The following is a 144179-nucleotide window of genomic DNA, read 5'->3' as shown; positions in this document are numbered from 1 at the left end:
GCAATGCAGGCGAAAGAATGATGAAATAAAAGAAAGGCACAAAAACAGAGAATAAGTTTTGAACTTAATGGAATACACAGAAATTGATGAACTTTGATATAAACACTAACATAGCCAATAAGAATAGGGAGGAGCCGTGCAAAATATTTCCCAATCAAATCTTTTTGGTAATATTGATATTATTATTACTGGAAAAAATTAGTGTTGCCAGATATATGTTATGTACTAAAAAAATTCATTATTACTTTTATCAAACTTTATGCTTCTCTGCAATCGGCGTCGATATAGGCCATATTATTCTGAGTCCTCTGCCCAAAATGAATACAATACTTGACCTGTGAAAATTGCCCTGCGCATGTAGTTAAACAGTTGCCGCCCTATCCTTCTCCTCACTTGTTGCCTATTTCACTCTTTTCTCGCGCTCTCATATACTTCCTTATTTACGAGTTCTTACTTTCCATTCCGAAGATAATAGCAAAAAATTACCAAGAAGGCGGTAAAGCGGCTATATCTCTCTATACCTACTTATCCAAGATTGTGATATACATAGATGCAAAAGTCTATGTAGTCTCGGGGACTCAGTTTTGCTCTGTTTCTGCGGTTGGAAAAGGATGATATAGTCAACTACCCAGCGGAAGTTCAAGGGTTTTTTTTTAATTCTGTTTAATCTTTGTGAATACGATGCGGTGCAAAAATAAAGCAAAAATATATTCTGACTTCCTGCCAATAGCATCTCCGGTTACCAAATCGAACCTGTAGTTCGTTTCTGTAACTCTTCTCTACCGATTATTTCTCTACTGGTAGAGAATATACGTCATTCTCTACTACTCACCACCACAGAGCTTTTCAGAATTTTTTTCATGTGCTGATGCAATCTGCCTTGGGGTTAGCGGCAGTATGCAACACTGGGCTTGCGTTAGTATGGAACTCGCTCTTCTTTATTTATGTTCCAATTACAATACATGGCAACCCTACAATTTACGAATGGTTATCAACAGCAAATGCAAAAAAAAACACAATTTAAAATATTTATTACTTTTTTTACCAACAACAAAAATATGCAAATTCTGCCAAGCAAAATGTGCCAATAAACGCAAAGGAATATGGAATATCCGATATATTGGTGAATTTACAACAAGAACGAAAACGCACGAACGCAAACATAAAGCAAAGCGAAAAAAAAACACTGAGAGTATCAAGGTCACTGCATTTGTAATTAAAGTTTACCAAAAATGTACGAGAAAAGCTGGAATAAAAATGCGCTAAAAAGAAACCACAAAAAGTAGCAACGCTAAACTACAAAATTATTTAACTTACGAAGCCAACAAACAACTATGTAAAACGGCACATAAAATATGTATGTATGCGAGTACATATGTATACACACACATGTGTTGCAGGAAGTGTTGCCCTAATGTAGTAGTGCAGAAAAAAAAACAACGCAAAAAGTTGGAAAAAGTCAGAAATGCGAACAGCAGTGGAAAGTGGCTAGCGTGAAAAACAAAAAGGAACAATAAAAGCAATGAGTTGTTGTTGGCAACTGCTGTATGCATGTGTATAAATATGTATGTGCATATCAAATGTTGTTGCAAAAAAAAAAAAACAAAAGAACTACCAAAATATTTTCACACCGTGCTCATTTGTGTTGATTTTATTTCTCTTTTTTTTTAGTTGTTTGTTATTGTTATAAATGAACCCTTCACTCAAAGCAAATTTCAATCATCTTCATTTATTCACGCTTCCCACAAAAGTTTTACTTGCGCTCTATTTTGTTTCAATTTCAGTTAAAAATTTGTTATGCGGTTTGCTGTGTTTGTTTGTTGGTTTTTACTTCATTTGCTCTAAGTTTGTTTTTGCCGTTTTTTCGTGCATATATTTGCACTGTGTACCTACTACATTTTTTGGCATTTTAACACTTTTTTCTTTCCAACATTTATCCACATTTTAATTACTTCACCTTTTTCACATTTTTTTTCTATTAGATAAACTTTCTGATTTATTTTCTAGGGCATTTCACCCCCCATAACAAATTTTGGTCTTCCTTAAATCAGCGCCTCTCAAACTGTCCATCAAAATTAGGGGAATTGCACTAATTGCTGCAGATTTTGTGTTGTTTTTTTTTTTTTTTACCTGCAATTTGCTCCTAACTAAAAACTTTTTAATACCTTTTTGTTGGGGTGTGAATTGATTCCCGAAAAGTTAAAGTTGCAACGAAACAAAAAAAAATCAAGCCACGCATGTTTGGATTTTCAAAATAAAACGGCCACTAATTGCTCTCATCAGGCTTTATAAACTTTCAAAAATAGTTTAAAATTGTACGAGTATTGAATTCCAATAAGAGGATGGGTTAGAAGTAATCTAAAAGTACTAAATGCGTGTTAAGTGTTTAAAAAAAAAAAACTGCTATTTTTCAATGTGGAAGAAACCCATTTACGTAGCTAGCAGCCTTTTGACCAGTTTTTGGATATGAAATGATTTTTTGGAGAATTTCTCGGTGGTGTTTTTAAAATTCCTATTCTTATTTATTCGAGTCCAAATGTTTTAAAATCGGCTAGGTGAGACAGTGGCAGAGATAGTGTTCAATGCTCTCCATCTCTTCCTCGTTTCTGCAGTTGCGACAAAAATCGTTTTTTGGGTATCCCAACCTCTTTCCAGACAGAATATATAATGAGGAGCCGTTCTAGAGGGACGAAAATAATAAGCCGCCGAGTGGCACCATTATGGCGTTTAACCGGTAAGCGTAAACTGAGGGTCGATGCGAGTTCACCAGAGTTAATCGCCACCGACCGTAGGTTCAGTGCTATGGAGGATTTATTGTATAAACAGAGTAGAGTATTGACATGACATGAGGCCCATCTATCCGAGAGTGTATCACAAGCGATCAATGGCACCCTCAGCTGCTCTTTATCCGGTGATAACGTTTCACAAGCACCTTCCCTGGCCAGTTCGTCAGCCACGCAGTTCCCCTCAATGTTGCTCTGACCCGGAACCCAAATAAGCCTACAGAAGTATTCCCACACGACCGAAAGAGAGATCAGGCATTCCTTAACCAAGTTAGAGCGCACCTCCAACGAAGTCAAGGCCCTGATAGCCGCTTTGCTATCAGAATATACGCTTACTTCCCTGACTAGGTCTGATGGTAAGCTCTCGACAGAAGACCCCACCACCAACCCTGCCGTCTAGTTTCGATCCATCCGCAAAGAAGTTCACCGTACCCCTCCTCCAGAAGTCCCGCCTAGCCCACTCCTCCCTTAAGGGAAAGTGGACAGAGAAGAAGCTCCTAGGAGCCATATCGGTTGCGCGGTAATGCGTACGATCAGGCATCCTAGAACTCAAGAGCGTGCAGGCTCTAAGTTGATCAACCAGTCGGTTTCTCTGAGTCTAATAGCCGTTCGAACCGTATTAAGTTCAGTGCTAATGTAGGGGCGGTCCGCAGTGCCCCAGTAATACCAATTAATGCAGTTCGTTGTACGCGCTTCAGCTGCCTAGCTAGTGTAGCCTTTCCAGTGAGCTCCACCAGATTAGGGCACAATAAAACATAATTGGCTTGACTACGGTCTCGTTGAGCTAATAGATAACTTTAGGCGAGATACCCCATCTCTCCCCTGCTGCAATATAAGGCCACTGATGTCTTTCTTGCCCTTTCCTCGATGTTTGGCCGCCACAACAACTACCTGTCTAGAATCAAGCCCAAGTACTTGACCCTGACAGACAGCTGCAAACGCAGACCTCCAACTGAGGGAAGAATTTTTTATTTGCTCGTGAAGGGTATCATCTTGGTCTTGGTAGGATTGGCGTTGAGTACACATTTCACTGATATTTGCTTTGATTGCTTTATTATCAGTGTCCTTCATGTTTGCAAGAAGGGTGGTAACGGTTAGATTTAGGGAGAGAACAGCCCCCTTATATTTAATTGACTCTTAATAACTCATAGTTTTACCAACTGAGCTCCTGGCGCAGCGCAAATGCTACGCTTAACCAAATTTGCTCAATTGTAGCTCCAAAGTAAATAAAAAAAAAAATATAAACCAAGTTATAAATAAAATAGTGAAACAAAAATTAAAAAATATAGCGGTTAAAATTGTATAGAAAAAAAAATAAAAATTATTTAATAATAATATTTAGCGTAAGGAAAACTACTAGACTGCACCGAAAAATTAAATAAATAACTAAAAATTAAAAAAAAAAAAATATTTAAAAATACTTAAAGTAAAGCCGACTACGTTAAGCAAATTAGCTGTTAAGCCACTTTTAAATGTAGTAAAAAATAAATAAACAAAAAATAACTTACAACAGCCAGACTAGAATTTCTAAGTGAACGTGACTAGTTTAGGGTTTAAGATTGTAAATATCCGTCATCCAATACATAAATATGTGTATGTATATGTACATAATATTATAGTAAATGGGAAAAGCCTAAACTGTACATATGCAAGTGGCTTTGAATGTTTGGCGACAATGTGAATGACTGAACGTTTGAATTTTCTTGTTAAAATGGGAAAATTTATGCAATAAGCAAAATTAATTAATGTAATATTAAAATAAAGGCGGTTTTCCAATATCGAAATACAATAAATAAAGTGTATAATATTTAGGCTAAGTATTAGTGCATTTACTAAATTACATACATACAAAGCATTAAGTAAGAAACGTAGCTCAATTCAATACAAATTTGAAAACAAAAAAATGTGGTTAGTATTTAAAAGAAATGATATAACGAGAAAAACGAAAACACTCTTAAACTATAAAATAAGCTTGAAAATAGAAAAATATTTGATATTCTTAAATTTTTCAATGCAATCTTTTCAATGTCTACGCTCCAAAAAAAATAGCAGAGCAGTTAAAACATTATTTTTATTTTCTAACATTTTTTTTATTGTGTATTTCTTACTGTGCAAAAAGTCTGGAAATCATATTTTAATTAGAACTTCTGCAACAAATACACATTTATATGTAAATGTAAAGCAGCATTTATTTTACTACTTTTTTTTTAAATGTTTCGCTTTAACAATTTTCATATATTTATGTAATAATACAACATATACAAATTTGAATTCCAACTGAGAAGAGTTGTGTGCAAAAAATTTAAAAAATAAAAACAATAAACTTCTATAAATCTATAAATGCGACATTCAAACGAAAATGTGGTAAAACTTTCTGAAAGTAAAAAAAATAAAACGCTTGTTTATACATATGTACATAGAAAAAATGTAACCAAACTAACTAAAAATGTAACTTTAACAAATATATCACAACAACAAAAAAAATCATAACCTAATTGTATAAAATTTCGTTTAAAAATACGAAAAGTACGAACGCGAAAAACTCAGACAAGTAAAAGTAGTTAAATATTAAAAAAAAAATATATATATATAAAATAAAACATAACTTTTCAAAAAATATGATTGTAATGAAATTAAGTTAGCATCTAATGTAAACAAAAATAAATAAAATAATATTAGACGTAATTTTTAAGCAGTGAGCGCAAAACTTAGATCAATATAAATATGTATTTAATAATGTGTAACTTAGTAAATATGTTAGCTAATTATTGTTAAAATTAACAAAACAAAAAATTAAATTAAATTAATTTTTAGATGTAAGTTTTTAAATATGTAAATGTATTTAAAATGAAAATGAAAAGGAGAATAAAAGTCATAACATGATCAAGGCAATGAATGACTTGTGTGAGACGTTCAATAATTTTGGTTTCTATAAATCTTATAAAATTAAGAAACATTTGCCACATTTTGAAAAAAAAAAAAGTTGAGATTTCGTTTAAAAATTTTCGTTGCTAACTACTTGAAATGCGGTCTAACCATAAAAGCTTTTTTGTTTTTTTTTTTTGATGAAAAAATTTTAAAATTTCAAACTTTGACAGGGGAAAAATAAAAAATGCGACGAAAAAAAACGACTATTTTTTTTTTGATTTTTTTCTTAATTAATACGTGATTAAGTGAAACCACTCTTTTGTTAAGCTGAATAACGGTAAACTGCAGATACCTCGAAAACGTATGCATAGAAAAAAATTAACTCGATTTTCGGAATCAGCGAGCAATTCTACATTGGAATTGGATAGTGGCATCCATAGAATATTTTTTTGCTGTAAACCAGTGTAATTTTCTGGGCGCCAAAAATCGAAATTGTTTGCAGCAAAGAATTTAAATTATTTAAAGTTTTGCATATTTTCTATATAATTTGTATGCGCAACCAAATTCAAATCAACAAACAATTTGTGTGCATATTTTCTTTTAAATATTCACAAATCAAATGAAAAAAAAAAGTTGTCAAGTTGTACTCGCATGGATTCTTTTCATTTGTAGCTTGGTTTTTTATTTCATATATATTGTTTTACTCATTTCAATATCTTTTTTTTTTTTTGAGAAACCATAAAATTATAAAACACAAATTAACTTTTTTAGCGCATAAATGAACGTAACAATTGAATATAACCGCATAAGTGAATATTAGTAAAAAAAAAAAATAATAATAAAGGCAAGTACTATTTAATGAAATAATAAATAAATATGTAAAAGAAAAAGTAACTGACAAAAAAGATCAGCAAATGATAACAAAAAATTATACAGAATAAACGAAACTTGAAAATATTAAACCAAATTTGTTTTATTCTACTCTTTGACGAGGTAAGGTGGTGCAGCGCTAAGCTAATAAATATGCACAGCTGCTTAACTCCTCATTACTTTAGGCTTTTTATTTATCACCAAACTTTAAGACGCGAAGAGGAGGAAGAATATTATTCTATATTAAGGTCAGAGCTGTGATAAATCGCTTTGGTTGAAATGGTTGAACGCCATATGGAGTTTCCGAACCCGTTTGACATTTACAATGCTCTCTGCGATACAAAGAGGCTTCGTTGACGCAGTGTATTTTTCCAAAAATTGTTTTTCCACCTGCGATATTTCTTCAGAGCTCCGAAAGATTAATTTGCCAAAAGTTCATAACCTTCTTCTATTTTAAGCCGGACAATGGTATACAAATTGTGGTAGATTTTCTCTAACTTCTCAATCTCAGACCAATGGTTCATTAGCCAGCTTGACAGTGACTTGTAAGAGACCTTGTTATTAAGGTTGTTTTGTTTCTCTTTAAACTTAACAGCAACGATGTGTGCTTCCTTTCATAGGAGTACCAGGAACACCTGTGGGTTTCACAGGACTAAAAGTTATTTCAGAGCCCTTTGGTGTGTGTTCTGTAACGAAATATTTACCCTACAAGACATTGCTGAGCACTTTAGGCAAAAATTCTCACACATTTACACTTTTGTTTTTGTAGTACGGCATAAATGAGTAGTTTGACTATTAGTACTGAGGACTTTCTGATGACAACATTGAGGGGAAAGTACTCAATTTTTTCCCATGGCCTGAACGAAAATGAGGACTTTGATAAGCACTTTTGTGATTAGGGATAATGATAATATGAGTACTCATATGATACTCAGCTGTCTTGTAGGGTACAGATGGCCAGTGGTTTATCTGCCATGTTCTTTCCCGCAATTTATCAGCTTTGCAATTACCCTCACTATTCCGGTGTCCAGGCATCCCTAAAAATTTAGTTATACAAGGCTCGGCTATTTTGTTCGAAAATCTGCGGTTTTCAGGCACTACTTAAAACTTTCAGGACTGATTAACTATCAGATAAGTTGCAGACTTGAGTGTAGCCTCAGTCGAAGTAAAGAAACTACTTCCCCAATTCTGTCTTCAAGATTGAAAATATCTATATAAACGCGTATGGTAAGCATATAGTAAAATTTACTGTACCAAACCTATCGTTTATATCGAAAATAAGTTAATGAGGGTCTACAATAGTCGGTACTTATGGGCCCGAGATTATCGCCGACGTTCCTAAGATAACAAATTTCCTAAAGTTTCTTCTTTAAGTCTTAGGCTTACATACATGCAAATATATTTGAGTAAGCGGAACTTTATTTTTATCTATTTTAGTTTAGTTTAATAAAAGAGACTGATGCTTTAGCTTGATGCATTTGTGAACACGCCCCATGCTTTCTCTTACTTTTATGAAACTTCTTTAATTGCAATTTTATGCAACTTTTTTAATTGCATTAATTTTTTTAATACTTTGGATTTTTATTTATTTTACGATGAAATCAATAATTCAATTGAAATCCATCGATTTCTCAACAGTTTCAGTTTCTAATAAAATACATGACTTAATCACTACCATTCGATCACTACCATTTCGATTATTTTAAACATTACCATTACCATAACTAATTCCATTACACTTACCAAAACCATTTGCCTAGTCATTACTATTACAATTACCATTATCATTACATTTTACATTACCATTAGAAATTACCACAATAGAAATTATCAAATAACACTGTAATTATCATTACCAGTACCATTACTATTGGTATTATCAATGCCATGTTAATTACTATTACCAATTACCATACGATTACCGCCTCTGCTATTGCCTTACAATTACCAATAACATAACCATTACCATAACAAATTACCATTACCACAACCATTGCCAATTATTATTACAATTACCATTACGATAACCCTTGTCATTGCAATTACAATTGATAGGTATTTGAATTCATTTTTTTTGGCTTATCAAATACATTTAATCGAGATGATTACATATATAAGTAAAATTCATTGCAGTACCCTCAGCTATGTCTCCTTTTATCGTTCGGAGGCGGCATAAAACTGTAAGCCCCCCTCCCACAACGAACACCTCAAAAAGAAGAGTGGCTCAAAGTATAAATGACACAAAACAATTTGTTTGTTTTTTTTATCATTTAACAATCATAGCCTCTTCAGCGCGTTTTTACTAAAAAATAAATAAATATGCACCAAATAGGCCAGTAAATAATCATTCAGAAATATTTTTTCCTTCTCACCAATTTTAACTTTAAAATTCAGTAATTTTCCATTACGTATTCCATTCACTTCGAATAGAGATATCACGTGGAAAATTATTCAATTTATTAAAAATCCAGCAAAAAGCAAATGTGCAATATTCGCACAAACCAGCAAAAGCTCGCAGAAAAAAAAACGCTGCACTTGCGAGGCCATAAATTTTTATTATAACAAATACAAATGCAATTAGTTGCATGAACAAATCAAATATAATTTTATATCCAAAAACGAAATAACCGCAAGCATGGCCTTAACACCACCTTCTATAGAAAAAAAAAACACTAAACTCTGAAAAACGTTAGCTATAATAGCAGCTCGTTAAAAACTTCAACTTTCGCACATTTTTGTTCTGCTGTTTTTGTTAATTTTATTACTTTAAAAATTTCGCATGCCATTGTCTGCTGTAAAAAGTTGGCTCGTTTAATTTGCATGCATTTGCACAAACATTCATCAAACAGCCCATAAAAAAATTCAAACAAAAAATACAAACTTTAAAGCGACACATTAAAAGAAGTCTTCACACAGACTAAAAGATAAAAATAATGAAATTAGTAAAAAACTAAAACTTCGCTTTGAGATGAATCATTAGAAAGTTTGTGGTCCACAAAATTTGGTATAAAACCTTTAAAAGGTGGCAGCAAAAAAAAAACAAAGTCATGCATTTGCAATTCATTCAAATTACAGCCATAAAAAGTATTTAAACAAACATTGCTTGCAGCCGTGGCAACTGCCATTAACCTGTAAAAGTAAAAGCGACCACAACACCATACAACAACACCAACAACAGCAGCGTGTGCCTGTAATCGGGTACATAAGTGGCAAGTGGCAAGTGGCAAGCGGTCGACCGCACACGTTCTGCGGTCGCCACGCCTCTTTTGTACCGCTTACATTACCAACACCACCTTGACTCAGCCAGTTAAACCACAAAGAGACGTGCGACCGCACGCAGTGATTGACACAACGATCGGCCAGCTAACAGCTAAGCAAGCGTCCAAGCCGAATAGCCAGCCAACCTCCTAGCCAACACCCACTTGAGTCATTAGAAACTATATTTAAAAGGCTACAACAATAATATACATTTGCGTACAACAACTTAAACAAAGGCAACTAAATTGCGGGAATAATAAAAATCAAACAAAAATTTTGCCAATGAAACTTAGCTGTAACTGACAACTAACTGGTTTTAATAACGCCAGTAACTGTGCATTGTGCTCGCCATTGTCTTTATGTAGTTACATACATAAGTGCTGTAGGGTTACATTGAGTTGTTAGGTGGTCACCCGGGCGTATACGCAACACCAGACAGAAATCCATAGCCGATAGCACGTTGGTCACATTACAAAATCGAGCGAAATTCGACACAATGCATGTGAAATTAAAATGCACGTCATCAGAAGTTGGTAATAGAACAGCAGTGCGCTACTTGCTGTTTACATACGCTCTTACAATTGTATGTGTGTGTGTATGTTACCCAAAAAGGGTAGCACCAGTAAGCTTTTTATTATAAAAATTATAATATAATGGATACAATTTTGGGAACCTTTTTGGCTTTAGACTTTTACGAAAATTACTGAAGTTTTCTAAAAAAAATCCGAAAGCTTACCCTCGAAAAATCCATAAAAGTCCTGACAATGCCGATGAGTTCCTAAAACTCCTCGAGGAAACCGAATGTCTAGAAAAAATCACATTGCCTTAAACAATGAAAAAATTAAAAAATCGAAATTTTATAAATTTAAAAGTAAAATGTCTAGCAAAGTGACTAAAAAACGTAATTGTTTTCTTTTTTGATCAAAAACTATTTGTTTTTTTTTTTTTTTAATTTTATGTCTTTCTTTGTAAATATGTAAAAGCATTATTTTTTTTTTTTTGGAAAATAATACCAAATAACAGTAAAGAACTAATACTAAGATCAAGACTAAACATAAGACAAATCCGAAGTTAAAGCTGAACACGAATGCATACGAAAGCGATCGCGAATGTGAAGACGAATAAGAAGACGGCAGCGAAAACGAAGACGCAGACGAAAACTAATATGAGCACGAAGACGGAGACGAGTACGAAGACCAAGACCAAAAAGAAAACCGCGCCAGTGTCAGAGCACCAGGTTGGGAGTAAATGCAAATATCATTGTAACGAAAAAGCGACATGGACGTTGGACTCTAATTTCAAACTTCAGTGAAAGGAAAAAGCAATAGATAAAGAGAGAGGATGGTTGAACAAATTAAAACTAAGATTAAGAACTAGATTAAGATTAAGATTAAGGTTAAGATTATTATTAGGGTTATGATTAAGAATAGGGTTAAGAATAGGATTAAGCTTAAAATTATCATTAAAGTTAGGATTAAGATTTAAATTTAAATTAAATTTTTTTTTTTTAATTTTTAAATTTAGAATAAGATTATGATTAAGATTAAGAGTAAGGTTGTGATTAAGATTAAAATTTAGATTTCGAGTTAGATTAAGATTAAAATTGAGTTTAATATTAGGGTTAAGATTAAAATTAAGACTAAGATTATGATCAGGATTAAGATTAAGATTAAAATTTAGATTTAGATTAATATTAAATTTAAGGTTAAGGTTAATATTATTATTAAGGATAGGATTAATATTAAGGTTAAGTTTATTCTTAAGATTAGGGTTAAAATTAAGATTAAGATCAGGATTAAAATTAAGATTAGAATTTACATTAATATTTAGATTAAGATTAAGGTTAAGATTATTATTAGGGTTATGATTAAGAATAGGATTAAGCTTAAAATTAACATTAAAGTTAGGATTAAGATTTAAATTTAGAATAAGATTATGATTAAGATTAAGAGTAAGGTTATGATTAAGATTAAAATTTATATTTCGATTTAGATTAAGATTAAATTTGAGGTTAAGGTTAAGATTATTATTAAGGTTAAGATTAAGATTAAATTAAGATTTAGATTTAGATTAAGATTAACTTTAAGGTTAAGGTTAATATTATTATTAAGGTTAGGATTAAGATTGTAATCTTATTAGCTATACGGGGATCCACACACAACTTTTTCTTATTAACACTGTAGCCTTCAAAAAGTTTGCTGGATGTTCTCAACTTGTCACTCTCCTACCTCATAAGCGTATGTAGTATGTAAATATGTACATAGAGAGATATGCATGTACATTAGTGAGGTCCAATTTTTGTATGGGGGAAAAAATGTCATCCTTGAAAACGGGGCACCCCTTTAGTTTTTTCCTTTTGATATATGTAATATCTATACCAACTTTCAATTTTCTACTGCAACCAATACAGGGTGCTCAATGACCTTGAAATGCGCTGTAAAACTGGCAAAAATATTGGTGAAACATTCTTAGATTGCTTAACAAATTGTCTAATTAATATTAGTACACAATACTTCTAGAGTAAAATATGAGCATCACGATCACCCTCTAAGTTTAATACATAGAATCGTAAAGTTTGGTATCAGCATTTCTTTCGGCAAGAGGAAAAATTTTGGAAGGTGCCCCAAACACTAACTCGAAAAAAGATGTATTGGAATTTTAATGCTCTCTGCCCTAGGATTGTTCTATATCGAAAAAAATTATACGCCCGTTTTTTTTTTTTTTTTTGTTGAAATCAAAAAATATTTAGAGCTCGCTCAAAGTTTATGCATTTTAAATGGGGCAAAAAACTTTTCGTAGAAGCGGTGTAAGATTCTTGAAAATCCATATTTTTCGATCGTTATTCTGGTTCTCTTCAGAAGACTTCCAATATTTTGAATTCCAAAAATGCCAAAAAAATACCCATAAATAATCGTTAGTGTTAAAATATGGTAAAACAAATAAGAGAAGAAGTTTTTTGCGATTGAAAAATACTCATTTTCAAGAAATCTATGTAATTTGCAAGTGTTTTTGCTCATATAAGCTCTTTGAGCCACCTCTAAATATTTTTTAATTTGAATATAAAAAACAGTGGTATATTTTGTCGGTATAGAATCATTGTAGGGGCTGAGTGCATAAAAATTAGGACTTGGGTTTTCACATGCATTTTTGGACCACTATAATGTACATACATACATATTAGAGTCCAGCGCAATTGTATTTGCCGCATTTCATTCAATAAGTACTCCTTGCATTGTACTCTACTCCCAACACATTGTTACTTTTTTTCCGCATACATACACTACTTGGCGTTGAGAGAGTAAATACTTGACGTACTTGCTATTACTCCACCAAAGTACGTACTCTACTTTCCCTCATCGCGTACGAGAGATATTTGCTGCTGCCAAAAGGGAGTAGCAAATCTACTCTCTGTATACTTGTAGTACGGTAAGTACTTGCGTATTAAATTTCAATTCTGGTTGTTAGCCTACTAGTTGATATCGTTTGCAGCGCTGGTCAGTGAAATTAAAAGAGTAAAAATAGAATATGGAAATCGACGATGTAAGGAAATGCTTACGGCCTTATTTATAAAAAATAGCGTAGATTTAGACAGTTGTTTATTGTGATATTTTCATAAAACTTTTGTATTCAAGCAGCTTTTTAAATCTATGTATGTACTTAAATTTTTATGAAAGTATTATTTCTCGTCTCTAATTTTCTATAAAACTATTTGCAGTCATTAACCAACAAATAAGTTGTCAAAAACAATAACTTAAGCAATGCTGCTATACGAAATAAAATTATTAGTGGCAAATCAAAATTTTGAAAAGTGCCGATTTTCACATTTGATAGTTGGACATGGTAGCGACGAGATGTACCAGCATTTTTTTCTTAAGAGCTGCATACTGATTTAAGAAATTTTTTATAGAAGAAAATTTATTTTCCATTTATTGTGCGTAATTTTATATGAATTTTTAGTTTTTCTTGAGAGCTTTTACAAATAAAAAAAACTTCGGAATATGTACATACATATGTACATACATACGCAGCCATATAACTTGATTTCAAGAGAAACGAATTTTCATTTGGCACGTTCAGAAGGCGAAACAGCTCAGTAACTGGTGCGATTGCACCTTCTGAACGCGTTGTTGCGTACTTCTGATCAACTGAATAGTTGCGTGTTAGATGATCGTAATATTTTTCTGATCATTTGAGACAACATGTTGGTGTGTACCTTTGAGAGTTGAATTTGACAGCTAATGTATGAAGTCGTTCAAAAGACGCATAACGATCACTGATTTTTGTTTAGCAACGGTTGCGCTCAACTGCTGCGCCTTCTGAACCTACCTATTGATAACTTTTTTTTTTTGATAACACTGCGACAGCTCAAATTGGTATTGAGTAAACCCAAATGCAAGATAGTTTTTGAATTTCATTGAGTTTTTTTTAATAAATACTAAAATTAGAGGTGTATACATGGCGAAAGAAAAACTTTATCCGATTTTTTTAAATCGAAACTACATTTTTACATATGTACATATGTACATGCATACATAAATATATTTAATATGAACCCATGGTTTCAATTCTACGTGAAGCGACAGAACAAGTGACGAGAAAAAATATATGCGGACACTTACATATAACTATATGTATCTATGCACATACGTATCTATGCACATACGTATCTATGCACATACGTATCTATGCACATACGTATCTATGCACATATGTATGTATGTATCTATGCACATACATACATATGTACTTAGGTATGTATATCAGCATTTTAGTTGAAAGTACGTTTTGCTCGTCGCTCTCTTCATCGCTCCACTACATTCCTGTCCTTAGTTTTTTTCAGATACCACAAATGCGCGATCCAGAAAATTCTTCTATCATTCTTGCCACAAATGTATGTTTTCTTCGAAAATACTCAAGTACTACCAGTAGAGTACTCTACTGTCAAATACCTTTTACTCGCAGTAGTTGCGGAAGGCAAAGTAAATACTCTACGCGTGTTGCTATTGATCGGTAGTTTACGTACGCTTGCTGAAACTGGTTTATGCTTACTCATACTTGACCCGAACGATGAAAGTAGGGGATGGAAAGTATTTGCGCGGCGATCGGATGTCTTGTTGGGCCGTTTAAATGGAATTGCGCTGGAGTCTAATACATATGTAAGTATGTATGTACATCTTTTTTGCTCTACCTGTCGGTATGTAAGTTATGCGGTTTTACAATAGTTTTAGTAGTTACTTTTGCCCATATAACATTTCACAAATGGTAAGCAATAATTAATGATGCAAAAAATGCAAACTAAGCAAAATACACGAAGTTGAGTAAAATGAAAAAGAAAAACAACACACAAAAAAAAAATAGAAAAGAAAATGCAACCGACTACTAATGAATACGCAAAACATGTACACACGTAACAACAATAAAAGTGTTGTATAGGGGGAGGTTGTGGGGGGAAGGCTGGCTACAACAACAGTTGAAAAAGTAAGTAAAACAAAAAGCACAAACAGCCAGCAGGCAACGACATGCGACGCTCTAAAGAATGTGAGCACTAACACATACATATCTAAGTACATATACAAAGGCATAGCCGCACAGAAATATGGGGAAAGGAGAAGGGCGGTAAATTGAAAATAACTACTACTGTAAGTGTGGCGCTAAAGTATGTGGGAGTGTTCGTCTGAGTATGTGCGTGTGAGTGTGTATGTGTGTATGTGTGGCATGTATTTATTGTTGGGAATGGCATAGTGCTTATTACCGTTTTGGTTGTTTGGTTGCAGCGCTCATATACATACATACTGCATATCGTCGTTTAAGGCACAAAACCGCGTATCGGCGTTCTGTAAAAGCTCGTAACTGACATTTGTGCCAAAAAGGATATTTGCTCACCGGAAGCTCTTGGCATCAAGCCCTTGTCCATTTATACTTAAATATCAATGCTTAGATGTAAGAAGAAGAGTTAATTAGGGATAAAAGAAAGAACCGGACTAGCTTTACTCGCTCCTACAAAAGCTTGCCAACCTCATATACGAGCTTTTGCATTTTCTTGATACGCGGTTTTGTACTTTAAACGACGATATGTATGTAAAATTAGTTTATTTAGTTTTTTTCCTCGCGTCTGTGCGTTAAATAGTTGTTATTGTTAATTGTTGTTGTTGCTATGTTTGCTTGTTTGTTGCAACCATTATGCGAAATTTACAACTATGAATGTCTGCAGATGTAGTGGCAAGTTTGCTTGAGCATTTTGTATGTATGTATGTATGTTTGTATGTACATATAAATGGTCTTATAAGTACTAAAAGTGAATGTTACCAGGTGCAACTGATTGCTCGCCGTGCGTTGACGTGCGGATGTTAGGCATAGTTGATGACACAGTACGATAAAAGGCCGAAAGAGCGATGGGGAAGGAAGGAAATGAGCCAGGAATGAGCCGCCACAGGCATGCATCCAATGGCATTGTGTGTGCGTGTGAATAGTTTTCAAATGAGCGTTGCGAGGAAGGAAGGAAGTTTTAATTGCAAGCGCAACGTAAAACAAATGGGCGTAGCAGCAACAAGCAGGCTTGCAGGCAACAGCGCAACAAAAACATCAAGGACAGACAACAACGACACAGAGCATACAACAACAAGACATAACAACACTAGCGAGGCATTACAAATGTAATGGGCGGAAAAAAGGCAACAGCAGAAACAACACCAACAACATTAGCAACGATATAGACATTAGCTGAGTGCTTAATTGAGACGCAGATACCTACATACATATGTACATACATGCATAGTTAGTTCGAGTGGCTGTTTGAAAGAGAGCAAAGAGGGGAAAGAGGGGAAAGAGAGCAAATTAAGTCTGCTGGGATAAATAAGCGCAGTCAGCTATGATTATGAAAGTTGAGTAGACCATGCAGACGCCAGAGCTGACATGTTGTATAATGTGCATTTAATAAAAATAATGGCTGAAACGTGTTTTACAAAATTCGCGCCGTTAGTGTTGCCACTAACTTAACTACCAACAACAATAGAAACAAAATCAAACGCTAAAACATGAAAATAAAGCTGAAACCACAGCATTTTAAGTAGCGCTGATAGAAAAAACTAACATAATTAGTAAATCAAAAGCAAGTAGTTGTAGTTACTGCCGGAAAATTTAGATATGTATACGTAGTTCAGGAAAACCAAGTCAAAGTCATGCCAAGGGCAAGAGAATTATGAAGAGTTTCGATTGCATATTTATACATGCGTATGTATGTATATTAGGGTGTCCGCTACATCCCAAGCGGGTTGTTTTTATGAAAAAAAAATATGAAGCGAACAAGGGTACGGCGAAACCCATGTACCCTTATACCCAAAAAAAGGTTTTAAAAGATTTTTTGATAAACCCATCCCTCCGAAAGTTATTCAGGATCAAATTTTACATGGTACAGCATACATTGGTCGATAGACGGCCGTGGCATGTGGCGAAATGTAAAGTGGGGCATTTGGAAGTTTTGGGATTTTTTTTTTTAAGTGCTAAGTTTCTAAATATATGTGCAACACATTACTCATTCAAGGAAACTACCTAGCATTGTGACATTTTCATTCGCACAACATACAGACATACTAGGAGTTCCATTATTTCCCATTTTGGAACGGTAGGATAAATTTTCAAAACTATAAGCGACCTTCTTGTAGAGCACTCAATTCTCCACACTATTAAAATGTGAAATGTAACATGATCTCGAGATGGTTTAATTTAAAAATTTAGAGCTTTTTGGTTTGGAAACTTTTTAGAGCAAAAACTGAAAATTCATGGGGCGAAAGCAAAAAAAAAGACCAACTTGGGGAAAAACGGGCACCCTAGTGCAATGCGTATAAATATGTTTATTTACATAGTACATTTTGCACACGTTTTTCAAAAGTGTATTGTCTCCGCAGTCTACATATATGTATATGCTATAAAACCATATAGACCAAAATTTCGAAAAATTGCCAGAAATTTTGTTGCTACTCAAAAAATGCCTTTTTTAGCGTTAACGAGAACCAAAACTATCGTTATGAAACTTATAGAAATCTTAAGAAAATCTGCTCGTGCGTTGGGGACGTAAGCTATAAGTTCGCTGCGGGTAAGCCTAACCTATACGAAAGGCTCTTCATCTTCACTAATGAAACGTGGGAGCTTGCAGATAGCGATCGTATTGCCTAAGCCCTTCCAGGACTGCTAATGTGAAAGGGATGTGCCCTCTCTTGCAAGTTTGTCTGCCTCCTCGTTGCCTGCTTTGCCCCGGCAGCCATTCCAAATGCAGACTAGACTGCTAAGACATCTCGTTTAGAAATCTGCGGCAGATCGCGACGGTTTCGAAATTACATGTGACCGAGTCAAGCGCTTTGAGTGCCACCTTGCTGACTGAGTTCGCTTTAGACTAGCAACCTACCAAGTTGAAATAATCCGGCTAACATTAGTAGGAAATGCCTTTGAAAGACAATATGGTATGCCTATTTTTATTCGTTCTCCAATGTGTATCAGTCTGCGATTCATGATTCAGGAATTTGTCCACCACCAGTCAGGTAGCCTGTAAGAGTTCTAAGACCCTCCCGGCTAAATACAAGGAGCCTTTCTCTTTGGTTATCTGATTCGCTTTATCTACTACTAGTCGGCAGCAATCTGTGATTCCAGCTTTTTTAGATGTACCGCAGAAAGGCTCGAGACCACATTTTGCGAGACAGTCGGCCCTTTCGTTGGTAACATTACTGTTTCGTGGGCTCCTAGGTGGTGCAAAAGGGTTTTACAACTCTACACAAGCCTTGATGATATTTCAAATGAGTCTTAGGCCTTTCTGACTATCGGACATAATATTTATTCAAACCCAATTTTTCCTTCTACGTATACAGTTCCTTTCAAGAGCTCTGTCCCTTTAGAGATTTTCAAAGGAAAATAAGGTGACATTTACATTTGATAACATTTTGAGTAGTAGGAGTAGTACATATGTAGCAAAATACTAACGAAAAGCTAACCTTGTTTATTCCTGATTTTCAATTTAATTAGCTCTTCGATTCAATTGCAAATGCAATATCATTTTCAAATTGTTTCCTATTTCTTCTTACAACTCTTCTTCACATGCACTTACTTGATTTTGGCCGCTAAAATATGATTACAAGAAACAAAAATTTAATTAAGCAGCTCGAAGAAATTGCAATCAATTTAACCATTACCAAATTACCACAGCACTCAGCTGTGCTATTCGCTGAATTGTAATTACTTTATTCCCTTTTCAATTTTTACTGCCTTAATAGTCGCTCAATGCATTTACTTACCAGCATATATATGTACATACATACATATGTACTTACATGATGACTAATTGTAAGCTTAAGTCAATATGCAAAAGAAAAATGGCAAAATTGGCAATAAATTTATGACAGCAATTATTTGTTTTTTTTTTTTTACTCACATTCGTTATGCGAGTGATGATGGAGATGCGATATTTGGATTGGAACAGCCTTTTATGATGTGTAAGTGGAAGGCTGATTAATCAAATTATTGATCGCGGTTTATGCCATTACATATGTATGTATGTACATGCGTAAAAGCGTTTAAAATTATATAAACTTCGTTACAAAAGTTTAATGCCATACTCAAAGACTTTAGGCAATATTTTCCCACGAATATGAACTGCATTTTTTTTCTTACAAAAAATGTGCGTATTTTATTGAAAAACTCCAAATAATTTCCTTCGTCAGTCCCCTGTTGCCCTGTCAGTAAATGCTATTACGCGCACGCAGTAAGGCCGCCCTCTTGATGCGGCCGTAGCGCCTGCTGCATTCGCATGCCTTCATTCCTTACATTTGCACACACACACACACACTCACAAACATAAACAAAAGCACGCATGCATGTGTGACTGCATATGCAGCAACACATGACCGCAATGTTGCGACTAAATGCCATTTCAAGAGACAAAAACGTGCGTTTAGTTTTCAACTCGCCTATGCTTCGCAACAAGACTACGGCAAGCTAATTCTCTGCAAACACAACTCATGGAAATTCTTGCTTGCTAGCAATGCAATTAGAAGGCCGTAAGGAATTACTCGAGTAGTACGCACATGAATACAAACATGGGCACACTGGCATACAGTGGCACACCTGGCGACTTATTATGGGCAGCATTCGTTCGGAGATGGGTGGCATAAATATGTACATAGCTGCAAGCAAGCCACATGGAAATTCTTCAAAGCCCTGAAGCTGTGAATTTTTGAGCCCAAGAGCAGCTTAACAGCACAAATAAACATGCAACAATGAATATGAGGGGCCAAAGTCGAGTGCTGGTCGGCTGAGCACGTTCAAGGTGGCAAATTTGTAAGTATGCTGAGCTTTTCGGACGTTCAAGAGCGCGCCTACCGTTGTCGTCTGTTCATTGACACTGACCACCTGATTGTGTGTGTGTGTGTGTACTGTAAATGGATTTTGAGAAGAATGCAACTAAAATAGTTTTTAATTGAGTCATAGGCTAGGTTGAGTTGAAGAAGAGTAAATTAATAAGTGGAATATGAGAAAGAAAGAAAGAAAGGAGCAAACGGACTTGTACCTGTTAAGGCATTGCAACAGGTAGTTGAATGATCTGTATGTTTGTACAGGCAATTGCAGCAGCGTTAGGCTATTTATGTGTATATATATAACCAACAATTTAACTAAAATAATTTCATTATAGAAGCTTGAAAAGCGCAACCACTTTGGACTACGATTTGATGAAATTTTCCTGGAATGTCGGCACTCTTAGGGTATGTTCACACAGAAAGCGGGGCCGAGCCGAACGAAGGCGTTCCGAGCTGGGTGAAGATTTGGAATTCGCTATAGCTATATAAAAGTTTTCATACAGCAAGCCTTTTCAGAAGCGTTTAGGAGCTGAAAGCCAACCAGTTTTTGATATTGCCGTTTGTTCTGAGATGAAAAAAAAAAACGAGAAATTCGAGTGATATTTTTGTGATAGACGAAAGTCACTCTAACAGAACATATCTTAGGCCCCCACCCACTCCGTTTTGTTTTTAAGGTGCCATGAGCATTCGTTGTACTACTACCTAGGTACTATCTAGCTTCACCTCACTTTTGAGAGATTAAAATGATCATGGAGAATACTGTGTAATGTACCAACGTATAGGTTGGAGGTCTCTTCTAATAATTTAACTTTTAATCGGGCATCCTCCAGTACAAGTTTCTCAACTTTTTTCGTATATGCTATGTAGCGGCACTAGCGGGGCCGTCGGAACGAGATTCATCTTCAATACTCTCCGGGAAAGATTTATGGTTCGGGTGTTTAGGCAACTGCGAATACCGGAGATAATGGAGCGATAAGGTTTATTTAAAGTATAAAAGTTGGTACATGTAGCAAAAACGAGATAAGCCTCATCTGCGATGGAAGGACTGCTCCGATTTTTGCTAAACGCCTTGAACTTATCACATAAATGTAGGAACCTACAGTTTTACCCCACCTCCGAACGGCAAATGATTTTAGGTAGCAACACACTCGGAGGTTTACAATTGACTGCAAAAGGACGGGCGCTGTTGGACAAAACTTTTTCTAACCATGGATCAAACCTTGGCGCGGGCCTGGCACGATAGCGAAACGACAGGCATTTTTGTACTCCACCAAAATTACCTAGGCGATTATAGAAGAAGAAAAAGAAAAACGCAAAGAAGCTGCATAATATTTTCCGCTCCAATTTCTAGCTAATTTGAGTGCATTGAAATCCAATTGGATGCAACTACGTACATACTTTGTTTTCTACTAAGCTTAGGGAGTTTATCCACCCCCTAATTATAATAACAGCTCGCCGTTGGCGACAGTTGGCAAAGTAATACTGAGTTCTAATGAAATACTTACTTTGGAGCTTCCCAGCATGCTCAGAAGGCAGAGCAGTGTTCTTAAATTAACTTACATTTCACTTAATTGTAATTGTTGAGGAAAATTACGAGCGCTGTAATGAAAACCACCAATCCCTTCCATCCGAGAGCAACACAAATACTCGCTACGAAATTATGTCAAATCAGTGAATGCATTAAAATCCAGCAGCAGCCGCCAGCAAAAACTCTTAACAACCACTCCGACTTACCTTCTCACTCTCCTGCCTTTTCCAAAGCATTTACGCAGCCATAAACTTTGTTCAAGGCCGCCGGCTGTACGAAATTTACGATCGTAAAAGGATTGGTCCAAACCCGCACTAAACATTAACGAGCAAAAGCACTCTTTATGGCAGTTGGTTCTACGAAAAAAACAAAAAAACTTTGTGACCAGCAGGCATGGACGAAAAACAATTTTCTTTCAAAAAAAAATTAAATGTAAAGTATCACCGTAATCAAAGAGCAACCCTACATAACTTAACCTCGCAAGCCAGTCTCCAGTTCGTTTTGAAACTTTAAGGAGCACCATTAGGTGAACACTGGGAAATGAACACTTGCAGCAAAAGTACCGCTATTTTGTTGCTAAACTTCAAGTAGCACCCATGAATTGGAGTTGATTTTTTGTGAGAAATTAATGGCGGTGGAACTTGTTTGTCACATAAAATGTCACTTAAGCGATAAATGAAGAACATTTTTTTTTTTTTTGTTGAAAGTGTACGAAAGCTTACTTTTTGGTGTTTTGTGGCAGTAAGCATGAGGTGAATTATTTAGCCCAGAAATCATGTATTAGTGTGTGCACGCACCATTAATGGCAAGTGACATGCTACTTTTCAATTCACACGCGCACATTAGGGATGTTCCTATTAGTTAGCGAGGATTATGCCGAATTTGCTTCTAAAGTTGTTAAGGTAGAAATGCGCACCGACTTCAGTTTCAGTTCATAGGAATTACATAAGCCTCGGCTGAAATGTGCAGAGTCAGCAATTCTCTTAGATCTAAGTCACCAAAGCTCCTCTATAAGACCAAGTACATTCAGTCGACGTGAATAGGTTTAGAATAAATATGCATAGAACCAGTTTTGAAATATACAAAAGTAGGATTTGAACTGCAAACAACAATTCCTGGAGCGAATTCCCGGTACCTTAGAGACCACAAATGAGGCGTTAAGACTTCAGATTTCTTGAAATTCTGGTGAAATCCCATTTGGTAGTTATGACCCTAGTATAAGGCCTATGGAAAATTCTCCACCTTCTTTCAAGCGGAGGTCTACACCGTCAATCGGTGTGCATTAAGAGCCTCATTGGACTTCTGCAACCGGAAAAATCTGCTCCTCTATTCCTTTGCTGAATACAATAATATCCAGCTACTATGGGCACCAGGTCACAGGCGAATGAGGTAGCGGACGGCTTAGCTAAGATAGCGACAGCCGCGGCTTCAGTATGCCCTAAACCATTCCTTGAAATAGGTTGAAAAATGATTAGGAACAACACTGGCATAGTGCAACAGGACTTCGACAAACCAAAATCCTTTTGGGGGCACTATCTAAAAAGACAAACAAACTTCTAATTAGCCTTCCTAAAGAGAAATTTTAAATTCGAAAAATAAGGACACATTCATATATACATACCTATACACATATGTACATAACTGCCTATCGTTATTTTGTTCTCCATATCTTCTTGCACCCGGCCCGCTTTACATCCATTTCTTCGTCGTCATTCGACGGTCGCACTAAAAGCAAAGTTTATCGTGGACTGTCACCCAAAATAAATACGTAAACAAAATATTAGGACACCGATTGGCATGAAACTATAAACAACAACAACAACAACAATACAAGCGAAAGAACCGTTGTATGCCGATAGTGACCACTATGAATAGCGGCATATTTTTTTATAACTTCCGGTTACGAACAAAAGTCAAATCCCAGCAGCCACCATAGCAGCAAATGATGCATGAACCCTCAGTGAAAAGCAATGAAAAGAAAAAACATAAGCGAAAATCAAAAGATAGGGCGGATAAAGAAAGGGTGGAGAGGGCAGAGCGTTCCCCGTTTTTTTTTTTTTGTAATTCCCAGTGATACATTTTTATTTTTGTTTATACACAAATATTTATCATTTTCCCAGGGAAATAGTGCCATTAGTTAGAATGAATGACCTGACCGAGGGCATAAAAGCATAACAGACAGGTGAAAAGAATGAGCGCTAAAATTCACCGATATGCCTGCCTGGCGAATAGAAAAGCAACTTACTAAGTACATACCTACATACATATGTACACACTTGCATATGTACATATATAGTTACAAAGAAATAAATTAAGATTGTCGGCCGAGCCGGCCTGGTTCGGTAAAGTTTTTGTGTGAAGTAGTAAACTGAAAGAATTTTCCAACTCACATAGGAGCTGTCAATCGAAAAGTGTGAGGGGGGAGGGGGGGGCCGGGCCGCAAAAGTGTGCGGGAAGGTATCATAAATATATTCGGCGATGAATAAATGTGCCCACTATCGGGTGTAAGTACGTATGTATGTATACCTGTCAGCGGCGGCGCTGGCCAACCATACACCTGTTCCTTGAGTAATGCGCACAACCTTCTGTTGTTGCTGTTGTTATAGCTGTTGCCATTGCGGCTTAGATTTATGACCAGGAAGACTTTGTGCTTTCATTTAAGTTTGTAGCACGAACGGTCGGCCAATCGACCGTGTAGGACAGGTACGATATGCTTATTGGAGTGCTATTAGTTGTTGTTTATGTTTATTTATTTTTTTTTTTTGTTATGGATAATACTAAGCTATGTACTCGTATTTCATAAGTTTTAGTTTGAAATCTGTGCTGCCAATATCTTCCAGCGCATTGTTGCTTATGAAAGCGGGCCGCACGAAGCGATGGAAGAGCGAGCAGCTTATTCCTTGGTAAACTTCAATTATATTTATGTACATTATTTGATGTAGAATTGTTTTTATTTATGCATCTTTCTTCACCACCTCTACATCCTCCGATTACTCCAAGTGAACTACACAGTATCTCTGCTGCAGATTCGCCATTAGAGACTCTCGCTCTGCAGAATTCTCAACAGTTATCTCACAAGTACTTTGCTCTTTAGAGGAGCATATGTCTTCTTCTTCTCATTTGGCACTACAACCATTTGTCGGTCTGGGCTGAGACCAAAAAGCTTCTCCAGTTTCCTTTCGCCTGTGCGAATATGCACCAGTTGCTCATCCCGAGTGCAGACAGGTCCTTCTGCACTTGGTCCATTGGTGCCCCGACTCGAAGGATCTTTTTACTGGAGCGTCGTCATCCATGAGTACAACATGGCCAAGCCAGCGCAATCCATGTCTTTAAAATAAATCCTAAAGCTCATGATTCCCCGCAATGCCTTTTCATCTTGTTTGTCATCGTCCATGTTTCTGCGCCATATAAAGGGACAGGCACAATGAAATACTTGTAGAGCATCGGCGGATTGAAAAAATTGCTCGCTTGGTCTCAAACGGCGCGGAGAGGTCCTTCCCAATTCGAACGGAGCTCAAGGTTGTGCTCATAGTCACTCCACATAGGCCGAATTAGTTTTGCGGGGATCTCTATTCGTGCTTTCAAAAGCGACTTTAAAATCAATAAAAACATCATGTGTGTCGATTTGCATATCTAATATCTTTTCCTGGATTTGACGTGCTATGAAAACCTGGTCAATGGTGGATTTACCAGGTCTGAAACCACACTGATAAGGTCCAAACAGTTCGTTCGTAAAGGGCTTCAGTCTGTCACACAGTTTCGTCGACAGGACCTTGTATGCAATATAAAGAAGTCTGTTTTCGCGATAATTGGCGCAAATGGCGAAATTCTGCTTAATGGCTGGTACATGCGCCCGAGCAGCTCCGGTAATTCCTTGATCTTCAGGACGATCGTCACATGGTCTGGGCGATAAATTCGCTCAAACCCTTCAAGTCGCCAGGGACCGATGGCATCATACCTCTCTGTAGAGGTAAACTTCTTAATGAACGGATCAAAACTTGATGAAGGTTACTTCTGTCGGCAACTCTCCGCGAAACCTATATTCGGGCTTCCGGACTTGTACAGTGTCTTTCAGGTGGAAATAGCTGCCATCAAGGAAGCGGTAGACTCACTGCTAAAGGGTGTGATGGTGCACACGAAATCGGTAAAGGAATGTCTGAATGTCTCTCTATCAATCGCATCGTAGTACTTGAAATTGTATATTCTGTTAAATACGTAATAAACTGGATGAAAGAAAGCGGTGCTCCTTTTATGACATAAAAAAGGTAAGGAAGGCGTTTCTCTGCTGCAGCAAATGTTTTTATAGGACCAAGTTAGTCCCTGGCGTGGGGCAACCACTTTGACCTAATCTATACTTTGAGCTATGAAATAGTTGGTCACATTAGTCATACCACCTATTTTTGCGAGAATAATAATAACCAACAACTTCTTCCCCAGCGGTATGAAGTGATGGAGAGATGGAATCCCACTGCTCATTTATGTCCAGGCGATGAGGAGTTGCTTTTGTAAGCTGGATTGAGAGTGAATTGCAAAATTTCTCGGCTGTACGTTGCGTCCGCCAAGAACGCTCGAAGCGGATCTTCCGTCCACCCCAACATGATCAACTTGGTTTCCGACACCAAATTAGTACGCATTCTCATGGCCACTGTAGTGTATTTTGATTTGACTTAATTAATTATTTGCATTGCTTTTTTTTTGCATTGGTAAAAAATACAGGTAAAATTTTAGTTATTTTAGCGCATATCAGTGAGGGCGACACCTTTTTTTATTTTTAGGAAATTGAGCGTAACTCACTGCGGCATCTGCCGATAAAAAGCATAAAAGCGTATGAGTGTAGAGAACATTGATACTATGGAAAAAGCGCTATCTACTCGTCAGGCCAAGGAACTCAAATACATTGTGCGCCACCTACCGGTGCGAAGCAAAAAATTTGGTACTTGTTCGAACCGGTTTGGCACCAAATTGTCACGAATGGGTTGGCAACTTTTTATTTTCTCATTCCCAAGTCAAATGCTACAGGGTTGCCGTTTTCGGCTTTCCCTACCAAAATTGGTAGCTTTTTTACACGTAGATTTCTTGCTCATAAAGCAGAAAACATCTCTAATAGTTTCAACAATGACAAGGATTTTAAAATATTTTAAACGGCACTAAAAGAACGACTCAAAAGCAAACCACTTAATAAATATACAAATTAACAGAAAATTTAATTTTTATCATACACAAAAATTAAAAAGAAAACAGTCATAATACATGTCTATATATATGTATATAACAAAATGACATTTTTTTACCTATCAAACGCCATTTTCTTAATTAAAAGAAATGGTAGGATAGAAGCCATTTTGGTAGGATTTTGAACCAGTTCTTGGTAGAAAAGAAAGTTGCAGTGGTAACCCTGAAATGCTACCCTGCGGCACGGTTGCCACTTTGGTACAATTGTACCAAATATGGGCCTTTTTCTCGGTTTGGGCCTTTGGGCCTTTTTTGTTTGTTTTGGACCTTTTTGAAGTTTCAAAATTTATGAACATTCGAAAAATTTTCAGCAAAGTTTCAACTTTTTGATAATAAAGTGCAAGTTTCATCCAACTAAAAAATCGTGTTGATTTCTTTTTGAATTTTTGATTGGATGCTGCTTTTGGGGGTGTTTCTTTTTATATAAAAAGTGCAATTTGCATTTTATTTGATAAGAAATTCATTCTTGTATTGAGAAAAGTACAAAAATCCGGTACCAATTTATTAAACTAAAATTGTATGGGCTATAAAACTGCATACCCAAAAATGTTCTAAAGATTCAGATTAAAAATTGAAATTTTGATAGAAATTTGTCTTATTTTCCTAAATTTTGTTTTAAACTGTTAATATCGTTTCGGTGAAAGCATGATCGGTATCTTTATAGAAAAATAATAAGAAAAATTTGTTCGAAAAACATTACGAATATTGAAAAAAAAAATCAACACGTGGTTACTTGTTTGAGTCACTGTATATATTTTTGTTGGACAGCAAAAAATGGTACATTTTATCTTATTTTAGGCCTTTTTACTTGCATATTGTGGTACACAAAATTTTCATGAAGTGGCAACCACACCAACCAAAACGAAAGATTTACAGACGGTCGTAAACAAAAAACATTTTTGTTTATGTGCACCATGAAGGGGCAAGAAATTAAGAAATAGAGAAACCGAATACTGTACACTCGTGATTGAAAAGTTTCATGTATTTATTATTATAAAATAAAAAAAAGGGAAATTAATGAGTGCGACCGACAAAAGGCAAATGGACGATTCTAATTGGACTGCAAGTGTAAGCACAGTTGCCACGCTCGAAAAATTTAAACCTGGAAATACCCAAATTTTTTTCATCTCTTTTATTTAACAACTTTGTAGTTTCATATAAAGAGGTTTTTAATTAAAACACAGATTTTTGACAGTTGCTCATTTTTAAAGATTTGCTGCAACGTGCATCGGTGTCCAATGCTAGTGATTATGCAATTATATTGTTATAATTAAGCAGTGTTTGCATTATTCAACTTTGCGTTCAACAATTGCGTTCAACTCAACGCAGGGTTGCACGAAAAAAAAGTTGAATGGCTAAATGTTGGCTGGCGACCAACTTTGTTGAAAGCGATTAGTTGAAAGGCCATTCAACCAAAAGTTGAATGCAAAGTTGAACAATGCAAACACCTTTTTATGGCGAATATTTTGATTTTTTTTTCATATTTTGATATTTTTTGCCATTCAACTTTTTTTTCGTGCAACCCTGCGCTGAGTTGAACACAAAGTTGAACAATGCAAACACACTTTTACTTTCCAAACAGAACCAACATTGCAAAAGCTACCAAATTTTAAAAAATACAATAAAATAAAATTAACTGGCAACAGTGGCGAACATTTGACAGCAAAATGTCTTGTCGGCCAGAGTGAATTTGCTTTTGAGTGTTGAGTTCACTCCGCGTTGAGCACGGCTGAGGAACGGACGTTTTTAAATGAAGGCTGTCGCGTTCATCGACTTGGTGATAAAATTTGTGAAAAAACTTGTCTACTTTTATCTTACAATACTTTTAAAAACCTGTGCGGTGCGAAATAGCACATCAAAATTACTTTTTAAATGTGCAAAAGTGTAGAAACGTTAAATATTTAGTGCTGGACGGTGAGGAATTGCGAAGAAATCCATCCAGAAATAACTCTGAGGAAAAAAAAGTAATGGAAAAAATTTTTGGTTATATTTTTTTCTGCTGGCAGCAAAAAGAGTGAAAAGAAAATGGCGCAAAAGCAAATAGGAAAAAGACCGAATGAATGAGTGAGTGAGCGAGTGAACGTGCGAACGCCAATGAGTGGAAAAGGAAAAAACCAAAATAAAATAGAGAAAAAATCGAATTCCTTTATAGGTGTGTGTTTTGACAACCAAAAGAAAAAGAAATAGAAAAGGGGGCAAGAAAACAACAATGAATGAAAGAAAATTTTTAAATACGCTGAAGGAATAGTTCAATTGCGGCCCAGCGACTAAAAATTTTCCTTATACATACAAACATATGTGCACCAACAAATCATAAGGAGGTTGAATTGGAAATGTGCGCAGGTAGGCGAAGCAAATTGGCGACGAACATTTTCTGCATGCGAGGGACATAGATGGAAAAGTTTTTGCTGGGAGATTGAAGGCAAAGAAGGTACGTGTGTTGACACATGTGACCACGCAAATGGCTGTTGTTGGCGGCGTACGAGGCGACTTGTGCGCAGTGGCCACGGTCACAGAGGCACATAAAATGGTCCTCGTCCTGGTCAAGGAAAGGAAAACCTCTGCTTTTCGGAAAAATATGTACTTAGGCTGTAAAAAGTATGCGTATTTTTTTAAATTGGAAAAATTTCAATAGTGGTACTACCACGCCCCCTACACGTTACTGCCATAGGTGTGTGACCAACCTGATTCAAGTGTGTGTGGTATTGCTATTCGTTCTAAGCCTACTCACCAGCGCGTCGGGTCGGGTCCAACTTACAAACATACATATGTATATCTGGTAGGTATGTATGTTTTGTTATTTTGCAGACCGGGCCAACAACAAACCGCCTACCACATACCCAGCCGTCAGTCCGTCCGCTCACCAAATTTCTAGTTTTAGTCGCAAGCCCAATTGCTTCTTTGTTCGCTCGCCTGCTCACTCGCTTAGTTGGGGATATTTTACTGCCACAACCGCCTATACACAGCTGAATCGCGTACGGTTATGTATATGTGCATATATATTTGGTATTTTCCTCAATGAATGAAACATTTTCCACGGCAAGGTGAAAACCGTTCGCGGACCAGAGCGGCACTGCCCGACCCAGCCCGGTCTGCTGCCGACGAGATATGTAGCATGTGTAGGCGTTATAGGTGTGTGGGTTATAATGGAGTGAGCTGCAGCCAAACATTCGTTTGCTTCGAGAGCTTATTGGACGTCTGGCTTGGCCGAATAGTGCGTTGTTTCGTTATATCGCTCAGATTACTATTGCAGTGAATCACAAAAATAAATATACATACATTAATTCAGAGGGTCAGATGGATATTTGCTAAAATATATACATATACTTGCGCCAGCATTATGCATATGTGTGTATGTAACCGATTTTCAGCTAAAATGTTGTAAATTTCAGTATAAATTTGGTGCGAAACTATGAAAATTGTGAATAAGCAGTAACAAAAATAAACAAAGTACGTACCTACTATAATTTTATAATTGAGGAAATAATGGATCTGTGTAAATTGAGAAATCATTAAAATAATGTGCGATAAAAATGTATAAACTAAGGAAATAAATACAATATTAGTGGATAAGGTTTAACAATTTAATGAGTTCATAACAATGTACACAGAAAGTGACGCAAAAAATTGTAAATAGTATTCAACGTACATACATACACACATATAATAGGAGAAAATCGTGACATTATAAGTTAGTGATTAATACAGTGACAAAATTAAAAAACTTTTTTTGCTCCATCCAAGTTGACTAACGATGCTTCAGTAAAACTGTGTTGGTCCTCGTAAAGGATAAATTTTGCTGCTACTTCATTGACGTAAGTTTAAAAATTTTTTTACTGCAAAAAATTTCTTACCACACCATCTTAATACACAGGGATTGTCTGCTTACACGCGCCATGGTAACTTTTAGCGTGTATTTGCGGTTAAAGGTACCGTAGCGCGTGTGTGTACACACTGCCTAATACATAATACCGACAGCAGAATTTGCTATAAATATTTGAATTATTGTTACATTATACATAGGTAATACATTTGTTTTATGTGTGAATGGGTGAGCTCTTTTAGAAACAGTAAGAGAACCATATTTACATACATATATTGACGATTTTATTTGGGAAACCGTAATTTGCCCTACCCTTTACATACTATATGTATACTATTGGCCAAAACTAAAACACCCCCTTAGTACGTTTTTTGCTATTGTTGTTTTTATCAAAACAATGAAAACAGAAATCAAAATTTTTTGCATGTTAGTTTTGCTTATTTATTCACATTTAATAAAACAACATACCTGTAATAAATTTTTTTTTTTATTTTTCAAAAGTTTAACATAAAATCGTTCACAGTAGTTAAAATTTCAAAGGACAAAACTAAATCAACCCCTATATTGGTGTTAACAAACATGTTTCCAGCAAATATTTTGTAAAAAATCCGTTATTTTTGATTACTGCAGCGCATCTTTTAGGCATTGAAGATATTAAGTTATCGATAACATCTTGCAATATGCCCTCCCATGCTATTTTTAAAGCTTTAAAAACATCGTCCTTGGTCCTACAGTTTTCCCTGTTTATTTTCGTATTAACGATCTCCCATAAGTTCTCAATGGAATTGAGATCAGGGGATACCTATACAGTGGCGTTCAAATTAAGATCATCAAAATTGAAAACTTTATAGGTGCAGAACTTGGAAAAAATTAAAAAAATTTCATTAAAATCTGATTTTTTAGAATTTTTTTGCGTATGCAGTGTTACAATTTTACAACTTTTGTTTAATAAAGTGCAAGTAAAATGTAATTTATAAAAACGGGCGTTAATTTTTGTAAATTTCCTTTGTTGTTGTTGTTGTAGCGGCACTACTAAGCCCCGCTTTTTTCGGGTCTACGTTCAATCATTTTCGTCAAGCTCAACTAACGGGAGGCCCAGGAAACGAGCTGTTTCAATGGGTTCTCTTGTGCATTTTCTTAAATAAGAAATTTATGCTTGTATACAAAAAAGTGCAAAAAGCCGTCACCAAAAAAGAAAAAAAAAATTCTCAAAAGTCAACGCGATTTTGCACTCTAAAAAATCTTATTAAAAAGCTCAAAATTTTTATGAAAATTTGTTAATAGTTTCATTTATATGGTTTAGGTTAAAGCATGAACTACATTTTTATAAAAAAAAAAATTTTACTTTAAAAACCTTGCAAATATTTAACAAAAATCACCATGTACTCACAACTGCTCCTCATTGTGTATGAAAAATTTATAAAACTACATTTATTTTGTTCTAAAATATTCAAAACAATTTACTGTAATTACAGGAAATTATTGTAGACTCTTTAAAAATATTTTCCCAAAAAAGCTTTCTTAAACCACTTTATTTAAAAATGCATATTGCGAACATTTCATTTGCCTCATGAGTTTTTAAAACTGGTTGCAAGCCTTTTCAAAAATATTTTCCAAATCCAAATTTCTTAAGCCTCATTAACTTGATACCCAAAGGGTTATATTTCGAATTTTCAAAGAGCAGGGAACTTTATATTTTTTATGTTCTAAACCATCCGGAGTTTATAGCGAATAAAACAAAAAGGCATTATTCAATTCGGCCAAGTCGTTTTCGAGATTCAGCCACGTACTCCAAACAACTTAACATTTTTATTAACAGAAGGACTACATATGTAGATATTCCCTGCAAACCAAAGTTCCGGAAATCTTAACGAAATTTTAAAGAAACTCGGAAATGTGTTTCGAATTCTGTAATGATTTCTTTACGAATTTTCAAAGAAAATCGTATGAAGGGGTTGACACGAACTCGTAAAGAAATATCTGTAGGATTTTTTAACTAAAATTCTAAAAGATTTCTATAGGAATATTTTGTTAAATTTCTGAATGAAAATCCGAAAGGATTTCTTTAAATATATATTGTTCAATTTCTAAAGGAAAATTCTAAAAAATCTCTCTAAGAATATTTTTTCAGCATTCTGAAGAAAAGTTAGAATAGATTTCTTAAAGAACATTTTGCCAACCTTCTGAAAGAAATTAAACACGGAAATTTTTGGAAATTAATCGCTAAAGTTTATTCGGTTTATATACTATATGAAATGTATGAGAGGGGGATTTCAATTACTATCCGGCTGTTTGCGAGGGTAGCGACCAAATAATTACAAAATGCTCGTTTGCCTATGAGGCAGCTTAATGTTAGCTACAAAAGAATTCACAATAGTTTTCAAGGTTTAAGGTAAGTAGATGTACAATAACGTGATAAATATAAATTTTAAGCGTTCAAAAGGTAAGTATTCAAAATATTAGTAAAAGCTAACTATTTCATGGTATAAAGAAGGTAAATACAACATGTTTAAGGTTGATATTTGATTTGAATGTAAAAATTAGAAAAAAGTTAAATTTAATAAATTTATAATACTACTAAGTTTGGACTCATGTCCTCGACAATTGCGTGAAACGTTTAGGTCTGCGGGTTAACTGCATGCTGTCGCTTCTTAACGCAGTCCTTTGCAGAGTTGAAAAATCTTTTAATGATAGCTTCAGCGTTGTCCAGTTTAGCATTCCCAACTGCAGACACACAGGAATCTGTGAACAAAGTAATCTTATTAAGCTACATACATATTACGCTGTAGGGACGCTAAAATTACGCAAAAACAGGCCGAGACACGTAAACTTAATTTTTAACCGACTTCAAAAAAAAATTTAACTTACCTTTTTGGCTTATTCTTATTTTTTTTTTTTTAATTTCGGTTCTTATAAATAAACGCGTTTATAGCACAAAATCACAAAAAGATATATATTTTATTTTTTTGGTGCGTCAGAATTTTTTTATATTTTCAATGTCGATTGTGACATTATTATAATTACATTATTGATTTTCTTTCGAAATTTCCTAAAAGAATCGAAGTGTGCGCAGTACATTTCATCTTAGAAAATTCGGCAAAAAATCGGAGGAGATCTTTACGAATTCTTTAAAATTTCTCTACAATTCAGAATACTCTGAAAAAATGGTTTGCAGGGTTGTTATTGTTCCGATATCTTCTGTACATATGTATTTGTTTTTGATCATTTTGATATGTGCTTATTTAAATTGTTAAATGATATCCCTCGAATACAATTTGAAAATGCCAATGTGTCTTTCAATTTACATATATCGAATNTCTCTTGCACAGGCATTATTTCAAACTAATTTTTAAGTGCATGTAGGACAAATGCTTCAATATTTAAAAAAAAAAAATAACGCTGCCGCATTTTCAATTTACGGAAAAAATTCATAAAGGTATAAATTCGCCAAACAAAATGTTTGCTGGTTCGCCATTAATGTATTGTGCCGCAAAACAAAAGCAACAATCCATTCGTTTGGCAATCATTTGCAATGTTCGTGCATTGTTGGGGTTGGGGCATTCGCTCGTTTGTTCTTTGATTCGTCGGCTCGTTTATTTCATTCATTTCAATGCTCCACCACTTTGCTTTTTTATTTTAACACGCCAATTGCCTGGTTAACAGGCAAGATTATAATATATATTATAATGTAAGTATGTATATGTATGTAAGCAAATATGGAGTCTTGACTGAAGTTTTGTTATTAGTTTTATTTCTCATTTTTATTTCGTTCTTTGCTGACATGCTACCCACCAGTGTTGCCGTTGTGCGACTAAAGGGACGGTACCCTTTTTAGGCGCCAATATCCTTTGACCCGACTTCTTTTTAATTTTAATTTTTTAACCCTTTTCTAAAGTTATGTGACTTTTGCCCCTTTTCATAGATTTTGTTATGGGAAATGTTAACAGTACGATGCTATTAAAAAATATTTCCTCCTGTAAGTACGAAAAAATGAACCGCTTAAACATTTTAAGGAAAATGCAACTCTTCTCGCAGAAACTCGTTTTCTATGTTTTGTTTAAAGCTTTTCCGCTATTTTTTTGCATAAATTTATCAGCGGAACGTTCTAGCAGACTTTATAAGACATGCGAATTTGATTTTGACTTGGGATCTCAAATTTATTTTTTTACTACTTAGTAAAGAAAAGCAAAAATAAATGGTGACCCTTTTTTCGTCAATTGCCCCCGTATTGCGATTTTCTGAAAATACTCAACGGCAACACTGCTCCCCAGCGGAACAATCACACACACTCGTATTCACTTTTATACTTAATCGGCTTCATATCGTGCAGTGCTTCTTCTCCTTGTTTCACTACTTGTTACTGTTGGTTAGTTTGCTGCTCCCCAACCCAGCGATTGCACACATATTCCATATATTTTCATGATCAGAAACACATCTGAGCGAGCATCCCTTCAGGAAATGCGAGCATTTTGCCATGCATGACGAAAACGTTCTGCAGAACGAAGTAAAAATTCCTCTTTGTTGGACAATCCATTTCATTTTAACAAACCATGCAATGGGAGGAAGCTAGTCACACAATGAATGGGTAATCCTTTCTTAATCCTATTTTTGAAATGAATATCGAACATTTAAGATTTGTTTGGTGAACAGTGAATTTTTATTATTTCTTTCGGAGTCTCCATGAGGAGCGATAAGGAATGCTTCGATTTTATTTCCAAACTGCAGGATATTTCGAAAAGGCTGTCAGATTGAGAAATTTCAGATAACAGTTGCAGGAGCAGTCATGAGAGAATTGCGGATTGCTAATGCAGCACGAGCAAGTTGAAATATATTTGCGGAATCGATTTACGCTCTCTCAATTGCAGCCACATCTTGCCATGGGCGTAGCCAGGTAGGGACAGGAGGTGCTCGAACTTGCAAGTTTTACCTATGTATATATATATATAAAAATAGTACGCTGAAATGCTAGCTTAATACTGTCGAGCCCAGTTTCTATTTAAATATCCTTATACAAATTTTACTTTGAATATACTTTTTTCTGCAGTCCACAAATCCTTTTTGAATTCAGGACAAATAAAATGATAATATTATTAACTATTTATGTCTGACGGAACTCGAATGTGGGACCACATACTGCGGAATATGTAATGTTACATAGTAAAGTAAAGAAATAAACAAGCAAAAATATATTGTTTTTCTTTTTGATATTTTCAGATCTATTCTGTGCCCGTAGCAAAAATTTTTTAACCGGTAAATAAAGTTCCTACTAATTTTAAAACCCTTTTCGCATTCTGTGCACTTTTGTAAATTTTGTTACTATCTCATAAGCTGGTAATACGGATTTACCACGGCACCCCAATAACCTAGTTCGCTCTCTCATTCGTAATTCGCACTCCAATCACCCTTGGAATTACGTAATTCGCCATACAAAATTTTGAGAGCGAAATACCTCATTTGTTGGTAATTCATATCCAATTACCGAGCGAATCACGAACAAATCGGTGCCGTCTTTAATTTTTATCAGAAATTTATCGAAACTAGCTCAAAAATCTAAACTTGCATTTTTTTTTAGAACGAAAAGTAAACATTATAAGTGTGTATATCCCTAATTTAATACGGAAACTTATAATTTTTTAGGAAGAACCTACATTTTACATCAATTTTGCAGTGTAGAAAACAAAAACAAAACACAGATACAGAGAACTGTCAAATTGAATTAAGAATGTGCCCGTGGGAATGGGATAATTCGCTATCGTAATTGGGGGAGCGAACAAAGTTATTCAGGATGTCGTGGGAAAATGGTATAACAAAATATAGCCCCGTGAAATATGCAATGCCAGAGTTTACACAAATCTTCATAGCTGCATTGCTGAATATCTGAACTATATTACCCACATACCTAGAATTGCGGTAACACAATGTTCCGGTTACAAGACCATCGGTATAGTGCAGAATAGACGTGTTATGTATAAAAGTAATTAGCTATAGGTTATTTGAGTTATAATGCAGAGATAATAACCCTTGACGCGGTCGTCGCCGTAGAAGCTTTCCTCAAAGAAAATGTACATATAAAGCTTAGTATCCAGCTTAAGAAAAGCAAAAACTCCATATAAAATGACGTACAAGAAATGGCTAAGAAATTTTCTTGAGTCAAATTTCCTTAAGGCAGTACGCAGTTCTTCAGAAATTTACTACGCTTTCTACTACGGTTTTCTAAAGTTTTTTGTGAAAAAAGAGCACAAGGCAACCCAGGCTTGCAACAGAAATATATGCCCGTTCCATTATTTCTTGAGGAAAGAGCGAGGCAACAGGCTGTGAGGTATCAAAAATGTCAAAATTCCTTGGACACACACGCGAAATAATGGCAATTTTTTCTTAACCGTTTTCTCGAGAGCTGCATACAGGGCTTTAATATTTTTGTTGCAGCGGCTTACTTAGCCCTGACTAGATTGGCTTGTCCATCAAACGTTGTTGTTGTTGTAATACCGGCCGCTACAACAACATCAAACGTTGTCGCCAGGCTCAGCTGACTGGACAACATATACAGATAATAGTGACCTTTAGTACTGCCCTAATCAACTTCAAGTTAACTTATAGTTAGACGCATTTCCTGCAGCGCATGTAGTACATACATACATACGTAAGTACATATAGTACGTATACAAACGTATGTATGTATATAGTTATTCTGCCCAACTTGTTCATGTTCCAACTGGGCACTTACTATTCATCTCCAACACAATCCAAATCAGCAGCAGACATCATCACAGCCATAGCTCCCATATATACATATGTATGTATGTAGTATGTAGCAATGGTCATTGAAAACGAGTACCAGTATGCAAGCATTCGAGTTATCGCTGCCGTTGTCTGCTGCCGATAGGGCAGCTTTGTTCTTTGTTTTTGCTGGGGTGTGCTCTCCAAATTCGTATGTGTGTTCGCGCATTTGAGTTTATATGTATGAATGCATGTTGCTTGTACTATTTGATGTTGTTTTATACATACATACGTTCGCTAATGTTTTTGTTTATTCTTGCATTTTGTTGTTTTTCCCCTCTTTTATTACATATGTGCATACATATGTATGTATTTATGTGCCTCTTTTATTTTGTATTTTTCTTTTGATGTTTGCTCGTTGATGGCAGACAGAATTGGTTCGACAGGTAGGGAGGGACAAAGCGTTACTAGTAAATACAAGACCATACTCTATACTTTTCGTCCGATACTAAATACTTAATTTTGGTATCGATACTTTCGAACCGAGTACTGAGTAGGTTATCGGAAGAAAGTAGGTACTTGTATCGAAACTCGATTCCAGTGCCAGTTTTTTCCCCGAACTTTTATTTTCTAATCTAATTATTATTGTGAATATCTAAAAATGTTTAACAGTTTAGTTGCCAATGAAAAGAAAGTCCTACAAAGAAAGACCTCTATTATCAACTCATTAATTAAAAACGCAACGCCTCCAAAAGGATTAACTAACGTAATTGTTTTATTTCTTCCCGTTTACATATATTCAATTAAAGGCAAATTTACCAGGTCAAAAAGAGGCACAGAAAATCGATAAGCTCACAAAAAATTCTAAATCTTTTAATTTGCAATGGAACCTTCTGCAAAATTCTTGAAGCAAATGTTTTGGAAAGTTTTTCCCCCCCCTGTAAATTTTCTACAAATGGACTTAGAAACTTTTCACCCTAACTATTATCAACATGATTACTTTTTTTCAGTAATATACCATTGTTTCTCTGCAAATCTGCTGTTGAACGGTGTTATAATACAGCTAGATGACTTTTATTAATTAATTAATTTGTATGAAATAAATTATAAAATAATTATTTTTGATCTCAATCGCTTTCTCTTTGTACAAAAGAAATATTAAATATTATAAAATACGTACATAAGAAAGAAGGAAATTCTGTTGGCAAGATTCTGGGGACTTTATAAAAAACAACTTATTGGACTTTGCACTTTTTTCTCAAGTATTCAAGATTAAGTACAATTCGTCTAAAACCAAAAATGTTAAGTTATTTTGAAAACAATTCATAGATATGTGTTAGCGTTTTTTTTTATATTTACAAACAATTCTTATACATATATGTAGGTACAAATATCGATATAAGTAGGTATCGATACTTTTAGCCCGATACTAACAAGATATCGAAACTTGCTTTCGATGCTACTTCCAAGTACAGGTATCGATACTTCCATGGTATCGTTTTATCCCTATAGACAAGGAGTTGCTCTGCTACAGCCAACCCTCTGCCTGCGTGCCGCTGCTCCAGCCGGCTAAGTTGTTTTAACTTTTTTCCAGCTCGTTTTTATGTAGCGTACAATGTCTGGACACGGCCTAAATGTACTACCATTTTTGATAAATTTTTTTCAGTTTGGTACTAGGGTACATAACTTTCAAAATTGGTACATTTTTTGAATCTGGTAAAGTAAGATATATATTACTTACATCACATACCAATCAAAGGTCAAGCATTTGTGTGAAGGTCAACGTACATACATATCAATCAGGGAAATCTGATATTACATAAGCACATTTTTCAACTCAGGTAAGTAATTACTGAAAGGGCATCGCTGTATAAGCATATAGCCCTTTACGGATTCTTTGACATTCAAGCAAAATCCAAAACCATAACAAGAAGATATTCCTAATGTAGGCGAAGTATTCAGGGGTTTAGTGAAAGTCACACCTCATAGCTGTTAACAGCTAGACTGTCAGTGGCTTCATGGTAAAACATGGGGAATATCTCCCGAACTGACGTTTTGGCCATACAGTGACAAAAATGATTATTACGTATTAAGCCCAGTCTTGGAGGCCAAAAGTCAAGCACCGATTTGTCTGTGTAGTCATTATAGGAGCCAAGCGCAGCTGCCCAACGAAAGCACTGGAACCATCGCATACTATACTAATTAACAATGAGGCTTCCTCGAACGCTCTTTGTGTCTCAGCAACTTAGTGTGCATAGGAAGTCGGGAGCTTCAAGGGCTCATGATGGTTTCAAAACCGATCTGTGAGGATCCCGTCATCAAACTCACAGACAAAATTCCACAAAAATTATACTTCCAGAAGCCCTATACTCTACTCAACTAGTAGAGAGAATTTAACTCAATAAAGGTATGTTCGTTGTTGGTGTTTCCAACTTGGTTGGAGTAAGACAACCGATTTGGCTCCAAACGAAATTTGACAAGGGATGACGGAAGATCGTTCCACACTATACATATGTATGCTCCCGCATTATAAAAAAGTTCACAAAACGCTCGGAAAATTCTTTTAATAACTATATGAGCAATGTGTATTTATAAAATATTTGAATAATTAAATCTATAGCTTAAACCTACATATTTTGGTACATTTTTGGCATTTTGGTATCTATACGTTTTGGTACACAAAAAAAATGGAGTAAGTTGCAACCGTGTGTTTGGGGGAATTTAGTGTTCTTGTTGCTTTATACTCGTTCCCCTTTGTTGGCCATTCGTCGGTTCTTTGATATGTATATGTATTTGTTTTCTACTCACTACTTTGAGTGCGCAAGCACTTTTTTGTTATGTATTGGTAATCTTTATGTGGCGTTTCTTTGCAGCGAGCTCCATCCTTGTTGCCCGAACAACTAACTAAGCGATTTCAGCTTTATTTCATTCCTTCATTTGTTAAACAAAGCGAGCAAATAAAATTTGTACATAAGTAATAAAATACTGTGCTAATGACTATGGCATTAGAGTTTTAGTAAGCCGGCATAAAGGGATTTCTCATTCCATGGGATTCTGAGTAAAGGAGAATAATAAGAAAGTGGTAAAAAAAAAAATTTCAAGTTAATGTGTCAGGTTTACTAAGAACTGGTTTAGAAACTCGTAAAGTTTTCTGTCGGTTCTACGTAACCGGAGCGACCCAGATGTACAGTCATGTGAAAATTAATACGGACACAACATCGGCTATCTTTCCGTTGTTTAAATCTTAAAATTCCAAATTTCAAACTTTGTAGAAATATTACAAATTCTAGCTTAAGAAATTACAAGTTTTATGTACCTAAGAGTTCGCGTTGATTTTTGATAATTTTTTGCGGATAGTGTTATTATTTTCTTCCATACAAAAAAATTGTCGAGCCTGCTTTCTATGGAAGAAAATGTGAATTCTTAACCCCTTGAAACTTTCTAGAATTAAATCGCCTAAAAACTACATACCTAGAATTTGTCAGAAAATTTTATAAAAAATTTTGTTGGTGTAAAATTTGTTGAATTTTTCTAATTTTTCCAGTTTGAAATTTGGACTTATAAGGCTTTTGTTAGATAATAAGCTGCTTTTTAATAAAAATAAATAAAGATTAAACAAACAAAAAATAATAACCAAAACTAGTCAAAAACTGTCATGTCCCTATTAATTTTCACATGACTATTTATTTGACATTACAACAAAAGCAACAACCATTTGGACGGAGGAGATTCAGCTACACTTAGAAATACGGGCGATGCAATTCCGACCGAAAATGTCCCGAAATTTTTAGAGGTTACCCTTGACAGATCCAAGTACAGAACCGCAGAATAGTTCTTAGTTAGGCGAATACAAACGTCACCTTGAGCAAGTAGTTGCTGTCCGAATGCTACCGTAGCAGAGTGGTACAAAACTGGAATGTGCTCTTTAAAATAGTCCAGAGCCTTCAATTTTCAACCTATTTGATAATTTTATTTTTTTTTTAATTAAAGCTAATAAAATTCGCAAGTGCCATGTTGAGCCGGAATTTGGAGTTTTTATTTGTTTATATAAAAAAATTTGTGAAATATGGTACATACAAAACACATACAAATATATGTAATTTGTAAACTTTGTGTTGTTGCATATACATGTTGTGAAAAATTATCTGTGCCAATACTTGTTGCCGTGAGTGTATGCACTCCTTCGAGCGAAACAATGGCAACGAGTTATAGATCGGCTGTACTAAGGTTTAAGACTTTAAAACTTTCCAATTTTCAGATATAATTTCATACAAATTTTAAATTTAGCCACACAAAATGTATGGCTAAATATATTTTTTATCCAGTGCAGCAATAAAATCACATACGTACCCTGCAGAAAATCTGACTACCTCAGAGCAAGCGTAGAGAACTAGGACCTCTTGCCGACAGTACTAGTTCTACCTCAATTAAATTCGAAAACTCACAACTGCCTCCACCGCGATTTGAACTTGCGACCAACGATGCTTGAGTCGGAGGTCTTCTCGCTGAGCTACTTTCCTATTGTACGAGTAGTGATCATTTGCATACTTACACCGCAAGTTTCAACTGTCCCGTTCTGCATACTTTTGCACTAGTTCAGAGATAGTTCTGATATAACTATGTAGCTCGGAACTAGCGCTTTGTGAGACTGTCTTCAAATTTTACTGCAGGGTACGTACATACATATGTATGTATGTATATTAGACTGCATCACCAAAAAAATTGCTGTTTTTCCGCCGGGACTACAAAATTTATTATATTTTAAGACTTTCACCAAATTATTTCGGAAAAAATAAAAGCGTTGTAATATTAAGATTTCAGCGAGCTGGACCGATTTGAAAATACCTCCAAAAATGGAGTTTTTTTATGAATAAAAATAGTTTCTTAAAGAACTTTTTGAAAAAAGCCCCCTCAGATGACAAAACAGATTAGGCTTAAAAAATCTGCATGAAAATATTTAAAAATCTTTTCAACGGAATCGTAATAATGAGATTTTTGATGCTGTTATTTTTTTTACTTTTTTCAAAGATTGATTTACGAAAAACTTAAGTAACTGGGCCAAAACTATTCTGATTTAGACTAATGGGATCTCGGTAGAAAGGTATTTTCCCACTATTTTTATTTATGTGAAAAAAAGTCATTCTTGTCCCATTTTTTTTCATACCAACACATCTTAATTCAACTTTGAATGATGTTCGTTCATCCTACCTTTCTCCTTCATCCATTGAATGAGCTTACAAGCAAAGAAATAAAAAGGGTGCAAAAATAACGATTCCGTTAAAAAATTTTTTTTTAATATTTTTATGTAAATTTTTAAAGCTTAAACCGTTTTGTCATTTGAGAGTATTTTTTTTCTAAAACATCTTTAAGAAACTATTTTTATTCATAAAAAAAACCCCATTTTTTGCAGGTATTTTCAAATCGGTCCAACTCGCTTAAATCGTAATATTTTTTCGAAATATTTTGGTGGACGTCTTAAAATATAATAGATTTTATAATTCCAATGGAAAATTGTACCGATTTTTTTTTTTTTTTTGAATGGGGAGTGATGCAGTCTAATGTATATGTATGATAAACCCATCGTTGGGCGGAATGGCCAGCATAACCATTACTTTAAAGCGGAAACTTCCATAATTAAGTTTATAATACATAGCGAACTTAAATGCAATGCGAAGTGAGAATAAGAACAAATGACAAAATACCATAAAATTAATAAAATAAATACAAAAAAAAAAAATTAAAAAAGGCAATAATATCTAACAGACTGCGCGGACATGGCCATTAATCTAAGTCAATTGAAGCCAATCTGAGTGTGGCGACATGAGCGCTTTTTATGGTTGGTGCTGGTTAATGTTGTTGTTGTTGCTCTTTCTATTGTTGCGGTTGCATATTTATGGGGACTAATGACAAATAGACAGGCAGACGGACAGACGGACAAGCCAGCTAGCGACCGAATGTCCAACTTTGGATGGAAATTAATTAAATGCATTTGATATCTGCTATGGACGCTGGCGTATGTACATATGTATTTTTTGTACATATATATTATTACATTACACGGGTATAGAATTAATTTATTTGCCCATGTGAACGGCGGTGTGTGCGTGGGTCATTTGAACAAAGAAATCCACAGCCGTGACGTTTTAGTAATTTAGTTTTTACTCATATTTAATTTTTTATTTTTTTTTTTAAATTCTAATTTTGTATTAAACTATCAACAAACGTACTTACAAATTTACAATAAAATAATACTACAAAAGCTGTCATTACTTCTACTACAACAACAACAACAGCAACAACCATAACAATCATAATACATAGACATTTTCAGCGTAGGAGTCAAAGAAGTAAGGCCAGGCGCGGCCAGCTAGTCATTGTCTACAATTTCGCAGTTCGAGCATTACAACTTAAGGTGAAATTAGTCTAGAACGCAGAACTTATACTTAAACGCTGTCTGTGTACGCAGAATTTCGGTCGATTACTGGAGCCTTACTACAGTGTTGCCACTCATTAATGTCTTTTCATAAACTTACCTTTTCAACTACAATTTTTCGTGCTATAATAGACGCTAGCTAAATATAAACTACTTATTTTTCAACAAAGACAAACCGATGGTAAATTTCAAATATTTTAAAAGTATTTTAAATAGGAACTTATAATTTTTTTATACCATCTGCAAAACTGACTAAGTGGCAACCATCTATAAAAGGAAGAAATCAGCCGACACGGAAAAATGTAAATTCCGCAGATTTCTGCGCTACGGGCTACAACTACAGAAAAGTTCAGCGGGGTGTTGAGTTTTCATTTACATGGCGCTTTGGTAAGACAGATCGTGTCAGCTGACTCGGATTTACGTACCGATAGGTTTACGTTCTTAACTAATTTCACCTTTACGCCTGGTATGGCATGGCATGGCATGGCAGGGTGTGGTGTGGTGTGGTGAGATGCGGAGAGGGAGCAGGTGAGCAATGATTGTCGCTATATCGACTGCAGCTCTGTGCTGTAGCTGCTTGTGATTGGCACCGTTGCCGTTGTGACACTGGGGAGATGGCGCAGGCGGTTGGCTGTAGGTTTTAACGCAGAGCCAGTGATGATTTAGGCAAGCGTCGCTGTGGAGGTGTTAGTGGCGGCGGCAGCGCACAGTGAAAACTAACTGACTAAGAATTACGAAAAAAATAGTGCGTGAAGTTAGTGCCTCTCCGAATGCCTTGTGGCAAAGAGAAGTAAGAGTGGAACCGCGAAAGTAACAAATCCCGAAATGTTCCAAAACAAAAAAAAAAAATTCTTTGAGAAATCCGGAAAATATTCTGCGAAGAAACCAAAAAATCGGAAATCAATTAATTTATATATTCAAAAAAGTAGAAGTGACAACCAAAATTTAGCTCTCTTTGTAGCTATAATAATATTAAAAAAAAAAAAACATAAAAAATTCAAATAAAAAATATGCTTCAATGCGATTTGAAATACATATTTTGTTCTATGTTTGACATTTTAGTCGAAGTCCAAATGAGAGAACTGTCAAAATCACTGCTACCTTGTTGAATGTTCCTTTGAATCATCTACTACGACATATTTTATAATATTCCTTTTATTTAAAGCCCTTATTTTTTGATCAAAAACTAATTTAACATCGATGAAGATTTATCAAAAAAAAACTAAAAATTACAATTGAACATCATAAAAGTTGTCAAATTAAAAAAAGCAAATAAGTGTATTTTATACTGGTAAAAAATCAAATACATAACCAAGATTTTTTAACAAACAAAATATTTTACGATTTATCAAAACTTGCACACTGTACTGCGAAATTGACCATCAAATGGGTACTACGTAAACTGGTTTATATTGCATTCATACATATGATTGTATGTATGTAAATAAGAGTGTACATAACTATGTATGTGCGCGCCACGAATCGGCGTCAAATATTTATATGTATAAGTATATGAGCAGAATAATTAATAAAGTTGTATGAATAAAATTCTAAAAGCAATAACAGCAAAAGTGTAATATAATAAATATATTTCAAATGCATGTACATACATACATACAGTGAGTGTCAGTCAAAATGGTAAAGTAGTTTTTTTTCCATATTTTGAAAATATTTTCTATTATTTAAATTTTAATAATTTATATTAAAAATATAGTTAAATTTTTAGTGCAATAAGGTGTAAGTTAGAAGCCGTAACAAAGTACCGTTCGTTTTTGGAAATTTTGTACAAAATCTATTTTTATATGGAAGAAAATACGCAACACCCTCCACAAAAAAAAAAAAATCTCAAAAATCGACGGTATTTTGACTTTAAACTTGCACTTTATTTTACTAAAATTGAATCAGCTATAAAACTGCATACCAAAAAAATTTAAATATATCTGTATAAAAAGTGAAATTTTGATGAAAATTTGAAGATTTTTTTAATTGTAAGGTACAAGGTTAGAGAGTTTTATGGATCTTGTTGTGGTATGAACTATATTTTTAATCAAAATTAATCAAATTTACAAAAAACGAAATGCATTTTTTTTTTTCAAAATATGGAAAAAATTTACTGTATCCCTTAAAAAATAAAATGAACGATTTTTTCAGTCTCACCCCCTCAATCGGTAATATCACGGTCACAGATATCGCATATAAATTTTTGTCCCGATTGGAGTCGGTAAGGGCCACAGAGAGCAATTTGAGTCGGTTAAGACGTGTCGCACAGTGGTCAAATTTCCGATTACCCTAAAAAGACGTCTTAACCGACTCCAATCGGGACCAAAATATATATGTAATATACTCCACTTCAGCAGTATCGATTTTGGGTATTAAATGAACAAAGATATTTTTAATTTTTTGAGTCCCCATAGGTATCTGGCCCGTGACCCCTTTGCGACAGGCCTTAACCGACTCCAATCGGGACCAAAATTTACATGCGGATATCTGTGACCGTGGTATTACCGATTGAGGGGCGGAGACTGAAAAAAAAATCGTTCATTTAATTTTTTCAGAACCATCCTAATGTTAATGTAAAAAAAAAATCAACAACACTTGCTGCTGTTACTTGAGAAATACGAGAAGCACTTTACACCAGCAACAACAATATGCGGCAACGATAACAATGAATTGACACCGAAAGGCAGCAGTGGCGGCGATACTCAGAAAACAACAATGAGTAAAAATTACAATTTAATAGCAACAAAAAAGCAATGGTAGCAACAGCAGAGGCAGCAGTAACAGCGGGCACTATCAGCAGCGCCGCGTACGATAATCGTAGTAATCAGAAAAAGGAAATGCAACAAATTAGCATGCAAAAAAGGCAAGGCGTAGCTCCGCGAAGAGCAACAACCACAACAAACACAACGCATACAAAATGAATGTATGTACATAGGTAGTTGATATGACAATAGTAATAACAATAGTAAAAAACGTGTATAAAATTTTTAGAAGCCTTCAAATGGAACGTAAACGCCAAGCGAAGCGATTGTTTGCATGTTAATTTACAACAATAGCAAAAAAAACGACAGCGGATAAAAAATACCTACATACATAGTATTGTATGTAGTAAGGAACAAAGATTCCCAAATAAAAGCGTGCATATGAGCGCTTTACTATATACATAACAATAGAAGCAACAATAAAAATAAAAACCAAATAAAAAAATTATAAATAAAAAACTTATTAAACATTTACCTAAGTGTGTGGAAAAAGGCAAAACATGATTAGCATTAGTAAAAAATGCAACGCTGCGTGGGCCGCCTGTTCCACCACTGACATCCATTGCGTGGGGGCACAGCTACACAGACAGTGTTGCAATTGGCGATCTCTAACTAAAAATACAAAAAAAAATACATTTTTCAATATTTATTAAAGCAAATAGTAAACTCGCATGGCTACCCGATTTAGTGTTGCGAAACGTGATGTGTAACTAAAACCGGTGGGAAATAAAATGTCATTGTTGTTTAATTTCTAGACTATAACTCATTAAATAAATAAATAAATGCATAGCGCGCTGCAGCTAAGCATTTGCTATTGTTGCATCTCTGTATGACATTAACAAAAACAAAAAAAAACAGCACTCGTTTCACTTCACTTGGATGCGTCTCATAGATAGCTGCGTAGGCGTAGTAGCAACAAGCGCCACCAAAAACGAGCACACAACGACTCGACAATCACAAAGAACCAGCCAGCCGATAATAAGTTTATGAAAGCGCATTGGAAAAAATGTTTTGCATTTCTTATTTAGTAACAACAACAAAGCTGCGGACGCACACCTTAAAAAGTGCATTGCCCAGTACTGTGCTGTGCTGCCTACAAGAGCACGAACTCAAACCAAAGAAACCGCTTAAATCCGCCTACGTGGTGTCAGCAACTAACTCTTAACTAGTTCACACTGACTACATACATATATGGTATGTCAAGCCCATCGGTTGTTTTCACTCATGTCACTTTAACCACAATAGATAACGGTATTGGCCCGTCAAGTGGCAGAGGTGGTGCGACAAAAGAGTAGGGAGTAGTTATGCCACACACTTTTAAAAAACTCTAACATAAATAACTATTTATTTTATTACTCGTATCGAAGAAGTTTTGGCAAACGTGTATTCTGAACGAAGTAAGTATGGAGTAAACGTCAGCGGTTAACGGGATGCACATTTAGTCTAATGGATGGTCTGCACTGTTACATGAGAATTATGGCGCCCTCAACACTTCTCGGAAGACCTTGTCTAGCCCTAAAATACTTACCCCACGTCCCCATTTTCTACCACATGTATCTTAATATCTGTCAAATTTCTGTTTTAACTTTGTCCCGTTTTCTCTTGTGGGCTACTTGCTGTCTTAACATATCACTTTCAGTAATGGCATCAAGCCAATCAGATCGATCTGTAGCCAATGTAGATGGCGCGGTAAAATGAAACCCGAGTTGTCAAACTACGAAATGACAGCTGATGTTAAGACAGCGATGGTAAGAAATTCGGCAAGACAGATTTAGTTTAACAGTGGATATTTGCGGTCTCCACCTGACATTTCTGTCTTAACACAGCTTCTTTAAGATAATCTGTAGAAGGTGGAGACGCGGGGTTATCAATCCCAAAAGTACGCTGAAATTTCTGTCGCCGTATCGATGTAACGACGCACAGTGTGGACATTGAACTTATTTCGTGATAAAATCTAATATCTCGAGAACGAGAAGAGCTAACGAAATAATTTTGACAGCATTGTAAAGCGCTGTAGCTGTAATTTTGATGGATTTATTCAATTTACTTTCTTTGTGGACCTGGATCGAAAATCTTTTTCCTGTATTCTCTATCATAAGAGCTTTAAAATGTTAAATTTATTTCGGTGTCTGTTTTCTTTCTCGAGAGATTGGATTTTGTCACAAAAAATTTTCAATTTCAACACTGTGCGACCGGAGTCGTCTGAGTTAAGGAATTATGAGACTGCAATGGCTTCGCGACTAGCCTTTTTGGTATTTAAAAAGAATTGATCACCATGCCAAACATTTGTCAGATTACCAATTTTCGACTCTAATTTGACTGTTTCTTGGTTTATTTCGTTTTCATTTTATATTTTTTCATGTGTTCACGCAACAACAAAATTAGCCAATCATGCTATTTATACTATCTATGCACCTTGCTAGACTGTATGCACCGGTTCGTGAATACCCCTATTATTTCTACATACATACATACTACATAGGTATGTAGTGTTTGTAAACGGATATCCAAATGTATACATATGTACATACATAAATTATAGTGTGTATGTATATGTAATATTTTAAAATTCAGCGCTCTAGCTTTTTATCACTTTGACAAATCTGCATAAACAAATAATTATTTATGTGCATACATATGCAAATTCAAGGAGTTATCTTTAATTTCAATCAAGAACTGTGCGAGTAAAATAAAATGGTCAGAGAAGAAAAAAATATATGCAATTTTCTTGTTTTGTGTCTTAATCTTCAAAATGTTCGAATAGAAGTCAAAAATAAATATTTCTATTAACATGAGCTGGCAAACTATTTCTACGAGTAGGTATTAGATAAGATTTGCATATGTATGTATGTGTATAAATATGAAAATTAGACCATACCACCTTAAAAGCAAACAAAAGAGTTTACCGTAGACCCCTGAGCGTAAAGTATTTTTTTAAGGTAATTTTCGAAAAAAAAATCGTATGGCCGAACCTAGCGAAACGTTGGGCATTAAGTGAAGATAATAAAACCTCATAAGTCTAAGTCTTTGTACAAAAGTTGGGAAAATTCGATACCGATTCATCAAAATTTCAATATTTTTAATCAGATTTTTTTTTTTAATTTTAGTATGCAATTACTTTTGATAATTTTTTTGCTATCACTGTAACACATTTTTTCCTATTTTAAAAATACTTTTATTCAAAAAGAGATTTGAAATTTCATTTTATAACAAAATAATAAACATTAGATAAACAAAAGAAAGAGGATATTTTCTTGTCCGAAATATTTTGACGGAAGTTTTAAAATATAATAAATATTGTAATTCCAGTGGAAAACAGCAACTTTTTTTGGTGATACACCCTAATGTCAGTGGCGGATTTGAATATTTGTCANGGAAAAAATTGAGTTGACCCTTTTTCGAACAAAATTTAGTATGTAGTGCTAACTTGACACCATGCACCATTGACGGCAGAATTGAGATATTGAAAATGTTACAACGGCATTAATTGTGGCTTTTTTGTTTGTAAATTTGTTGTGGAAAGAAAAAATTTGTAGCTTTCGTATTTTAAGAAAAAATGGTATGTAGTGCTAACTTGACACCATACCTACGGTGACCATAAATATGGATTCAAAATGAAGGACGATTTTTCAAAAAATATGCCTACATATATTTACGTAGTATAAAAATACCGAAAGAGTTTTTATGATTCTAAATTCTTAATACATTTCAAACTTTAAAAATGAATCACGTTTTCTTCATCGATATTAATCTTTTTTTGCATGAATATTTATAAAATAATAGTAAAACATATTATAATTACAATACATAATTTACACGAAAAGTTAAAATCTTTAAAAGGTTATTTTATAGGCAAATTTTAAGTCGTTCAAAACGAAAACAATACCTTTTTTTTGTTTTTTGGTACTTTTCGCAGTTATTTGTCAAAAATCGACGTCATGAATCGACGTATACGACGAGTTACAAAGTGCCCTTTACAAAAATATATCGTCGTTTAAGTAAAACGCGATCAACAAAATGCAAAACCGCGTATCAGCAAAATGCAAAACCACGTATGTGAAGTTGTAGAAATTATTTTCTAGAGCGTAAAACACTCATATTTCAAAATGGTTCTTTTTTTATAAAGCGATCGCATTTCTGGCTAGTAAATATATTTCAGAAAGAATGGATAAGGATTGAGCCAAGAGCTTGCGTGAACAAATCCAATTTTTGGCAGCCAATGTCAGTTACGCGGTTTTGCAGAATGACGATGTGCGGTTTTGTAATTTAAACGGCGATATAATTTGTACAGATTGCGCTCCATAGCATCTACATTTCTAATCAAATTTTCATTATCCTTGGCTCAAAATTTACTGTAGTGATATACATATCTTCTTTATCGAATTTTGAAAATAATGAAAAAAATAATCAAATGAAACTGCGTATTTGATTGAAAAGTCGACACAAGTTATATATTTTGGTAAGAAGCACTTCAATACCCTACGAGCTGAAAGTCGCTTACGTTGGTTGGGAGATTTTTTCATGAGATATTGAAGAAAAGCTACGAAAAGTACCAAAAACACTTTTTTGAAAAAATTCATCCATTGTCCGATAATTTTAAAATAACGAATAAAATGCGGGACAAATGCAGGCCACTCGGAAAGAATCAGTACATTTTCAGGTTTTTCAGGTTTGAAAAGCTACGCAGGACCGACCTTCGAAAAACAGTACGGTCCTGCAAAATACAGAACGGATGGTCACCGTAACCATACACCTAGTCGATAGAATTGAGATATCGAGAAGGTTACTACGTAGCGCTTGAAATGATATTTAATAAAGGTAGGAAATAATAGATTTCGATGGGTATAAATTGTTTTATTTATTTATATAATTACATAAATTAAAAGACTTATCTCAATTCCATCGACAATGGAAGTTAGCGCTACACACCATTTTCTCTTAAACCACGAAAGCTACAAATTTTTTCTTTCCACAACAAAAAAGCTACAATTAATGCCGTTATAACATTTTCAATATCTCAATTCTATCGACTAGGTGTATGGTGTCAAGTTAGCACTACATACTAAATTTTGTTCGAAAAAGGGTCAACTCAATTTTTTCCAGAAAAACGAAAGCTACAAATTTTTTCTTTCCACAACAAATTTACAACAAAAACACTACAATTAATGCCGTAGTTAACTTTTCCAATTTCGAAAAGTGTAGTGCTAACTTGACACACGTAGTTTTGGAACTATTAGCAGTAAACTTTAATATTAAATTTTATGTTATTTACCATACTCTTATTACAATTTAAGATGAAAAAGTGGCATTTGCCTTGAGTAAAGGTTTTCAGCATTTAAAGAAAGTCATCATCAACAAAGTTTTTTCACCTGATAAGTTATAAACTCAAAAATACTAAATTAGTATTTTTAAATATTATCATTTGAATAATATCCAAAATACTAGTTTAGCCTTGAAGAAGACCATTTCATTTCCCAAATCTTCCACTCGGTAGTAGTAGTTGCTCAAAATGGTCGATTTTTAACGCAATTCTTCGTTGCTCAAATTTTTTTGATGTCAGTGTTATGCAAGTAATGACGATTGCTATGTATGTATAATAAAAACCTAACATTGTTGTCCTATATGTCTTAAAATGTACAAACACAAATTATACTTTCATTGCAGCTAACTTGAAAAAAAAATAATAATTTTTTTCAACTCAAATTTTGCCGCCCCTAAATTTTGCCGCCCTAGGCACCTGCCCATGTTGCCTTTACGGTAAATCCGCCACTGCCTAATGTATATACATAAATAAATATGTATATGTATGTATGTAGGGTCTGTATGGATATTTATCTAAATTAGTATGGTACTATTATCTTTAAATAATCCACACTGAGCGTCGCTCATCATTTTGACAGCAGTCCTATTATCATTTCCATTTATTAAAAATATTATCACTTAGTGGCACATTTGACGATTTTATAATTTATTTTAATTGCTTGTGAATCTGCTGACTACTACTGGCTATGATTTGAGCTGCTGATATGTGGCTGATTCAATCTGAATTTCAATGTCGTTTGTTAATTTTCTAGGTTTTGTTCTGATTGCTTTTATTTAATTTTTATATTTTTTATTTATTGTTTAGTTAAATTTATACATTTACACACATATGTATTACATAGTTTAAAGCCTTTTGTCCGAAATAGTTTTTTGTTCTTTTAAAAACTAAGAAGTTTAGCACGTAATTAAATCAATGTGAATATTGGGTTTTATTTCATGCAAGAAAAAAATATGCAAAGCAGATTTAAGTCCGGTCTGGCAACAACGGATCGGTTCAACTATTCTAGTCACTCCAGAGTCCATTTGGTTTTATGTTCTTTTCCAAACGTTTTGTGGAATTTCGCAAGCTGTATTCGCTTTTCTTTCCCACTCCTTTCATTTTTTGTTCTTTACGATTTCTTTCAATAAGCCAAGCTTGCAATCAATTCAAATACTCGCTGCTGCTTTCAGCAAAATCCAATTGACCATCGTACCCAATTCCAGTCATTTCACATAATACAACCTCACCTCGCATATCTCCTCGCTCCAACATGTAGAAAACACGCCAGCGTCTTTGCTGATCTGCTCCAATCCAGTTGCATGTTGTTCACTTAAACTTTGTCATTCAATTTCACGGGTATCTGCAATCTATGTTATTCACTCATTTTATCTACGTACATACATATGTATGTACATATGTAGATAGATTAGGGGTGTGAAAAAAGTAAAGTTGGAATTTTTATACCGAACATTTTGAAATCAAAAAATATTTACAGGTCGCTCAAAGCGCTCAAAGTTTTCCATGTATTTTATAAGGGGAAAAACAACTTCTCGTAGAAATGGCTTAGAACTCTGTTTCCCTTTAGGAGACCTACAATAAGTCCCCTTTCAGACACGTCAAGCCTTGAAAGCAATTTTTATTCTCTTTTGTGTTTTCTCTTTGCTTCCACACGCATCAATTTTTATTGAATTCCACTACTTGGTTCTTTAAACGGGAAGCAACGAAAAGATCAAAAGAGAACAAGAAAACTTGAAACGAATTGACGGTACGGAGGTATCTGTACTCTTCCCCTCTCTTCCCACCTCCTTCACCAACGAACGAGCAGACTTGAAAGCAAGACTTGACGTGTCTGAAAGGGGACTAATAATGCCCAATTGTTTATTTAACAATTTTTTCACAGTAACTATATTTTATAGGTGCTTAGGCGCGTCTGCTAACACCAGGCACCTAAATACATGCTATGTACTGCTGCATGTGCAAAAATTTCCTTTATGCAATTTATGAAATTTTTGCACATGCACTTCTCAACTGTCATGTAATTGAACTTTCTTAAGTTTTTATTAGATGGCACTTCAAAGTATGCTCGGCCTAGTCTGATGCATCCTCCGGACACTGCTTCCGGAGTCTTCTGCGGACTCTGCATGGCTTACAACCGTGCGGAGGTGGTAATAGTTGATTACCATTGGCCACAGTGCCTACCCACTACTTTTTGGTCCAATAAATATTTTTTTATATACATACTTGTAAACATACTGGTCTCCCCTCTCACTGAGTTATTCAACAGGGCCGTCAAAAACCCCAAAAATCCGCATAAAATGCGAGTGGAAAGCTTTGAACGCTTTGAGCGACCTCTAAGGATTTTGGCGATGAGGGCATTAAAATTCTCACTTAACTTATTTTGCACCACCTTAATGTTGTACATACATACATATTACTCGCATTTTGCATTCGCTTCTTCTTATTTCCTCCAGCTGCTTGCATTTCTTTGCGTTCTAACGAATTTCGAATTATGTATTTACTTTGCGTAAGAATTTTGCATATGCTAAGCATATTTCTGCAATGCGAAACAAAATTTATTCTATTGAAAAATAAAGCATTCAATGGAGTTATCTGCAATCTTTCCTTTTATTGGTTTATGTAAAAATTTTTTTCAATTCAAGCGATGTGCAGTGTATTTGCGCATAAAGCATTGGGTTGGGAAAAACAAAAAAAAACCGTGCAATAACTTTGATTTCCATTAATAAATATCTTCAGAATCTCATCAAAGTGTTGCTGGTTATTTTTTCTCCATTTCAATATACCATACCTTTTGGCTAAGTTTTTCGAGTATTTCGTAGCTTTTTCGTTATCGAAAACTACTTTTTCCTTTCTTTTAATTAATCCAAATTTTTTTCATATTAATTGTCACTAAGCAAAGCTAGTAATTTCATTAATCTCGCCTTTGACGAAGTTGAATTTTTTCCTGCAGTTGATTCACTCTTTCATGGCTTTCATTGTGGTTTTATGATAACAAATACAACCGCCTGGAAAGTGAAAAAAAGATAAAATTGGAATTTCCGATTACATATATACATAAAATTTGTGGAATTTAAGATACGTCATTGCTTACATACAAACGTAAAAATTACAAAGAAAATTTTAAATAAATAGCAGGGCGCTGTGTCACCCGGAGTAATGTTCCAGGTTGAAAATATCAGCGTTTTTCGAGAATCGAATCGTATCGAAAATTTCATGTCATTGCCTGAAAGTTCGACTCGACTGGTGTATTAAAACGGAAAAACTTGGCAGCACTGCATAGTTTTCGACTATTTTCGTCGTTTGCTTATTTCAGCACGACAGTAGACAATTCCAATGTTGTCGAGTCGTATAATTTAGCCTAATATACAATTTACGCAATGAAGCCGTATATTTCAAATACTTTTTATTTGGGTTGAAACTAGTTCCCGTTGCTTTTTTAATTGTCTCTTGTGTGATAATTACCAAGGAAATTTTCTAATTATTTTTTAATTGCATAAGTTCGAGATCTTCGATTAACTTCGAGCCAAAACTTATGCGCAGAATTCGGAAAACTCTTGTTTGTACTAATTTGTATTTGCGCAAATATTTGTGTGGTGTATCTTGGGTATTAGGTATCTCTCAGCACAATTTAGGGAAACGAATTTGCATCATTGACGTACATAACTAAACCCTTTTCTCTTTTTTCTCTCTCCAAAATTTATATACGTATGTATGGACTATCGTAAGAATTAGAAAGCGCTGACTGCATCGACCGAACAGGTCATAAAAAGTCTTTTCTTACTTTTTGATTGCTATTTTTTTGCACTCATTTGTTTAATGAACAATTTTTTTCAGCCAACCCACTCGTGAAATATTTCCTAAGGCGTTAAATTGCATCAAAATAGATTTCATCGATTAAATAGATGGGTGCAGGTCGAGCCTTAAATTGATCTTCTACTATATTTTACAATAAAAAAGTGGCAACTCTGTAAAACCGGTCCGAAAAATGTCTGCAGTGTACGGTGAGAAAGCTGTGAGTGAACGGTCGTTTCCAGTTGTGGTTTACTCTATTCCGCTCCTGAAATTTTTATGTCAAAATTGCACATCGCTCTGGTCGGCCAGCCACTGGAAGAGTCCTGCGAGCAGTCAGGAGATAACGGAGGCACTAAACATCAACCACATTACAGCTGCGAGTTATGTAAAAAGAACAAGCTACTCAAAGGATTTAGATTTTTGGCTGCCTCATGAATTAACGCAAAGAAATGCAACCATTTTTGAAGCGAATCATTACGGGTGGTAAAAAATGGATTGAATATTTATAAGAATACCCAACGCAATCGATCATGGTTAAAGAGCGATGACAATCCACCAAACGACTTCAAAGCCTACATTGACGACGATCAAGGTTATGTCCGAGTGCTTGGTGTCCATTATGAACTGCTACAACGTGGTGAAATTAAGAAAAAGCGACCAGAATTGACCAACAGAAAAGGTGTTTTGTTCCTTCAAGACAATATGTATCCTTGATGACTCCGAACAGATTTACGAAACTTGGTTGAAAAGACGCGTGTCCAAGTTTTTCGCCAATAATCCCCCGAAGTTATACACCGATGGAATTTACTTGATTGAAATTAATTTTCAATAAAGAATTTTTTTTTTCAAAAATGTATCCAAAACCCGCGATTGATCGAAAGGGTCACAACTCAAAATTTTCCAAAACTGAGTTTTTTGCATAAATTAATTCAGAGTACACATCTCTAACTACTGCAAAAATTTCGTTCACATAACTATCTTCTTTAACTGGAAAAATACAGTTATGTCTATTTTTATGTCAAGTGTGTTGCTTTTGCACGACTAAAGAGAATTATTTTTAGTTGCGTTAATGTGCTCAAGAACAGCTGATTACTTTTATTACACATAAAGAGTTTTATTTTGAGTTCTGCCTCTATAACTGTAAAAAGTGATAAATTTCGTGGTATATTATTTTGCATTGTGCCTCTTTAGTTGTGAAAAGTGAGTTCAATTAACAGTATTATTTATTTATGTGCCTTCTTTGATTAAATAATCGTGAGCGTCGTAAGTTTTATAATTTTTTTTTATTTTAAAGTAGAAAAAAGAATTAAATGTTAATGATATTGGTATTAGTCTTTTGTTTGTTTACTTATTTTGCATGCCTTTTGTAAAATCTTAAATAATTTGCAATAAAAAATTTAATTTTTAGTTGTGACCCCTTTGATGAAAATGTCTTGCCCAAACCTTGAACATTACTCAAGCACAATGGAAACTGATTGTAGTGTGCCTTGTTACAATGATGATAGTAGTAGGAAAGGCTATCGCTTCCACAAATAAAGCAAAAGGACATAAAGGAACTGGTGGATAAAAATCATATTCCAAAAAACTTTTATGAGTCATATTACAAATATTTATTTATTACATAGTTTCAATGGCATTTAAAAACGTAAACTTTTGAAGATTTTCTTTTTTAATATAGTGAACTATTTTGATTTCTACTTTGTGCTACTTTGATACATATGTGTTAATGAAATGAATAAAGCTTTATTTCAAAATAGAAATATTTAAATAAAAACATACATTTCATCACTCCTGTGAATTTTCTTATTATTCTTATTTTTCTATTCAGTCGGCGGTTAGGAAACTTATAAAATTAAAACATTTTATCAGTTAAAAAGGCACAACTTAAGATAATATCACTAGTTAATCGAAAAAATTTCAGTTAAAGAGTCATAAATCAAAATTTTGTTTTATTTTCGCAAACATAATATAAAATTGCAAAAAATATAGCAGAACCTTCTTCAATGTTGTATATTTTCATGATGGAACAATATTTTCTTTAAATATTACAATAATTTTTACATAAAACGTTTTTCGTCTCTCCTGAAAATCTTAGTATTTTGAGTTGTGACCCTTTTGTATTTAGGGTGCGATATGTGTGCATTGAATTGGATCGGCAAACGAAGAGATCAGTATGAAAACTGGAAATCAAATGAAATGAAAAAGAAGAAGAAATTACACAAGAAATCACTAGATACACCAAAAAATCAAACAACGCTTATTATCCTACGGTTGTAGCAACAACAACAACAACAACAGACAAAACATCAGTTGTAGTAACAACGGTAGCAACATCAACAAACGTGTGATAAGCAAAGAATACTCATATGCGTGGTTTGTAGTAAAACTAAAACAAAAAAAAAAAACAAAAACAAAGCAAAAGCAAGCGCGTAAGAAAACCGGTTCACGATTGACTCCAAACACGAAGCAAACCGGTATGTTCATTAAAAAAAATATAGTCACTGAGCTTTTGTGCTAGTATGAGTTTAATTATTTTGATTCAACTCTGCTCGTAACACTGGTTGGCTGTCCTTCCCTGGCATCAATTTTGTTTGATGGTTTTTATTTGCGGTTCGAGACTGCCAACGTCTGCTGTGGTATCTGCAGGCACTCACTACTAGCCAAGCTATCATCGTATTTTTTGAGGTACAAACGCCTAAAGCTAATGTGGAAGCGAAAATGAAAAAAGAGGTATTCAATGTTCACAAATAAGCTAACGAAAAAATTAATAGAACTGTAGTCGAAACGAAGGTGAAGAAATATACATACATACATATGTATACCAATCATTTATAAAGAGGCAGCGCTTCAAAACAAATAAAATATATGAAACTCAGTGATTCAAGAAACTCGTTACGAAGTGACTGCTGCCGCCGCCGGCCCACTCAATTGCGCTGGGCAGGCGGCTAAAGCCTCCACAGCACAGTGGGTACAGCTGTCGTTGATCGTGCCGAGATGGTGCACAAAAGTTGTTGTGGCAGTCGTCGTCTGTGTGTGTGAAGTAGCTGGCTGGTTGACTGGCTGGCACGTTTTAAAATGATACAACACGAGGCACAGTGGTGCAGCTCCATATATTTTTTAGAAAAAAATTCGAAGGATTTGGCGCAGGGCTTCAATTTCCGAGAAGAAACATTTATGGATATAAATCATGAAAAGAGTGAAAAATTTAAATACAAATCTGACCTTAAAAATACCATATATAGCGCACCAATGAATATATGTATTACTCTGAATTTTTTTTCCGTAAGTTTGCAATAATATTATAAATGAACACCCATTGGGCGCGATTGGCTCATTTGAACTCATACTTCCCATACAAACTTGACCCCTCAACAACGCTTTGAAGGTGCCATAAATACCGTTTTTTTTTAAGGCGCAAATATGCGCAATTTTTTTCTTCACGAATTTAAAGAAAAAATTCCGGTTGTACATTTTTCTATAGCTAGACGATGGAGGAATACCGAGGGAACAAAGTTTCTGTTCATTATAAAGTATCATTTTTATTTGTTTATGGTATTACTAAAATATTTGGTCCATTGCACAAATTTTTCTGCTATGGTTCTCATATGAACCTACAGCAAGAGCAATCAACAAAAAAGTTATTAGAAAAACGCGTTGCTCGGTCGAACAAAAATCCCAATCAGTTTTAGTTGAACGAAATTCTTCTGACTTCTGTTAGCTTTATCGCGTAAAATTGTCAATTTCGTAAAAGTTATAGGGCATTTGTTTTACTCAAATATTACTTTATAAGCTCAAATCATTGAAATATAACAATTAAGTGTTCAAAAAACTATATTTTTTCCTCGAAATCCCACTGTGCGTCGTCACAACACAACAGTGCTGTTAATTTTATTATACCTACTCAATAGAGTGGCCAATTTTTCCTGATCGGATTTGCTGCCATTCAGTGCAAGTTATTGGGTGTAAGGTTTAACTAAGGAAACTCTCCTGTCTCGTATCCGGAGAGACGTCAAACTATTGGAGTTCAAAAACTGGATATACGACGGGTCTTTTGAATGTCCATGTTGTAAATGGCCCAGACAATGGTTTTATAACTGCTTAACTTTTGCACGGCAGTCATACCGCCTTTCTATTTAGTTCCAAGAGGGTTATGAGGGGCACTGGAATAAAGCGAACAGTACTTATTCTCCCTCCCTTACGATATGTGATCGTCAAAAGCAAACTTTCGGCAACACTGGCTATGCGAGTATATACTATGTGCTGTCAATCGACGGCTCCGGTAGTTTATTTAATCTCGACAGCTCCCCTACAGCGCGCCCACCTGTGTTGAGCGCCTTATCTAAATAGTAGCTGCAAGCATCCACATGCGCGCTAGCGAACTTTAACAATTTACTACAAACCTCCGAATACACAAGGGCACACATCCAACTATACATACATACATACATATGTACATACATATGTGTGTACTACATTTAGGTCCCTATCCTCCACCCCTCTTCGATTGCTCGATTTCTCGTTCTCCATTGAATTAAAGACGCGTCTTCTCTTACCCGATTTTCTTCACTTGAACTTCATATGCAACAGAGTAAAATAGCAACAACAACAACATGCGCGCGCAATGAAAACAAACAGACTACAACAACAAAGAAAAAAAGAAAGAACAGAAAGAAAGCACGAAAGAGACACACACACACACACACAAAAAAAAGAAGATTCAACGTAAATCATTAGCTACTGGTGTTGAGCGTAGTAAAAATTGTTGCCCCGCCGGTTTTTATTGTTGCTTGCATAGTGATTATACGAGTGCTTCGTGCTTCTTTCTTCATCTCGTTTCCTCTGTTGCTGTTTGGATCCACTGTTTTGACTTTGCGTTTTTGTTAGTCATTGCTGTTGTTGTTGTTGAACACTATTGGAGCTGTCTTGACACCGGTGGGGCTCGAGTTTATTCGCGCTGTCGCTTAACAACACAAGCGAGTAAAACTTGTCTTGATGGTTATATGGATTACGTTGGAGTCGACTCGATCGGCAGTGGTACTACTACATACATATGTTGTGGCTGATAGTGCTTTATGATCGTATTCAAGAAGGAGAAGGAGAATAAGAAGAAGAAGAAGAAGAGGTGCAAAGTGGGTAGAAAAACGATTAAAACTCTAAATCACCAAGACGTTCGATAATGATTCCATAGCTTTCGATGCCAGCGTGCTTCAGTGATCGATCGGCTTTGCGATCTGGCCTGTTGTTTTGTTGTTGTTTTTTGTTGGCTATTTGTTGTCGATCGTGCGCCATGATTTTGTGGATTATGTGCTGTATCGCTGCGATATTGTAAGTTGATGCCTATCGGCTGTTTATGGTACAATTTCCACAGTTTATAATCATAAACATTGATCGATGATCGACAGCAGCATGGCAAGTCAGTTGGCCCGCCGCTTAAGACGGTCAGCTTCTATTAGATAATGGCGCAATTCGTATAGCTAGCTAGCTGTGGCTATCATTGTAGTTCTTGTGTTGCTGTGCCTTTCCAAAACATAATTACCACTCGCTTTTTATTGCCTTGTTATTTTTTAGGTGTGTTTTTTTACAAACACCTTTATTTCTTGCTCCCTTTTTTAGTTCTTCAATATTCATTACAAGCTTATCTGGCGAGTTATTTCTTCGTTTATCTGTTTAGAACTGCTTCCCTCCGAACTGTTAGGTCCAGAAATTAGATGTGGTTAGCGCCATTTTGATAGGCTTTCTCTGGAATCTCTGATATCTGAATTAACTCGGAAATTAACTGCATTTGATCCGGATTAAGCCTGCAGCTAATTCAAAAAAAAAAAAATATATTCTACTGGCCGTGGGACTCAAACCCACGACCTCGCGGTTAATCCGGACCGACGTTGCCACCTGTCTATGCTATACGATTTTGGAGGCCCCTTTCAGCTGCATGTTTACCAAGAGGCGATCGAGGCTATCAATGTAGCGATATATATTTTCTTGACTCATTAAGATGGCTTCCTTTTTGGAAATTTAGCATCTTAGTCTGTTTCGGACCCGCCAGTATGGATGCCAGCAGAATTTTCCTCGATTACGCTGCCTAAACTGAAATCACGTCTAGTGCGAAATTTCATCAGAAAGTTTTTCGTGAAATCTGATTGTTTCCCGGATTTTAAAAGTTTGTCAAGAAAGCCCCTATGCCTGTGCTGCTTTGACATCAAACAGCCTGATTCTTTTGAGTCTGACTGCAGATTTCTATGGCAACTCCTTTTTGTGAAAGAAAATAGTAGGTAGTCACTTTTTAAAATTTAAAACTTTTCTTAAGCTCAAAAACAGCAGTTTGTTCAACACTTTTTTAATAACAATACTAGTAATTAAAACTATGCATACATACATACACATACTCTCGTATATAGAAAGGTCAGCGTGTTATCTCAATGCACCTGTGCACAGCGGCGAGGTCCATCCCTTGTCACTCGAAAGCTGCTCTGAATTTCATATTTCCATGAAATTACACTAAAAATTACAAAGTCGAATTAGTACGCTATAAAAATACATATATGTAGTAGTATGTGCATTAGATTGCATTACTCTCCATATAAAAAAATGGTAGTTTTCCATCGAAATTATTTATAAATATTATTATACAGTTCCGGCAAAATGTATCGGAAAAATATTCAGATTTACGGGAACTGAACTAATTTTAAAATACATACCTAATGAAATTAGGCTTCAAAATAATGCGATTTTTCGAGGTATTTTCAAACCGATCCATCTCACGTAAAAATTGAAATATTTCCGAAATATTTTAGAGTAAGTCTGAAAATATAAGAAATAGCATAATTTGGGTGAAAAAACCCAACTTTTTTTTGGTGAGGCACCCTAATAATATACATATATTATTTAAGTACATACACATGTATCACAATCAGCTATTTTTAGAAAGCTGCAGCTTAGAAATTCATACGAAATTTATTTATTAATCAAATCAATCAGATGTTTCGAGATCAGCTTTGCCGAGCAGCTGCATTTAATGGTGCGCTGAAAGGCACGACTGGCTGTCTAGGTTGCATTTAAAAATGAATTCTTTGTACATAGTACATAACGATGCATTGATTTCCGTGAGAGAGTGCTACGAATGGTTTTAGTATTTATGTATATGTATATGTATATGTGTATAAAAGCCTCGCTTTTGCCGACAACTCAGACCTTTTGAAGGTTAGATTATATAGAGCGTACCTATATATAATTTCCAAAGTCTGAATATACGAGATTCAGCATATAATTTATTTAGCGCTAATATTAGTAGATGCTTAGTGCTAACTTAAGGTTTACACCGGACAATATTGTCAAGACAATTATGTCAAAATGATGTGCTTGTTTTAATATGAATTCGCCGTGTTTACAACAAACACATAATTTTGACATAATTGTCTTGACGGTATTGCCTGGTGTAAACCCTAAGTAAGGTTGGCATATTTTAAGCTTTTGCTTTCTCAAAATTTAAAATATTTTTTCTCTCTTTCTTTTGCAGGTAAGGTAAACTTTAACATTGGGCATTAACCATCAAATTGGCATAACTTTTTTAACTGTTGACCTGATTAACGACTTACTTGAAATATGTATAAAGGTACGATATTATCGGATATGTCTTTCATAGAATTTCAGAGAGCAGCATTGTCAAAATAGAATTATTATATCTAATTTCAGTCGTTTCATGTTTATACTATCATTATGCCATTATTATCAGTTAAACTTTTTATAATTATCAGACCTACACAAAGTTTCCATACTTATGGCATTTAGTTAAGTTTTTGAAAAGTGGTAACCCCATTAAAATAGCTTTAATTTTGCATTCATTAGTTGTATGTACCTTTATTCATTAAATAATTGGAGTTTATTGTGGCGGTGGCAACCCTAACATAATATTTCTATTTCATACACGTGGTCTCTCATTTTATTGTTATGTTTAAGTTCAGATACATATTTTTAATGTGTAGCTAGGTGGCAACCCTAACATTCAAACCCAATTTCGGTTAATAACACTGGTTTATTTTTTATTTAATTTATAATTTTATAATTTTTTTTTTTGAAGTTTTCTTCTTAAAAAAAATCAAACAAGCTACATACATTGCTCCAACACTAATACCCCAGAACAAAAGTTCAAACTGTTGATCCTAGTTGATCACTCGTATAGTTGGTCACTCGTAGTCCTAGAATGTTCTAACGGGGGGTTTCTAAAATTCCGAATTCCAAAATGTATAAAAATGCCAAGCAGCAGTCTCTTATTTCTAATGTATTTATTGCAGATTAAAATGTCCAGCCTGCGCAACTTTACCTGAATTCAGCATTCAGCGTGGTTGGAAATGTTGGACCGTTCAGTCTAAAAAGTCAAATGCTTTGCATTTTAATATTTAGGAATTCAGAGAAACTATGTCAGATTTATTGAAAAGCTACAATGAAAACTGAATGAAATTTCATATATATATATATATATACGTTAGGGTGCATCACTTTTCATGCAAAAAAATCGGTACTGTTTTTCCACCGGAAATATAAAATTTTTTACTATGTAAAACTTGCGCTAAAATATTTCGGAAAAATACAGTAGAAGCTAACAAATTGAGAATTCTCAGAAATTAGTAGTGTAGTATGAACTATGTATATTTTCGTAAAAAAAAAATAGACTAATAAAGACAAAAGAAATGGTCAAAACTTGTAAAGACAAATTGCTTCTAATTATATGTACGCAGGTGTACATACGTACATATGTATGTTTATTCGAACGAGCAACGCGCATTTTACAAAGTGCATTCAACCTCGGGAATCCCGCCATGAAACAATTCAGCTAGCGCATTCTTTCGTTAGTACGATAACAAATGACATAAGCCTTTGGTTAGACGCGTGTTTTTAAGTGTTTTTTTTTTTTTCAATTAAAACTAACAATTCGTAGTGGTTCTAAAATTTTGTTCAAAGCGATATTTTTAATATCTAATTAATACTAGATACATACATACATGCCATCATCAGAATAACCTACTCCAATCGGAACCAAAATTTATATGTGATGTCTGAGACCCTGGTATTACCGTTTGAGGGGGTGAAACTGAAAAAAAAATCGTTCATTTGATCTTTTTGAGGACCACCCTAATGTGCATATGTGGTAGCGTTATCTCAGCCATAGTCATTTTATAACGTGATGTCTTCAATTCTCGACCGGCTCATGAGTTTCTCTTGCTTTAACCATAACCATCATCCTATTAACATATCGTCACCTGGATAAATAAATGTCGTATGTGAAAATTGGGCCAAATTAAGCTAATAACGCTTAATTAATAGTTTAATAGCTTACTAAACTAATCAGGATCATCCAAATGGTGAGATATTCAGTAGAATTTTATCGCTAATTTAGTACAAATTTTTATCTAATTGTCGAAATATGCCAAATGTAACATAAGACAAAATTTTAATAATGAAATAATTTAAGTAATTAATTAATAATAATTTAAGAATTTTGTGAACAAGTAATATTCACTAGCCACTTTTGAGAAAATTTATCGCGCGTTTTTGAGAAAATAAATTCCAAACTTCAATCTTGATTTCCCAAAAAGTCGACAAATGTAACGCACGGCATAAATTTATCCATGGACCATTGCAGTAAAAGCCTAAACAAGCTATTAAATTGATTTTTTGAAGCAATTCTTCCATTATTCATTTTGAATAAGAAACGATTTTTATGCAATGAATGTATCCAAAGGCAAAAAGCAAACATCTTGCAGTGTATTAAAAAAAAAAAAAAAAACTTACAAAATGAATAAACAATTAAGCATTAAAGTTAAGCCAACACAGCTGGACACACTTGCCCATGCTTATAGTACTTTTGCGCCTAGTATGTGTAGCATTATTAGAAGGCGCATTATATGGTACAGCGATAAATGAAAGGGGCTTGAGCTTAAAGTTACACCAGTGCACACACATATCATAGAAAAGTTTAGAAAAATTCCATTAATAATTTATAATTAGAATGAACAGCAAAATAATAGGCTGCGATAGCAAACAGCAAACAAAAATAATGGTTGAGCAAAGCGTTCAACTATCAACTCGAGCAGCTTCTTATTCCTTTCAAGCCCTGCAGGAAAAATATGGAAAAACATTTGTAGGATCACAGTTTTAGGGCTATTTTCTCAAATAGTTTGTGAAATTTATCTGCCCTTCATCACATTTTTTTTTTAAACAAAACTTGTGCTTAAAGGGTAGATAAATTTACGGCTGTAAAAGCTTCAAAATTTTCTTATTTTTTAAAAGGGTAATAAAAATATATGTAGAGACCAAGGCATATTGAACAGGTAGTGTCAGTGATTAAATATTTTTTTTTTTCAAATTATTTGGTGTCTAAAGTTCAATATGGTTTATTATGTTTCCACAAAAATTCAAAACTTATAAAATGTATTTTCAAATTAAATGTTTTTTTACAAAAAGAAGCGGTTGAGAACCACCTTTTAGAGCGTTCGATTAACTCAGGAGAACCAATGCTGTAGGATGGAAAAATGTATAGAGAAAGAATGTCGCACCATTTTTTTATTTTTTTTTATTTCATTTTTAAAAATTTTGTATACAATTTTTACATGACCCACTATGATATTAAAAAAACAAAAACAGAATATTTTTGCTCAAGGATTTCCATCTAAATTAGAAATTCGCGTGAATTAAATATGAAATTTAAGTGAAGTCGTTGGGATTACTACAAAGCCATTTAGTAGCACTGTGACCCAAATATATTTGCAAACAGGGTTGCCACCTATCAAAGAATTTAAAATAAATTTGATAAAAATAAAATATTCCAATATGGAAATGGTCTTCTAGAATCTAGATCAGCGATGAACAGAGAGCGAGCTTTAACTCTGTGCGCGTACATACATATAAAATCTATAGAAAGCTTCAAAAAGTTTCTTTGGCTTGATAAGTTTTATTCGTAACTGATTTTGAGTTAAGTAAGCCTCCTCCAATTTAGTAATGAAGGCGAGAAGAAAAAAATTCCTGCATGGATCGCCAACATTTACATACATACATATGTACATGAACGTACTTATGTATGTATGTATGAAAATATTAAAAGCTTTCAGTATCGCTAAAGGCTACAAAGCAAATTGGTAGTCAGCCGATCAGAAAATAAAATAATAAAAAAAGTGAAAATAAATAAACAAAACTTGTATGAAGCGGCTTATCAGTGGCAGTTGCCGTATCCCCGACCATCAACTCCCCCTTTAGCAGACGTAATCAATGTTAAAGCTTTGAATGTCGGAAGGGACAGTCACAGCAAGCAGGCCAGCTGTGAAGTAAATATTTACATATGTACATATATATGTACATATGTGATAACAAAAACAATATCATGCATTAAATGTATGTATGTTTGTACTATCAGAATCATATAAAATCCGAAAAGTGGTTAATACGTACATACATACATACATACATATACATATTCAGAAGGTAGAATGGCTTAGTTACAGCAAGGGTGAAGCACCGACTTTAAAATACGGGCGCGAGGCGCACACAATCATACTAGCGGCAGATAAATCAAAATTGTATATCAATAATTGCATTAAAATCGATATTTCTTGCCCGCATTTGATTAAAAAGGAAAATTAAATCACATAATTTTGATTATTGGAACAGCTGACGAACGACGCGCGTAAAAAATTGAGAGTTGGCCATCTTTCTGCGTTGTGTTGGCGTTGGTGTTTCCCAATTTTGGTTATGTGGAGATTTTCATATAAGTAAATGTATGTATTCATAGTCAGCTGTCGAAGCGACGCCAATGCCAACGTAACGCCAAAGTTGTATGTAAACGGGCCTTTAGCGAATTGGTTGCCGCTACATACATACATTGATATGTACAATTTTAAGTGGCGAAGAGGTGTCCCTACGGGAAATGTATCTAACTATAAGCTAACTTTAAGTTGATTAGGAAGGAGCAAACGCGACGGCCGCGAAATAGTCAAGGGTGGTTACCTCTGCATTTGATGTAACTAACTTGTAACTAACTACTTTTGGACATAAAATATTAACAGAAAAAAAAAAACAAAATATTTTTTTACTTTTTTAATTATTTATTTATTTATTTATTTATTTACTTTATTTTATTACATTTTATATATGTTTACATATTCTGCTCTAGGTGGTCCCATAGTCGAACTCCGTCAGACATAACTTCAAAATGATAATATGAAATTTCGATCTTCCTTTTATTTGTCCTCAATTCCAAAAAGTATTTGTGAAGTGCGGGATATTTAAGTAGAAACGCGTTCAAAGAAAACAATCTCCCGATTGCGTCTGCATTACTCCTGCATTACTTGTCAACTAGTTTCAAGTTAGCTTTATGTAGCTAACTACAAGTTATATATTTTATAGAAATACCGCAAAAAAGCTAACTAAAATTGGTTTATTTTTATTCAATTTTTTATCATCATTTATAATTTTTTTCTGCGGGGGTATAAAAGGCTGCGCAAGCAAACAAATTAAACAGTCGCTCAAAAAAATTTTGATAACGTGGTGCTGAACTAATAATAAGCTGGCTAGTAGGCTGCCAGCCTGTGCCCCTACATACATACATACACATGTACATGGAAACGTGCACAGACACACGTCAGGCTGAGCAATTGAGCGAATGTAAGCCTAGCAATAATTAAATTGATAAGTCATAATTTAATTTTTTTTGTTTTATACAAACATACATTTGTGTATATACGTACGTAATATATGTATATTGCGATTGCGATTGCCGTTTGCTTAATGATAAGCCGGTATAAGCTGTGCCATACATTTGCTTACTTTAAAAGTAATTCGAAAATACAAATGTCTGTAAGAATGTACGTCTATATCGCATATGTACATATGTATGTACATTTTAACTTGAAGTGTATTTTTCATATTTATATAGTGATATATGTCCACTCATTTAACTGCACGTTTTCTTTTTATTTTTGTTTGTTTTTTTTCGCCAAAAAAAAAACTGGCAATAGAGTAGTAGACGAAAACAAGTAATTTGTGAGCAAAAATGCTCATAACAACATACAGTATCGGTCATATCTATAGCACGCCATTTCAAAGTGATACTGTGTGCCACTTATGTTTATTTATTTATTTTTAAGAATTTTCAATTAAAATATAGTTCATTCTCAGACAAACCCGATAGAAACCCCAGCTTAATAATTTGTAGAAAACTACAAAAAAGTGCAACAAATTTTCATATAAATTTCAGACTTTTTTCTCGGAAGTGTTAGAATTTTTTTGAGTACACAGTTTTTTAGCCCCTGCAATTTTAGTCTGATAATGTGCAAATTTCGATCATGAAGAAATTAATGATTTTTATATGAGAATTGAAATCGGTTTTGTTTTTTGCTTATAAATTACATGTTTAAATATTCAAAATTTTTTTCGAATTGAAATTTTGTTTGTTATTTTTTTATTAAAATAATACTCATGCTTTGACCAAAACCATCTAAATAGAAGTTTCAAACTTTATACAAAATTTAGAAAACTAAAAAAAAAAAAAATCATCAACATTTCTCATTTTTAAACGGACTTTTTATAAGCTTTTCGAGTATACAACTTTATATTCCTTACAATACAACTTTAGTTTAAAATGCAAGTTTCATGCGACTAAAAAATCAGGTTAATTTTAAATATTTTTTTTTCGTTTTTGTTATTTATGGCCATATAACAATTATATTCAACAATTTTATTGAGCTTGAGACCGTTTTTAATGAAAATGTTTGCGGAAAAAACAACAATTTCATCGCAACTCTGTCATACATAGGGAGTACAGCAAATTCAGACATCGCAACTCCTTTTCGTGCTTTCGAAAGTGGCTTCGAAGTCGACAAAAAGATGGCGAGTGTCCATCTTCTTCTAGCGACGCTTTCTCAAGACTTGTCATTTGGTTGAATACCTGATCTATGGTAGATTTACCAGGCCTAAAGCATTGGCGCCTGCTTTGAAATACCTATCAGCAAACAACTTACATAAATACATTGCATATTTTATATGTAAATTAGAAATTTCTATCCATCTATGTAGATACATATGTATGTATGGTAGCTTACCATTTAAACATTCTGCTTGTCACAGACTCGATAATATTTTTTGTTTGTCTCTTACTTTGTCAATAACTGGGTAATACCGGCAACACAATAGGTACAAAAACTGCCAGCCTAGCCTACCTGTTTATTCTATAAGTATGTATATGCATTAGGGTTGTGCGATTAATTGATTACTCAAAATTTTAATTAATCATAAAGTAAATAACTCAATTATTCAATTAATTGCAAATTATGATTACTCAAAAGTTCAGTTACTCGAGTAATCAAGATTTTTGATTAACAAACAAAAAAACATTTCTACTCTTTACATATGTATAAAGTAGTTGAAGTTCCTTGATACTTCGAAAACAACGTTTCTGTTTTTAAAAATTAAAACGAAAAATTTTTTTCATATACAGAATGTAAAAAAGGAAATAAGCATTTTCCAAAGCAAACTCTTTTAACGAGCAAACTTATTATTTTTTGAGTAATCATATTTCAAGTAACTCGATTAATCATCGTTTTGAGTAATCAAAATCTTGATTACTCGAGTAATTGATTAACCGAATAATTGATTAACCAACTTGCTCGAGTAATCGAATAATCGCACAGCCCTAATATGCATACATTGAAATTTTTATAATTTTCTATAATTTTGTTATTTTATTTGACACACGCGCATGGCATCACAAATCGCTAATAATACATGCATACATACATACATATGTACCACATACCTGCACAGCAACGTGAAGTTTAAGAATTAAAAAAAAAAACATATTTACTGCAACAATTTCTATTCATACTTTTGTCGGGTGTAAACCTGAAAAATCCGCCATGTCCATAAATGTGCTGAGCGGGGTGGAGCCGTGCGATCTATTAAATAGATATGCATATATACATATATGTGTTCGAACTTTTTTATGGGTCTGTTTAGCCGCTTAGCCGGCACAGCGCTTTTATACAACTCCATATGTGTCTATAATTTTTATTGCTTATTTTACACATTTCTTTCCACTCGGCGGCAAGCTGATTTTTATTGATCTTTTAACGTTTTTACTATTCGTTTAATAAGTAAGCCATTGGCGAACAAACGACGCGTGATTATTACCAACGAAACGTCACAACAAGCAGATAAACAAATTAGTAAAAACACCTACATATATGTGTGAGTGTATGTACATTAGGGTGGTCCAAATTAGGTAAAGCCGGAATTTTAATGCTAACACCCCCTAGAATTGTTCTAAGTCAACAATCAACAAATATTTAGAGGTCGCTCAAAGCGCTCAAAGTTTTCCTTGTATTTTATATAGGGAAAAAAAACTTTCGTAGAAATGGTGTAGAATTCTCGTAAATCAATCTTTTTCGATTGGATCTCTTCAGGAGAGTTCCAATAACAATAGCCAATTGTTTATTTAACAATTTATAATACAAAATTTTTTTTTATCCCCTCATTGGATTTTCTGGCATTTTCTGAAATAAATAATTGGGTATTATTATTGGTTTCCAAGAATTCTATACCATTTCTACGAAGAGTTGTTTTTTGCCCCAAATAAGATACATGGAAAACTTTGAGCGACCTCTAAATATTTTTTTCATTTCAAAATAAAAAATATGGGTATATTTTTTCGATATAGAACAATCGTATTTTTGGACCACCCTAATTTGGTTTAAATCCGATCATTGAATCATGGAGAAATTAACGATAATCTTAAATTTTTGCATGAGAATTGAAGTCGGTTTTGTTTTTTTGCTTAAAAATTACTTGTCATAACTGCGAATCCTGTGAGGTTTTCCTTTAATAAACATTCTTTGAATAAAGTCAAATTACGGACCATTACAACCGATTCATATTTAATCAGGAATAATTCGTTATTGGGTTTAAATAAATTTTGTATTTAATTTTTTCAGTTCTGCTCTCCCCATTTCCCGTTTTATTATTATTTTTTTTTTTTATTATATTTTTCGCTATCTTTATACGAACTTTAAAGTTATAAAGTAAAAAATATGCATACCCCAGACTTTTTGACGATATTGTTTATTCATATTTGCCATACCATGTTTTTCTGATGTTTTATAAAAATATGGTTCATTCAACGGCAAAAACCACAAGAATCCATTTTTATTTTTTTTTAATTTCATACAGAACTCTTGAAATGCAAGAAATTTTCGAATTTTCTATTCGATTTCATAGTGATATCAGAAATTGTGTGTATACAGTTTCGTGGTTGTTGTTGGCTCTAACCAATGATACGATTTGTTGGAGATGCGGTACGAATGAGGAGACTACGTAACAAATTCTCTGTGAGTGTTCAACCCTAACAGGCTACGAATTAGTCTCCTGGAAGTAGGATTTCAGCCAATTCTGGAGGCCGCTACCTAAGTTGTGTTCCAGTTTGCCAATAGGGCTGCGATGGTATTCAACATTTCTCCTGGTTTCCAGAGATTAGCTGTGTAATATGGTCATCTTATTCCTGATAGCGCTATGGAACTTAATGACCTGAAATGAAAGACTGGAAGTACGTTCTTTGATGTGTCTATCTCAATTTTAGGTTTCGTATTCATTTTCTTATGTTGTTGATATCGCCATCGAATCGCCATCGATTAGATATTTATTTATGCAATCGACCGCTGTTGGAGAGTTTGCAGCCTCGTCGTCTCATCGATATATTTTAGTGTAATCGATGCCAATCTTTAAATTTATAATGTAAACGACTAAGAGATCTAAATTTTAACACATCAAAGTGATAGGTAAAAATGTCAAAAAAAAAAAATTAAAAACGAGTTATCACTTTTTCACCTGATTTAACAGTGTATGTTCATTAAATAATAAAGAAACAAAAAATGTACCAGCGTTATTTTTGCATGGCACATTGATAACTACGCAAAACCAGCAGATAAGCAAAATACATACATACATACATATTTCTTCACTTTTCCATTAATTACGAGTACAAATTTTTGCTGAATGAGTAGAGTTATTTACGAAAATACTATAATTTTTTATTGTCTTGCAGAGGTACATATCCATACATACATATATGTGTGTACATACATATGTACGCTGATATGTACATACCTAAATGTGCTAGGAAAAATGGCTACTTGCTTATGAACCTACATACATACATACATACGTAAATATGCATGTTTGTATATAGGTAATATTGTTTAAATAAAGTTCTTGCCTTTTTATTTTCCCTTTTGACTTCGTATACTTGCTATTTACATATTTATTTTTATTGACTATGCCTTGCGTTTCTTGAATGTTTATTTGCCTTTATGTGCGACTTAAATGAGTACATAGACACAGAGGTACTTTTACCTCCTCGGTACTGCTGATATGGCAATTCACCACTATTTTTGTCTTTTCATAATTAATTTTTCTTGACATGTTTCCACCATTTTAGATTTTTTTATTTTTATTTTTTTTTGTTTTTTGTGTCTTCGACTTCTTCTGACTGTGTGTTGCGCTATCCGAGTCAGCTTTTAACCGGCTCTTATTTATTTTTGTTGTACCTTTTAAGTGAGATTGATTATTTTGCGAAACGCTTTTCATTAGCAGTCAAAAATTTAAATTTTTTATTGCTGTGTTCTTATAAAGAGTGATTATTTAAACATTATAGAGGTGATACAGTTTCGGGCGAAATAGTTATTTTCTCAAAACGATGAGCTCGCGATAGCTTAGCTTTGTCAACAAAAAGAAAACTGAAAAGTTTTTTAGGCAATTCGGATCATCAATGCGATGGGTACAAAATGGTTTTGGAAGAGCTGTTGTAATTTTCTTAATCACCAAAACAATTGAAATGAATATGGTTAGAATATTTTCATACTATTCTGGGAATTGAAGGCCTTTGAAGAGTTGCTGTGATTTGCTTGTAGAACTTAAGTCAGTTTCACGTAAGCAATTTTAGTGAAAAAAAAATCATTTTTCATTAAAATTGCTGGTGAATTTGGTGGAAAATGTGTGGGGTGCTATCAGTACGAGATAGTGTCACAACTCAAAAAAAGCAAAACTTGAGAAAAAACGCACTTTTCACAAAAATGAGATTCTGATATAAAAATCCTTGTGTGACTTAACTGTCATCGGTGATATTACTACTATAGTCGAAGATATCACATATAAATTTTGGTCCCGGCGTCGGAATTTGGTTAAGGCGTGCCGCACAGGGGGCAAAGTTCAGAAAAAATTGTTCCTTTGATTTTTTAGGATCACCCTCATGTACATAGGTATGCATGTATCTATGTGCATATCTATATGGTTTGGTATCCATTCTTCTTCGCCATGGTTGTTTTAACGCACAAAATATTTTGTTGCAGTTCAGCTAAAAAAGCATGAGACATACATATGTATGTCCAAAGAAGATTCTACATCTTATATTTTGCCTGCCGATATTAGAAAATAATTTGTCTTTAAATTAGATGTTGCCGACGCCAGGGCTCGAATCCACGTCCTGCGGAGTGGTAGGACACACCTCTTAACCATTCAGCTACAGCGGCCGTCACATATACCGTCATTACCACTCCATTATTTCTTCATGTTTTCACTACACACATATGTATGTATGTAGTTACATATGATACGCTAGGTTCATTCACAAAATATATATATTTTTTACTAATGAAGCTATACGTATACGCAGCTTGTGGTCATACTGATTCACAAGTTGCTTAGCAGCGCTCCTGTTGCTTATTGCAGAATTTTCCCACTGTGACCATCATTTTCTTTGCAGCCATGACGATTTTTCCACTGGCACTGGCAGGGTGAACATTTGCCTGCGTGTGACATTAAGTCAAATCAAGAACAATCTCAGCCAATATCAATGAATGGACGAATATATGTACATTAGACTGCATCACCAAAAAAAGTTGCGGTTTTTCTGCCGGGATTACAAAATTTATTATATTTTAAGACGTCCATTCATAAAAAACTCCATTTTTGGAGGTATTTTCAAGTCAGTCCAGCTCACTTAAATCTTAATATTTTTCCGAAATATTTTGGTGGACGTCTTAAAATATAATAGATTTTATAATTCCAATGGAAAAGTAGTACCGATTTTTTTTTTTTGTATGGGGAGTGATGCAGTCTAATGTACATATATACATTTTGTAGTATGAGTATTAGAGTGGTCCATAAAAACTCGAAATTTTAATGCTCTCATCCCCTAGAATTGTTCTATACCGAAAAAATATACCGTTTTTATTTTGAAAACAAAAAAATAAAATATTTAGTGGTCGCTCAAAGCGCTCCAAATTTTCCATGTCCCAATTTTTCATAGAAATGGCTTAATATTCTTGAAAATCCATATTTATCGAAATATACAATTGGGTATTATTATCGGAAGTCCTCTGAAGAGAAACAGGAAAATCTGTTTTCCCCATATAAAATACATTAGGGCTGTTCAGGATATTGTGCAAATGGTCTTGGATTTGCATTTGTATTTACAATTGCAAATTTTATGCTTGCTACCATGGTAACCGTTTGCATTTTATCGTTGTGAACTTATAAATACAAGATTCTGCACAACGCTATTGAAAACTTTGAGCTCTTTGAGCGACCTCCAAATACTTTTTGACTTCGAAATGAAAATTCGGACTTTCCTTTATTCACATGCATTTTTGGATCATCCTAACGTGTATACATACATATGTAGGTACATAAATAGTATATAGATATTTTTTTATGTACATGTAAATAGCGGCATTTTCCATTACCTTTTCTATAGCTGAAAATTTGTTTACTTCTGTTTCGTTTTTACGCTTCCCCAGTCTTGTTTTATTTTTTGATTTTTTTTCTACTTGCGTCGGCACAATTTAAGCGGCTACCTACACACATTTCTTCATCGCTGCACGATTTTTACTAATAGGCAACAGCAACATGAAGTTGTCTTTGCAATCTATGATTTTTTTTTTTTTTTGCTCAATTCCCTCTTTTTCGATCCTAATCATTAGTAAGGCAATATGTGCCCTTAGTTGGAAAAGCTTAAAGCATGTGCAGTGCTTTTGGCGAAAAAATTTACGATCTAAAAATAAATTTTGTATTAGGGAGATTCTTTCTATTTGGCGCTGTAGACGCTTACTTCACTGACAACAATAGGAAATGCCAAGTGAAGCGAAGTTCTTTTCAACTGGGCCTATTCATCGGAGATTTTGCTTTTTCATGCTACCACCGCGGGTATTGCGTCAAATACTTTCGGGGCTGTAGCGTTTGTCACCAGCCGTAGAACATGCTGAGGGTGCCACGAAAAAAATTTAGAACACCGTCAAAAAAAATAAATAAATACAAAAATCAGTGGTAAGTGGGCTACAGAGCTGCATACTATTTTTTCCAAAGATGGTGATAAAAAAGTTAGAAATTTTGCATAATTTTCGTAACTTTTGCGCAAAGTCTTTGTTAAGTGTTTGTTAAGTAATCAGCTATACATTCACAAAAAAATAATAAACATTAAATAAACTAATGAAAAATATCCAAAAAAAGCTAAAATGTGTCGTCTCAATTTGTATTTGGGTCAGTGTACTTATGTGTGTATGTACATATATACACATATACAAATAAAAAAAATATCATCCACACATCGTTTGTGTTTCAAGAACCAAACCTTTATTTAATAACTATACCACTCGCCCGCCAATAGATCTGCCATCCATTCCATATTTCCTTCTTTAGCATACGAATGCCTAGCTTTCCCTTGTAGACACACTTCTTTTACCCTGTCCCAATCAGTAGTCGAAATCGCATATTTTCGACTGTTCCCCACTTCTTCACATCTGCCATTTAAAATTTTGGCGCAATTGCTTTATTTTTGCTATCTGCATTTTTGTGCACAATTTGTCTTCATTTTTTTTTTGCTTTGGCGCAAAGTATTTTTGGCTAAAATCAAATTTGTTTTAAAAATAACAAATTCATTAGACAGCCGCAGACTCGTGAACACCCGCCAGCCAGCCAGCCAGCCAGCAAGCCAGCCAGCAAGCCAACCTCTGCTCCGCTGCAGCATTGTCACTATTCGCGAAATTTATTTTACTTGCGTCGTATGCAAATACTTTGTATAAAAAGCCAAAACCCCGGCAATATTCAATGGACACTTAAGTTGGTCGTTAATTTTTATGCAGATCTTAAATCAACCTTAATTAATTTGCTTCCCGTTTTCCTAATCAGCTGCATTGTGCTTGTGTACCAAGTGAGGGGACCGAGCGAAAGAGAAAGCGGGGGCGACTAAATAGACGCGAAAGTAAATGTTTTCAAAGAAATTTCACTTGACGCCGAATATCTTATTTGTTTATTATTATCGTTTATACTGGTAACATAGACTTTACAGTTTTTTAAGTAGGCAATTTTAAACGTGTTTTTTTTTTGAAACTTTCTCGCCAGCCTTATCTTTTTTTCTTGATACTTAAGTTGCTTTTCTTCATGATGTAGAGAATGAAGGTGGCGCCCATCTCGGTACCGCTATTCCGTTCTCAGTGAATTTGACAGAAGCGCTGTTTCTATGACGTCACACTAGTGTAACTTTTCTTCTTCTTCCATTCTTGCTCGCGTTTTGGCATTGCTCTCTCGCAAATGCACCAGTGTGATGTCACACTACAATTATTCTCAAAAATCCTCGCTGATATGGGCGCAATCTGTATTATATAATTCTTGGCTTTTCTTATTTGTACTATCAATATGTATAAATAAATAAATAAAATATTTAATATCTACAAATTAATATATTTAGATTTGAGGCCATGCAAAACTTTCCGACAAAAAAACCATGTACAAACTTTCGTTTCTAGTTATTATTTGTTACTATTGCGCATGGATGTATGTATGTATGTATACCAGGGTTGTTTCGAATATTCGCACTCGGATTCGCAACCGCGGAGTTTCCGCATTAATTTTAATATTTGCGGTCATGCAAGTTCCCACTTCTACTTGACCTTTGACGTACCTTGAAATTTCAAAAACAGTTATTTTGTTTACTTGTCGGCCAAAATCTTTTTCATATGCATATACATTGGATCATTGCCTAAAAACTTTCTTTGCTAATTAAAGTCAAAGAGTAAGCTCCTTCAATAGGGATTTCCAGCGGGAATGTTCAACGTCTAGCTATAAAGAGAAATCGATTATCTTTAAAATCGCTCAAATAATTAAATAACTAAATGTCGGTCTGACCTTCAATTAAGTAAAAATTTCGTAACTATCTGAGACCCTCATCATCCGTGATTCCAATAATTCAAATGCAATAAAAAAAACCTATTTAGCTCGCTATAAGCACACATTTTTCAAACCGGTCGCAGAAGAAAGCATTAAAAATGAATTACAAAAACTAAAATCGAAAAACACTGATGACATTACAGGTTCCCCAAATTCTGAAACAGCTAAAGGAATGCGAATGAAGAATTCTTTTTAAAAAGCTTTAGAAAAACCTGACGCATCTAGTTTGGCTTGTAAGCGGTGTTTAAACAACGATCTCGTCATTATGCTAGATTATAATTTCGAAATTTTTAATTCAAGTACTAAAAATTATTAAAAATTACTAACTTTTATATTTTTTATTTACCTAAATAACGCAATTTACTTACCCAATTGTTTCTTAAAAATACTTGACATTCGCATTCGCATCCACGGATGTCTGAAATTCCACATTCCTAGTATGTACATTAGACTGCATCGCCAAAAAAAAGGTGCAGTTTTTCCGCCAAGATTGCAAACTATTATATTTGAAAACTTCCACCAAAATATTTCGGAAATGTATTAAAATCTACATAGAAATATTAAACAAATTTCAGCGGAATCATAAAATAATGACATTTTTCATGCTGTTTTTTATCTTTTTTTCAAAGATTGGTTTAAGACTTAGATTTATGAGGTATCATTGGAAAGGTATTTTCTCATTCTCTTTATTATTATTTGCATGCAAAGTATGAAGGAGAATGGTAAGATAAGCGAGCTTTATTCCAAGTTGAATTAAGTTAAAATTTAGACGTGAATGAGTTTAGTGGCAAAGAAATAAAAAGGGAAAATTTATTTCCAAGAATACCCCACAAGTCTAAATGTGTAAAGTTTTAGCCGCGTTATTACGAGTTTTTCTTAAAGCAATCTTTGAAAAAAGTTTAAAAACAGCATCCAGAATCTCATTTTTATGATTTCGTTTTTTTTTTTTTAATATATTGATGCAAATTTTTTATGTTTGAACTGTTGTGTCATCTGAGGTGATTTCTATCAAAAAATATCCTACAAAACTATTTTAATTCAGGAGGTATTTTCAAACTGGCCCAGCTCACGTAAATCTTAACATTACACAGTAGATTATTTTTTCTATGGGAGTGATGTAATCTAATGTACATACAAACTTCTAAGGAAATTTTGAAAGTCAATGAATTTGTTAAAAAATACGGATCCATGATAAGGAATATTAATTGCATAATTAGATAGTTTAAATTGCGAGATATTTTACAATCTTTCGAAGCAAATTAAAGCTTGTTTAGAAGTACAGCAACCGGCATATTGTTCTGTTGTTCAATACATTCGTAATGAGCGTGCGTTGAAAATCTAAAATTTAAAAATTGTTTATAATTGAAGTTGATACAGTTTAGGACTTAAAATAAAGATCAGTTTTTTATCTATGTTTTATTTTATTCTTTTTCGAAGTAAAAAAAATACTTATTGTTATTTCCCTGTGTTTATAGGCAGTACAGCTTTAAACTTTTCCTAACATTAAATGACTTCGATATCCTGCAGTCCCTGTGAAAAAAAAACAAATTTAGAATTTTTTTTATTAATTTGAGTAAAAAAAAAAATCAGGCGCATATCAGTTTCTCGCCTTCAATCTTAGAGTTGCCACATACATATGTATGTATGTATAAACCAACTGCACAAAAGTAAACTTCACCAGCTATTTGAAGTGTTGCCTTTCCAAAAATTTGCATACTTATCTATAAACAAAAATTTTTACATATTTATAAACACCTACTTGATTAGTTAATTTTATTGCAGCTCTATCTGGCAACTCACATTTTCATACGAAATGTCGTCGACCTACTTACGCTGCAAATCTGTCGAACTAATTATTCACCTACAAACCTACACACATCAGATCTCCAATAAACTGTCCATGCGGGATTTTATTTCCAGAAGTATTCAATAGTGGACCAGCAAATACCTTTCTAAAGGTGTGTGTTGTTTGTTTGTTTGTTTGTTTATTTGTAGTAGCCCAGAGTCAGTCATTAAGTAGCACATAATGTTGGCGCCAGCGCCATCGATCAGACGACACCCAGTGAGGCAGCCAGCCATTTCACTGATTTATATGACACAAAGTGAAGCATAAATATATGTATGTACATATTTAAACATACACAGAAATGTACATAAATAGATACATACATACACTCATATCATATCATAAAATTAGCATATTCACTCGAAATACGCTACCCCATAAATCAAACGCTTTAATTTTTAAACAAATCTCGGTTAAGTCTCTGCAGCATTCGTGTTTCCACCGACTTTATTGCTCGCATATCGCAAACTAATTAAACTTTGGCGACTACATAAATTACCTTAGACAAATTACAGATGGTTGGGTTTTTTGCCTCTTCAGCTGCGCAGCTATGTATTTAGGATTACTCTCTGTGGGATGTTTGCAGTTGAAAGAGCTGAAGACTAGAAAGGAAATAATATTAGCTGCTTAATACTATATGTAGTTAAATACGATATTTACCTTTATTTACACGTATGTATGTTTGTTAGGGCGGGTAAATTTTTTCTTAAAGAATATAACCGACTTTGTTTCGGCAAATGAAGTATTCTACTGGAAATTCTGAACAAAAAAGTCCATGGAAGCTCTAAAATAGATTTCGAGCCACCTTATTTTAAATTTTATTTATTGATTCCTAACCAATATATTTGACTATTTATTTATTTATTTATTTTTTTTTTTTAATTTATGTATGACGATTTTACTTGCGAGCAATTTGACGAATTTTTTAAAGCAAATAATTTATCACTGTCCGACTTAGTTTCGTGTTATGGTATTGTAAAGAATGCTGGCGAAAATACAGATAGAACTCAGGCCATAAAAATGTTAATAATTTTAGCGCGGGTAAATGTTAAAGCTGTTTTTGATAGTTTTTTTTTTTTTTAAGGTAAAAAGTTTCCATCAGCTCGAGATTTTGGGTTGAAGCCATTTTTTTAGAAGCTCTAGCGAGAAACTATAGATTATAGAACCTTCAACTTAGGCTTAGATAAACTTTCGACTCGACAAAAAACTGCGGTAGAAAAAAAATCTGTCACACATTGGCTACCAGTAACCAAAGCAACAACGTGGTCGAGAGTGAACAAAATTAAATTTACAAAAAATAATAATTAAAAAATAAGAAACATGTTTATAAAAATTTAATGAAATTTAAAAACATGTATTTTTTGAAACGATAAAATCTAAAAATTAAAAGAAAATTAAAATTAAAAAAAAAATTAAATAAATAGATCAGAGAAAAGAAAAAAAATCCCGCTGCCCGATGACTTGAACCTCGGATCTCTCGAATTGCATACCAGTGCTTTGCTCTGTCGGCCCTTCCGACTGTTGGAGCAGCGCGAGCAAAATGATATACTATGTATGTACATACCAAGTGCTTTCTATCAAAATTAAACAAAATCTTTCAAACTAATCTTACCTACTGAGCTTCAATTGCTTTACAAAACTATCATTGTGAGAATTGCCTTGTTAAACTGCCTGATCATAATGGTGCCGTTTCTGCAATGCCAGATTTTTGAATTTGATTAGTAAGATCGGTATAGTTTGAACCTTCAGAAAACCATTCAAGTTGCAGCTACTGGATTTAAAAAGCTTCATCGAATATAAAGTCGTAAAAGTTCCTATAAAACCTTTAGCTTTCAAAAAAGAAAAAAAAACAAAAAACAATTTTTTCTTTCATTTATGTACTAGAAATCAGCGGTTTGTCAACTGCTTTCAAGTTATTATTAGATTAAATATAACGTAAACAGAAAGACTTCTTTCTGGTCCACCACAAAACGTGCAGGTCTGCTCTACTTTTAATCTAGACGCTGATTAATCGAAATCGTAAATGTCTAAAAGGACATGCGCCACCAAATAAATAGTAAAGCCCAAAGTAAAAAATAAAAAAATAAAAATATAGAACTATGAATAGCGCAAAGCGCGAAATCTATGCATCTGTTGCTCATTCACGCTTTTCTGCTACAATTTATTAAATTTTTTTTTTTTAGAACTCATGCACCTGGAAATTTTAAATATCTTTTTCATTTACTTTTAATATGATGTATAAATGTATGTAAATATCTTTTTCATATGTACGTATATAGTATATCCGTATTTTCTTATTTCCATTTGCATTTAATTGCCTAAATATTATAAAAATTTATTTTACCTACAACTTCAGATAAGAAGAATGTTAGTACACAAGTGTATGTACGTATATATGTATATGTATTTACATATGTTAGTATGTATACTTATTTACGTTTATTGCACTTGATCGTGCCAAAATTAGTGCCTTTGCGTAAATTACTGACGGTGTTTTGTTTTGTCTGCCGCTGCCATTGACGTAGTAAATACGTACATACATACATATGAATGCATATGTACATACAAAATATTTATCTAGCTAGATAGTGGGAACAGGTGATTATATTTTTGGTTGCTATTTTTTTGGGCAACGTTGTGAAAGTGGGTAAATATATGTACATATATGTACACATGTATGTACATACATACATGCAGTCATATCTATAATAAATTTTGCGTATTTTCACGTAAACATATTGTAGAATGTGAATGAATATGAAGATGAAGAAGAATATATTGTGTATGGGTGTATTTGCGAACTAAAATTGCCCTGCTGTGTTATGAAAATTTGAGAAACGTGTAAATCTACTTCCATACAAACATACATACATTTTTCTAATATTGTTAAACAGTTTTCGCTAAAGTAAAATTGCACACTTAAAAATTGATTTTTTAAAACTTAGCATTCTTGACCGAGGAAATATTCGCACATTTCACCGTTTGTAGAACTGCTATTATTTGTGGATGAGACACTGAAATGAGTGATTTTCAATGGGGTTTTTTTGCAGGGACCGAACATAACAGTTATTGATGAAAACTATCATTGAAAAATTCACTATTAAGGATATGTTCTACAAATAAGTGATACCTACCAATTCGGTTTCTTTTTCAACGAGAATCAAATTTGAAAATAAGTTTTTATTTGTAATTTTTATGCAAAATAAAAAAAAAGTAGCAATTATTTTTGCTATTTATTTTATGAATACAAAATAACAATTATTTTTGGTTTTTATCTAACTAGCCTGCAAATAACTGTTATGATTGACTTTCGTAAATAAAAGTCTTCAATAAGTGTTATCTAGGCCATTTAATTTAAAAATCAAAAATAATTGTTATTTTGGATTTATAAATGAAAAATCAGAAATAACTGTTATTTAAGGAGCAATGGAATAAAAGTAATAAAATAACTGTTAAAGAGCGATTTTTTTAATAAAAGTTGTAACTGTTGCGGTCCCTGGTTATTTGTTCTAGTACTTAGTACTAATATATAGTTTTGTAAAATAATTTTATCCTGTTAACTCCCATTTTTAACTAATGGGCCGTATGAATAAAAACTAAGCAATTAGTTTTTCTTAAAATTTGATACCTTTTACTTCAATTTTTTTTTTTTAAATCGAGTAAAAGTTTAGAAATTTTAAGAAAAAGCAATTGTTTATTTTTATTCATAGGGCCCGATTTCTTCAAAAAGACTCATAATGGTAGGATTTAAATGGTAAAGATCAAAGTAGATACAATTGTGCTTTTTTCAGGTATTTTCAAATTTGGAAGTAGTCGAACATTTGGTCTTTGACGGCATAGCCCAATCAATTTGACAAGAATGTTACTCTCTTTTGTGAATTTCCTGTTGACTTCAGCGGCTTGGTCAGCACAATCGAATGCACCTAAAGATATACATATATATTTACATATTTTCTTTGACAGGAAATGATTGGAAGTTCGTAAAGCTTGATTTTAGTTCGTCGCGAAAGCCTCAACTTTTCTACGACTAACAGAGCCCTAATTACACCTTACGACCTATTGGCAGAAATAAGAATATCATACGTTCCCAATAAGCGGAGGTGTTTTATTTGTTGACGGACTGAGAGAGGGCATTGTTGTTAAGGCCTACATTGTCAATTTCAAATAGGTATGTACATATATGTATACATAGGTGTATTTATTTGTAAGTAAACTCAACAGTTCGGGGGAAAATCTTACTTTTGTAAAAGGGATTCATACATCTGTTCCCTCATTGCGCTCATCTCGTGTATTTTCCTTTTCCACTTATTCTGCCTGCTTGGCTTTTGTGTTTTAAGCACACAGCCGCCCGCCCGCCCACTATTTGCTTCCTTTATTCGCTTGCATTTTTAGGGTCCGTTTTTGCACTTGTTGTTTCAAACGCCTTCCGACTTTCGCCCTTTGCGTTTTTTTTTTCATTGTGTGGACGCTGTAGCATATTTTGTTTTGCTCCCCTTTCGAATTTTTTTTTTTTAACACAAGTACTCACTATTCTTCATAGGGTTCTTCTAGGTCGTCGATCTCCTCACACATGATTTTCTTTGAGAACTTGTATTATATTGTGGTGATAGGTATAAATGGCGTAGGATTTACCTATGCATAAATTGGGGTGTTTTATAATGATGTACATATGTATGTATTGTATATACTTATGTATGTGCATGTGTGATGTTAAAGTATATACTCCTGAATAGTCCTTTTACTTAGAAGGTATTAGTTGCAGTTTTAAGAATTTAGGTTATTGCGCATTTATAAATATTTGTTTTTTTTTTACTTGCTCCAGTTATACATACATACAGTCAGTCAATAAAGTTTAGGTACAGCGAATTTTTTACAATACGGGCAACTATTTTTTAAATATTTTATTTTTCGCAAATTTTTTATAAAAATATGGTTAATTCTACAATAAAAACCCCAAAAAGAAAAGTTCCAAACCTTGTACAAAATTAAAGAAAATTCTGCAAAATTTCATTCAAATATTGCACTTTTTATTTACGCTCTCTAGAAAAAATTTGAGTATGCAGGGTTCAAGTATTATCAAACATTATTTTATATGGAAAAAATGAGCGACACCTTCAACAAAAAAAATTCCTAAAAATCAATGGGCTAAAAAACTGCATACCCAACTTCTTTCTAGAGAGCGTAAATAAAAAGTGCAATATCTGAATGAAATTTTGCGGAATTTTCTTTAATTTTGCACAAGGTTCGGAACCCTGATTTTTGTTGTAGAATTGACGGTATTTTTATAAAAAATTATCGAAAAATAAAATATTTAAAAAATAGTTGCCCGTATTGTAAAAAATTCGCTGTGCCTAAACTTTATTGACTGGCTGTATGTACATAAATACTTTATTTTTCCCTGACATCTAATCATACCGTAATATTTTCGACCAACCTCACTAATTCTAAACAGATATGATCTCAATTTTCATCAGATGGCGTTTAGCATCTGGTTTTTGTCATTAAACTTGAGTTCACATTTGTATACAAAATATTCGTGGAGAATGGTGAAAACGATCGCAGATGAGTTAGCTTTATGACATTTGAGTTTCCGAAGGTGTTGACTTTATCGTACAGTCTGAACGTCTTCAATTGACTGTCCTCCTTGATGGCACAGACCAGTAAGTTATGTAATTTATTAACTGTCGTTGCGACTCTGGAGAGAAAGTTGCTTTAGAGCATATCTGACGGTAGTCTTCACTCCATGTTAAATAAAATCTTTTGCTGCCGAAATTTCCTTGTCAAAATTCTAGGATGGGTTAAGTACAATTGATGAAACGGCATAAACATTGAATTAGTTCCCTTCCCACAATGACGACCACGCTCAAGTTTGTAGAGGAGTATTTAAAGTTCCTTCAGCTCTTGGCAGCGCAAACCACGGTAAGACGCCGCGGTGTGCCAGGCTACTGCGGGATCAAGGGTAACGAAGTCGACAAGCTGGCGAGAAAAGGATGCTAAACCGTTTTAATGGGACCGGAACCATTTTGTGGCATCAGTCTTTCTGAAGACTTTTAATTACTGATGCCCGGTTTCCCAAACAAACCAAAAAAAAAAAAAACACACATGCCCGAACAAAATTGTGTCGTTTTAAATTTTAACAGGCTGATAAGCTTAAAATTGATTGGCGTTTGTCGCCCTAAGACAGGTGTTTTGGTTATACATATCTATGTAGATATGTATGTAGATCCGACATTATTGGTCATCCAATCAACTTTCACAATTACGCCACTATTACGGTAGGGCCATCTCGTTTAAAGGATCCGTCGCATTCAGTAATGGACTTGTGTTGGTTTAAAGCTTTCAGGGCTGCCTGACTGCCTGAGAAAATGAAGACAAGTTTCCCCCTCTGCAGGTCTGTTAGCGGTGTTCGGTGCTGCCTCCTGGATGGCCAATACGTCCGCATTGAATGCATATACTGTAGTGGTAGTGGTCGAAAATAGAAGATATCTTTAGCTCATTTATGGAGAGAACTCCTCGCGCTCTCTCTTCAAATTTGTATACAAGTTTATGGCGTTAGACATTAGGTGAGGTTCGCTATATAAATCCTGACTTGTTGACTTGACGAAAACACAAATTCATATTTCCTATCGAAAGTGGCTGAGGGTATAAAATAGTCGGTACCGAGGGATATCGGTATATTCGCTGAAGTATCGAAGATAGCAGAGTGGCCTGAAATTACCTTGCTCCATGAACCAGCTTCTTTATGGCTACTATTACCAAACAATTAGACCAATTAAATCGTGAGAGATTTCTATTAGATCGCATAAGATCTGGGAGAACTTACCTTGGAGATATTTCTGAAAGAAAGCACACATCTTCAATTCCATCTGCCTCCATGCGCTGCAACAGTTGAGTTGGTTCATCGTTAAGTCCCATCGGTTCAGCGAGCGGTGAGACCTGTGCTGTGCCCGAAACTCAAATTATGACTACACATTCGGGTTCTTTAATAGCACACAGCTGGTAACTCCAACTTCCTGGATATAACTGATTGGTTTTTAAAATTAAGGCGATTAAAGTTGACTTGGGGGAAAATAGGACATGGACGAAATCTGCTGTCATATTGAACACCGTCCTCGTCAACCGCAAATATCAAAGAAAATGCAAGCAATTGTGGGGTATCTGCAAGTGCAAGGGTTTCCGTTGCCCTACATATATGCTGCTTGGTGTAAAATGAGCCTAAACGGAATTCGAATATGTACTTTTATTTTAAAGTCTGTATACATTTTTCAAACGCTGAATACCGCATCATATTTACATCCCACTCAATCAGGGTTCGTATTTGCACACACATGCTCTGCTCACACACACGCCAGAAACACATTCAACTTGCACTCACTGCTCATACACATGTGTGTGCATAAGTGGAAAACAAACTCTACTCACAGAAAAGTGTGTGCTGTTTGTTATTAAGCACATGCACATGTGTGTGAGCCGATTTTTGTACAAATTTCAGCCCATGCACATGCACATAATATATTCTTAAAAGAATTTGTTTATTAAACGTTATTTTTTGAAAGACAATTCAATAAAAAGTGAGATGTTGTTTGTTTTTTATATGACAGAAAACATATTAAAAAATTATTTTAAGATTTGAGTTAGAATTCGAAGTGTATAAGTTTCTCTACGCATAGCACACACATGTGCGTGTGCTTTACATTAATAAAAAGAAAGTACACACATGTGCCCGTGCTTTTTACCAAACGGCACACACATGTGATGTGAGCAAATTTTTAATTTTTTATATGCACAGCACACGTGTGTGAGCGTAAAATGTTAGGATGTGCTGCACATGTGTGTGCAAATACGAACCCTGCACTCAATATTCACTAAAGCTTGCCGCGCGATTTAAAACTCACCACACCGTAATCAACATTATTGACACTAACACTAAAGACATCATAAGCGATAGACATGATATCATTATCATCACTAATATGTATGTACATATGTATAGTACCTTTTTTTTGTTAGCAGCCAACGCAACCCTAATTCCAGAAAAATGCAGTGTCAGCAACATCACGAAGGCGAGAAGAAAAAATTCAAAAAAAAAATGTAAAAAAAAAACAATCTCTGCTTGGCATTTGTTTACATTCGCTGCCGTAAACTGACGTTGATGACGGTGATGATGATGATGAGGATGCGGCTAGCCACACCGCGCTGGTTGACTGGGCGGAACCGGGTGCAGAAAATACCACCCCACTCCCACTCCCGAACCCGGCGCTTTTTCCAGCTTTTTCTTTCTTTCTGTTTTTTTTTGCTTGGTTTTTGAAAAGTTAGAATCTTGCGCAAAGCATTTTGTTGCTCCGTTTGATGTTGCAATTGTATGCTCGCATATTTTTTTCTTTCGCATTTTGCGCAAAAATAGAAATTCAAAAACAAACAAAAAAAAATAAAAGTAAATAGAAAAGCATGTGAAAAAAGCTTAAAATTGAACTGGTAATCTGAAGTGGCAGTAGAAGGATGGATGGCTGGATTGGATGCATGTATGGCGAGTTGGATGGATGGTTGTTGATTCGTTGTTGGTTGTGTGTTGCAACAACAAGTAACAAAGCGTGGCTGCCACACTAAGGACGGATTGAGCTGCAAATCACACACCTGCAGATTCTAGTGCGGCGAGCAGCAGTATGTGTGTGTGTGTGTGAGTGTATAGAATAGCGGCCGGTTGGTGGTGGTTGGTTGGCAAGTTAAGTGGAAAGCGAGTGGGAGCTGCTGCTGTTTCTGCTGCTGCTGCTGCTGCATAGTGACGGGCGTCGTCGACAAGTCACTCATCATTCTATTTAGTGTATGTGTTTGGCAAAAACAAAAAAAAGGTATTTGCCAGGCAGGTGGTCGGTCTCCTCCCACCTGCTTGCCCTCTGTCCCTTTGCGGCAGCGCGTCGGTGGCAGTTTGCATTGCAATTTGCAACACTTAATGCACGACACATGCGGTTCTATGCAGCTACGTGCATATGTACGTGCGTGATTCCATGCATATGCATATAGCGTCACCTGAAATGCAAAAAGTCATAACTAATAAAAAATTCAAAGGTCAGTTTTTGATTTATATGACGAATTTCATCGCATTACAACTACCTACATCATTAAAAAAAAAAAAAAATATCACTCACGCCCTTTTCCATTTCAGTTTCAGCCTTTGTTGTTGGCTTTGTTGAGTGAGTGAGTGAGTGATGTTGTACATAGTACACATTTTATGCGCATTAAAGTTTAGTTTAACTTCAGAGCTTTGGGTTTTTTTTCTCCTCCTATCTGCTTGCCTATTTGTACATCTGCGTACGCTTGTATTTGTTAACGATTCTGCAATGTGGCTATGCAAATCACTGCTGCTGCTGCTGCTGCTGCTGCTGCTGTCAGCATTCACTAACCTACACATCTAAAAAGCATCAGCAGCAGCAAAACAGCAAATTTGTATACCTACTCATTCCTATCATTCCCATTTTACCGGTGTTGCCAACTTTTGCGTAATTTTGATTGACAGCAAGCCAATAGTTAGTTAGTTAGTTAGTTAGTTGCTATGCGATATTCCTAACTCTCTGCGCTCTTTTTCATCCCCATGCCAATGTATCGTCGTCTGCCTCTGCAGCAGGCTATTGGGGGTAAGTAATAGTAAATATTTATGATTTTTTGTTTTGGCTTTGTTTTGTTTTTTGTGCAAGTTTTGCATTGACCTTTTTTGCACTCGGCAAAAATTCCTACACTTCATTGTAATGTGGGCGAAATTCTACCCACCCTTCTATATGGTTTTCCTGTTTTCGACTAATTTTCGTTGTACCTATTAACTGAATTTATGTCATTGGAAAAGGAAATAATGAGTACAACATCAGCAAGTAGTAAGTAATAAATTGGATGAAAATATTTTTGTTTGAGTTTGATATCGTTTCATTGAATGATGTCAAGTAAAAAATATTTAACTTCTGACATTGACGTTTTATAACAGTTGTAAACCTTCATCCAGTGGCTCTCAGTGGAAAGCGTCCAGTGAATTTGTTTAGAAATATTCACAATGTTTACCATGATAAATATTTTTTATTAATCTATTCGACATCTTTTTTCACACACTTTTGAATTTTGGTTGTCACCAATATTAACTCCTTTATGCGAATGACAATTTTGAAGTTCACCAGCAAAATTTAAGTGCGAATTTAAGGGAAAACTTACAATTAAATTTCTTCAGTAGCTTTCGAAATTATAAGGAGAAAGTAACCTAAATTTGTATTTATAAAAAATGTGCATATGTATTTGTATGTATAGATGAGATGCCTAACGGTTCCTCACTGACTATGAATATGTTAAACATAACCCAAATCAGACTGTAAACAGGTTTTTCGATTATATTGGTCTGAGGGCCCCTTGGAAGGTTCCAGCATCTACATAAACTCCTCTTTCTTTTCATCAGAACAGACAGCTAAATGGAATGTCCTGTTGTAAACTAAAAATGGTTGAGAGTTTGCAAGAAGTCGTAGCACCTCCCACCGCGCGTGCCGACTGCGTTCAGAGAATATCAATTTAAAAATTTAAGCGCTTTTCGTTTTTCTTTCGGTGCCTTGATCCACCTAACCTTAATGATAAAACAATATTGATTGTAAATAAAATGATGACCAATATAATCAACCAAAAAGAATTAATACTGGATGCGGCAAAGGAAAAGATGTGTTCCTGCCAGGAGTCCCATTTATTCCCACAGACCTTCCATTTGAATTTAAAAATCTTTTCAGTATTCAATATTATATGATTATATGTATGTCGAATGTTCACGAGCGGATGTCCGAATAGTATTTATGCTTCTACACCGCCACAAGAAAATAAAAGTATTGTTCATAAGGAGCCTTAAATTGAACAACAAAAATAGTTTAATTCATGGTAAACTGAAAATCTTTCTTACTGTTTTATATTTGTATTTGTTTACCCCGAACGACGTCGGATGCTCTGCAGAGGTGCCGACAGATGGCGCTGGAGTTGAGATATTTAGAGAAGCCGTCTATCGTACGACCTATATTAACGGTTATTAACTTTATGATAAGAAGTGCTTCTGCAAAAAAAAAAAATGGTTCCAAAACATAGATAGCGCTAGAATCAAAATATTTAGAAACCTTTTAGATTACTTAATAAAGCTCCATCCATTAAGTATGCATACAAACAAGCACAAAATTGTTTAAGCGTTCCGGATATCTTAGGCACATCCAGGGGCATATCAAGAAGAAGTGTGAGGAATTAGAAAGAGCATGGTAGGAATATTAATGACCCCCTTTGAAGGGGGAAAGAAAAGTCTTTCATCCTGTGGAATAGGAGAATTGTAGAAGAACATATCTCACAGGTGGAAATAAAAACATATAGCATCGAAGGAGATTAGTAGATATATGATATGGTATCTCAGAGCTATTATTCTTGGCCCATGAAGGTTCTGCTCTCTGGTCGCGTCGACCTAAACTAATAATTTTCGGTTTACAAACCGTTTTTGATTTTCGGCGCTATTTTTATATTGGTCAACGCACAAGTTCTTAACAGGCGTCGAGAAGCAATCGAAAACTAAAACCACATACATACACATGTACATCAAAGTTTCAAACTTGAGATTTTTTCCGTCTATGGTGTTGTTCTTCCTTAAAACACTTGAACGAAACCTATTTTTATATGGAAGAAAATGTGCAACACCCTTGACAAAAAGATCTCAAAAATCAAGCGCGATCCTTAACCACTTAAACTTGCACCTTATTATACTAAAATATGGCCGGGCTTTATTTGACTCGCCTTAAATCGGTTAGTCGGTTACAGCATCAATCAGGAAGAAGAAGACATTTGACAATGAAGTGTACATAAAATTTTAGTCGTCTTCATTAGGACTTCGACTTTTTTTGATTCAAAAGCCTGTGTATGTAATGTATTGAAATCTTTTTGGAACCTTTGATATAGGTCTAGAGGAAGAGAAGTGTTCTGCTCTCCAGTAATTTCAACCCAAACAAATATTTTTGCATTTCAACAATATTTGTGCAATGGTCAAAACAAAAGTGCCTCTAAAGCATTGCGATGCAAGTCGAGCATTTGATATCAAATATTTCATAAAAATAATATTATTATGAGCTACAAGATATTTTCACCTTTTATTTACAAGTACGAATATGTACATATGTACATACTTATATAAACATCTTCAATAATCTTACAAAAAAAAAAAACTTTTTTCTATTTTTTCTTCAACTTTTCACTTTCAAATGTATTTTCATAATTCAATTTCTCATTTTCTTTTAATCTTATTGCAGCATTTGTATCCTGTGAAGAAAAAAATAAAAAAATAAAAATCCATCAGCAGCGTCGCCATTGACACGAAACACCACCAACAACAACAACAGCAGCAGCAATCACAGCCCAAAAGCTTTCGTTTATTTGTCTGTCCATACCTTTGGTTCGCAGACGTTGATTATAATGATTACTTCCGTTTGCTGGTTCAAACGCTGTTGGCAACAGTTTTTTGTCGTCGTCGTCGTCGTCGACAGCGCATTGGTGAAAATTTCAAATTAATTTGGACACCTCCTACAGCACTATATGAAATACATACAAAAAAAAAAAAAATTGCAAATAGCAAACATTCGCTGTCACTGGCAAAAAATAAAATAAAAAATTGGTTTTTGTTGACCCCAACACCCACCCACCTCATGGATCTCGTGCACATAATAATACATCGATGCTCTTACAGGCGAAAATGTTTAAAAAGTATTAAGTAATTAGTGAATATTCTGCATTGAATTGCGCAAATTGGACAGCAGTTCCGTTATCGAAGGTGAGTTGAGAAATATTTGTTGCATTAAAAGCAAGTAACGGGTGATTTTTTTGAGGTTAGGATTTTCATGCATTAGTATTTGACAGATCACGTGGGATTTCAGACATGGTGTCAAAGAGAAAGATGCTCAGTATGCTTTGACATTTCATCATGAATAGACTTACTAACGAGCAACGCTTGCAAATCATTGAATTTTATTACCAAAATCAGTGTTCGGTTCGAAATGTGTTTCGCAAACCCAATTGCTGCGAACGGCGACGAATCGACATTTCACGGTCTTCAGCAACACTCTCAGAAACAGACGCAATATTCTCTTCTGTACGCACTGTACGCATTCGTGTGGTTGGTTTAATGTCCAATAAAGTAAACTGAGTGCGAAACTTGGTCACAATCGCATTAATTGTTTGCTCACTTGGTCGATTATGTAGACCATAAATCGGACGTAAAGCGAACCGAACACTGATTTTGGTAATAAAATTCAATGATTTGCAAGCGTTGCTCGTTAGTAAGTCTATTCATGATGAAATGTCAAAGCATACTGAGCATCTTTCTCTTTGACACCATGTCTGAAATCCCACGTGATCTGTCAAATACTAATGCATGAAAATCCTAACCTCAAAAAAATCACCCGTTATAAGCTATTAAGTTTTAAGTTGGTTGGCATTGTCAGAATTTTTTTATACATATTTTCCAATTCAAATTAAAGTATCCTGATATCTAAGCAGTCTATAACGGCGGGCTTACATTACACCGGTAGCACTCCAGCTCAGCAATACCCACCAGCGTTGTATTGAAATAGCTGTTGTCTTCATTGCATAGTCTTCAGGGCTGGATTGAAAAGTTACTCGATTGGATCAGTTACTAGGTCCGATGCTTTAAGGTCCTGTTTCAGTTTATTCGAGTTCTAATCAAGCAAAAGTTCTAAAAAGCAAAACTATTAGATAGACTTATGTAAACAGGTCATATGCCAAATCAATCCCAAATATGTACAATATCAGCCGTTAATCAAAATAGTATAATTTTTGGGTTTTTGTGTAGGGCCTCAACCAATTTCGGAGCTAATTTAACCCGCATTTTGAAATTCTATGTACGTTCATTAAAAATGGCAGTAGAGGGGTTAAATTATTCTACAAAAAATTTTACTATTAACCGCAGAAGGTGAAAAAGTCTCTGAATTATGAGCTTTGTGCTCGCACAGTGGAACATTTTCTACTGATTTTTTTTTTTAAATACTTGAAACGGATTTTATAAAAGATAGTTTAGGCACATATTTAAAAAAAATTGTATTTTTATCATCGTATGCTCAAAGTCGAAAATTAAAAAAAAAAAAAAACTTCAAACTATTAAGTAATATTTTATTGGCGAGAAATTTCGCATTTTAAAGGTAGTAAGATTGTTTTTGACGTCGTTGAATTTGATCTGATATAGTCATGAAACTCAAAATGGCTGATCCATTATAGCGACTGTTATTGAAAAAAATTGGTATTAAGTCGGATTTAAAAAAATATAACGAAATTCTGTTGACAGCATTGAAATGGTCGGCAAATGGAATAGGACCGTATATAGTATTGAGAATATTGGACAATTTTTGGGGATAGTTGGACAATTTGAAAATTGATATTCATGATTTTGTAAATTTTTGGTTGCAAATTCTATTTACCATTAATTTAGATTGCTTGGTAAGATAAAAATATCAACATATTTGAGTTGATGGCTAAAAACTACGCCTAGAAACTCGGTGATTTTGTCGAAATAGCCCGAAATAGCTTCCAATTATACACATTTTGAGATCTAAGGCGATAATATATTTATATCAAAAATTTTTTTTAACCGGTCTACTATACACCCATTGAATATGTATGCAGTTCATGCGGGCGTGTACAAAAATACAATAATATGGTAGGTTTATTTTCCTGATACAAGCAGCACTTAACATAACAACAATTACTGATAAATATATGAACGAGTATGTATTACAAAACTATAGCTATTCGAATAAGGTCAACAAGTATCAAACAAAACTCAAGAAACAATTTTCAGTAATTTCCCAACGTCATAAACAATTGTTAGCTTAGTATTATTAAGTTTGCTAATTTAATTGTTTAAAAATTCCAAAGACCACAAAAAAGTGTGAACTTCTCAGTGTGCAAAATGGTGGAAACGGATGCATTGTTGTAATATGGAATTATGATAGGAATGATGCTTTTGAAATCTTTTTATTGCAGAGTTTTTGCACAATCAAGAACTCTACGCATTGTTGCTCCGCATAAAAGTATGTGCAAATATTTATGTATATGAAAGTATTTAATCATGTTGGTTTTTTGCTTAAAAATTACTTATTTACATTAGAATTTACTATCAACTGAAAAAATGGAGTGCCATATAAAAATCTCCTGACCTTTACATGTGCAAATTGGTATGTATGTATATAAATTTGCTTCGATTTCTTTGGCAATTTCCACTTGATGACACAAATATGCGTATGGATTGGATGCACATTAGGGTGGTCCAAAAAGCTGGTAAAAAAAACAATTGGGTATTTTTATTTGGAGTCTCCTGAAGAGAAACACAGTTTTCCGATCGAATAATATTGATTTTCAAAAATTCTATACCATTTCAACGAAAATTTTTCCCCATATAAAACATGTACATACAGTGGTGGAAAAATAAATAGGGGCACGCCATTTTAACAAATATTTCCTATTTTTCTGTTGTTTATTTAATATTTACTACTTTTTTTTATAAAAGTAGAGCTCATCTAACAAAAACCATACAAATTTTTATTTCAAACTCTGTGCAAAAATTATTAACATTCTACAAAATTGCATCTAAATTTTCAACTTTTTAATCAAATTTTTTTGGATTTTTTTTGAGTATGCAGTTATAAGTAGCGTTGATTTTTGACAATTTTTCAACGCATTTTCTTACATACAAAGTATGTTCGACAATTTTTTTTTTTTTTTGTATGCAAAAAAGTGCGTAATACATTCAGAACAAAAATGATCAAAACTCAACGCGATTCAAACTTGCACTTTATTCCACTAAAATTTTATGGGCTATTATAAAACTGCATACTTAAAAAAATTTTTGCACAAAGTTTGAAATATGAATTTATATGGTTTTTATAAAAAAAATAATATTAAATAAACAAAAGAAAAATATACAAGGAAAACTTTAGGCGCTTCCAGCGACCTGTAAATATTTTTTGGTTTCAAAATAAAAAATAGGCGTATATTTTTTTTCGGTACAGAACAATCTTAGGAGGTGAAAGAAATCAAATTCCGACTTTACTTTTTCACATGCAATTTTTGAGCCACTCTAATGCACATACATGCATACATACATAGCTGGTAATAAACTTGTATGTGACATCTTTGAGCAACAAAGCTCATTCATACGAGCACACTTTTGTGTACATATAGAAATATACAGTATTGGTCATATCAATAGCAGCACCCCCATTTCAGAGTGATATTGTTTGTCATCCAAAGAATGAAAAGTTTGTTCTATTATTTTAAGTTTTCTACAAAGTTTTAAACTTGGGTCTAAATGGGTTTTATTAGAGAACGAACTGTACCTATTTTAATTGAAAATAATTGGGCGTGCTATTGATATGACTGATACTGTATGTATATTTTTGCTTATATATGTATGTATTTATGTACATATATATGTGCATACAAATAATATAAACTCTAGTGGAGATAGTCATTCAAGTTCCTCACGCGATAGCTAATAACTACATCAGAGTAGTATGTATGCTATGTATATTTTTAGTCGCTGCTGGGCCACGAAAGTTCAATATACTTTTAGCAACAGTTGGGAATTCGATTGTATGTACATTCACGCTAGCAGCTAGCATCGCATACACCTGCGTAGGTACATATGTATGGGCAAACTTACAATATTACCTAATAATATTAGCACTAACTGTGATGTGCTTATAAATACATACATATGTATATTTGCATATAGCTGTGTGTGCATACATATATACGTACATATGTATGAAAGCAGTAGTTACAATAATTCACTATATCGACGTGCTTGTAAAAGCGGTACTTGCTCGTACCTATCGCACTTCAAATGTCAATTTCATATGCAAATAACTAAATGACACTCATCATCGCATGGCAACATGCATACATACATACATATGTACTTACTACATACTCCATGTATATATAGCCTGCAGAAAAATCGATTGTTTGTCAATGAGTTTCGAGCAGGACCAAAATATACATGTATGTATATAAACAAACACAAACATATGCACCTTAACTTGGCGGAGGCGACAAAAGGAAGGTCAAGGGTACTACTACCAGTCTGTCTACACTATGCTCTTCCTTGCGCAAAGGGGGTTCTTATTCTTAAAAAGTGTGATAAACACTTCTTAGGCGTTTATGTCAAACAGGTTGCCTTTTAATTTTGAAAAGAGAATTAAGATTAAATTAGGTACTTTTATATCTGCACCTTGACCTAAACATATGTATGTATGTATGCGTGGCTTCTAATAGTATTTTATTTGTTAGCGACAGTATTACTGTTATTGATTTCTCACCAAAATTTTGTATGTCTATCGATATTGAAAAAGTCATCTGTATCGAATATTACTGTCAGTATTATTATCGTTATCGATATCAAAAATATCATTATCGGTCCAGAGAGTGTGCCACTACGACTTGGTTGGACCACAGAGAGAGGGGCGTTACTTGAGTGGGATTTAGAGTGCATGCGAAGAGGTCTGCGGATTCTCATTGGATGCATCTGTATTTCTTCAACTAAGATACGAATTTAACCTGCTGCAGTGTGCAGAGCGTCCTGCTAGACAACACGGACCCTGCATAGGTTAGAACCGGCTGGCTAATTGCCTTGTACGCTGCAAACAAAGTCTCTTTGTATTTGCCCCAGGTGCTGCCGTTGAGCGACTTGAGGATCTTGTTGCGGCTTTGTACTCTATTGACAATTGCGGTTATGTACGCCGAGAAAGAGAGAGAGCAAACTATCGCAGGTAACTCCGAGTTTTTTGGAGCTGTTTACAGTCGGAATTGGTTCGCCGTTGGCGTGAATTCCGAGCTGTAGTCTGACCTCTTTCGTCCAGGTGGTGAAAAGGGTTGCCGAGGATTTCGTAAGGGAGAGGGTTAGACTCCTCGAAGTGAATAAGCGAGAAAATTCGGAGAGGTAACCGTTTACTTTCGAACACAAGTCTTCGATTCCATTTCCGGAAGTCATTATCGAAATATAGTAATTTAAACGGAAGCGGGGAAAGGGCACTCGTTTTAACTAAGTTATTGTTATATCAGCGCTTGTTAATTAGTATTTAGTTAGATATCGGTGTAGGTGTGACTATGTACATATTAGTTGCTACAATAATTCAATTGATATCCCAGCCGGTCTCTGAGTATTTCGTTGAAAGTGTTTTTTTTTTAATTCAAAAAAGAGTTTAACCGCGTTACATTTAAAGATTGAAAACGCACCCAGCTTTATTACGAATAACAAGTTCTTTTTTCGAGCTAATTATACATATATAACAAAACCGACTTCAATTCTCATATAAAAATTTGAGATTATCGTTAATTTCTTCATGATCCAATAATCGGATTTAACCCAAATTAGTATGGGACCACCTGTGAGGTAAGACCTTTCCTTCAAAAAATAAAAGAATTATAGGAATTTATTGGTCCGAAATTATGCGGTAACAAACATAAAAAAAAAATTATTTCTTTTTGTGAGATCGTTTAGAATGTCTCGATATGGTTTATTATGCAAAATATAACTCACTTCCTTCTGCTCTCAATATCGATTACTTTTTATTAGTAGAAATCAATCACAATAAAAGTATCGGTAACAAAATATACAATAACCGCATCGATAAATATTGTGTTTCGATTGTTAACGATAAAAACCAGAAAACTGATACTCCAGTGCTAGGCCGAATTTCCACTAGGCATTAAAATGACAAAAAATGTATGCAATTTAAAAAAATGTCATGTGGAAACAGACATAATTAGGCAGGTTCTGCAATTCGCTTCCGAGTGAATTTCAATCAAATCAACTTTGCATTCAAAGTGACTGGGGTTGAAATTCACTCGGAATTGAATTGCAGAACCTGCCTGAATGATTAATTTTTATAAATGTAATGACATGCGTTTTTTTAATGTCCAACATTGTCATTACAAAATTTTGCCATTTAATACCTGGTGGAAATGCTGCATTATGGACATCGAGTACAAATGCTAACAAGAACTTTTCAATTCGTATAATTCTTAGAAGTATGTGCATTTTTTCTTTTTGAAGTGAAAAGGACATCGAACGCCTGTACTCTGCCATCGATTCTTAAGGAGCAAACTATGTAAATAGCAAACTTGTCCGTTGATTTTTTTAGTTTCATATTCTTCTTCATGTGTGCACTTTCTCATTCACTAAACTTTCTTTGACATTGACTACTAATGGACACAATATTTTCTAGATGAACAAATAACCCAAACCAACTTAATCCCCACCTAAGCGTTTGCGATAGGCAGTTATACAAACAAATATTATTTAAGCTTTAGTATGTACCTATACATATACATATATATACTAGTAAAAGTAATGACACTCCAGCAATATTTTTGCCCACAATCTCCAAGCAGCTAATCGAACTTACATGCATACATACAGATATATGTATGTACATATGTATGAATGTTCAAAAAAATCGACGGCACATTAAATGCTATTCCACTCATTGACCACTCAATTTGCACACATTTTGCCACATATGTACATATGTATGTAGATACTATGAGTAAGTAAGTACATGCGTTTAATGCCAGTGTGAAGTATGTATAATACCGCCGCGCCTACTTAGCACATGAATGCCGCGATGCATTCGTTGACGTTGACGTTGGCGACTTTACTGATGTTTGTTCATAGTAAATATTACTCATACGCACCCGTGCACCCGCGCCATTGCAATGCACATTCAGCTTATTTACATACGAATGCATTTGTAGGTATGTATGACTGCTGCTTGCATGTTTGCATATGACCGTGTGGTGGAAGTGCACAAGTGGAAATTTATTGTACCATATACATATGTATGTATGTATGTATGTAAGTAGTATCTGCTATGTGCATTTATATTTAAATTCGAGTTTGTATATTTATAATATAGTTTTATGAACGTGTATTACCTAACATTTCAATTGCAATTGCAGCTATTTGCAATTTTATGAAATTCATACACACACATAGTACATATGTACATATGTACATACATACACTGGCAGCAGAAATAATAGACTCGTCGTACTTTTAAGCATTTTTGCTATATTTATTTAGTTTATTTTATATTTATTCTATTTTATAAAAGCATAGGTTGTTATGCAACAAACATTTGTAAATATGTAAGTCCGCTTTTCAAACTTTGAACAAAAATTATAAAAATTCGACAAATTTTCACCAAATTTTTAAACTTTGTATTCAGAATTTTTAGATTTTTTTTTTTGGTATGCAGTTTTGTAGCCCATTCTATTTTAGTATAATAAAGTGCAAGTTTCAATTGGCTAAAAAATACCGTTGATTTTTTTTCATACAAAGTGTGCTCGACAATTGTTTTNTAATTTTTTTTTTTTTGCTGACGGTGCCACGCGGTGTCACAAAAATCAGCGGTATTGAAACTTACACTTTATTATACTAAAATTGAATGGCCTACAAAACTGCATACCAAAAACTTTTCTAAAAGTTCCGAATAAAAAGTTTAAAAATTTGGTGAAAATTGGCGAAATTTTATAATTTTTGTATAAAGTTTGAAAAGGGGATTTATATGGTGTTTGTTGTATAGCTAGCCAGGCTTTTATAAAAAACAATACTAAACATAAAATAAACGCCAAAACTCTTCAAAGTAAGGCGAGTCTTTTATTTCTGCAGCCAGTGTACATACATATAAACATATTTAGTGTTTTAATTCAGTATTTTCGCTTTGAGTTTTGTGTTAATTTTTCATAATTTTTATTTGTTTTATAATTCTTTTTCTTTCATTGTATTTTCTAAAGCGTATATGTTTGTGTTTTTTCTGTAGTTTTGTGTTTTTTTTTTTGCTATTTGATGATTATTTATTTTTTTCGTTATTACATATTTTTGCATTATTTAATTGCAATTTGCTGCATTATCCGGCACCTCAATGCAAAAAAACGTCAGTCGCCATGCGTTGAGTGCCAAATGCAATGCTAAGTTTTTCTAATAATCATATAAAAGTTATGTATGTATGTATGTATGCATTGTGTGTGTTTTTTGTCTTTCGTGTATTTTGTGCTTCTGTGCTGCATTATATGCAATTAATTTATTCGCTACTGCTACTTTTTTGTTGTTATTTTTGTTCGTTTTCTACGCTTGTATTCTATTTTCATTTTAATTAAATCACATGCTGCTGCACTTGTTCGCTTAATCCCTTACTCATTGTCTAATTGATGTGAAAATAAACAATAGTGCGAGTACAATGCATCATTTTTCAGTTTTTAAATTCAATTTGACGGCTTTAATTTGAAAATGTTTTCTTTTGTTATCTTTTTATACGCTATCACATTTGCCCCTTACTGATCTACGTACAAATTTTGAATATTATTATTTTTTTTTAACTAAAAAAAACAACGAACATCACTTTGATGTCACAGTGCCGAACAGAAGTTAGTTTAGGTGAGGTTCAAGTGGCTGCTGCTGTTCCTAGCCGCACATGTCGGCCTACAGGTTGGCCCTCTTTGTGGTGCTACAAAAATATCGAAGCTCCTACTCATCTTTGAACCATTTACTGGAGTCAAAAAATGTAAACAGTTGCCGGATGATCAACTTTACTGCTGGGTTTGGATCGTTCGGAAACGTTCTCAAGAAGAACAGAATGAGAACGAAACAAACAAAATTAGGACGAAATTATCGAGAACCATGATGGTTAATCCTAAGCCAGAGATAATCTGGATCTCTTGTTATTTTCTGTGCAAAAAAAAATAATAAAAAAATAAAATTAAAAAAAAATAAATAAATAAAAAAAAATAAATAAAAAAAACTAAAATAAAAAAAAAAAAAAAAAAAAAAAAAAAAAAAAAAAAAAAAAAAAAAAAAAAAAAANAAAAAAAAAAAAAAAAAAAAAAAAAAAAAAAAAAAAAAAAAAAAAAAAAAAAAAAAAAAAAAGTTCGTGTCTTAAGTCTTTCGTTGACTTAATTTTCATAATTATGTTTCAGTTCTTATTTGATTTATTTTAATATTTTTTATGGAGCGGTATGAGAAAAAATTTGTTATCGCTTCCATGCTTCGCGAATTCGTTTCGTTTTCGATCAGAAAGCTCCGGAGACTTTAGTTCTCAAATTGTTCTTCAAGAGGAAGTTCCTTTAATTTTGCTCCCGTCTTGTTTTTCTCGAGGACATTCCGGATACTTTTGTTCCCACTTTATTATCTTATAAAATGTTCCCGAAAGTATTGTTGGCATTTTGTTCTCTTTGGGAACGTTTCACAAGGTTTTGTTCTTATATAATTTCCGTTGAGAACGGTCTCGACAGTTTTGTTCTCATGTCGGTTAAGCGTTTTTGAACAAAAGCGTGACGTCCCAGTGGAAAAATTTAATTCGTCACCTCTGACGTTTCGTTTTCGAAAACTAATACATATGTACATAAATATGTATGTATGTATGTACACACACACAATAAACAGCGTTGTGTAATTCTGCTGCTAAATATTTTTATTTCACGTCCAAATGTCTGACTTCATTTTGGATATATTTTTGGATATATGTATATATATTTTTTTTAATATTTTTATACCCCATATTTGTTTCTCTTTCGTAATGGCACATGCGTGTATGTATACTCGTAAAATCCGAAAATAAACAAGAGTGTGCAAGTAGAACACTTCATCATCAGGAACATGAACGCGGTTTCAGCTATGGATTGTTGATATGCAATTCATGCCCAGGCCGAGTGCAGCCAGCCAACCAGTCAGTTAGTCAGTCAGTCACACATTCAAAGTAGAAACTTCATTCGCACAAGCAAATCATATATGTACATACATATCGCATTGTTGACGTGCTGCCGCTGTCGCTGCTTCTCAGTTACGCTAGAATTCCACGATAACGTAGACGTGCATATGCAGACAGGACGGGTGGATGGGCGAACGGGCGAACGGATACGATGCCAGCAACATAAACAAGCGATAGCAACAAGAAGCAGCGAAGATAAGTGCGCGCACAGACAAGCGCATTACTATGCAGAGTCACTCGCGGCTTCCGCTCAGGCTGCCACCAGCTATGTAGTGTACTACGCCATGTCTGTGCTTGTATCGGCGCGGAGCAGTGAATCTGGCAGCATTTCTTCCATCAACACCACTGCCATCTCATCAACCGCGCGTAGGCTCTCAAAGTTATTGCCATCAAGTTGTCTTTAACTTTAAAATGCAAGTTGCACTGCTTCTGCTTGTTGCAAGGAAGCTGTTAATGGCCTGGCCTCGGTGGTCGTGGTGAATGGGAGTTGGAAGGTTGGAAGTTGCCTCTCTACGCTACGCCGCGGCGCGCCGCTGAATTTGTGACCAAGCTGTGGCAGCTATAGCAGATTGTTGCATACAACCCCAACACAGACGCGCACATACCTATTCAGAAGTACATTCTTTATATTTATGCAAAAATTGTACTCATTTTCACGCGCTCGTTGCTAGGCCGCCTCGCACCGTCTGCTAGCCGCTGTCGCCCGTTTTATTCGACACTTTTTTTTTTGTTGTTTATGTGCGATAGCTGCCGCTTAGTGTTGCCTATCAAGAAACCAGCCAGCCAGCACTTACCGGCAGCCCGGCAACCCGGCATTATGAATCGTAAAAAGCGCTCGACAACAAGAAATTGCATAGGCTGTGGCACAATGCTGCTATATACAGTCATATATGTACATTAGGTTGGTCCAAAAATCCATGTGAAAAAGTAAGTTCGGAATTTTTATGCTCTCACCCCTAGGATTGTTCTATTCCGAAAAAATATACCGCTATTTTTTATTTTAAAATCAAAAAAAAAATATTTAAAGGTCGCTCAAAGCGCTCAATGTATTTTATATGGGGGGAAAAACAAGTTTTCGTAGAAATGCTATAGAATTATTGCAAATCAATATTTTCGATCAGAAAACTATGCTTCTCTTCAAAAGATTCCCATTAATAATACCCAATTATTGATTTAACCATGCATAGTAACTATATTTTATACGTCCGCCAAAACCCCCAAGAAAATACAGTGGTTGTATAAATAAAAAATCTTTAGTATTAAACACTGGTTAAATAAACAATTGCGTGTCGTTATTGGAAGTCTCCTGAAGAGAACCAGGGTTTTTTGATCGAAATAGCAATGGTTTTTAAGAATTCTATAGCATTTCTACGAAAAGTTTATTTTGCCCATATTCATACATGGAAAACTTTGGGCGACCTCTAAATATTTTTTGAGTTCAAAATAAAAAATATTGGTATATTTTTTCGATATAGAACAATCCTAGGGGGTGGGAGCATTAAAATTCCCACTTTACTTATTTTGGACCACCCTGATGTACATGAATGTTGTATGTATGTTTGTGTGCACTACATACATGCAAAAATTTTTCAACCTTACACACATCCACACACACACGAAGTTCATTTCGCCTTCTAACTATGAATACGATTTTACTTCTTTTATTTAGCCTTTGCCTTTTCCACTTTTTTCTGCCTACATTTGTTTTTGCAAATTGCAAAAAAATACTTAAATCAAAGTCATGAATACATTTGTTGAGTGAATGGAATGAGCGAGAGAGAGAGAGGTGGTGGTAATAGTGTTAGAGGTGGGCGAGGGGAGTTGGGCACGTTATGCTGCACTAGAAATGCATGATGCACTTACTCAACTTGGCTCTCGCTATTGCTCTCATCGTCTCAATTATTACTCTCATGACCGTTGTGTGTACATATGTATTTTATGTAGCCTTCTATGAAAAACAAAAACCAATGGTAGGTACATTTCCCACCTCCCATGTCCCCTTTTCATTTATATTCGCGCTGCAACGAATTCTTTTTCATAATCCAGCAATACTAAAAGACGAAGCTGAATATCTATTTTAGCGAAGACCGATGCAATGCGATGTGATATATGTATTTTTTTTTTGTTCTGAGTTGCAGCTTATAAGGTGTAAGAATAGTACGGCAATTCCTCGGCAGCAAATCAGCTCTGGGACATTGCCATAATCGACGTACCCGCCGAGGCAATACTGGTGGTTTTACAGTAAAACCTCGATATAAGTGAAAAATGCAAAATTTTTGAAAAAAAAAATTGTTATACCTAACCATTGTTTCTTTTATAACGGGATTCTAACCGTCAACAATTGAGAATTCGCTATGTAGAGGCTTTTGAGTCGACACTACCAATGATACTTTTAGTTTTTTGTTTTATCACGGTTCATCGAGATTTCACTGTACAATGGTGGAGTGAATTAAATACATACAGTATTGCCATTTATGGACTTTTCCTACTAAAATTTATAGGATTTTTCTTCTTGGTAGGTTAATAGTTTCAAAAAAAAATAGAATCGGTTTGTCTCCAAACTAAATTATAAATCCATTTCAACTTCTCCTTAAGAACTACATAAGTGAACGCGGAATAGGGTAATTTTACTGTGCTCATGATCTCTGACCGCCTAGTTGCTAGTTCCAGAAAGTACAAGTGTTTGTATTTGCCTTTGGGGGTATCCTAGTATCACCGCTACAGATTCATCCAAACACACTCCCACCTTGGCCAATCCGTCTGCTCTCTCGTTGCTTGACTGAGTCACCAAGCGTAGCTCCATCTTGCATTCTTTGACTTGCTGTCTAGCTGGCTATTCGAAGAACTTCTATTACAGTTTCCAAATAGGACTTGTTGAAAATATGCTACCTTTATTTAAAAGCTCTCTCTTGATTTAGGCGACTAGAGTCCATAAGGTTGAACTGGTTTCCAATAAATTATATTCGCTAAAATTTTTGCTGAAATTATCCTCCCAACGTCAGACGGATTTTTATGAGGTGCTTTTTTCGGATGGGGAATTAAACCTGGTATTTATTGAACAACAATTCGAACCTCCATCGAACGTCTGGGGGCGGTTGGCATGAATTGAATTACCAATACCATAAACATGCCAGAAGTTTTCAATTGTACAAAATTTCGAATTAAAACTCGCTTCCTGCAAGAACAAAAAGAAACCCGTTTTCTTACAAGTAGTAGAATTTGCGAAATTTACACATTTTGCATCTAACGACTCGTAGAAAATATGTACATACATATGTACATGTGAATTTGCAGCTCAGCGCAACAGCGTTGATAATGGACTAGCATATTTATTTTTGTTTCCGACCACCACTGTTCTCCCACACGTACGCGCTGTTATTTTATCCAGTCTCTGACTTTTCAATGACAATTCCAGTACGGGACACATTTGCATTCGCGCTCTTGTTAAACGCTAATGCAACGCTCTCACATGCACTCGTGGTAGCCGAGAATGAGACACGTCACACGACGGGAAAGTCTGCGTAATTTTAGTTAGAGAGAGAGAGAGAGGGAGAAAAAAAAGTAAATAGGAATGAGTAGTAGTGCGATTTTAAGTGGGTTCGGAAAGGGTTGCTTTGCGGTGCGCCTTCATGCGGTGCACTTTAAAAATGCCTTTTATAAAAATGTTGTCCGTATATTCTTTTTGTATAGTCTTTCATTATGCTTGCAAAAATGGTTGCCTATACGATATTCGCAATCGTTCACGAATGCACACACTTTTATTTTCATAATACATACATATGTATGTATGTATTCAGATTTCGTCTAAAGGCCCACGAAGTGCTATGCCAGACAAGCGCAAAGGCGGTAAATACCCACCAGGCTCAACCTAGTAGTAAAGAAATGGCTGTACTTTCGCTGCTTCTGTTAAATTTCCCGCACAATGCTTCTGAATGAGATCGTGGAGTTAAAAAAAAAAGTCAAGTCGCACCAGCTATCCAATTTTTCCAAATTACCTTCGAACATTGCACAACAATGCACTGCATCTCTGATTCCAACCCCTTATTGTCTCTTCTTTTAAATTTCTGCAAATGTTTCTTTATTTGATTTTTTTCGTCTCTTTCTTTTCGTGTTTCATACATATCTAAGTCCTTATAGCCGCGCATCTTTTTGCGTTCCGCTTTTCTTCTCACCTTTTTCCAACTTACGAGTGAGCTTGGTGCGCCAATATCAATCTTATGTCTGAGGCTAGCAGAGGCAAACTTTCAGAAATTTCGAATCACTCCAATCACTCGCGACCCAGCTTAAATTCTAAAACAAAAAAATCGCAGTTCTTTTATTTGTAGCATTTCTAATTTGGTTTTTTTCTGCTGAGAACTGTTTCATCATTTTCGTTTCTATCAGCGTAGCCTTCATCCTTGCATGTCTAAAAATGAAGATTGACGTCTTAGTTTACAAGCAGCCACAGTTGTGGGCGCGTCACTGGAGCTCGAAGAGCGGCAGTAAAATTTTAAATCAGCTGCCTAGAAGCTTCAAATATGCTCTTGCACAATTATTTGTGCATGTATGTACATAAATATGTATGTATGTATGTATGTATGTTAAAGTTGCATTCAGCAACATTAGCCACGCACGTCTACTCTATTCATCGAGCTGAAATGCAACACTGCATTCTTTGCGCTGCTACTTTTGTGCTCCACACTACATCCGCCTCAACAACGATGTTGATGATGTTTCTGCTTCTTCTTCTGCCTCTTCCTCATCCTCCTTCTCATTTTCTGCCTCCACGCGCACAATGTATTTGTCGAGTGGGGTTACTGACATTCATTCGTCGTTTGTCCCGTCATCATAGAGTCGTACGATTTGTGTCGTCTGCACGTCTACGCTGCACTTGCTCGCATTCCACACTCCCTTCTGTTATCGTTTTGTTGTTACATGTGTATGTATGTATGTATGTATGTAGTTGGTGGTTCTTGCATTGCATTCGTAGGCTCGTTAGTTCATTACTTCGACGTTGTTGTTGTTGTTTTTTTTGTCTCGTAGATTAGCAGCAATTCGTGTGATATTGCCATCAATTCATTCGTTAACGCCGTCTGTTGCCAATCGTATTCGTGATTCTTTTGTTCAATTTGTTCTCTGTTCATTGCGCTCTTGTCTTGTCTTGTCTATTTTCCGTTTATGGTTTTATGTTTAAGAGTTGAGGATTTTTCATCAAGTGCATCTCATTTTTCTAATTATTCAAGTTGTGAGTCAGAATCTGTTCAAGTCTTTCTCTTGCTCACTTTTCTTATTTGTTCGTTGTCTCTAATTATAATTTTTCGCATATTTTTTTTTTATTTTGCATTTGTTCTTAACTTGCGATCTCATTGTGGTTAACTTTGATTCTAAACACACTCTCGTGATTGCAATATTTACATACATATATGTAAACGTAGTCCCGTTACAACTGTTACTTCAAAAGGATTTGAACTTTGCACTTGTTTTGAATTACCTACATATCAGAAAACATGTTTAAACATAAAAAAAAGCACCATGTGTACACAATAACCCAAGACGAACACAAACATTGTCAAAAATTATTATTTTCTTGCTTCGTTGAAAGCATTTCTCGCTTGTTGTTCATACCAAATGCAGAGATGTCATCCTGGGCTTGGTTTTCCATTGTGTTCGTGGGCACCCTTGCCTTCTTTATCTACCCATTGGTGCCGGATCAAGGGATCCTTTTACCGGAAGTCTCGCCAGCCATACATACAGCAGGTCCAAGCCAGGGCAATGGTACTATTTTAGCGCGTCATCGCGTCCAGGACTGAAGACAAACTGATACGGCCCAATCATTAGCTTCATGAAGGGCTTCAGTCTTTCACGCAGTAGTGTCCCTAGGAGCTTCTCAGCAATGCTGGTATATAAATATGCCACTCCAGCTCTTTTCCGTCACCTTTGAATACCTAAATCGGTGTCAGCTCCGGGAGCATAGTTGTTTTGAAGCCACTTTATTGCTGTTCTTAACTTGTATTGGTTGGGTGGAACCTACATCGGTGTCGCCAATCAATAGCGGCAGTTCTTGGTGGCGGGTACTTTTTAACTACCATGTTCCGTACTAGTTTTTACTTGGCTGGTTGCAAGCCCAGCGCACAACCCATTTCTAGTAGGCTTTATCATCTCCGCCGTCCCACAATCTCTGCTACGCCATTGCCGGGGCATATTCGTATGACCAGTAACAACAACTTAAGAAATTAGGTGTAAATATTCAAATTCCTGCGCTTTTCCTGCATTCACAAGATGAGGGAAAGGTTAAAGCTTCGAATAGCGCAGCCGCAAGCCGTCGAATCTACATACGACGTCATATTGCGCCTCGTGAGAATACTACTTATTTAGCAGTATGTACACTGTTTCATTGGATATAGTATAACCCACCGCGTTTGGTGCTAAAATTATAAGAAAAACATTATCATAAGACACTCATCTTCGGGGGCTGGGACAATCTCGATGCTTCCTTCTGCTAACTGAATACATACCCGCAAATGGATAGGATTTGAGAAATATTTTGTTAGCGTTACATCCAAGGAACAATTTCCTACTTATCTAGTTCCACTGCGCAACAACAGTACACACTTTGTTTATCATCGATCTATGTACTATGCTGTAGTGATAAATTTTAGGGGCTCTGCTTTTTCTCCTTCTCTCCTTTTTCTTATTTCTCTTCTTTAATGCTTTTAAACAATTTCACCGAAAAGTGGACGATAAGAAAGGTGGAAAGTGTTGACCGCAATGACAACAACAAAGATTAACATAGGCTAGTTCATAAATAGCAATTAAGATAACAATGAGTATGAAGAGACAGCCGTAAGAAGCCAGTCAACCCTGATAGCCGGCCGGCTATTTGTACAAAAAAAAAAACAAAAAATGGGCAAAAGGTTTCTTGAACCTTGACAGTATTGTTGCTCTTTCCTTTTCAATTTTTTTTTTGTTTTTTTTTTTCGTGCTATTTGCTAGCGAACATAGAAAATACAGTAACTTTTGTTTATGATGTACGCTTGTGTTGTTGTTGTTGTTGATTAAGTGTTTAATGGCTCTCGTTAGGTTGCCATTTCGATTTTCTCTCTGTCTTTACCTGTTTTATTGATTCCGTGGATGACTCAATGGAGTTTCGATTTACTTTTTACGAAGAAGTGTTGTAATGGCGGAGTGTAGTGTTTTATTTATTTTTTTGTTTTTTTCACTGTCATTTTTTTAGCCAAAATTTGTAATTGTCCGATATTGCAAAAGTCATTCGAAGAATTCATACAATTCCATGAGATTCTCCAATTTCGGCAGACAAACAACTTGGAAGGGCTTGAGAACGTAGAAAGCGAAAGCCGAAAAATACATATACAGTGACTCAAACAAGTGTTCACGTGTTGATTTTTTTTTTTTTTTATATTCACAGCGTGTTTTCAATATAAATTTTCTACCGACTTCAAAAAAAAGGAGAAGATTATCAATTCGTCGGAATATATATTTTTTTGTATGTCACCGCGTAACTTTAGACCACGTCAACCGATTTCGATAATTCTTTTTCTATCGGAAAGGTGGTGTCTCCGAGGTGGTACTCATAAATTTTTATTTGCGAATTGAAGTTGGTTTTTTTTTTTGCTTAAAAATTACTTGTTTTTTTTTTTGTTATTTTTAACTGACTTCACAAAAATGAGAGAAGCAGAGAACTAGCATTTTTCCAACTTGAGAAACAATTCTTTTTTCATACAAAGAAAAAGGCCCTTTTTGTTGAGAACGCTATGATCCTCCACTTGAGATACTATTGAGAAACAACGTTGGAGATTTGAAAAATACCTTAGTTCTCAACTTAACCTCAAGTTGATCTCAAACCTAAATGTTTGTTGGGAAAGTTCTGAAAAATTTTCACTCGTTTTAATTTTATTAGCCCAGTACCATATACCAAAACATTTTGCTAGTGCCAAGTACACACATATGTATGTATGTTTGGATATGTGACCAATTTCTATATATGTATGTAAGTAGCTATGAAAATTTTTGTTGGGGTAGCTAATGGCTTACTCATACCACTTTAGTCTTCTTTAACTTTGTTAGCTAGGCGTTGAATCGTAAATTCCACAAAAGTTGTCAACAATACAACTACACTCCGCGTTAATTTACATATGTACATTAGACTGCATCACCAAAAAAAATGTTGCGGTTTTTCCGCCAGGATTACAAAATTTATTATATTTTAAGACGTCCACCAAAATATTTCGGAAAAATATTAAAATTTAAGTGAGCTGGACCGATTTGAAAATACCTCCAAAAATGGAGATTTTTATGAATAAAAATAGTTTTTTAAAGAACTTTTTGAAAAAAGTTCCCTCAGATGACAAAACAGATTAGGCTTAAAAAATCTGCATAACAATATTTAGAAATCTTTTCAACGCAATCGTAAGAATGAGAGTTTTGATGCTGTTTTTTTACTCATTTTCAAAGATTGATTTACGAAAAACTTGAATAACTGGGCCAAATACTATTCTGATTTAGACTTACACACTTTTTTATTTCTGTCAAAAAAAATGTCATTCGTGTCCCATTTTTTTTTTTTTCAACTACCAACACATCTTAATTCAACTTTGAATGACGTTCGTTTATCTTCCCTTCCTCTTTCATCCTTTGAATGAGTTTATTATCAAAGAAATAAAAAGGGTGAGAAAATACCTTTCCAATGACACCTCTTAAGTCTAAATCGGAAGAGTTTAGGTTCACTAATTCAAGTTTTTCTTATACCAATCTTTGAAACAACTTAAAAAACAGCATCAAAAATCTCATCATTACGATTCCGTTCAAATTTTTTTTTTTTAATATTTTTATGCAATTTTTTTTTAAGCTTAAACCGTTTTGTCATTGAGGGGATTTTTTCAAAAAACATCTTTAAGAAACTACTTTTATATATAAAAAACACCATTTTTGGAGGTATTTTCAAATCGGTCCAACTCGCTTAAACCTTAATATTTTTCCGAAATATTTTGATGGGCGTCTTAAAATATAATAGATTTTATAATTCCAATGGAAAAATAGTAGAGATTTTTTTTTGTATGGGAAGTGATGCAGTCTAATGTACATGCATACATACATGGGTCCATATTTGCAGTTAACTACATACATATGTAGAAAAATATACATTTAAGTTTGTGGTTAGTTTGTTAGTCGCGCGCCTTTTTTGTTTTCAATTGCATGAGTCAGCGATTGGTCCCGACTTTTTAATCATGATATTTATGTATTTGTGTGTTATACCTCAATAAGAATGCGTCAAACAAATGAAATACAAAATAGTGAAGAAAAATTACTTACTTAGATCTATAATTCCTACTACAAATGGCTACTTAGTTAAGTAAAATAGCCGACCGCGGAGTCATCTCACACACGAAGCGCGACCAACAAGGCCCAGTCCCAGTTAGTAACTTGAACGATTGATACCCACTAGGAAAAATTTACCAAGTCTAAACAGTCACTTATCTAAAAATTTTGTGGAGAAACAGGCTTTTTCTGGGTTAAAGAAAGTTTAAGTTAAGAAAAGAATAAGGAAGGTAAATAAGTCTTATTACCACATTTATCCTATTCATCCGAAGTGTAGATTGGTCATTCTGCACTTGGTCCTAAGATTGTGTTCGTGAAAGCCGTTGCTTTCATTTTGCACTCATGGCTGTCGAAGGGCGAGGTCAGGCAATGAGCGGCTTTTATTTCTAAGCGGCACCGCCCAACCTTTTAGGAATGCCGCTCACAGTCCGCTCATTGCGTGGCCTCAGCCGAATCGAGTGATCTTTTCACTATGCGTTATTCTATGTCAATATTATTGGAAAGCTCGTACAGTACCCGTTATCCACCTGAACAGTGCTATAGAGCATGTGGAGAATCGTTCTATCGAGACCCCCAAAACCTTCTCATCTGTGTTCGACATCGTTCACGTTTCTACGCAAATTAAGCATACTTAGAAGAAAGTTTTGTTCCTTTTCAATGACAAAAGTTATAATAAGCTTGGAAGGCGTGATGCATGTATCTGCCCATTCTGAAAGCCAGGAGTGGACACATCCCTCTAACTATTTTTATTCCAGAGTGTCTATTAAACAACTAACTTCCACAGTGGCAGTGGAAATTAAACAGGCCCGAGAGTTCTACTTATGTATCTCTGCCAAGCTATTAAAAAAGCGAGTCCCCAGAGGTTAGAGTCGCTCGAACTCTAGGGCTAGACTTTGTCATATAAAGTAATAAATCGACTTTTTCTCTTTTACATCCCGACAACTTCTGCGAATAGAAGTTTTTGGTATACGCCATGATCAGAGAATAGTTGCAATAGCACAGTGCGCTATGTTGACATCATTAAGTACCCGTACTATAGATTCATTCAACTTCAACAGCTCGTCAGTCCGTTTCGGTACAAAGTTATTTAATACGTCTTTGGTAAGATCTTGAATTTCTCCCAATAGATCACAAGTCGGTGGTTGTAGGAAGTTATATTCTGCAAACTGCAGTCTTCTCTATGCCAAATGTCTAGTGCTTGAAAGGACCTGCAGTTATCAGTCAGCCGATATGAATTCCTCCGAATAGAGACCAGCGCCGACTTGTTTTCACATCTTTGAGCACATGTTAAAGATGGCGATACAATCCAATCTGTCGGTAAGCCAGCGGCCCGTTTTTCTGTAGCTGGAGAATGTATAGAAATCCTGATACAGAAGTCCCAGATTGACATAATTTTATCGGCTTAGATCTCTTTATGCCGCTCTCTTTCTAATCAAATCACACTACTTGTTACATACTACATTTTGCTATTGGTTAGGTGCTACTAGTTCCTAGAGGGGCACTGCCATCGAACTCTCACATACTTATGTACATACAATGCTACATGGTACATTTTATGCACTTCGTATGCTTTTCTTCTTAGATGCTCTTTTCCTTCTAGTTAATCATTTTGCCAAGCATGCGTAGTTGTTACTGCTCGTATAAATGAGATTGCATCAGTTTGGATCGAACAGTCAGAAATCGAGCATACTTTAAGAATTTACTTTTTTCGCGCGATCGCTAGTCTCTACAGCGCTTAAAAAAAAAAACCGACATGAATCAAAAAAGTGAAGTATGTAACAAAAAACGAAAACGAATCGCTCAAAACATTCAGAACCTCAAAAGCCGCCAAAACCTATGCTAAGCGGGGATATAGTGAATTTATATACAAAAAAAAACTGCAATTTCTGTGAATTTCAAAGTAAACAGTGGGTATTTCTACTCCGCCTTTCGGTATAAACTCGGCTGTAAATTTGCGAAACTTGCACTTAAACTGTTTTCATTTTTATCATCACTTCCTGCAATCTCCACTTCCGCGCCTCGCTTTAAGCGATGGCGAAGAGACATCTCAGTGCGGGTGGTGGTGGTGGCATTCGGCAGTGTAAAACTTTAAAAAGAACGCAAAATTGTGAAATTCGAGTCGTCGGTCGGTCGGTTCGCTGCTCGCCTGGTCAGGGTCCGTTGGCGCGTTACTATGCCTTCCTCTTAATTAAACCGCAAGATTCGCTTAATTGAATTGCTCCAATTCGGCTGGTCGTAAAATGAGTTTTAAATATTTTATTTGTTAAAGTGCATGCATTGTGTTTATTTGTGTGTGTATAATACGTTTTTTCTGCAGTTTAGTTACACGAAGTAGCAGAAGTTCGTTGGACGTAAAGTATGTGAGAATTAAATGCACACACATATATACGAATTATCTGTTTTTTTTCGATGTTTTTTTCCTTTGCGCCTCACCACTTTGACAGAAGTAGCAGAATGTCCAAGAGATTGGAACTAAAACTATTGCGTAGGAATATTATTAATAATCTTTAATGTTATTTATAAGTAAGTTTTTGTGGATGGTCCACAAAACTTCGTACCTAAATTTTGTTTTAAATTCGGAATAATAAGTTTAAAATTTTGATGAACATTTGTTGAAATTCGTCAAGTTTTTATAAATCGTGTAGAAAGTTTTAAATTTTGACTTAAAAGTGTTTGGCTAGTGATTTATAATTTTATTAAAAAAAAAAATAATAAATGTCAAATAAACAAAACAAAAATAGCATAAACGTGTTAAAATGTCAAGTCTCTATTTATTTGCCCGCCACCGTACATATATACATACATATGTATGTGCCTACGTATGCACGCCGTCATAAATTTGGAAAAAATTTAACATTTTAACGGATTCCCGATTTATCTGCGTGAATTACATATATACATACATATTTAGCTTTGCGGTCAACACTCATTTCCTTAATACCAAAGCTGCAAATGCACGATTGGTTGACCATATTAGTGATTTGAAAAAGGCTTGGCAAATACCAAAAGTAAAGAAAAATTTAAATCGTTGGTGAAGACAAAACATTAATTTCGTATGCCCTACGCAAACACAGCGAAAGAAGCAGCAAATAGCAACATACTTGTGTTTGCGTTGACTTGCTTGACAATGTGACTGACTGTCACCTCCTGCCACAATTTAATTTGTTTCCATTAACGCAGCGCTTCATTTTGACCACAAAATATCAAACAAGCAACCAACAGGCGAACGCAGTTCGATTGACAACAGGCGCGAGCCGTTGACTATTCAGCTGAGGGGCTCGCGATATACAGTTATGTGAAAAACAATAAGCACACGACATGTTGCCCAATTGTGGCTGTTTTTCTTTTGTTTGCTTAATGTTAATTATTTCTTTTAGGTCATTCCATGTAAAAGAGGAAACCGACATAAATTTTAAAATGTCCTTATTATCTCTATATCTCTTTTTAAATAACTACATTTCGTTAACCAGTTGAAGGATATGAAAAAAATAAAAATAAAACGAAGTTATAATTGTTGTCTACGGAAACTTTTACTTCATTCATAACTACTTTACAGCAGTCACAAGGTTATGTCCCACCAGTCACAAATTTAAATATTTTTCAATATTCCTATGAAGTTTATATCAGCCTAATTTTTATTGAATACGAAAGCGCATAGCTCGCATTTTACAACACAAAAACATTTTTCGCGAAATTTATCTTTTTTGGCCAAAATTATTCTTTGTGTCACAATCACATTCATTCAGATGATAGTTACATAGAACTAAGAAATAGTTTCGTATTTTTTCAAAAGGGAATTTTATCCATTAGTTATAGTTCTATGTCAAAAAATATGTGTCGCTGTTGTCGTTGTTCCGATGACATAGTTATAATCCACATTCTGTAGTAAAATGTCCCATCAGTCACAATGGAATGGCCCTTTTTTTTTAAATACAACTCATTATATAACAAAAAAACATTAATGCCTATCTTCAAACTTTAAAGAAAAATTTGAATATTAAAAAAAAAATACAACAAAAATAAGCTTTTTGTTATGAATTTTTAGAAAAATTCTAAGTAACTGTGTAATGAAGAAAATGCGTGACAGCATATGCAAAAAAAAATCTCAAATCAATGCGAACTCTTAGAGCCACTTGAAGCTTGTACGCTTGTCTATTACGCTAGAATTTAATGGGTCAAAATGTCGTGTCCCTATTATTTTTCACATGACTGTACTATGTGCTACATACATACATACGTCATAGTCAAAGGATGATTCAGTGCGTTGTCGGTAAGGATAGCAATAATTTCTGCTTTTTGTTTTTCTCGTATACCTATTTGCCTCTTTCCATACTGCATGGAGAAACAAGTCTTGCAGTGGCCACGTCACGACGATGATACCACTACGGGTGACTGCTGAGCAAGTCAGCATCAACACAAAAACATAGATAAACACGAAATGGCGTATAAATGACACTCGAAATACGTTTCTACTGCGGCAAGCACATTTTTCCCATTCGATTTTAATATTTTATGCCCCTTTTCTTTTGTTTTTTCTTTAATTGTTGTGTAGTAGCGTTTTTTTTTTCTTTTTTTTTAATTACTTCCTCATCTCTTTGGCTCGCAACTTGTGCGCCTGCTTTTTGTTCTCCGCCATCGCTGCCACCCGCACTCAGTTACCTTGACTGTTGTTGCCATTTGCTGCGACAAGCGCCGGAATCTGCCAGCAAAAGTCATTTGCTGCACTCGCTTGCGCGCTCCTCTATATCTATAAATTTCCTCTGATTTCTCCTTTAGTCTGCTTGGCGCTTTGGTGTTCGTCGACAGCCTCGACTTTGACGAGCTTGCACCGAGAACTTGGCATGCAATGGTACGAGTAAGCACGATGAGCGTTAGTGTGTCCGCTCGCTGCTGTAGTGCCTGTTAGTCCTTGTTGCCGTCACGCACCAGTGTCTACAGCTCACCTCCCGCCGCATGGAGCTACATAAATGCACTCGTGCTATGCCGCCACACTCATCGGGCAGTCAACCCAAAAGGAGGCTACCGCTCAAATGCCCTGCGCTCAACACAAAACAAACGCCACCGCCCTTACCATAACCGTGATCCATGTTGCTTTTACAGCATTTATGAACTAGGGAATGGCAGAAGGAATGTAGCCGGTTGCTCTCGATCTCATATTGGCTTGGCTGGAATTACACTTTTTTTTTCGAAATCTGCCACCCAGCAGTCAACATACTATTTTTCCCATTTTTTGGCGTTTTTCTTTTTCACCTATCTGGCTCTGCTAACTGCACTAATAACTTTGCTGGCTTGCATATCAACACAAATATCAAAAGTTGTGTCTCTCATGTTTGCGAAAAGTATGAAAAGTACGACACAACGAAAGCGCAAAAAGTGCATAATTGATTGAAGGACGAACGAACGGAAGGGATATTTGGTAAATGTGTTAGGCCTCACTGGTGGTACGCCCACCAAACACGCCCGGCAACGGAAATATGTACTTTTCGCCGTGTCATGCAGCGTGATGAAGGTGTCTGGACAGCACGGAGACAGGGCACAACAGATTTTAGTCTACGTACTGATAAAATAAAAAAGAGAAGAGTAGAAATATTCATCGATTTCTGTTCGTTCGTGGTCGCTTGTACGCTCTATGGTCAGGTTAGACAGCAACAACACTGCCATGTGGCAACGGTGGCATCTAATTGTTGATTTGACGTGTTTGATTTTGCACGAGATAAAATCGTTACTTTGTTTCGTTCGTTAAGCTAGCGAAGCTGGTGGTTGAGTGAAAGCTAAGAGGAAGAAATTGTGTATGTAAGTTCATGAACTTTTGAGTGAACAGGATACAATAAATTGACGGTGATGGAAAATAGTTGTGTACTACTACATTCTATTATGCGGCAACAGCATGAAACTCACTTTGAGCAATGAAAAATTTTAGTGTCTGAATACAGAACTCAAAATTAAGAAAACCCTTATCATCTACTGGTAAGTGTCTAATTTTTCAAATCCTTGTCTAATCCATGTCTAATTCTTACTACTTTCTTAAGTAGTCCTTGTTACTTCATTTAGTAAGGATAACACATGGATTAGATAAGGACTAGAGACATGGGACGCTTAAAAATAATAAGGACTTCGGTTTTTGAGCCTATGGATACAAAAAATATGGAATAAATTAACCGACGAAAACTTGCGTGCCGCTTGCGCTTTTCTCTCAAAGTGTTTACCGCTGGTAAACCCAAATAAAGCTTAAATTTAAAAACTGATTAATTTGGTTAAAGTAAAGTCTGTGAAAAACTAACTATAAAATACTTTTTTTTTCGCAACATCTATAAAGGATCCTTTTATTTTTCACAAAAAACAAAAAAGGTGAAAGGTTTTCGTCGCCACCCTGTATACAACTGACAAATCTTTCCTCAGAAAAGTGGACATGCTTCAGTAATTTTAAATGTTTTTGGGTCGCATTGATAAGTGCCATGGGCCACTGGTTGCATAGGCCTAAAGACCTAAGGCAACCGGACGATTAACGCAACAATCGTTTGGCCACAGTAATTTACATGAGCTAACCGGTAAATTAGAATGGGGGAAGAAGAGACTGCAATTTAATAACCCAATGAATGGGTATGGTTGTTTACATGTACATACTTATGTATGTATGTATGTTAATAAAAAAAAATATTTATTCAGTCAAAAAATGGTGGGTAGGCACTGTGGCCAATAGTACTCATCAATTACCATCTCTGTATGCTTGTAAGTCATGCAGAGTCCGCAGAAAACTGTAGACGAGTTGTCCAGAGGATGCGCCAGACTAGGCTGAGCACGCTTTTAGTTGCCATCAACTTATTACTTTAATAAAATAAGTTCTGCTATGTATATGACATTTGGGAAGTGCATATACGAAAATTTTATAAATTGTATAAAGGAAATTTTTGCACATGCAGCTGTCTGTGCTGGCCTTTTTATGCCGTTTGATCGAGAATGTAGTATGCACATCTTACATCTTTCAGAACCTGTTGTTTGCGGTGTATTGCGGTTATCGTTATGGTGACCAGATTTCTGTGGATAAAAATCGGGTTTGTTTCTAAAGCATCGAATCCAAAAATACAAATTTGTTTTTAGAATAAAAAGACATAACATATTTTAAATACAGTTTTATTTAAAACTAAAAGGGAAAAAACTTGAAAGACTATCACAAAATATTCTACACACAATATATCGCACACCGTCTTCAAAAGAGGCAAAACTCAAAATGTGGCATTTTTGAAATCATGTTCTAAAAATGTACACAGAGCTTTTACTTACCTTTCAGCAAAAGCTGGAGAACATTTTTTTTTATAATTTGTTTAAAAACCTTAAGGTAAACTCTCCCTTGGCCATATGATTGTCATGTGCTAAGAAATAGTTTTTCGCATATTCTAACAAAGGTGTAATTTTGAGTTGTGCTCCTTTTGAAGACGGTGTGCGATATATCTACAGCTTATATTTTTCATATCCATGCATTTTTTAGGGAATTAGTATTATTTCTTACAATTTCACTAAATTCAAGTTAGAATCGTTTCATAAAAAAAAAAACAACTTAACAAATAATTATAAAAAACTTTATAAAATCTAGACAAGAAAGATACATACATATTTAGATGGCAATATAGCGAAAGTACAAGTTTGACAGAATAAAACATAACCGAGTATCATAGCAAATGAGGATGCTGGCTATATCTATGGATCCTTATATTCAGCGGAACAATTTTCTCAAAATCGGTACTGTCTCGCCAAATCGGTACGAATGGTCACCGTAGTTATTGTCCTAGAATACCAATTTTTTAATGCAGTTCTATTTTATCGGTTCATCCTAGTAAAAGGCAAATTATCATGAAGTATTGGTTTAGCAATGATTTATAGCAAAAAATGCTGACAAAACATATTTTTGTAGCTGAAAAAATATGGTAATATTCGTCCCGGATTTCTATTAAACAATTTTCTTTTTATTGCAGATGTTGTGATTCAAACTTTCCGGTAAATTCGTTTCCTGAATTCTCAGTCAAACTGGGACATTTTATGCACCAAGCCAAAGGCACACGTTTTAGACACAGTCAAAGAGGCGGATTGGAAGCAGTATCATCGCGACAGGCCCATAGAGCGGCGTGCCACACCCAATGTGGCNACTTTTTATGCCGTTTGATCGAGAATGTAGTATGCACATCTTACATCTTTCAGAACCTGCTGTTTGCCGTGTATTGCTGTTATCGTTATGGTGACCACATTTCTGTGGATAAAAATCGGGATATTTCTAAAGCATCGAATCAAAAAATACAAATTTGTTTTTAGAATAAAAAGACATAACATATTTTAATACAGTTTTATTTAAAACTAAAAGGGAAAAAACTTTAAAGACTATCACAAAGATATCTACACACAATATATCGCACACCGTCTTCAAAAGAGGCAAAACTCAAAATTACACGTTTGTTAGAATATAATTTTTTTTTTTTATAATTTCACTAAATTCAAGTTAGAATCGTTTCATAAAAAAAAAAAAACTTAACAAATAATTATAAAAAACTTTATAAAATCTAGACAAGAAAGATACATACATATTTAGATGACAATATAGCGAAAGTACAAGTTTGACAGAATAAAGCATAACCGAATATCATTGCAAATGAGGATGCTGGCTATATCTATGGATCCTTATATTCAGCGGAACAATTTTCTCAAAATCGGTACTGTCCCGCCAAATCGGTACGAATGGTCAGCGTAGTTATCGTCCTAGAATACCAATTTTTTAATGCAGTTCTATTTTATCGGTTCATCCTAGTAAAAGACAAATTATTATGAAGTATTGGTTTAGCAATGATTTATAGCAAAAAATGCTTACAAAACATATTTTTGTAGCTGAAAAAATATGGTAATATTCGTCCCGGATTTCTATTAAACAATTTTCTTTTTATTGCAGATGTTGTGATTCATACTTTCCGGTAAATTCGTTTCCTGAATTCTCAGTCAAACTGGGACATTTTCTGCATCAAGCCAAAGGCACACGTTTTAGACACAGTCAAAGAGGCGGATTGGAAACAGTATCATCGCGACAGGCCCATAGAGCGGCGTGCCACACCCAATGTGGCTGCCAATGCTAGCTTCAATGCTGCGTGCAACACCTAGAAAATGGTCAAGGCGGTCACAACGCGCGCAACAGCAACGACGGCCGCGTTATACGTAGCAAATCAGCAAATACAACAAGAACAGCCAAGCGGCAAGAAATCATCTATTCTACACCAGGAGAATTTTTTTACACCACAGCGACAACAACAACAACAACAACAACAACAGCAAAATCACAGGGAGCAACGGGAGCAGCAGCACCTTGTTTTTGGTGCTGAGGAGCCGCCCGCCAAACGTGTTGCTGTTGCATCGCCAAGCAAAATGGTAATACCATCGACGACAGCAACAGCATCAGCAACAACAACAACAACAACAACAACTTCTTCAGCGTCCAGCACCGCTACGTCCGCCACAGCAACAGCCGCTGCTGCAACTACGACAAATAACGGTAACACAAATGCTGCCGGTCAGCAACAGACACAACAACAGCAACAAAATGCTCTCTATCAACAACAACAACAACATCTGTCCGCTAGCCATAATAGCCAGCAAACGGCACCGCGTCAGCACCCGAAGAAGCGGAAATTCGATCCAGCCGAGCTGGACCGGCAACAAGCCTCACCACAGCCGCCGCAGCCACCACAGCAGCAGCAGCAGCATCATAACGCTGGGCCTACATCGATGGCTTCGAGCTGTGCAACCACAACTTCATGGCATGATACGAATATGTTGTCAGCGATCAGGATCGCCAACGGAAGTGCTAATAACAACAACAACAACAACAACGGCAGCTCGCCACAGAGCATAAAGAACGGCAACGTTGAGGCCACATCGACGTCTATGCCATCTATTACAGCAGCAACCACAGCGAATATTATCGTTAGCAGTACTGGCAGCAACCGTGGGTGGGTCACAGCAGCAGCAACAACAACAACAACTACAGCGTGTGCTTCAGATGGCAATGCACCGCCCACGGAAATGGTCTACCCAGCAATACGTTCCACGTCGCAACAACAGCATGCACCGGCAACACAATCANACAACAACAACAACTACAGCGTGTGCTTCAGATGGCAATGCACCGCCCACGGAAATGGTCTACACAGCAATACGTTCCACGTCGCAACAACAGCATGCACCGGCAACACAATCAATGATTGTAAGCCCAGTGACAGCGACGACGTTTGGCGCGACAACAACGGTACCAGCGGGTGTTGTAGTTGGCGCTGGCGCCAACAGTGGCAACAGTGGTGCGGCAGTTGTAACAGCGACCGGACGCGGCGCTAACTTGCTGGAGAGCCCCGAGAAGCGCATCATTATAACAAGGTAAATTGAAGTAGCTAATTAGACTGTCTGTCATACGTTTATACATATATAAATATGCTAAATTTGTTGTTTTTTTCCAAACAGTACACAGCCATCGAGTACTTATAAGCTGCAGAATGTTATGAGTGTTAGCAATAGCAATGCCAACAATAACCGCACGCTGACACCCACAAGCAACGCGGCTTTGCAACAACAGCGTCTCGTCTACCACCATCATCTGCAACAACAACAACAACAACAACAACAGCCACACCAGCAACAGCCAATCGTTGCCTTGCAGCACCAAACTTTAGCATCTAATTTAGATCTCAGCGAATGGTCGAATACTCGCGTATTGGCCAAATTGAATAATTTCTATGCATCGGGTATCATACGTCAAACGACTTCGCACAACGGCAATAGCGCTAACAACGCAGAAGCCACAGCCTTGTCGGCCTCCACATCCGCCTGCGGCTCGTCCAATAGTAGACCGCCATCGGCTGCTCCGCCAAATTCGATTTTGGTGGAATTCGATCCGCCGGAAAATTGTACACAACGCTTTACGGACGTGTTGGGCAGCGGGCGTTTCAATGTGATATTGGACGCGAGTCCACCATTAGCTGATGTAAGTCAAAGTGCAAACGCGCGCGCATATATCTACCACCACACATGGATTTGTTGGTGTCGCTGCAATTCGCTTGCAACGTTGCAGTTGTGCCTTCAAATCGAATTATATATAATATGTATATTGGCAAGCCAAACCATTGACCTAATTAATCCGCTCTCTGCTATACCAATTTTCTACTCTTTCCCTCCACCTCCCATTTTATTAGATTAACTTGGATACGCGGGTTTGTGTGCGCAGTCAAATCGAAGGCNATATATCTACCACCATACATGGATTTGTTGGTGTCGCTGCAATTCGCTTGCAACGTTGCAGTTGCGCCTTCAAATCGAATTATATATAATATATTGGCAAGCCAAACCATTGACCTAATTAATGCGCTCTCTGCTCTACCAATTTTCTACTCTTTCCCTCCACCTCCCATTTCATTAGATTAACTTGGATACGCGGGTTTGTGTGCGCAGTCAAATCGAAGGCCGATCGGGTTACGTTTTTGTGGAGGGCGTCGTGACGGACATCAATACACACACAAAACAATTCACAGTGCAAATCAACACAGATTCTACGCCAATCGTAAGTTTCAAATTTTTTCAAATGCTTTTTTGTTGCTAGCTTATGTGATTGGTATTAAAATTGGGCTAAGATTGATTAATTTTTATCCATTTTATATACATACAGTCTTATGAATTGCACTTTGGGGCCTCGACGAAATAATGCCCAAGCGTTAGTATGTAGGCAAGATAGTCAAACCCCGAAAGGATTTCGTTGAGGTCCTAAAATGACTCTTCCACAGTGGAATCTCTCGTTCGTTTTATTCGAAATATCACACACCCTCTTCAAAAGAAGCAAAACCCAATAAAAAAATATAAATGGGTTGGCTTTTTTTTTTAATAAATCAATTTGTAGAATTTATCAGCAAATATTAAAAAAAGGAGGATTCGCGATACATATGTAATTTCAAATATTTAATAACTATATACACCCACTCCCTTTATTTCACTTCAGTTCAAAAAAGTTAAACGCGCTGATCTGCGCCTTCTACTTCCGCCTTGGTGGGATGAGTTGCGCGAACTTTCACCTTCGCCGCACCAACAGCAAACGCTTGCGGGCGGCGCTCACAAAGCTGGCAGTGCACACTCAGCATTGCTAACGCCTCCCCAACAACATCGCAGTGGCAGTGGCAGTGCCAGTGGCACGCCCGTGTCAGCACACAAAGGCAGCACCAGCGGCCATCATTCACAACTGACTTACGTGGCGATGCGTTACGATGGTAAATGTCCTGCACATCTGACACCCACCGGCGCTCAGCAACTCACGCAGCATATGTCGCCGTTCAGTACTACCGCCGCGGCCCAACAACAGCATCATTTACAAAAACAAGAAGAGTATTATCGCACGACTGCCACCTCACCCTTCCAGACAGTCGGCGGTGGCAGCGGGCAACTGTTACTTTTGAATGCCAGCACATCAGGAGCCATCGGGAGCAAGCAAAATGGTAACGGCAGTCATGGTACATCATCGTTGCCCGAAATTGTTGTCTCACAACAGCAGTCACAGTTGAGTGGCGGCGCCAACAGCCATCAGCCGCACTCGCAGCACTCATCGGCCGCACACTCACAATCGCCATCGGATGATCTGCAGCGCCGACAAGCCGCACGGCAGTACGATGAATTCGAGTCGGACGATGAATTGAAAGGTGTGCAAATTGATGACTACACGCTGGGCGATGGCGATCCCGAAAAATTATCGGCGGGTAGCAAACGCAGCAGTGTGCAGAGTCGTGGCAGCACATCAAGCACTCCAAGGTAGTGGCATGTTGCACACAGCCACACACACTTCATATAATTAATTTCAATCAATATATTATATATATATTTTCTTAATAAACGTGCAGATCTCAAGCAACTACACCGCATCGCTTCAAGAAGGGTGACATTGTACAATCGGAGTCTGGTGTACGCAAAAAATACAATGGCAAACAATGGCGTCGTCTATGCGGCATGTGCTCCAAGGAATCTCAGCGACGCGGCTTGTGTTCGCGCCATTTGAATCAGAAAGGCAGTGCTTTGCGTCCCAATGGCGCAAGCCGTTTTCCAAGGTGTGTGACTTTAGCAGTGCGTTTTTTCTTTAATAATACCAAGCTTAATATATATATGCTTTGTTACAGTAGCGATGTGAATAGCCGTTCAAGCAGCAAAACACAAGCGGATGAAGACACTTCACGCGATTCGGAGACATCGCCGAATTATCGTGTGACAGGCCGCTCCGACCAGGAGGAAACTGATGTGGCTAATATTTTAGGTAAGCAAAAAATGTGTGAACCGGTGTAAATCTACCATAAGTATTGGGAGTGGTAATTTTCTGTGACGATATAATCGTTTTGAAATTAAGCCAGCCAAACGTTCAGATCGATGACTGCTGTTGTCAAAGGTCTCAAATCAGACCATGTTTTCCTGAGCCTACCGTTAACAAAAATTACAACCAAAAAAATGTTTAAAAACCACCTGTTCTCCTGCAATGCTGTCACTGCAGCAATGTCATTCGCTGACGTAAAACATGAATTCTTCTTCTTTTGATCTTCAGTGTACTCGGAACACAGTGAGAAACGCATATTGTACATAAAGTTTCAATATTTCTCATAATTTTATCAACAACTGTTAAAATAGCAAATAGTTCCAAGTACCTGCACATTTTCACATTTTCATTGTTGTCGTTAAGCACTCAAAAAGGTAAACCCGTCTCTGCAGGTAAATAGCAAATGTGCGAAAGAACAAAACCATCAAAATGGAAATGTGTGAAGTGGCCATTGTAACGAGATCCAAAGATTGTCATTGTAGTCATGAGGATACAAAAACAAAAAATTATGTGAAGAAGCCTTTAAGAAAAATATAGGCTGCGCTATGCATCCGCTTTGAAAGCAACAACAGAAAATAAGTGGAAATCGGACGCGAAACATCTAAATTTGGCATAAGTTGTACTTTCCCACGTCTCGAATATTCTTTTATTTCAGAAAAATTTTCTTAAACCGCTATGCAAATTGTTGTTGTTGTCCCATGTGTGCAGTAACTTGATTGCAAAAAAAAAAAAATGAATTTAAATATTTTTCTGCCTAAAGATGATTTAGCGAGCAGCTTATATCTGCAATGTTTAAGTAAATAATACATAAATAATGCCTATATTTGTTACCTCCATCGCCACATTAACGTCGCACTTTATTTCTCTTCCGCGCAGTGTCACTCAGCAGCTCTCGTTCGGCAACGCCATCCTACTCATCGCCTGTGAACCACGGCACCTCTCCAATGAATGTCACTCATTCACCAGTGCCAGTTGTCTCCAATCGCCAGAATTTTTTCACACCAATTGGCGGTGGGCCCGTTGCGACAGTGGATGCGCATACAGCTAAATGGAAAGCCGCAGCCAGTCCCATACAGTATGGTACAGTGGGTTATTCGCAAGTTATTCGCCCGGAATCAGTGCGTGCTCAGGGCGCTGGTGCTGGACCACCACCACCACCACCACAAAAATCGCCCGTCTCCATGGTGGTGCATCATCAAACTGCAACACTGCCAAGCTCAGCAGCTGCAGGCGCGCATCTTCTCGGAGCAAATAGCAATGTACATCATTCCTCTCTGCAGCCAGCAGCGCATCATGCGCCGCCACCGCCACCTCTCGCGGCACATCAACAGCAACATCAGCAGCATTTACAACAACAGCCGACTATGGCGCATAGTCATATGCCATTGTCGCCCGCCGCGCCGCCTCCACCGCCACCAGTGGTAAGCAGCGCAGTAATTGCACCACCCCGACCACCAGCCTCAGTGGTCACTGGCGTTGGCCATGCCACAACCAGCGTCATACGGATCTCACCTGCAGCCGCCGCTGCTGCCGCCGCCGCAGCTGCTGCCAACAATGGAGCTGCAGCCAATGGTGCTCGTGGAAGCAACGCAGCACCAACACTGCCGCAGTCATTTCATCCCGTCATCGTTGATCCCACACAATTAGTGTCATTGCTGTCACCTGCAAGTGGAAACCCAGCGCTGCAGGCAGGGCAGCCGACATTGGTTTCGATTAGTAGTGGTTTGGGTGTGGGCGCCAATGGCTCGCTTTTGGCGGCCGCACACCAACAGCACATGCAACACCAACACCAAGCGCCGCAATCGGCAATGTCAAACGAAAAGACGCTTCCAAAAAACGGTTAGTTAACTACACCATTTTCTTGGTGTGTGTGAATATAACGTTTCTTTTTTTCCCTCCCTCATTTAGGATTTCCGCCGGGGTCGATATATCAATGGCAAACGCTGTTGCCCACCATCAGTCAGTCCCCCGTTAAAGCGACCAATTTTACCATAGCCGGCATCATACCGCCAACGGCGGAAACACCACCACCACCATCACAGCAGCATCAACAGCAACAACAACAATCAGCGCAGGGAATTAATCTGGTCAACCATCATGGCGCACACAACAATCAAAACAGTCATAGCTTGAATGAGAGTCACAACCATATTGGTGAGTTGGACTCGCCTGAAAAACCTTTGAATTTCTCAACAAGCGATGCCGCCGCCATGTGTGGAAGTATGAGTGCGAGTGAGTTAAGAGCGCCAGGTGGCAGCGGGGGCAACAGCGGACTACAGGAAGATAACGACGATCAGTTAGACGATGATGTATTTGAGCCATCGACACCAATGGCGCCTTCAGCTCATCCAAAACCGAAGCATACGCGTTTTGCAATCAACAGCAGCAGCGACAATTACAGATATACCACCTCATTGGCAAATGAATGTGGTAATGATGTAATGGGAGAGCCAAAAGCGCCAATAACTGCTGCAAATAGTGCAACAGGCCATCACCAGACAGCGGCGAAACGTCGATCGCAATCACTCAGCGCATTGCAGCAACAGCAGCAGCAACAACAAGCGAAGTTAGCGGCGGGTAGCGGGGCAAGCGCCATTGACAAGGAGCCATTGAGTCTAGTGACAATAGTGAGTGTTGCCTTTATAGAACAAACTAACCAATACCCATTTAGACCGGTGCATTCGTTTTTTAGCCAGTTATTTATAACGAAAAAGGCTAAGATTTTGTGTATATCTATAACTTTTTAAAAACAAGGATAAGATATATTTACTTGATTTCGCGTAAATTTATTAAAATCGCTTGAAAGATATGATTAATACTTGTTCGTCTCACCATCTTTCACAGAACAAAATTCGACGGCCCATGAACGCTTTTATGATCTTCTCGAAAAAGCATCGTAAACTGGTTCACAAAAAGCACCCAAATCAAGACAACCGCACTGTTAGCAAAATTCTTGGTGAGTGGTGGTACGCGCTGAAGCCGGAGCAGAAAGCCAAGTACCATGAATTGGCAAGTTCCGTGAAGGATGCCCATTTCAAACTTCATCCAGAGTGGAAATGGTGCTCGAAAGATCGACGTAAGTCGTCTAGTTCTGGCAAAGGTGGAGCAAGTGGCGGGCCCCCAGGGAGCTGTGACGCCAAGCAGCGTAATGATTCGATGGATGGCACCGACGCATTGGGTACAGACTTGCCAATACATAGTCCTGGTTCTGCTGGTGCTTCTAGCAGCATTGCGGCAGACTCTCAGGGGGACATCATCCCACTGACAATCGAAGAGACGCTTGGACACGTGAAAGAAGAAAAACCGCGAATCAAATCCGAAATATTTCCACCGGACGAAATGCAGTCAGATGATGAGCACGTGAGTGTGGTTTAAGAGAAAATAAAGTGTTTGTTGTGTTATTTAACTTTAAATTTCTGTTTCGATAAAGATGCTGGTGGTTGATGAGCCAACCAATAATAATCTGGCAAGTAGCAACAACAATACTGGATCTCAGCAGCAGGATGCTACCATGAAGCAAATAGATTTAAAGTGTCGCGAACGTGTCACTGACTCAGACGTGGAGGATGGCGTCTACGATTATAGGAAACCATCCACATTGGCGACAAAAAATGTGAAAAACAAAGGCACAGGAGAAAATGGGAAGGTTGGTTGGCAGTTCTGATGGATGCTTTTAATTAATTTTTCATTTGTTCTTCAATATATGTCGTCGAATGATTACTGTTCAAATCAAATTAGATTATAAGATAGTTACACGTTTTTTTTTTCATTTTTAAAGCACACAACTTTAGAGGAGACATGCATAAAAAACGAGAAACAAACACAAATGGACACTTTGGAACATTCAACAGCCAGCACATCTGGCAACAGTGCGACTAACACGGGCACTGACCGCGACATAACCTTGAAACCAAAGGCCATCAAGCCATATGCCTCGAGCATTGAGAGCAGCATACTAAGTCCTCAACAACTGCCGATGTATTCGTACAACAGTCCGAAAAATCCAATCGGTGTAACACCATTCCAGCCAACAGGCGAGCGCAATAAATTATAAATGAAATACAACTTTGAAAAATGGTTGCAGACGTTGAAAAAACTGGGGTTTCCGTAGCATGCGCTACTTGAATTTTACACACCCCGCCAATTGCTGCAACCTTTTTCGATTGTATTCTTTTATAAATATGCAAATGCTTATAAAAGTATCCTAGTTTTAGTTTATGACCCTGTTTTTCTACGTTCTACATAATTTAGGTGGCGCTTTTAAGACCATGCCAATAAGTCCGAAGAGCACAAAGATGGACGAACAACAGCCACATCAAATGCATATTAAGCAAGAGGATATCAAGCAAGAGCTCATATCTCCATATAAAGTGAATGGCAGTGGCGGCAGTATAAATAGTGTATTCACATTCAATGTGCCAATTGGCGCGGCTGCTTGTTCAAATCAAAAACAACAGCAGCAGGCAGGACATCCGTTGCGCAGTCCAAACACCATGGAGAGTTGTAGAGGTACGTAAGGGCTGGGATTTTGATGTATGCATATATTCTTTTGCAATGCCATTATTTTAATTTCAAAACTTGTTGCCACCCGTTTTTTTTTGTTTGGTTCCATTTATTTCCGTCCGCTCACATTTTATTTTATTTCGAAAATCTGAATGGGTATTAAGAGAGCGTTTAATTTTTTGATTATCGAATTTTGAAACATGAAAAGAACTATATTGTTTACTGGGTAAGGTAGCTAAACTGAAAGCACAATTTCCAAACTTGTTTTCATTTAGTCCAGTGGAACGCTTTCGAGAAACCTTTATAACCTGAAAAATGTTCCTGCTTATATTATCATATCGTCGTTTAAAGTACAAAACCGCGTAACTGACATTGGCTGCCAAAAATTGGATTTGCTCACACAAGCTCTTGGCTCAATCATTATCCATTCGTTCTGAAATATACTAGCCAGAAATGCGATTTCTTTATAAAAAAAAGAGAACCATTTTGAAATATAAGTGTTTTTACCCTCTAGAAAATAATTTCTAAAACTTCACATACGCGGTTTTGCATTTTGTTGATACGCGGTTTTGCACTTTAAACGACGATATGTATGTGTGTTTAAGAAATTGTAAACGTTATATTTTATTGGATTTATCTATTTTATTTCAGTTGTTGCTATTGTGTTGAATTTTATTTTAAATATGTGCCCATTTACTTTAATATTATTATTTTTATTAATTTTTCTTAGATTTAATATTAATTGTATACTTTTTAGCGTTCTGTATTTGTAATTAAACTATTAATGATTAGAAATTATTTGACCTGGCCAAATCAATTGGCTGTCGAAGAATTATTAAATTTGCAACGATTGCCGCATCTAACCAATCATCCTTAACATGTTCATATGAACAGAACTTTTCATTTCAAAATTCATTCCAGTGTTTGTAAATTGATTGCCTCATTTCATTTACATTATTTTCGTTCGTTTGCACATAACATTTGATGTGTCTTCTCTATCATATCATTCTTTGCTATCGCTCTGTCTCTCTATTCTCTTCGCCGTGTTTCACAATTAACCATTGACCATGCCCACATGCGCATTGTTCGTTTACTAACATCATCGACATCATTCAATTTTGCATTGCCGGCAAACGTATCCATCTTAGCCGCTAATGCCTCGGAACGCAATAGAGATTGCACACAACAGCTCGTTTCTGAAGCCAGCATCGGCAACGATTACGAAGCTTACGAAACGGAAACCGATTTTGATGACATCGAATTCTATACAATACCCAAATTGCGCTTAACCAGCACACCAACAACGCCGACCTGTAGCCAAACACCAACAGCAAAAACGTTTCGTTCCATTGTTGCTGTAAGCACAACAGAATCGCCAGTCGATCGTCCACCACCATTGAAGCGTCGCCAGTTCACAATTGTTCGTTCTCTGACACCACAGCAGCACACTTCGCCACATCGACAGTTAAAATATTTACATCAGCGTCGTGTAGAAACGCCGCCCACAGTGATTACACGCGTACCCACACCATTTGGCTGCAGTGAACGCCAATCACCCAAACTGAGGCGACAGTCGTTGAATGCATCACCAGCGCTGCAGCTCGCCGCGGCAGCTGTGCCTAGTACAGCACAATTCGCCATCATACGCACACATCACCATCATCATCACACACATTCTCATTCGCTGAGTTCTACACCACCACCATTATTTTTTAACAAAGCGCCAAGAAATACAGCTACGACAGTCAATTCAAGCGCATCTCCACTTACTTTGCCGGCAACCTCAACATCAGTAACATGCGCATCCTCATCATCATTTTCCACATCAGCATCCTCATCATCAACGTCTTCATCCACATCCACATCCACTTCCACAACTGCCTCGGCCTCTTCTCAAACTGAGAAATTTAATGTTTTTTCATCTCATTGCTCCTCTAATATTAACCATAACAACAATAACATTGACGCGCCACAATTGTCGGCTATAACGAAATCGTCTACTCCAACGGCAACAACAACGATTATAAAAAAACTGATCACCTTTAAAAACGGTTGTCTTCTGAACAATAACCGCAACAATAACAATAACACCAACACCACTGACAATGAAAAAGATGTATCCAATAAGAATCAGTCGGCTGCCCGCTCCACCATTCTGTGCGATTCAATGCTGATGGACGCAGTCAAAGGCGCGCAGCACACCGAAAGTGAAGTGGAGGGTTCCAATTTAGAGCCAGCTTGCAATACCGCGGCCACATACCAGCAATCTTCGACGCAACCATCTACAATGTTAGTCATCACCGATGGCCAGCGTTACGCCAGCGCAACCAGCGCTCAATTAGTACCACATAAACTGAAGAAATTGGTTGATGTCGGCAACGGCGGCGGCGGCGGCGGCAGCGGCGGTGCACCCACCTACACATACGTATTGGCCACCAATAGCGTCGGCGCTGGCGGCAACAAAGTCTGCAACAACAATAGCATGCCCAAAGCCCTCAACATCAATTCGACGCCGAGCACGCCTATCGCAATGAAGCAGCAAAATAATGGCGCGGCCACACTGCGTCCATTATCGTTGATCAGCGTGAATTCGTGCAACAAGATCACACTTCCGGCGAATGCTCGCATACTCGCTGCAACTTCGTGCGCGCCCAATAGCAGCAGCCACGGCAGCCTTGTGTCCATGGGCACTGGCAACGCATTGACCACTGGCAATGGTGCAGGTACAGCGGTGCATTTTGGCAGTAATCCGCCGCCAATCGGCAGTACGTTGACGCTGTTAAGTGCTGCGCCATCACTCGCAGCAACGACAGTGCGCCCTACCGGCAGCAGTGGCAATAATGCCAGCAGTAACAACAATAACAACATCATTACCATTACTAACACCACTAATACCAGCAACAATAATAACAACATCAATAACATATTCACTTTCAGCAGCAACGACACAATAGCAACAACTAGCGTTAATGCCGCCGCCTTCAATGCTGGCAGCAAAAAGGCTGGCGTTGAAGGGAGTGGCGGCGGCAGTACATCGATTTTAATGTTTAACTCAAATGTAGCAACTGTTGTTAACTCCACAGCTGGTGCAACACCGTCATCTGTACCCTCGTCGCCTGCAGCAGTCATCAGCTCGGCTGCGGCTACTTGTTTTGCCACCACACCGGCTATGACGCCGACCCAAATACTTACGGCCACGAGCGGCGGTAACGTCGGAATTTCAACCGGCCAAAAGCAGATACTCTTCACGGTCAATAACATGTTGAATCAGGTAAAGAAGGCAATATTGACTAGGCGGAAAGTACAACTTTCAACTTTTATTTTTAAACTTATTTTTTCACTTTCAGTACGCCATACTGCCAATGCAACAGCCCGATCCGCCAGTTAATGCTGGTAGCAACAATGGTGGCGGATGTGGCCCGATTAAACCCACTCCTATTTCGTATGCCAATTACAAGAAAAACAATGGTCAGACGGCTTTTGGTGTAAATGCAAATGTCGGCGCCTGCAATACTGTGTCCAATGCAAACAACAACTCTATGTTGTTGCACAACTACATAGGTTTGTAGACATGAGTTGTGACTTTATATGCAAATAAGTATGTGACAATTTTTTATTTTTTTTTAGAACGCACACCAAAATCGCCCACTACTCCAAAATCCGCCTGCTCCTCTTCGACACTGGCCCTTAATCCGCCTGACTCGGCTGGCAAACGTAGCTCCGACGACAGCACTGCTTCAGCCATAGACCCAGATGAGGAGCAGACTGACATTGGTGGAAAACAACAGTTCATTTTGGCGCCAACCCCAGCACAATTAGGACGCGCAAAATGTCTTAGGCGCAAGAATTTGTGTACGTATTGGGTACCTCTAACTCGTACTAAATAATCAAAACTTTCTACTTTTACAGCTTCAAACAACCTCTCCAACGATAACAGCAATGCTAACTCCTTCTCAGCTACGGCACTAATTGGCAACCACACTGGTAGTAATACTGCAAAGAAGTTAAACTCACCAATATTGGTGGACTCTTCATCGCCGATTATTGGCAATGTGAATATGGTTGTAAATTCGATAACATCGGCGTTGCCCACACCCACCTCGTCTACTACCACCCCCAACAGCGACGAACAAATGCCTACAACTCCATCGGCTGTCAATAGTAATAGCAGCTCCAGTAGTGTCAGCGGCATGGGCGCGATGCTGAATCCAAAATCGCCATTAAAGTCGGCATCGTCTACCAAAAAGAAAAACGATGACATGGATAAGTGAGTTCTTCTGCGAGTTGAACATGAATTCCTAATAAAAATTAGAAATTGTTATTATAATGGTATTTATTGTTGTGAACTATTTGCAGCGTATTGAAGCAAGTTGATTTCGAAAAGAAGTATCAAGCATTGCCACAATTTAAGCCCGAGGACTGTCTGTCGCCGAGCGCCATTGCTGTGCCATCATCGCCACGTGTCTACGGCACTAATTATCGTAAGAAGAATGCGCCGCAGCCTAGTGCACCGCCAAAAAAGCGTAAGTGATAACCGCTGATGAAAATCATTATTGTTTTTTTTTTATATTATCGTGTTTTTTCAACAGTCTGCGAAGATGAGTCATCCGTTGAAACGGCATCTGTGCCATCAACACCATCTCAACGTTTCTTCGGTCCCGATTTTAGTATTGAGCAACTAAGTAAGTTAGAAAACCTAATTTAATCAAATTTCTCAATTGTTATGTTTTGCTAGTTTACTAAGATTAGTATTGTTATTTATTTCTCAAATAGATTTGGAGAACACTGAAGAGACAGATCGTTCGCCACGGACGCCACAAACTCCCTTGCAAAGTGCCCGCTCTGATGCCAGCGAAAAAGGACATCGTAAAGTCTTGGAAATACGTCGAAATTATGTTTATCAGCTTTTCAGCGAACACGGCATGTTTCCATCGGCTCAAGCCACAATGGCTTTTCAGGTATGTATTAAGAATAAAAAATTAAAAATAAATATTCAGACTTGCACATCTTACTAAGTGGCCGAGCTGCTCCTCCAATTTGCGTTGTGATTTTTTATGTCGTCATATAAATGGCGAGACCTGCAAATGAGCACGCCTCCTCCGAATGGCGAAGTGGTTTTATGAGAAGCGTTTTATGACAAGTACACTCGGTCGACCACTTTTTTGGATAATAATTGCAGAATTAAAAGACCAAATTAGAACAGTTAGATGCAATTCTTGGCTATTAGGACTTTGGAAAAAAAACGAAGTAATTTTCCCAAAGTCTTCTAAACTGGTTCGTTCGATATAAATGCTTTAAATAATCGTATAAAACAAAAAATAAAATAAAAATTTTATGGGAGCGTTTACTTCTTATAGCTCACAGGATTTCGTTTAATTTGCATTTCTTCAATAATCGCAACTATGCCGACACTTAGGAGGATGACAGTTTTTTACTAATTTTTTTTTAAATGTAGATACATATAACTAATATTTGCCTTTTCAATTGCAGAAAAAGCATATTGATGTTTTTCCACGAAAGCAAGATCTCCAGCTGAAAATACGCGAGGTGCGCCAAAAGTGCATGAGCCAGCCCGGTTTTACGCCACACTCAGCTGGTCCCATGACGCCATCCGGCGAAACGGGCATATCTACAACGTCTGCAACAGCTACAACAAGTATAAATGTATTAAATCTCAACACTGGTAGCAATGCCAACTGTGGAGGTAATACTTAATAAACATTAGAATGTTCTTTTTTTTAGAATAAACCGCCTCTATTTTTTATCGTTTTACCATTTAGATGCACAATCGCAAGCAAGCAACGAATAGCAGCAAAAACGTATGTTACAAAAACTACAACAGCAGTGAGTACGATGAAGATTTCGATAGCGTCCAAGAGGCTTGTAAGCAAAAAGGTTTTAATAAAAAAAAAAAATATTTATTTTAACTATCAGTGACTAGCTAACAATAAGCTTAGCAAAATAAAGTACAAGCCAAAGCACAAACTCAAGGTGCCATGACAAATCGCAATGCAGCCGATGTGTTTGCTGCAGTTATGAGTGTGATGTAAATATGCCAAGTTTACAACAGAAAATAAGCGCGAACTTTGAATGTGAGCTCAACGAAAAATGTTTTTAGAAATACGAAAAAATAAACTCTTGTGTGGACGGTACGTGCGTACATAAATTTATGAACACTTAGCTATGCAATATGAATGCGTAGTATACAGAAGATGGCGCGCATACAAAAGCGAGAGTATATGCACAAGGGAGGGAACAAGCTTCTGCAAACCATAATGAAAAAGCAGTCTTGAAACGGCGAATATGTGTTTAGATGTTGATGATATTCATTAGCTATTAGCATATTAATTAAAAAAAAAAAAAAAATTACGAAAACCATTGGATTGGCTAGCGCAAAAGTCTCGGTACTGCAAATTTCAGAAAGGCCCAAAAATTAACGTTTAGCCGGTCGCTAAAAAGATTTTAGTTTTACAATCAATACATACAAGAAAACAAAAACCAATCACAGTGTTTGCCATAAGTTTGTAACTTGCTTATTTCTGCAAGAAGTGAAAATTACTCATAACTAAAACATAGAAAAGGCAACTATGTTCAAGACTTCACAGAAATTAATACAGCAACCAATGAAAACACAATCGCAACTGTTAATTAAATAACTTATGGCGTATGATAAGAATTAAAGGCACTACTCCCCGTTGCGTAACCAGCAACAAGCCAGCTACGCCAAGAACAAATGCCACCATACTGAACGCAAGAGCAAGCTCTTAAGATTATTTAGGCGATGAAGCCAAGAGATTCTGAAATCCAAAAACTCTGAAAATAAACAGACACAAAGTGAAGAACGCAGGAAATAAATAAAAGAAAACTTGCATACATACATACATACATGCATACGTATACAGCACATTAATAGAAATAAAATACAAATATACATAATATTAAATAGATCCCAACTTATACATAAATAGCAACAGCAACAATACTGAAAATCATACAGGCATAGAAGTGTAAACCCTTATACAAGCTTATAACCAATAATAACCAATAAAATGGATTACAAAAAGTAAACTAGTTAAATAAGTAAAAGCAAAATGAAATGAAAAAATTGATAAATGCTTACAAACAAACAAATATAAATACACAAATGGAAAATATAAGAAATTCAGCATAGTTAATAAAATTAATAAATAACTGAGCAGACATTACAATTTAGTAGGCGAATTAAGTGAAACTTAAAGTTTAAATGAATATCTATGAATAAATGAAGCTAAGAAATGTCTTAAGAAGGTAAATTGAAATAAAAATAAAACTAAAAAAAAAACGGCAATATAATAGGCATTCAATACCAGGTTATGCGTCAAAAAAAGTACATGCATGCATACATGATTCCACATACACACATAGTAAAAATACTATTGCATGCACAGATTTTAATAGGCTCACACACACAAGTATAGACATATCTTCATTACATTGTTAATAGAGAACTCATTGTTTGAAACAAAAAGAAAAAAAGTGAGCCTGCTTTTCAATAATTTTCCCTCACCATGGGCAAAGTTTTTTTTTTTTATTGAAATTTTAATCGAATTTTTATTTAAAATCTTTTGAATTATATTTATGATTTTAACAGCACTTTTAACCAAACACCAGCAAAAAAAAACAATAAAAATATTTACTTATCTATTATATATATGTATGTATTTGATGTCGACAACTACCGTAATTTGTAAATGAACTGAATTGTAAGCAAATGGAATATACGTAGATTTATATTTTTGCATGTGTGTTTTAATTACTATTTTTATTTGAACTTTTAATTTTGAAGTCATTTGCGCCTTAAAGTTTTATAAAATAGATTTTATTTTAGCTAAAGTCTCATGCAATAAAGAATATTTGCTTTAAGTAAATTGTAAAAATTTTCTGCTATTTGCTTTGTTTTTTTTTTTTTTTAAATAAAAATGAAAAATTTTACTATGAACCTCGAGACAAGTTAGCATATTTTGTAATTTGGTAGAACCAGATAGGCTACGTTTGTAGTTAAAAACCAAAAAAGAATTGTTTGATATTTGAAAAACATGCTTTAATTCATAACTTTTTAAGTGCTCACGTGGCCAGGCAAATGTAAGTACTATGTATACAGTTAGAAGGAAAGCAAGCGCACATACATATGTGCATACACACACATACAGCCATGGAAACACAATTGTGCAAATAGAAATTTGAGCGAATATCGTCTTCCACTTATATATTTATAATACTGCAATATTTAATATATTGTTTTGTTTTTATTTCTTATTTGCTTTAATTGCAAACAGTAGAGTTTTGTGAAAAAATTTGTATTATACAACTGCAATTCGTAGCCCAAAAAAACATTGCAAGATTTATATTTAACAGCTGCTTTCGCGAGTTCTTTAATGAGTTTCATGAAGCACTTTTTAAACCTTTTTCAAATTTTTCGATGCAATAAATGACAAGTGCTTTGAATAGGAATAATTAAAAAAAAAGTTTACTTTAATTTTTGCACAGTTTACGCTCCGCTCCAGAGCTTCTCAATTTTTGATTCTACAATTTTAACCCATATTTTCTGCATGCATTTAAGACTGTGTGACAAAATTTTATTTACGGTAATGCATAATTTTTTTATTTAATATATACATACATACATAAATACTACATAACTTCATATACATATATAATTGTTGCTACATATTGGCATGTGCATGCATACACATATGTACTTATGTATGTATGTGTAATTTTAATAGTAGTAGGGAAGTATTTTTTTTTTGTAACTTTGTATTGTAGTTAAGCTAATATTTTAGTTATCTTCCATTTTTTTTATATTTCCACCTTCATAAACTTAGTAATTTTTCCGAGTTTTAATTTTGTAAAAAGTCTCAAATACAAATGTCAACTTAAATATTGTTAAACATTATATAGGAATTTATAAATATATATTTTTTCTAATTTGAAAAATAAGTTGAAAAATAAACGTATTGTCTAGAAACGTGAACACACATAAATACGCTAGTGTATCTGTATTGAAGCTAAATAATAATATGTAGAGCAAGGCTAATTGTTTAATCTTTTCTATGCCCTTAAATAAATATAAATTCATAAAAGCAAATGAGTGCATACATAAATTCTTATAACTATAAATATGTTTTAGTATGTTAAATAAATTTCGATTTTATGCTGAAAAAATACTTGATTTTGTTTGTTTTTATTTTTACTTTATTTTACTTAAAGCCGTGTTTCCACTGGACGTTGAATGACAAAAATTGTGTGTCCTAGCTGGGCATTAAAAAATATCTGGGACCTTACTATGTAGTTCGGATCGATAGCAAATTTGTTCGAATTCGAACTATTGGCTCAAAAAAAAGAATTAGGCGTTCGAGTAGAACTTCTTTTCAATATAATATTTCGATGGGTGCTGTGATTACTCTTCCGAAGAATACCATCAGATATTCGCAGCTGCAGTTTTCTCGAGGCTGATGCTGCTTTAACACAAATATGAACATATGTATGAGTTCATCCTAGAGGTAACCGCAGATTCTCGCGGAGTGAAACGCTTGGAGCTCGTTAAAACGCATTGTAGCAGTATATGTAGTGGCTTTGGCCACCCAACTACGAAGAGTCTTATATAACCAAGCGGGCAGCTTCCAGTAGAAGTGCTTTTAGTGCTTTTTTACGAATCATGAAATTTTCTTTTCATTTTCTATACAAAAATTTTAAATTTTCGATTCGTACGAAATGCAGGATACGCATTGAGTTTTGGTTATTTTTTTTTTCTCTATTTAGGTAGGTAGGTACGTTGTCGCGGGTGCCTGTAAGACACAGTTAGGCTTCGGGCCCATTGTGATACCGCATGTGGGGTCAGTAGCCCCCAATCCCTCCTAAAACCATTTTGAGCTTCGCAGTAATTTCAGAAGATCCTTGATTTCAATGTATCTAAGGTCCTCTAAGTTATCGAAGAACTGTCTCACCCAGTGTGGAGAGTTTTCGTCTGGATAGAGTAGGGCACTGGCACAACGGGTGTAGAATCGTTTCCTCCTCTTTTTCAATTGTCGAGCATACTTTATATAGAAGAAAATGTACGACACCGTCAGCCAAAAAAAAAAAAAAAACTATTAAAAATCAACGGGATTTTCTATCGTCTTAAAATTTGCACTTCAACCTACTAAAATTTAATGAGCTATAAAACTGCATACCTTTAAATTTTCAAGAAAAAGTTTAACATTGTTGGGTGTAATTGTTACAGTAATATGCCAGACTTATAAAAAAGAAAAACAACCAAAACTGGTCAAAATTTAACTTAACTTAATCAGTTTACCACAAGTATGTATGTAAAATTTTAATATTTTCAATCACTGGTATCGACACCTAAACATATTTTAAAATTTTGAAATTTTCATGGAGGTCTTTAATTTGTATGTAAAACGAAATTTAGATTTTGACATTTTAAGATGCACCCTAATGTTTGTATGTAGATACTGGTGGTCCTTAAAAATCAAATGAACGATTTTCAACCCGTATCACCACGGTCAAATATATCACATATAAATTTTGTCCCGATTAGAGACGGTTAAGGCGTGTCGCAAAAGGGGAGCAAAGTTCAGATTCCTCTATAGAGACTCAAAAAATTAAAATTAATTTTTTTTCCATCTAATGCCTAAAATCGAGACTACTATAGTCAAAGATATCACATAAATTTAGTCCCGATTGGAGTCGGTTAAGGCGTGTCGCAAAGGGGTCAAAAGCCTCTATGGAGACTCAAAAAATTACAAAAAAAAAAAAAAAATTCATTTAATACCCAAAATCGATACTACTTAAGTCGAGAATATCACAAATATAAATTTTGGTACCGCAGTGGGTTAAGACGTTTTCATGGGTTCATCTGAACTTTGACTCCAATCGGGGGCAATATTTATATGTGATATCTTCCACTAAAGTAGCATCGACGTAGTGAGCTGAGGCTAATGCGATGTAAAAATTAGCTTGCTAAATTTAAGGTCCACCCTAATGTACACAGATACATACGTATGTATGTAAATCCAAATTTCAAAAAATTAACATTTTCATCAAAGTTTCAAACTAAACATATCATCAGAATCGTGCGAAGCACTGTTTGTAGGCAGAGTTATTTATACCCCATTAAATTTTAGTACAATAAAGTATGTGTTTGAAGCGGCTATTTTTATTTATTTTTTTCTTTTTAATGACAGTACTGCCCATTTAATTCCATATACTGAAAATTTCGAGCATACTATGAATTGGTTACATAAGTAGCTACATAAATACCATGGTGAAATTATAAACAGGCGAAGTAATAAAACAGCTTTCTCGCTATATTTTTTTGTCATTCGGCTTTCTTATAGAAATTTTTAAAGGCAAATTTTCAAATAAGATAGTGTCGAGTCTTTCTTCTCACTCTAGTTACTACACCTGTTATAATTTCACCATACGTACACATTTCTAAAATTTTAGCGGTTAAACACAAGAAAATGTGCCAAGCGTAAAAAACTAATGGCCTTATTCATAAAAAATAAAGTAGGTTTAAAGAGCTTTATAAATTGACATTGTCATACATTTTTCAATTTATATACCTTTTATACGACTACTTTATTTTTTATGAATAAGGCCATAAATTTATAGAAGTATTTGTACAATAAAAAATTTAAATTAATTTATTAAAAATATATTTATGTAGATATAAATCAAAAAAAAAAAAACAGTTATGGCCCTATTATGTATGGCGACTGGTGTCTAATTGACGGTCTATTTAGTAGCCATGGCTACCAGTATCGTACTTTATATTATGTATAGCGATTAATATCAGTATACAAAAAAGCGCAGATAACATCCGAATTTACTTTTTTGGCATGTACATACATACATTAAGAGGTGATTGGCAACTTTGCTCCAATCTGTTTAACAACTTATGTAAGCAACTAACAAAATCGTCATAAGCTGCAAACAGAAAATTTCGCTACTAGACTCAGTAGCCGACAAGCAGTAGCCAGTTGCCATACGTAATGCTAATTTCGCCGGGCCCGGGATTTTCAAGGGGCCTGAAATATGAGAAAATATCACATATAAAATGTGCTAGTTGATCACAAAATAATAACAGTCTTATGATTTTGTTGAGTTTGTTAACCGCTTTTGAATTATGTCAGCTTATCTTATATTTATAATTAACATTGTTATAAAAAAAAAAAATTTAATTCATTATATAAACAAATACTTTTCGATATTTCCGCTATAATTTATAAATTTTGTAAAATTTGAATCATTTTTAAGAGATGTTTAGTTCTTGCAAAACCACAAAGTGCTGGAATTTCTAATTTCTTTATTTTTTTAATTTATTTGGAAAAAATTGTATTTCCAAATTTACTGTGGCTATTGAAATGAGAAGAACAGCTGAAATCATAATTCTCAAAAAGAGAAACGCTGCAACTCGATCGCCTCTTCACTCCCAACTAACTTTTAATTCAACGACCATTTCACAATTTGAAATTTCACCCATAGTAAAAGCACAAAAGCTGAGGAAAATATGTAAACAGGGTTGCACTTTGGATGATTCACTCCGGACGTTCCAATTTGGATGTTCATCAAATGTCATATATAGTATTTACCATAACTTTACGACGCACACATTTTAACAAGATTTGACCATTTATTTTACAATTTTTTTAATTTAATTCTCCTTTTTATAAAAATATAATGGGTATTCATGGAAATAAATAAATAAATAATTTGATTTTCCATACCAAATGAAGTAAGTTTACGAAGTTTACTTGGTTACGAGGTATTTACGCGTTTTGCTGAATTGCCTTATAGTTTTTTGTTCAGCAAAAACTGTATAAATCCAAGTTTCAATCTTAGTGCAACATTAAAAAAAAAATCTACAAACTTTCGTACGAATATCGAGCTTTTTAATTAGATTGGATTTTGTAACCAACTCCGTTTTTGTACAAGTGAAAGTTTGAAGTAGATAAAGGGCTTACCGTTGATTTTTGACAATTTTTTTTTCAAAAATTTTTATTGAGCTTGAGGCCGTTTTTGATGAAAAACTATTGTGCAAAAGCAACAATAATTTGAAAAACAACATTGTATCCTCAAAATATTTCTATGAAATCTAGATAAAAAAGGTCCATATTTTTACGATTTTTTTTTTTTTTTGATTTGCACAAAGATTGAAATTTTGATTTTTACGGTTTTCGCTAAAGAGTAAACCATATTTTTGTTAACAAATAATTAAAATTAAAAATTAATAAAATAAAAATTCAAATCTTGTCAAGGTGAGTCCAGTGAAGGCTTGGCTCGAAGATAAATGCTTGGAAAAAACATATTCGTCAATTAGCCAACTAAGCCAAAGAAAGAAATTAGATTTTGAAAGATCCAAAACGGGAAATTTGTAAAATATACATAACAGATATGCAAGTGGGGAACTAATAAATCAGGAATATATGTATGTATGCATGTAACTATAAACTTATGGTAATAATAAAAAAAAATAAAAATATATGCTGCAAGAAAAATTCATTTAAAAATATGCAGACGTGCATAAATAATTTAGTAAACAATTATAAATAAAGCGAACTTGGGACCAAGAAATTGGCTGAAATATAAGTAACCAAACCAAATGTTTATAAGAACTCCCAAAGTCTTTAAAAATTACTGTTATCTAATAAAAAACGAAAACAAACAAGAAAAATATAAATAGACCTAACAAAATAAAACAAAGGCATCCATTAGGAGTCGTAAATATGTATGTATGATGAACGATGTGAATTATGAAGTGAGCTGTACAAGACAACCAAACCAAAGCAAATTACAAAAACTTTTGGCCACAACCCTTTCGATATTATGAAAACGAAAACTACACATACATACACACATAAATATACTTACACTTACATGCATATTATGGTGGTCCTTAAAAATATCGAACATCTAAATGGCCTCCCCCATTTATTTTGTTCGACGTTCAAAATAAAAACATCTACTAGGCAAATTTCGAAATTTCAAACAAATTCTTGTGGGTTTGGAAAGATTTAAATTTAAAAAACCAAAATTCGACAAAATTTTGACCTTAAATCTGATAATTTTGACATTGTTGAAACTCATTCATATAAATTCATAAACTTTCTGAGTTTTAGCTGGTCAAAATTTATTTTTTTTTTTTTAATTATGTATTTTTTCAAACCGTGGTAGTAATCCCAAATATTTTCTTTAGCATTTTGAGATTTTCGCGGATGTATTTAATTTGTACGAATAGCGTAAATAAGTTAGTGTGTAGAACAAAATAAAGAGGTACCTCATGATCATATTTTTAAGGGCCACCCT

General features: G+C 35.3%; 1 protein-coding gene across 2 annotated transcripts; it reads left to right on the top strand.

Moving 5' to 3' along the window:
- The first annotated feature begins 30637 nt into the window (after window positions 1-30637).
- On the top strand, window positions 30638-137775 carry cic (Putative transcription factor capicua). 2 transcript variants are annotated; one of them, XM_017613365.1, is made up of 24 exons: window positions 30638-30694; window positions 92123-92640; window positions 120897-121966; window positions 122082-122368; window positions 122453-122972; window positions 123405-123545; window positions 123978-124777; window positions 124867-125070; window positions 125143-125273; window positions 126204-127166; window positions 127236-127954; window positions 128172-128687; window positions 128758-128973; window positions 129106-129361; window positions 129579-129836; window positions 130979-133101; window positions 133178-133391; window positions 133458-133682; window positions 133740-134097; window positions 134187-134353; window positions 134420-134512; window positions 134604-134788; window positions 135321-135534; window positions 135611-137775. In XM_017613365.1, the coding sequence occupies exons 3-24, from the start codon at window positions 121106-121108 to the stop codon at window positions 135637-135639; spliced, it is 9480 nt and encodes a 3159-aa protein (XP_017468854.1). In that variant the 5' UTR covers window positions 30638-30694; window positions 92123-92640; window positions 120897-121105; the 3' UTR covers window positions 135640-137775. The 2 variants fall into 2 exon arrangements, with proteins under 2 accessions (XP_017468854.1, XP_017468853.1); XM_017613364.1 differs by having other exon boundaries at window positions 125140-125273.
- Window positions 137776-144179: the final 6404 nt, after the last annotated feature.

The sequence above is a fragment of the Rhagoletis zephyria genome, unplaced genomic scaffold (genome assembly GCF_001687245.7).
Source record: "Rhagoletis zephyria isolate East Lansing unplaced genomic scaffold, Rhagoletis_zephyria_1.1 Rzeph_scaffold_00650, whole genome shotgun sequence".
NCBI lineage: Eukaryota > Metazoa > Arthropoda > Insecta > Diptera > Tephritidae > Rhagoletis > Rhagoletis zephyria.
Note: the sequence above shows the minus strand (reverse complement) of the source record. Positions and strands in the feature narration are given on the sequence as shown.

Bases quoted from the DNA above. Each gene is read 5' to 3' on its own strand.
- cic (XM_017613364.1), top strand. From the start codon at position 121,106: ATGGTCAAGGCGGTCACAACGCGCGCAACAGCAACGACGGCCGCGTTA. The intron at 128,688-128,757 runs GTGAGTGTGGTT...GTTTCGATAAAG, and splicing joins TGCAGTCAGATGATGAGCAC to ATGCTGGTGGTTGATGAGCC. The intron at 134,098-134,186 runs GTGAGTTCTTCT...AACTATTTGCAG, and splicing joins AAAAACGATGACATGGATAA to CGTATTGAAGCAAGTTGATT.